This window comes from Zootoca vivipara, chromosome 1 (assembly GCF_963506605.1).
Source record: "Zootoca vivipara chromosome 1, rZooViv1.1, whole genome shotgun sequence".
NCBI lineage: Eukaryota > Metazoa > Chordata > Lepidosauria > Squamata > Lacertidae > Zootoca > Zootoca vivipara.
The window spans coordinates 76,950,450-77,084,818 of NC_083276.1; the positions used below are offsets into that span (position 1 = coordinate 76,950,450).

The window sequence follows — 134,369 nt, forward strand, 5'->3', positions numbered from 1 at the left end:
CATACCCCCTTACACTGACTGTGGGGTGCTTGGATTGAGCAGAGGCATCCTTCTGCCAGCTCAGCTGCATTCCCACTGGTGCAGACCTCCCATTCTTTTCAGTCTTCAAACAGCAGGGCAGGTGGAAATTGCACTGGCAGTATTCCTGCAAAGAAGAAGCCCCAAAATAGCATGGCCCGAGGGTGAGCCTGGGTTGCCCTGAGATCTGCTAGAACTACCATAAGTTGCTGCCACAGCTGGTGCTGGCTAATGTAGGAACCAATCCGGGCCTGGAGCTGACACAGGGATTGGGTCCAATCTGTCTTCCCCCCTACCCTTTTAACCACTGAGTGGCCAGGCTGTGCATGGGACACTAGCTCTGTTCCTCTGCAGAGCCTCAGAAGCAGCAGAAAATTCAAATTGCTCTGTAAGTTACAGAGTGATTGCTCCAAGAAGTCCCCAGGGAAAAGTATATAGTTCTGAAATTGTTCAGATGATACACAGTTGTTCCAGTTAAGAACATTTTGACCCATTTTTGAATACTGACATGGTTTGGCATCTTGTTTCCTGCTCTGGGGGCTTTTTATTTCTGAGAAAAGTTGAATAAGACGTAACATGATAGAAGTTCATAAAATGATGCATGGCATGGGAAAAGTAAATAGAGAAAAGTTTTCGTCCCTCTCTCATCACACTGGAGCTTATGCCCATCCAATGAGGCTGAATGTTGGAAGATTCAGCATAGATTCAGAAAAATTCAGGACAGATAAGAGAAAGTACCGGTACTTTTTCATGCAGCACATAGTTAAACTATGGAACTCACTCCCCCAGAAGGCACCGATGGCCACCAATTAAGATGGCTTTAAAATAGGTTTAGGCAAATTCATGGAGGATAAGCCTATTAAGGGCTACTAGCCCAGATGCCTATGCTCTGTTTCCACAATCAGAGGCAGTAATGCTTCTGAACACCAGCTGCAAACCTCAGGAGAAAGTGCTTGGGTCATGCTTGGGAGTTTCCCATAGGTGTTTGGTGGACCAGATTGAGAACAGGATGCTGGACTAAGATTGGCCATTGGCTTTTCTTATGCTATTATACTCTGTACTTTTAGCTGCGTGCACAAATAAATAAGCAGTAAAGGCAGATTTTCCCAGCATGGAAATAGGTGCAAAGAAGGGAAAGCTGCCCTTGTTGATTTTTTGCCTCCCGTGCCATAGTTTAGCAGGCATCCCCAAACTGCGGCCCTCCAGATGTTTTTGCCTACAACTCCCATGATCCCTAGCTAACAGGACCTGTGGTCGGGGAAGACGGGAATTGTAGTCAAAAACATCTGGAGGGCTAAAGTTTGGGGATGCCTGGTTTAAGGCATAGAGTCTCCTGTGTCCAGAAAAAGAGATCACAACCCTCAGTTCCCCTTAAACATGATAAATGTTAAGTTGCACACACAACTAAGGCTAAGTATTCCATTGGCAACAGACATTCCCAGTGACACAGCAGGAGAAAAGAGGCATCTGTTGCGGCTCCCCCGAGGGAAGCGGGCGGGGCGGGGTAGAATTGTGTGAAGCGGAGGTTCCCCTTAAACATGATAAATGTTAAGTTGCACACACAACTAAGGCTAAGTATTCCATTGGCAACAGAATGACACTGTAATTGGAGTTGATGTGAGTTGAAACATGGAGAGTGCTTTGCTGTAATCCTACCAGCATCTGCAAGAAAACAACCTGATATGCCACCTGAGCTGCTGGCAGTCAGCAGCTGACACCTTTATTTTTACCTGAGTCAAAGGTACACTTCCTGAGTTTGAGCTGGTTTCTATCTAAGCTAGTAGCAAAACAAGGAAGTGACTCAATGGCTCTATCTGAGTGGCCTACTCAAAGAATCAATCAGTTACTTATGCTAGTATTATTTGGATCAGAGAAGGTGTCATAAGCAATTATAGGATTCTCTACCACTAGAGAAAAGTCCGTTTTCAGAGCAGAAGACTTTGAACCAAACCAGGTGTGGTGAAGAATATCGGAATTCCCTGCTGCTTTTTTTTTTAAAAAAAAAAACCTAAAGGGAATGAGGAGAATTGGATTAGGTGATGATGTTTAACCCTATGCTGTTTTCCTAAACCAAATTCCCCTCCCAAAGGGAGAAAACATACAGGTACTTGAATGGCGTTAGCATGTCCCATCTCCCCAATGGGAGACAGAGCAGCTTTTGGGAGGGTTGATAAAAAAACAACCTAGCAGAATGTGGTTTTGCTATTGGTTTTAAGCATCTTATAGTTGTACAAATGTTATTTCCCTGATGTGGAGAAAATCTTTATCTCAATCAACACCTCCCCCACCTTATCGACCTGCAGGGAGAAAGAGTGACCTGAGAGTCGAAAAAGCTGTGGGATATCTTGATCATGGATCTCCTGTATCAAAGTGTAACTTGTAAATGTCTACTTGATGCAACCCACTTCCTCTTCTTCATTATCCCTAAATTTGGGCTTTGATAACAGAACAGGTATTTGCATGGAGAATTCCTATCTTGCTCTAATGCAGTTCAAAAATACTGTTCTTCATTTGCGCTACTGCTACTTGTTTGCCAGCTTCTAGACCCAGGTGGTGCTGTGGGTTAAACCACAGAGTCTAGGGCTTGCTGATCAGAAGGTCGGCGGTTCGAATCCCTGCAACGGGGTGAGCTCCCATTGCTCGGTCCCAGCTCCTGCCCACCTAGCAGTTCGAACGTACATCAAAGTGCAAGTAGATAAATAGGGACCGCTCCGGCGGGAAGGTAGACGGCGTTTCCGTGCGCTGCTCTGGTTCACCAGAAACAGCTTTGTCATGCTGGCCACATGACCCGGAAGCTGTCTGCGGACAAACGCCGGCTCCCTCGGCCCATAGAGCGAGATGAGCGCCGCAACCCCAGAGTCGGACACGACTGGACCTGATGGTCAGGGGGCCCTTTACCTTTACAACTACAATGCTTACACTACAAAAATAGGCACATGTGTATGATGCAGTGACTAGCTCAGGGGCAGGGTCTCTTTGGGTTCTTTAGACCATATTGTTTATTTCCAAAATTGTTTGGAATAGCCACTTGAACAAGAGAATGTCAAAATGTCAGAATGATTAAATCATTCTGGTTTATATGATTCTAGGTTGTAGATTTTTTTTTCCAAGGGGAAATCCTTGCTGCACATTGATTTGGATTATAATCAAAAGGAAAAGCCAACAGGGAGTTTTTGTTGAATGCAGCAAGATAAACCTGCTTCATAAAAATAATTAAAAGCCTGTGTTTCGCTGACGATAAGGCGGTGCCATAAAACTGTCGCCTTCCTTGGCAGCAATCAACATGGGGGCTTGAAAAAATAATCTCTGTTTAGAGAACTGCCAGGAATGAAATGTGTCTACTTGATGTTTTCTAAACTCCAGTTGTTTGCTAAAGCCTTTAAAGATTAGGGTTTTAAAGAAGCTGAGCCCCTGTCTCAAAAGATTTTGGGCTGGTCCTTAAATTCAGGTACATGTATTCCGAAATCTAAATCATACAAGCTAAAGAAAGAATCAGGTAGGAAGGCAGTAAGAACAAGCTTCAAGAAAAAGCAGGATCCTTCCCACTATGGCAAAGGACTAAAATAGCTTCCCTGTCATAGCAAGTGGACAGCTGTCCTCTGCTTGAAGCTTTGGAAGACTGAGTGTGGTCTGCCAGGTTCAACGCATCAGTGCTATATGGCCAAAAAAAAAGGACATATGTTTTTTCTAGCCATTCTTTGTTGGGTGTTCCTACTATTTGTTTGTTTCATTTATATACCACCCTTCATCATAAGATCTCAGGGCAGTTCAGATACACATACTACTACTACTACTACTACACACAGGTTCAGATCTACATGTTTCAAAGCTTAGAGTATCTGGGAGGAATGGCCCTTAAATACTGTATATTCCTGCATATAAGACTACTTTTTAACCCAGGAAAATCTTCTCAAAAGTCGGGGGTCATCTTATACGCCAGGTCGTATTTCTTATACAGCGAGTGTATCCCAAACTCTATATTTTAACTGGAAAAGTTGGGGGTCGTCTTATATGCCCAGTCGTCCTATATGCCGGAATATACGGGGTAAAAGGCTATGAAAGGTTGAGAATTGCTCCATTTATCCTCTAGACAGATCATATATTCGAAGGAGCCCCATTGGAACATTGGGTGAAAGTAGGCTGGCAGTACGCTCATTTCCTGCACCAATCAATATACAGTACACAAAGGGAAGTTCCAGGAGAATTCATGACGTTCTAGGAAACAGTCCCAAGTGAAGCCCACCATCTAGTCTGAGAATCACTTCCTCAAGTCAAAGTATTAGGATAGGTCCACACCATACAGCACATTTAAAACGCATGGCTTTCCCCAATGAATTATGGGAACCATGCTGGGAATTGTAGTTTTGTAAGGGCTAATCTACAATTCCCCAGATTCTCTGAGGGAAGCCATGTGATTTAGTGCAGATGTTTGGGTCTGGCTAATAGCTAAATGTGATCTCTTGGAGCCATTGGTCTTAGCAACTTTATGAAAGGGCAGGATACAAATATATCAGATAAATAAATAGACAACAACTGTGAGAGAGATTTTTCACAGACATTCTGGTAATGCAACGAAGGAGGTAGTAGAAACTAGTTTATAGGTAGTTTTTGAAAAACAATTCTGTGCTTTGTTTCTCATATGACTGGTTAGGCCACTTTTTCTGGGATTGCATGTCACACAAATGCAATATGCCATGTGCACTAATTAAAATAAATATATTTGCTGTGTGGGCACTGTCAGGCTTATATTATGCTTTAGGGAGCATCTTTCCTTGTTTAAATGCTTACGTTGCAAAATGTGTATACAATGTCACTCAACTACCTTGATTGTTCTTTTAATTAATTTCTTCTTTGCTTGTTATTTTTTAAGTAACGTATGCAGCACCCTAGAAGACATCATCCTTCTTGAAAGAGAATTCAGTCTAGAAATGCATTTGGGTTGATCAGATGCCCTTCAGATGTTTGATCAGAAAAACAGGTGGAATTTTTCTCCCCATTGCAGTGCTCGGCTAGGACTGGCTTAAAGCTTTCTACCTGCTCCAGTGCCACAATGTTACTTGCTGCAGATTCTACTGTTGCTAGCAAAGCTGGAGTGTTGGCAGGTCATGAAAAAGGGCTTGGGGAAGGCACTTTTGGCCTATTTGTTTGTACAATTTGCATACCGCTTAATCATTCACCACTAAGTGCAGTAAGACTAAAGATGAGTTAAATCAGAATTAAATTAAGAAGCCTGCTGGAATAAAAACAAAAGTACAGTATTTGGTTAGCACCAGAAGTTCAACCTCTACTGGACGTTCCACAAATTTGAATGCCCACAATACTGAATGCAAAGTTCTTTGTGGATATGAGCCGTGCATCCGAGTCATGGGGAACCAAAACAAGTGACTCCAAAGACCTCAGTGTTAGAGCAGGGATATAAGGGATCAGGCAGTTCTTCACATATCCTGGTCCCAAGATGCTAATACAAGAACCTTCAGTCTGGCCTTGTAGCATATGGGCAGCCAGTGCAAGAGTTATGTGGTGGTGATACTCTGCTCCTGTTAACAGTCTAGCTGCAGCATTTAACAACCACTAAAACCTGCAGACCAGGCCCAAGGATAGCCCCACATACAGCATATTGCAACAATTGAGGTTACCAATGAATGAATCATTGTGGCCATTCTATCCTTGTCCAAGAATTACCATAGTTGGCATACCAGCCCTAGCTGATAAAAAGAACTCCTAGCCACTGAGGGTAGTTGAGCCACTAAAAGCAACGACAGATCCAGCAACATCCCCAACATTCAAACCTGTTCTTTCAGAGGAAGTGCAACCCAATCCAGAACAGGCAACTGGCCAAACTCCCAGACATAAGAACCACCAACCCACAGTTCTTCCATCTTCCCAGGGTTTGGCCCACATCCACACCACCAGTGCGACCAAACAATGGTCCAGAACATTAAAGACTCAAATGGTATGGAGAAGTAGAGCTGCTTGGCTTGCTTAGCATTATGTCTGAACCTGAACTAACCAGACTCATTTCAAACTATCCATGAGCTTTACAAACCATAAGCAGTAGACCAAGAAAAAAATCCAGGTTAAAGATTGTGGATCTCTGAAGTGCAGCTGTTTAGTCCAGGTTTATACATAATGCTAAGGCAGAGGAGTCCAGAACAGACCCAGTCCATAGCAGCTTCCTCCACTTGCCCAACTAGCTGGGCAGGTCTCATTTCTGATTTGTTGAAGTACTGAAGGCCACACTGAAAGTTGCTACAGAACTCTGTCTGCTTCTGTCGAAACAAAAAAGAAATCCTTCCAGTAGCACCTTAGAGACCAACTAAGTTTGTCATTGGTATGAGCTTTTGTGTGCATACACACTTCTTCAGATACACACTTCTGTCTTCCAAGGATCAGCCTAACCCAAAGATTCTCTGGAGTTAATTCTCTCTGCAGATTAAATGCAAAGGAGAAACATATACTGTACTGTAGTAAGTCTGTGAAAGGCTGATGGCCAGGTTGTGAAATTACTTCGCAATTGTTAAGAATTATATTTGTTTATAATGCTTACTGAATACACAAAATATGCATGGTGGCTCTGTTATTCAGATGATCTACAGATAATTTATGTATCTTGCACACAAAGTGCCTGTCCTCAAAAGCACCACCTAAACATTTAAATGCTGATACTGCACCTGGGATTCAATTCATATTCGAGTCCTGGTTTAAATTAAGTCTTGCTACCTTGTGAAAGTAAGTTTGCCTAAACAACCTTCCAATTGGTTACCTGGTCTGACATCCACAAAGCTGCTTCTGAATTTTTAACTTTGTTGCTCCCTGGCCATGCCTTCTGGTTTATTCCATGACCCTGGTGACCTGGCGATGGACCACCTCAGCCCCCACACCCTTCTTTCTCATCCCTTTGGCCTGATAATTGAGTAAACAAATCTTTTAGGGAAAGGTAGGCTCCTTCTTACTGCTACTTAAGTGTAACTAGAGCACCACAGATACTTTTCAGAGACAGGAAGAAACTACAGCTCTCATTGATCTTAGCAGAGAAGTGTTTGATCAGCACTTGTAAAAAAAAACCCCACAAACACAAAAGCCCCAGGTGCTCATCACCTGCAGTTGCACAATGTTATCAGTAAATGGGTCCTTTTGTTCATATTTACCCACTCATTGAGGGGCTAAGGGGTAAAGAATAGGATTTCAAATTATTTTGGATACATCAGAACATTTTATTTTTTTAAAATTGCTTTTAGTATTCCTGCCAATTCATAGCTTAAGTAGAATTTATCCTATCTCGCTCCCCTTTCTGGGTTTTGTAAGGGTTTTTCTCTTCTTGAAAAGTAATCATAATTCCATGCACTATGTATAAGTTTATTCATCTGGACAATTAAATGCCGACATTATCTTACTGCAAAGATATAAATGGAAAGTTTTATGTATGTATTTATTTTAAATGTCCCTAAACATACGGTATATCTTGAACTTGGGAATTTACTGCATGATTTGTTTAAGCTTTGAGAAACTGTAGGCAACTGACTGCAGTTTTTTCCTCACCCAGGCCCCAGCAGCAGCAGAAAAAAGGAAGACGGAGAAAAAGCAGGTAAGTTACATTGTATGGTGGACTCCTGGCTCATCACACACAGAAGATATTCTTACAAGGAAGTTTCTCTTTCTGGACAAGGCTCGTATCAATGGGTGATTGTCAAAAGCTGTGTAGCATGTTGACACTGACCTTCTCCTACTGGCAAAAGTCCCATGGCTGCTGCAGCCTATTGTCAAAAGTGATGATGTTGACCCTGGGTGTTACAATGCACATTGCAACTTGCACTCACCGTGCAGCAAACTAGATGACCCCCAGGGTCCCTTCCAAGGCTATGATTCCATTTTATGAAATATGGGGAGCAAAAGGCAGCCAGCTCACAGGTATATTTTCTTTAACACCATCCCAACTGCAGAGACGCTTTCATTGCTAAAGCTCTGTATAGCACCATGAAAACGGATGGCGTTGCATGGATAACTTTGTTTTACATGCTCACGTTGAAAACACAAGGACTATTTCATGGTAGTCTCTACTGTGAGAAAACCCAGAGGTTTGATCCAAGAGCCGATGAAGTTACATAGAATACCATTTTCAGCTCACACATTTCTTTTGTGGAGTGATCCCATGCATGCCTAAACAAATATATATTGCAAGGGAATCATAATAAGACCCCTAGATTTCTGTTGGTTTGTCCTACTTATATACTGGGATTTCTTCGAAACGTTATGCTTTAACAAATTGAGTGAATGAGAACCTTTTCAAAGGTTACTCTTTGGAGGCAAACAGCTATGTTGAAAGAGGGCCTAGGGCTGCAATCCTATATCCACAAACCTGTGAATAAGCACTACTGAAATCAACAGGCCTTACTTCTAAGCATAGATGTATAGAATGGTCATGTGAGACTTTAAGTGGAAGCATACAAAGAATTGCAATGTAAAAGGAATGTTTTACAGTGCATTTTCAGTGAGGCTTACTCCCAGGTAAGTGGGGTTAGCAGCCTTTGACATTAAATGCAATAAGGTCACCACTTTCAGTGAAGCTTGTTTTCACTTAGATGTGTTTAGGATTGTAGCCTGTGCTATAAAACCAGTTTGTGAAGAAAAACAAAGCTGAAGCAACAGAGCTGGTAACAATCCACTCCCCCACACAGCCCACCAGTGTTGGTTTTTCACAGGTACCAACCAGCATGCATTCCCACCGCCCCCCTTCCTGGGACATAGCAGGATTCATTATGTTACTGAGTATGGGAATGCAAACAGCTTCAGTGTGTCTGCCTGCAAGGAAGCTGATGACCTTAGCCATCTGGATCTTTCAAGCAGTTAGCAATGCAGTCACACTAATTTAGTTAACGTTTTTAAAAGACTCTCCAGGAGAAGCTTCCTCCTTCCCAGGGGCACTGACAACAGTGACCCACTGACCCTCTCTTGTACAGTTAGGTTCAAAAGCATAAAGCTGCAGCTGTTCAGAGTTTTTCTTCCCTCCCCAGTGACAGTGTTATGGGAGGACTAGGGCTACTGGAACAGTGTTACTGTTTATCTAGCACTGACCTCTCTTCTCCAAACATGAAGAAGCCACCAGCACAGCACAGCACAGCACAGCACAAGCCTGTCTCGGCACTTGCTTACATACCTTCCCTGATTCTTAAAATGCTTCTCTGCTCTCAAGTTCTAGTACCGAGTCCTGCATAAGGATAGAGTTGATCATTCAGATCCTGGGTGTGTATCCCAGAAGTGAGCCATGAGAAATGCTGCCTGTTTTGAAGCTGTACTGTGCCACAAAACTTTACAAAAGCATGCTGTGTTGCGGTACTGCATACTAAATCCTTCTTAAGGGGCTTTTAATAGAACAGGCCTCTCATACTTGCCTAGTGTGGTTTAGTCCCATGGGCTGGCCCTCTCTTAAGCCTAAACAGCAGCAACTGCTTATAAATCTGCCTGTCTCTACTGACTGCTGACCTGAGATTGGAAAAACCAAAGTACTCCATCCCTGGAACCCATAGGTCAGGCATAGGCAACCTTGGCTCTCTAGATGTTTTGGAACTACAACTCCCATGATCCCTGACCACTGGCCCTGTTAGCTAGGGATCATGGGAGTTGTAGTTCTAAAACATCTGGAGAGCCAAGGTTGCCTATGTCTGCCATAGGTAAAAAGAGAGTATTATACCATCCAACCATCCAGGATTTTTGTTAGGGGGGGACCAGGACTTTTGTTAGGGGGGCCAGAACTTATGTGATCAGTCAGTTAAGTATTTCTATTGTTTTACTTGATCTAGGGGGGCAGCTGCCCCCCGGCCATAGCTGCCAAGTTATCCCTTTTTTTAAGGGATTTTCCCTTATGCTGAATAGGCTTCCTCGCGAGAAAAGGGAAAACTTGGCAGCTATGCCCCCGGCTACGCCCATGCACCCAGCGTTGTTTGCTGCCCACCTCTTGTGCTAACGAAGCAGAATGAGTACTATTCCAATCCTTAAAGCTTCTGTAGCATTAATGGACAAGTACACAGCAGTGAACCAGGAAATCTTGAAGGCCCATCTCACCTTCGCTATGAACTCATTAAGTAGATTTAGTCAAGCCTCTCTCATATTCAGTCCAACTCCATCTGCAATCAAGAATAAGAATACTAAGTTTTCTGGGTTGTTGTAACTTTTGGAAAACTACTGGAGGACACTTCTCTTAGCTCTTCTAGTGTGGGTGTCTGTTTTATTCTTCTCACCCATCAGCCTATTAGTCGGTTGGAACAGCTGGAAAGCCACCTGCCATGTTGTATTGGGAACAGTGGTTCCCAACTGGTGGTACGTGTAGCCCACCCAGGGGGTCCATGGCACCGTTGACATAACAAAAAGGTATTCTTTTTTCCCAAATACAGAAGTTAGTCTCAAACATGCAGTATATGCTTAATCTTGGCAACAGAAATCCCAGACTCCACCTTTTAAAGCAGCTAGTAATTATTTACAACAGGATTCATCTAATGAGGCCCATCAGTGAAAGCAGTGCACAGAGACTTCCGCTTATGCAATGGAGCTTTTCCCTCCTCACCTTCCTATGTGCCTTTGTGCTTCCAAAACTGGATGGGGGTGGAATCCTCCATAACAAAACGGGGGTGGAAGGGATGGTTCCACTGGGCACGATAATATGGAACATTCAACACCACACAATTCTGAATTTGTTCCTGAGTTTCTAAATACCTTGTATCATCAAAAGAGTTTTCAAAATGGTTTGCATATAACATTTTAATATAATAAAGCACATTATTGAAAGAGTCGTACAAACTAAAACAGAATCTTAAAAAGTCAGCAATCTAATATCTTAGCTCCCTAAAGCGTGAAAGAATACACAAAGTTTTTTAACCTGTCTCTGAAAACAGAAGGAGGATGTAAAATGACCTACCTACCCAAGGAAGGCATTCTCTAAATCCAGGGCCACCACAAAATAGTAATACTGAAATAAAGAAATTGTACCTGACTGATTGTAAAGCTTGGGGGGGGGTGTATTATAAGGGTAAAGGAGAAACTAAGATCTGGTAGCCAATAAAGCTGTTTCAAAACTGGCACAATATTTTAATGCTGCCTCTGCCTAACAACAATTGGCCACCTGCATTCAGAAGTACATAGATCATTGTTGAACACTGATCCCAGAGAGGTTTGCTGGTGCCCTGCTTTATTTTGGTGTCAGGCACAGATCTTTTTAATTTTCCAGGATGTTTTAGATGAAGTTTTAATCCTACTAGTTGTTTTATGCTGCTTCTCTAATGTTGTAGCTTTTAGCTTATTTTTGTTTGTTTGTTTACATTTTTAAAAGTCTTTATGTAAACTGCCCTGGGAGTATGATTGAAGTACAGTATAAAAATATTATAAATATTAGAGAGAACCGATCTGAAAGATGCCTAGGGAATGGCATTTACCATTTAATTTGCTGGTCCTATTTTCTGTTTCTTGACACTGGATCTAATAGTAATGAAACTGTGTATTGTGAGCTTATGTAAACAACCAAATGGTTCTGGTAATTCCAAAATACACTTATGAGAAGCATCAATACTTTTTGCAACATAAAAGCAACAGCAAAAAACCAAGTTCCAAAGAAATAAAGTAAATTCCAGGAATAGGGTAAAAAACACCAATATCTGATGAATGTTAGGAAAAGAATAAAATGAGAATACGCTGCCCTAAATGTAACTGTACTGTTTCTCACCTCCTGCCCCCTTTACGGTAGCTTCAGTCTGTGCTTTGGGTGCTACTCAGTGATGTCATGTTTTACAGACCTAGTTAATAGCCTCTGAAATGATGGCCTACACCCTGTGTTTATGTTTGATTCATTCTTTCAAATTGCTGCATGAAAGGACAGGTTATTATTATTTCTGTGGAAGGGGGAATTAGTTGCCTAAAGTCAACCAGAAATTTGGGACAGGGGAAAGAATTTTTTCACTCTTCTGTTCCTTAACTCCTCCTTACCTTTAAAGCCCTAAATGGCTTGGGACCTAGATATCTGAAGCGCCTGCTCGCATACCAATCTTGCACAAATTGTAGTTTGTTTTGAAGTTGTGAAGAATTACCGGTATCTGCTGTTTTCTTGTCTTTTGTCTTATGTGTTGTATGTTGTACACCTTGTAATCTGATATTATTATGAAGAATTATAAAAAATGTTCAAAACAAACAAGCTCTAGAGATGAGAGAAAGTGATGACAAACATGCCAGTCGAGTTGCTGTCGAATTCGGCTCCAGATAGAATCTGGCAGTGAAACAGCAGTTCTATTCATGATGTTGTGGCAAAACAAACAAACTGGCACTTACTAGAATCCAGTACTGTTCTATCAAAAGACATCCATGTCATGCTAAGTGCTGCATATGTACAGGGAGGCTTCTTTACCGATGTGGCAATGTTATGTTGGCAAAGAGGCCTGAAGTACAGGACTGAGGCGAGATTGCAGAGCTGTGCGCCACACACATTCAGGAAGGCTTTGCATGGCCTAGGATGATCTTCACTCTCACTGGACATGTGCAGAGCCCACCAGAGCATTGCATGTCAATGTTGGTAATGTCACCATTTACCAGTTGCCAGAATTCTCTGCGCATCTTCACTGATGCTTAGCACTCCTTTACAGATCCTGGAATAGTAATTACAGAATCTCGCTGAGCTTTGGATCAAATATAGGAGTTGGTGTAGAATTAATTAGAATAAAAATCTGGTTCTGACAAAAACTTTGTCCAGTGCAGAATCTGCCTACTTGTAATTAACATTCATAAGGTCAGATAAAGTGAAGGAGAAGGCACCAGGTGATGCCTTGATACAGAGACCAGGTATTGCTTTCAAGTACTTCAGTGAGAGGACTCAGTAAGTTGCAAAAAGACTGATTTGCTGGGGTCCTTTCAACAATTCTTCTTCTTCTTCTTCTTCTTCTTCTTCTTCTTCTTCTTCTTCTTCTTCTTCTTCTTCTTCTTCTTCTTCTTCTTCTTCTTCTTCTTCTTCCATTGGCATAGCCAGGGGGGCAGCTGCCCCCTAAATCAAGTAAATAAATAAAAATACTTGACTACTGTAATTGACCACAAATAACTTGGTTCTACCCCCTAAAACATGGAAGTGTAAAAAGGTAAAGGTAAAGGACCCCTGACAGTTAAGTCCAGTAACAAACGACTCTGGGGTTGTGGTGCTCATCTCGCTTTACTGGCCGAGGGAGTCGACGTTTGTCCGCAGACATTTTTTCCGGGTCATGTGGCCAGCATGACTAAGCCGCTTCCGGTGAACCAGAGCAGTGCACGGAAATGCTGTTTACCTTCCCGCTGTTTACCTATTTATCTACTTGCACTTTGACGTGCTTTCAAACTGCTAGGTTGGCAGGAGCTGGGACCGAGCAACAGGAGCTCACTCCGTCGCAGGGATTCAAACCACCGACCTTCTGATCGGCAAGCCCTAGGCTCTGTGGTTTAACCCACAGCGCCACCCGCGTCCCTCATGAAAGTGTAGGCACCCTGAAAATGTTTCTGGCACAGAAGATGTACTTCCCTCAAGAATGGAAGAGGACAGGGGCTCTAGAGGGATCATAAGACCTGAACTCTTGTGATGAAGCTGCAATGGCTGAATTATTCTCACACTTCCAAAAGGAGCAATGCACTGTTGCAACTCTGAGAGATGTTACATGCATTGTATTTTTTTCAGTACATAAATGAAACATTCATTATCTACATACACCTAGGTGTGAACCTAATAAATTGCACAACTATGTAACATTCAGACAGAAGCAAGGTCAAGGAGCCAGGACTGGCAGTGGCTTCCTGCCAGCTCAAATCTAAACTACACATGACTATGGAAGATTCATGTCTTTAAACATGGATCTACCTTTTTAAAAATGTAAAGCAGGGATAAGGAGATGGAGCTGCTTAGAATCCATTTTAACAGCATTTCCATCCAAAAGCAGCTTAATCCATCATTAACTTAAGCATCTGTCTGACAGGTAGAGTGGCTTGGGACAATTATTTTCCAGCCTTGCTGAATGCATAATATGAAAATAAAGGATGTAATAAATACACAGCATTCATGATAGATACCCCAGGGCATAGGACAATGTTATTCTCACAAAGAGCTGGTGTTTGTCTCCCTGTCGCATTTGGATGAGCAATCAAAAGAGAAGGAACAAGCACAAGATGCCATTGCTTACTTTTAGTCACATCTTCAAAAGCTTTTGTGCATGTATAATCAGCAAAACAAAGTAGAAGAAGAGGAAGAAATAGGTTAAGACCACAATCCAGGGGGCTGTTTTAGGTGGGGAACCATTATACTCAACAGAGGAGGGCTTAGTTGTTGACCTGTTGTGAAGATTTCACTGCTTCACAGAAATCTCGTTCCAACAAAGGAAATAGTCAGGCAAAGAATAAACATTGATTAAAAATCTATAAATGCTCCCCCTGATCACAAGATGAAGCAGAAGACTAGTTCTTATTATAATTTCCTTTCTACAAAAGGACAGCACGGGTGTGGAACCTTTTTCTGTTCAAGGGCCATATTCATCTCTGGGTAATCTTCCAGGGGCCATATGCCATTGGGTGGGACCAAAAGCATAAAATGCAAATTTTAACTTTACACAGCAGGCTAGTTCCTACACATCCACCCACCCCTCTGTGCCCTCCAGCCATGCAAGTGACTGGCATTAACAGAGTTTAAGGATATATTCCAGCCAGACAGAACTATTCAAGAATGGTGCAAAGGCAAGTCAGTGAGGGGTGTGGTCTGAGGAAGAGTCCTACAGGCCATCAAGAGAGACCAGGAAAGCTACATTTGGCTACCCACTCCTAGGATAGCAGATTTTAGATTCAGAATAAGAATTTGGGAATTAATTTATCATGCACTTTCATTTCTTCTGGAAGCCACTGGGTACGGTAATCTAAGTTTTTCCGGAAAAACTTCTCAAGCATGCTTGAGCATGGAGCAGAAGGCAAGGGAACCTGCTGGGACTTGAAGCACAGTAGAAATGGAGGTTTCAGATGCAAAAGGTGGAGTTTCAACATGGTTTTGAAGATGACTTGTTCTGCTGTTGGCACTGCATGTTTACCATGAAAATATGCATTTCCTATTACAGATGGAGCAAAATGCCATGCAGTTGTGAAGAAGCAGCTGATCGCCACTCAGTTTGAATTTACTTCTGAGTAAACATGCATAGTGTCAAACCTTCAGGCCAACAATCCTGCATTATCAAGACTTTAATTTGGTTTGGCGGGGGGTTGCCTTCTGTTGTACAGGTAGTTTCACAGGTGCTCAGTTTTTTTAAAAAGGCACATTTAAACATTTTTTGCATCCGTTGACAAAAGTGTATAGAACTATCAGAGTGAATAAAGAATGCAGCCATCACATTGAAATACCCAAATAGGCATTCTGTTAAAAATAATGTATTTCAATGCATATCAAAATGTTGATGTTTCTCTTAAATCACTTTACTCCCACTGGGATGCATATTTGGGTAAATGTGGCAGTGCAAAGGAGAATTGGCCTGGTTGGTACAGCAATGGAGACATCCTTTCCCCCTCACCCAATGTGCCAGAAGTTTATGAGAACAATGGCTGCAAACAGGTGTAGGGGGGAAGCTTGAAAAAGTGGAAGGTTAGGAATTTTTCAATAACACTTTTATATTAAACATCAGGAAGAACTTTCTGACAGTAAGAGCTGTTCCACAGTGGAATGGACTTGCTCGGAAGGCTGTAGATTCCCATTCATTGGAGGTTTTTAAGCAGAGGTTGGATGGCCATTTGTCATTAATGCTTTGGTTGAGATGCCAGCATTGCAGGGGGTTGGACTAGATGACCCTTGGTACTCCTTCCAACTGCCCTTGAAAAATTAAAACAATTGGTAACTACATTTTGTGCGCTCATTTGCTACTACTATTACAGGATTACAATCCTGAAGTTCCAGGCTTCTCATATCTATTTCTGAGCTTGAAAAATCTATTTGCTGAAGGCAAACAGGATTGCACTGGAAGAAACATCTATGGAATTGAGAAATAATTCCCCAGTGAAATTAAGTCAATAGCTCTCGGAGTTTGAGGCAAAGATAAGCATTGGCCAATCATCGCTTAAAGGTTTAACAATGATTGCTTTGCTCTACCAGTAAATGTGGACACAATTGCATATACTTTCATCAGATCTTTAGTGTTGCTTTCAAATGTTATAATGTCAGTACAGTACACCTTTTTTTGCTAATGTTCAATTAACCAGGTCTTCAATCCACTAGTTCATCATTAGCAACTATACCCTTATCTTTCAAATCACTGCACCCTAATCAACCTTGCTACAGATTTACACTGCCATGAATAATAAATAGCATATATCACTATTAAACTCTGTGAGAGGAAATTTACTACTAGCCCTGCCTTTATTGCAGTAATTACTTGTAGGAGTAATTTATATCAACCCAACAATCTAGTGCAGTGCAGGATTGCAGATAACGATCTTCATTTCACCGGAATTAAATCAAGTCCAATTACTGATCAATAGTATTTTACTACATACATCACAAGGAAAGAAAAGTAGGCAAAGGTTGTTGTAGCACCTTATTTTGTTTCACATGATTCTCCACTGGTTATAGCTCACTTCACCCACTAGCATAGCATGGGGGGGCAGGGGGGCCATGGCCCTGGGCACAGGAGCTTGGGGGGCACGAACCAGGAGCCCCCGCATGTGCCCAGCATGCAAGCACCTGCCCATTAACGGCGGGGACTGGGTGAGTGTGGAGGGCTGTAACCAAGCCCAAGCACATGTAACTGCCAGCAGATCCACACCATACATTTAAGCACATTCAATGTACATGATTTCCATCAGCGAATCCTGGTAACTGCAGCTTGTTAAGAGTTCTGGGAACTGTAGTTTTGTGAGGGGCAAACTAAGGTACAATTCCCACAGTTCGGGGGGTGTGTGTGTGTCACATGCTTTAAATATGTGTTGTGCTTTAAATCTATGGTGTGAATCTGTCCTTAATTAGGTATGTATTCTTTCCTTGTTTACCTCTGCCTCCGTGTACCTCAATTTCCATTGTTGTTTTGCATATTGAATTTTAGATAGCAAGTTCCTCAGGGCAGGGACCTATACACTTTTATCCTGTAAAAAACCTATGCACACTGAGCAATCTTCAGCTGTTGGGTCATAAGTCATGACCCAGAAGTGGGCTGCAATCTGACAAAAGTTTTATGCATCTATGTTTTTCACACCAATTTCTATTTTTTTCTAGGCTTTGATACTGATTTCTGGCAAAGGGGGAAAGCCATGCATTATGTTTGTGTGTGCAATGTCATCTAAGGTGGTGGTTTTTGGACACATATACATCAGCAGCTAGTGCAAAAGGGCTGGCTAGGCTGCATAAGGATGAAACAGAAAAGGGCTGAGAGAAAAAATAAGAGGAGTAAACTTAATAGTGGGTCCCATGTCAAAGGTTGGATTAAAGTTAGTAGGTATACAAAAGATTAAAGTCACTAATATATAAAACACACCCAACCCCGCCATCAGCAATGGACTTCTTCCAGAATGGTTGTACTCAACACAGAGAATTGTCCTCAGCATCTGGAAATGTACATTATAGTCTTTTTCTGCAGCAAAGAGAAAAAATAAATAAAATGCAGCCTGATCTATATGGCATTGTAAATTAATTATCCTTGATCATCAAAGCCAGAAAATGCTCTCATCAGCCCATGAACCAACCACCTAGAGAAGAAGCTCTGGAACCAATCTAGGCTATTATGCTGAGTACACTCATTGGAGGGGTTGCAGTTAGGCAACATTTCTGAGTGTGATGAACAACAAGCTAAGGCAGGAGAGCTGAGCAGTAACTCTCCATAGGGTGCTTGTCAATTCTTCTGCTATGCTTGGCTGAAAATGAAGGTTTGGCACTACAGATACTGACTGTACTCCATTACTCTCATCTTTGGAAATAATCTCAAATGCCAAGTTCTACAGATGCAGGCTAATAAATTATTTGTGTACAACTTAATCTCACCCAAAACTGAGGTAACACTGAGTAACACAGGATTGCACCCCGAGGTGCAAATTCAAGCAACCAGTTGCTCAGAGGAAGGAGTGTGGAGCAAACTACAATAAGTGATCTTTACATTCCAGAATAACTTCTGCACTTTTAATTTGGATTTTCCCTGCTTGCAAAGGCATTGTTTTGGCTTGTCAACAACTTGCCTGAAATTCAGTAACATCACATCCTTGAAGATCTTTCTCCAAATTAACTCTCAGATTCCTACACAGCAGCAGCAACAGCTGCTCCCAGCCTTTCTTTAAAGTGAGCTCCCCTCAACCAGTGGTTCCTGTTCTTGGCTTAACCAAGCACCCCCCCCCCAAGAACTCGCTCCTCTGCTGGCCTGAAGGGGAACAGAGGACAGCTTTGTGCTGACAAGTTTCTCTTCAGCATTAAAGGCGGGATATTTTAGAAGCAGTATACTTCCTTATGCTGCTGTAATTTGTTTAGCAGCCCTGGATCAGCTGTGTGATAATTTTAGTTGTTCTTTTCGCCACTAAGAGTAGTCTAACATAAAACAAACAAATAAAAACCAGGTGCATTTTAAAGCACCTTTCCAGATACCCTGCCTGGGATGTTACAAAGCCTTGTGAAAATCGTTTTAACATAGCCACATAGAAGGTCTGCTCCTCCGGCTGGGAATTAATTTTGGACATATTCATTATCCCACAACTGTATGTTAGGCTGAAATACTATAAAGGCCACTTGATGTGGAAATAAAGGCCACAGTCCTGTACACACAGCCCCTCAGAGAGAATACTTCTTACAGTTGGACTTGTTGGGTTGTGCTGTTGCAACTCCTATTAAAAACCAACAGAACTTGTTTCCAAGGAGATAGGCTTAGATCAGGTTATTACGGCAAGATCCCAAGCATGCTTACTCAGAAGTAAGTGAGATGGCAGCCTTAGGACTAAATGAGAAAAGATAGGGCAGCCACATTCATTTATCCATGTGTCCTCTTTGTTCAGATTTAAAAAAACATGGAATACAGGGGGTGTAGTTGTAATGTTATGCTGAGAGCTGGTGTGGGGCAGCAAAAACCATTCTCCCTCCTCTTCCTTACCTCACTCAGTTCCATTGATCAAATGACTTTTCTTATAGCCCAGCTTTGCTACCAGATGTGAGGAAGGCAGGAAAGAAAAGTGTTTCAAGCAATGAAGTGCAGTCAGGTGACACATGGAAGGGCCTCCTTACTTGCATATAGAATCATAAAATTGTAGAGTTTTAAGGGACCCCGAGGGTCATCTTGTTCAACCTCCACATCTAGTTTCTCCCTAAGATGCTTGAGTTTCTGGCCACTGTTTTCTACCAATTCAGAGAGTTGGTGTGTTTCAAGAGGCCACCAGAAAAAAGTTTCTTTTTCCATATAATTGAGCATCCAATCCTAAGCAAGCATACTTGGAAGAAAATTCATCTGAACTCATGTTGTAGTAGGTCAGGTGTTACTTCCAAATTCAATTCAGATGCTTCAGATTAAACTGTAAATCAAATGCCTTTAGGGGATTTCTAATGCTACATTTGAAAGATGCTAGGACCCCACAGAGAGTTAAACTGGTGTCTAAACATCTATGAAAAGCACTAATTCACACATTAAATTTTTGACCAACAACGAGAAAAAGTCTGGAAGCAGAAACAGGGTTGTGGCATGTGTAATACAACTCCAACATAATACTTATTTTCAGAGATTTTTATAACAGGTGCAACTCCCAAGAGTTTGCCTGCATCTTGTAAAACAGCTCTTCTAAAGAGCAGGGACGCGTTCAGCGAGACTTTGGGAAGAATGATAACACCTCACTTGAAAATACTGCTAAGTTCACCAACACAGTTATCGGTATTTGCCATACAAAAAGTTTGTCTAGAAATAAATAAATAAATAACCCATTCACCTACCCAAACAGCCAATAGGTACCTGAAGAAAGTCTTGCTGGCTGCTGTGGTCCTGTGTGCTGCTGATCTTTCTTCTGTCCGTGCTGCTCTCCTCTCAGAGCCCAGGAAAGTATGGCTGATCTGCTTCTCGTTGCCACGGACACCTAGGCTTTCAAAAAAGGAGCCACTGACCAATCAGGCCTCAGGGCTAGAATGGCTCTCAGCCCTAGGTCATGTGACACGTCCGTGTCTGTCTGAGTGAAAAGCATGACAATATCCATAAGGACCAAAGGGAGCTTGTCTTTGTATGACTCCAACGCTTTCCACACACCCCCAGCCGCTCCTGCAGAGCCCCTCTTGACGGGAATCCTATTTAAGCCCTGTCCCACAAAGCTGCAAGTGGGAGGGGAGGGGGGAGAAAGGGCCCCCGAGAGGAGAATGGATGAGGCTGAGTCAATGCAATGAACCTGCCTTGCACTTCCCGCAAATCTGATTTTAAAACTTTCTATCTTTTATCTGACCGTCATTTCACATCTGACTCTTAACTGCTGCTTTCATGTTGAAAGTTACTGACTCAGCTAACCTGACCAGAAATTGAAGGGCAGTCAGTCGAGGCCTGAGGAGGCAAGTGCTAGGGGCTTTCCATACAGCCAGTCCAAGTGTGCTCCAACTGCATTTCTTCCTTTGCACGATATTCCCTTGAGTCCCACTCATGAGGACAACAGCGCAATTTCACAGCTACATCAAGATATCTGTGTGGGTGTCCACATACATCTACCCTTTATATTAAAAAGCCAAAAAAGATGTGTGCTCCACAGTGAAGCAGCGAATTATGTCAATTCCAAAGAATACAAATACAATATTCACAAAATGGAGAGAGATTGTTAAGGAGAGGAGAAAAGGTATGGCTCCGCTAATGCTCAGCCTCCTTCCTTTCAATAACATGATTACATGAGAAGGATTACCAACAGGATTTTCTGGGCCCTGTACAAAATTTCTATCCAGCACCCCTGACCCAAATTGTATAATTTGGAGCTCTTGGGAGAAGAAATTGGAATAACAAGTTTAGCAAGCTGCAAAAGGGATGGTGCAGGAAAGAAACCACAGTTATGTACACTAGACGGTCAGAGCCTGAGCATTTCGAGCCCCCTCACTCTCTGCTGCTAATGCATCACCATGACTACACCACAACATTGTTGTAAGAAGTTCACACACAGGCTCAGAGTTGTCATGTGGGGGGTAGGTTTCCTACAAGTTGCAGAGCTCCATATAGTTTCATCTCCATACGTCTGTCAATTAGTGCTCCTATTCGGAGGTAGGGCCAGCCCAATACATTTTGCAGCCTGAGGTAAATTATTACTTACTTACTGGGTTGCCACAGCCATTCTGGGTGGCTTCCAACACAATAAAAACACAGCAAAACAGCAAACATTAAAGGTAGCATCCTACACCCCATGCACAGAAGCTGACTGAAAGTTGACTCTTCTTTCAAAAATGAAGATGGTATAGTTAGCTCACTGCAATTGAAGGCAGCAGACTAGCCTAGGAAACATTTAACAGGCCACCGGGGGGGGGGGGCACACAATTGTTTTCCAACAGCTTTCCAATGCTCCCCTGACCTCCATGCAGCAGTTGTCTAATGGTCCTGCTTGAAGCACATATCCTCTAAATAATTCCCGCATACAAAATAAGAACCAATAAAAGTAGCTGAATTTGGCTGTGGGCAAGAAGGGAAGGGGCATTATGCAAACACACCAATGATACTTGGATAACCACTTTCTATTCAGCAATAATTTCAACCCCCCAAAATGCAGTGAATAGCAGAAGGCTGGAGAGGGAGAGAAACAAACTTTCCCCGTATATTGCTTTGTGAAGTACACAGTATTACCATATTCCCACAACAGAAGCACAGCCTTGAGGGAAGGTATACGGTGTGTAGACAACAAACTGTGGGAAAGGGCCCCAGTCTCACTCAGCACAACTGAATAATGAGCAGGGGGCCACCTACTGTGCATGTAGCTCCTGCAAATCCACCTACATCTATTTCTGCCCCATCAGCTCCACTGCGTATAAATTATATGTTTTCTCTCTGTATCTGTCTTGCCCTTGGGACTTAGAGAGCATATTGCATAACCAAACAAGTTACCTGTTGCTATGTCATATCACTCCTTCAAATAGCAAACTCAGGGTGCCAAAACACAGGGGGGGGGGTACCAGCATGCATGCTTGAGGGCATGAACATCTGCAGGAATTTTTCCAGATGACAATATCCTTTTGGAAGCGAGGCAACCCAAACTGTACCTGCTGCTCCAACTGTGGTTTCCCCATAGGTTATGATATAGTATAACCATAGTATAACTGCATTTTGATATTGGCAGTTTTCTTTTCTTTTTATCCCTTCCTTAATGATCCCTAACATGGAATTCACCATTTTTCACAGCTGATGCACGCTGGGTTGACATCTTCATCATGCTATCCACTATGGCCCCGAGGTCTTGTTCCTTGTGAATCACTACCAGTTCAGATGCCAGTAGTTTATATGAGAGATTTGGATTCTGTCCATCACTTGACATTATTGTAAAAAGATGGAGGAGGGGTTTAGAATCATTTGTTTATAACCCAGACTTGGGGTTGTTTTTCGCTGTGATAATAACATCTCCATATATTTTTTTGGGGGGGGGGAGTTTCTAATTATCTGAATGCATATTAAATGAGAAATGTAATTCAAGCTCTTCTAATTGATGAAATGGAAAGGTGCTGACATGACAACCGAATTTGCCTTTGGCACAAGCCGAAGCTTTTACAGCTTTAACTAAAGGCTACATGTGTGGCTTTTGGTTTTGGTTTTTCTAACTCTGCAAAACAAGCTATAAGAGTCCATTGCATGCTGCACTGTTAAAGCAGCTGATTTGCTTTGGGTTTGTGTCTGAAAGCATTAGCCAGCTCATAAAGCTCTTATGTGGACCAGCTACTATATAATTAAACAGAGGCACACACGACTCTTGGGGATGAATTACATTACCACTACTTGCTACTGAATTTAGTATCCTGAAAAAACAACAACCATGCCTCAAATTTGTATTTAGAGCACAGTAAATCCCAGGGCATTGTAGCTTCAAATCTCCTGCTCACGGTTTTGGATTATTGTGTGTGGTTTCTGTGTATTGTGACTGTGCCGAGATCCAGCATCACATATTACGTATTCATTTACCCTGCCACTGCCACAGAGGAGAGCAAAATGGCCTTAATTATTCATTCCAAATGTGGATTTTCTTCTTGACTACGTAAATTCATTTGCAAAATGAAGTGAACCAAGAAATAATTGTGATTTACTGTGAATGCAAGCTCTACAACAGTTTCTAGCTCATTATCTTGAGCTTGTTACTCAGGTGCCATTGTGTGTTGGTGTACGAAATGTGGGGTGTGTGTGTTTGTGTGTGCCAAACGGAGTCTTTGACCCAGGTGAAATAAAGCCTAGTTTCGCCCCTGTCCCTCCACCCCTGGTTCCTGTGCAATGGTCCTGGAAGTGGCAATAAGCAGCACACTGAGTTTGTGGCCATTTTACTTTTCTGCAGTGTCCCAGAGCACTATGGGAAATAGTTGCTCCAAACTGCCTGGCATTGAGGGTCCCAGAAAGGCTTCACTTCCCCAAAGTTGCCACATGCTGACTTGGATCTAGGCACATACAGAGAAAGCCTTGGTTCCTTGTATAAAAGATCCCCTGTATAAAAGAGTTGAAAGCATACTCATGAGCTATGTAAATATTTCACCCAGATAAACTCAGCCTGCTTATTTTGAGTTACCATGAAAGTTCATGCAAAATCAAAAGTAATACCACTGCCACCAATATGCATCTTCAACTCAAGTAAGTTCCCCAAGGTTCAATATTTGTTGCTACTTCTCACATAGAACTGATTACATACTGGTCCTAGCATAAGCAATATAGCAGAGTACATAACAAGGATGTACTCTCACAGTTTAATTCACACACAGTCCTATACAATGTTTAATAAACCATAAGTTGCCTCACAGACCAGCAAACATGATGTGCCTTGATTCTCCAAAGCTTGGTTTTCCAGCTGCTTGTCTCATGTACAGTGGTACCTCGGGTTACAAACGCTTCAGGTTACAGACTCCGCTAACCCAGAAATAGTACCTCAGGTTAAGAACTTTGCTTCAGGATAAGAACAGAAATCATGCTCCAGCGGCACGGTGGCAGCAGGAGGCCCCATCAGCTAAAGTGGTGCTTCAGGTTAAGAACAGTTTCAGGTTAAGAACGGACCTCCGGAATGAATTAAGTTCTTAACCAGAGGTACCACTGTATTTGTAGCCTTATGAGCAGGGAGGTGGCCCCACACAAATTGGTTAGGCAAAGTTGTTGGAATCAAGCATAACACCAAACTACAGTTAATAGCAAGTCATGCTTTGTCAGCCAAAACCAAACCATGGCCTCATAACATGGTTTGCTGACAGGGGAAAACCCCCACGATTAATCTGCTAGGCTAGGTTCAAACATTTAACCAAAGAATAGTTAAGCTAAACAAGCCTTGGTTTGGTGTTATGTGCAAATGAGACCACTGAAATAGCATGAGGCAAACTTTGCAATATTTTAGTTCAGTATTTTAGACTTTGTTTGAAAGGTATTACTCCAAAAAAGAATACCCAGCAAAACTATGTAAGGACAAGGCAACTAGAGAAGTGGGAATGCGTAAATGAAGTGCATTGTACACCTCAGGTCTTGGATGTGGGCCCAGAAGTATTGATTTACTTTTTAATGTAATGCATGTTTATGTGAAGTAATTCAAAATTGTTCTATCAATGCAAGCTTGTATGATATTATTAAGCTCCAAAATTCAAGAACTCTGTCAGCTTTCTGCAGGAGATATATTATTCTGAGCCAATTTATAAGTAACAAGGTTAGAATATAATTGGGGTCCAAGAAAACCATTCTTGGACGTACTTTCCCTAAATTAAAACAACTTAACAGAAAAAGGTGCAAAGATGTTGCACTAGTTGCACTAAAACAAGTGTATCAGGGCTGCCCTGGATGTTTTATCATTAGAGGCAAAACGGAAAATGCTGTACAGTGGTACCTCTACTTACGAATGTTTCTACTTACGAATGTTTCTACTTACGAATGGAGCTCCGTCCGCCATCTTGGATGCGGTTTAGATAGGATTTTTTCTACTTACGAATTTTTCTCCCAATGCATTCCTATGGGATTCGACTTACAATTTTTTCCCACTTACAAATGTGCGTTTGGAACGCATTAAATTCGTAAGTAGAGGTACCACTGTATTTGCCATGTACCCACACATCCACTGCCGGCAACTCATGCCGGCAGTGGGCATGAGGGCAGTGGACACGCAGCAGAGGAGGCGGACGCAGCAGAGGAGGGGGCCAACAATTGCCAGAGGCAGTAAGCAGCACATTGCTAAAGAGCTGGGTTTGCCACCGCTCCCAGCTATCTGGAATCAGCAGCCCTGAGGCAACTACCTCACCTCAGGTAGGGCAGGCTGGCCCTGTGGTATATGCATTGCAAACTCTAACCATTTGTGTAAATAGTTCTCACATGTGACCAAAGAGTTATTTCTGAACAAACCAGCAGTAAATCACACGAAGTAAGTGAAGTGAACTCTTTATTAGACAAAACACACACACCTGGGATCTCCATAGGAGTGTCAGGCCTAATTAACACAGCAACTCTTCAGTAGGCCTTGCCCCCATGAAGCAGTTGCTGAGACTGATGGTCCCCTCCTCCCCAAAGCGGCCTAAGTCCCCACCTTTCCAATTTGAGACTGTGCCTGTCTTTGCTCCTCCCACTTTATGACTCTCCTGGTTCTGGGAGACCGGGGGGGCGGGGGCGGGGAGGAGAGCTTGTCGCAGCAGAAGGGGGAGACACCCATGCCTCTTCACCAGCCTGACTCATCTCTCTGCCTCTTGACCTCCCTCATCGCACTCACCTACCGCAGCTTCTAGCTCTGATTCTGAACTGTTCACTAAGCCCTGTTAGCTCTTCAGCTTCTGACACGTCTTCCCAGTCTTCTCCTTCTTCTCCCTCTGACCACTCATTGTCGTCTCACCACCAATCCCCGGGCTCTGAGCCTTCTTCCTTTGAGGGTTCCCCAGCTGGTTCCTCCCACCATTCCTCTGTGTCCAGCCAGTCCATGACAATTCTTCAGAAGGGTTGGCTGTCTGGCTTCTGTTGTTTGAGACAGCCACAGCAGTTGCAGGTATAGCCTACTGTGGTTTCTGGTAATGGAGGACATCTGGTTGGCAATGTATGGGCTTCCAAAATTTTCAGGCTCCTGAATCCTCATTGTGATGATGGAGAGAAGGAGCACACCCAGAGATGGGTCCTGGGTCCCCTTCTCCAACAAATTATCATAGCACTATTCCTTCAGGTTCTGCTATCACAATGCTGATCCATTATTAACTTATGAGTATCTAGAATTAGCCTGCATGCTTCCTTGTTTCACCTAACAGATTTGCAGTGCTGCATTCACAGTCCTGCCCACTAGAGAAGAGGGTTCCCACAAGGCGAATGTATTCAGAATGGAATGTCAGTATTTCTTTTTCTCACATTTTCAAACACATACACCCCCATAAAAGTCAAACTTCTCAATTTGTTGGTTGTGTGATACTGCCCTTTATCTCATTCCTAAAGCATTCCTTCCTACCATCCGGTTCATCAAAGCACACAATACTGATCAAATAAAACGTGCTGTTAGGAAAGCCAATAGTCACAAACATATTGTAAATGCTAACTTCAGCATCTAAAATCCATACCACCCCACTTTCTCCACATTAACTCCAAACCCATTGAATTCTAATGGATCCGATCCTATCCTATCCACAGCAGTGGATCTCTTTCCCTGAAACAGCTGTCAACATTATAGCTAGTGAGCAGAAAGGTACCCAATGCAGATAGCTATATATAGCTGCAGATAAAAATGCTGTTGTGAATCGCATCCATAGCAACACACTACCATGCTGCAAAGTACAAAATCAGTAAGGTCACAAAGATTTAAAAATGGAGGCTACAAGAGCTTAGGTTGGACAGTTACATGAGAAACTGATGGAAAAATAAAACCATTGGATTGGACTGAGACTTATTCATGTTTGAAGCAGAGCCATGAAAATCAATGATTGGTTTACCCCAAGCATGAATGCCAGAATCCCACCCATTGGCTGCATTCAAGTGTCAAAATAAACCATGGTTTATTATGAGGGGAATGGACCATGCTCAGGATTACACAACTCCCATTCATCCCTTCTTCTGGCACAGCTTCAAAAAGGTATTCAGAAGCTTTTGTGTGCATTTTTGATTAACCACAGGTTGCCATTTCATCCAGCTACAACAAACTGTAGTGTAAAAAATAACAGCCTACATAACTACTCATACTGCTGGGGAAAACAGTGCAGAGAAAGAGGGGAAACAATCAACTATTTTGTACATTACAAAAGCTTGCATTGCTGCTGGTCTGGAGCTTATTCCTCCTTGCCACAGGCTACCATGCAAGTACCGGTACATACGGTATTTACAAGCCTGTAGCTAGCAAGTGTAAAGTAGTAGTGATAGTGACTTGATATTATGTGCAGCTAGGGCCAACCTGAGATACATTAAAACATGAAAATTGAGGAGTTTTGATTTTGTGTTTTAAAACACACTGATCTCTATACCACCGCACAGGCTGTAAATAGCAAAGAAGATTAGAACACACTAGAACACAGAGTAGAATGAGATTAGAAATGGCATTACAGGTTTAAAGGCCCTTACCTTGCCACCTGTCAAAGAGACGCACACGATACCAATTCTCCCAAAACAGTTGCAACAGACTAGAGAAACCAGTACAAGGTTCTGTTATGAGGCCAGAGACTGCAGTGCTCAGGTGGATGTGTTATTAGAACAAGAACCAGAGTTGGGAGGGTGCTGAGTTAGGTTAAAGGTCCATATTGTATGTTCACAGGAGACTAAATAGATTGTAAAGTAAAAATCCAATTAGCAAGTCTAACTGTAAGAAGTTGGGCTTTGAAACAGCATCAACAAATTGTATTAGCAGCCAAGGAAGGGATCAGAACAAAAATTAGAAAAAGCAGATTTATACAATTGACTAGCTGACCCGGCCACGCATTGCTGTGGTTCTTTCCTGTGACCCCCCTCCATCCTGTCCCGATCCATGACGTATCCTGCCCCTCCTCCCTCCACCCCGGCTCCTCCCTGTGTTTCGGTAGGATACCCTTCCCTCTGTTGTCCCTGGGGAGTGTTGGCCCCTCCCCCCTGTATCTCCATACCTTGGCCCCCACCCTTCGAAGAGGAACTGTCAGCTTCTAGGTTCTATTTCCCAGCATGCACTTTTGTCTGAGCCCTCTGTTGTCCCTGGGGAGTGTTGGCCCCTCCCCCATGTATCTCCATACCTTGCCCCCCACCCTTCGAAGAGGAACTGTCAGCTTCTAGGTTCTATTTCCCAGTATTTACTTTTGTCTGAGCCCTCGGTTGTTCCCTCCCCCTTGTATCTCCATACATTGGCCCCTGTGCACGCATCGTGAACATTTCTATATATTTAGATTAAGGATCTGAGGTGATGATGCGCCCTGGAACCCAGAGAACTACTTTAAAAATCCCGACCGGGGGGGGTGTCAAATAGCGAAGCCCCACAGCCCTGTAGCAACAGACAGGCCCAGACAGAAGGAGGGGGGTCATATGGGCCACTTGGCGCGGGCCTCCAGATCCCCCTGAGCCTCAGAGTCCCCCTGTTTTACAGGATCTTGTGGCAGAGGCGGGGTTTGTGGGTGTGGCGCATTGTTGTGGCTAATCCCTGTGACTGCCCCAACGTGTCCTGATCCATGATCTATTCCAGGGGTCCCCAAACTACGGCCCCCGGGCCGGATGCGGCCCAATCGGCCTCCCAATCCGGCCCGCGACGACCCCTGCCGCCCGCTGCCGCCGCCCGCTCTTACGACGCGCGGCGCGGCGACGATCAGAAAAATCGGCAAAAAATCGCCGGAAATCCATTTTGTGCATGCGTATGGGCCTCTCCCGACCCAGAAGAGGTCATTTCCGATGCACTTCCGGGTCGGGGGAGGCCCATACGCATGCGCACAAGCGATTTTCGGCGATTTCCCCCCCCGCCCGTGTGCGTGTGCGCATGCGCACGGGCACGCACTCCCCCGCCCTCCGGCCCGCTGCGCGCGCACTCCCCTGCCCTCCGGCTCGCCGCGCGGTCGGCGCGGCGGGCACCGGCCCACTGCGCGGTAAGTCTGGGGGGCCCTGATCTATTCTGTTTGTCTCCCCCCCCCTCCGTGACCGGTGTATCTCATGACGTTTTGAAGGATGGTATTTATTTTTGTCTTGTGGTTATTTGGTGGGAGTTTTTTTGGGGGGGTAGTGGTGCTAAATTGTAAAGTAAAAGACCCCTTGTCGTGCCCCCAAGTGCGTTGCTGTGGGTTATCCCCCCCCCGGGCCTAGTGGGGGCCTGGCAGGGCGCTATATAAAACAAAGGCCGTGCTGCGACCTGCAATCTGGGCGTTCGCCCTCTCCCCCCCCCTGGGCCTAGTGGGGGCCTAGCAGCCTGACAGGAGCCTAGGGGTCTGATAATGGCCGCCTTGGTGGTTTCAGTTGCTTGGTTGATGGTGACATTTGGTTTGTGGGTGTGGCTTACATTTCACAGGAAGGGAGGGGGTGGAGGGGGTATAACGCCACTTGAGGGCGCTGTTTGACTTGGTGGAAAACCAGGTTTCTACCTGCCCAGATGTGAGATGTCAGGGATTTTGGTCCCCAACAATGCTCGGGGAGTGGCCTGGATCGTTGTGTCAACATTTCAGGACGATCGGTCAAGCGGTTACGGAGAAAAGTGCGGCCGACACTTTCAAGATTTTTTACAGTTTTAAATATATAGATGGATGAACAAAATACAAACATTTCAGTTGCAAAACATTTAAGATTTTGCCTATACTTTATCTCAACTTAGTTTGTCCCCAACCATTGCCATTTTTTAGAAAATATTACAAGAAGATATAAAATGTTACCCACAACCACATTCTACACATGGGCAATTAAAACAGCCCTTAAACGTCGAAAACAGTCCCCATTTCAGCTTACCTTGAACAAATAAAGCAAAATATGTCATGATGTTTGGCTTTCCTCTTCTTTTCCCCCTAAGTACCATCAATTCACAGTACAAAAAGTAAGTTACAGAAATGAAGGGAGCAATTATGCCCTCCACTGGATTCTCCCTCAACCCCCTACCAAGACAATAGTAGTCTTATAATCAATTCCTTGTGGGGGTGTGTGCAAAAGCAACAAAATTCTAATTACAGGAAAGACACTTGATTTTCTTTGCTCTGCAGTCATAAGATGTCAAAATGTCTAGACAGCTTGAAAAAGAAACTTTGACACAGCACCCTTTCTTGACAGAGTGGGGGGAGGAAGAAAGATAACAAGATTTTGTACTGTGAATTGATTATACATCAGTCGTCCCTCATTACTTAAATTGAGCAGAATCATGCAAACTGGTCTGCAGCTGGAGTGAAATAGGAAGCTTGGGACATATTCAAGAATTGTCAACAGTCGATGTTATACTGATCACAACTTATTTTATTGCTTCTAGACAGCTGTATTTCCTAATTTAAACCAATAGTGGCCTGAAGTTAGACTGTATTTGCACATGTGAACCAAATTCTGCAGCAAGAAAATGTACATTCTGAGCTTAGAATAAATTTTGCAATATTTTACAAAATTTGTCCAAAGTTACTGAGTTTGATCAGAACCATTAGCACAGGGAGCCTTGAAGGCTTGAATCCTGATCACAAAATACTGTATCCCATTCAAACCCCACTTTGGTTTCCGTGCATTTATCAGATTTTCTACACATTCCTTGGCAGGGAGGGGATAAAAGCACTTAGGCACTTTTTGCTTCCAGCATTTTATCTCTAGCAATGATTACTAGGAACTATATTTTAAAAAGAAAAAGCAAGTCAGCCTGCTTAAGAAGCCAACTCAAATGTCAGATTCTTTGGCAGGTCACAAGGCAGAGATGAAGAGCATATTGAACATTTTTCTGACTGCAATTCCTAAAAGCATAGAATTCTAACACCCAGATCTCCTTCCTCCAATAAGTAGTAGCAATAGTCAACATTTGCGAAACACTCAGATGCACCGTAAAGACTGCACTGCGCAACAAGCTAAAATTATGATGCGGAAATCTGTGGTCAACAAGAGGGATTTAAACTTCTATTGTTGTACACACAAAAGCAGGTAAAGCCCTATTCCAGCAGAATGTAAATTGGATGACAAATCTCTACAAATATGCTTTGTTGTATCTTCTTCTCTAAGTCTAAAAGAAAAGGATATAAAGATAAGGAGGCTAAAAGTTAACTTTAGGTCAACAAACCCATTGAGTTTTGAGGCCAAAAACAAAGTCAAGAAACACCAACGAAAAAAGACTATAATAGATACATTAAGCTGGAACTAACCTCCGGGGGTCATGCAGTCTAACCTACCCTGTAGGGGTGAGATTCTAACTCAGGAAGCCTTAACCAGCCAGGAGGTGAGACAAATAAACCAAAAATTAGTAAACCGAGACATTAGGGAGCCAGCTGTCGTCTTTTAAATATATATGTTTTTCTGTATGCATGCATATATGTGTGTGCATGTATTTATATTTGTGTGTGCATGCAAGAAAAGCCCTTTTTATTAATTTGTTTAATTTTTATTTTAAACAATAAAGCCAATTTCTAAATATCTTTATTTATTTCTGTTTAGCTAACACAAGTAAAAGGTTAAATACTGAGCCCCCAAGATAATCATATCTAGGTAGGCTGGGCCCAGGCCTTGATTCCACCCCTGTGTTAAACAGGCCAGATATTTCAGCCAGATAGTTCTGCCATGTAGGAGTTTCCAAATTCTGTAGAAAATTATCCTCATCTAACACTATGACTGTGCGCAAACATAACTCTAAACCATGGTTTAGCACTTTATACAGAAGCGGAAACAAAATGCAAGTTACAACACAGGAACAATGTGAGAAAGGCAGGATCCGAGCAGTAGGACTCCAAATGTTCATTGCTAGGGATCACCAACAGAAGGGTGCTATTGCACCTGTGTCCAGGAGCAGATGGCTCCTACTTCTCTACTAGTATAACCGGGAGTAGCAAACCACAATCCCTGACATAGCATCATGTCCACAGCAGGGACTGAGGTTTGTTTCACTCCAAAAAAAAAATCATGATGCTAAGCCAAAGCTTGTTTTGGCTTACCATTTGTGGTTTGGAACAAAACTACCCTCAATCCCCAGTTCTGGTATAATACTAAGCCAGGAAGCATGGTTTCTCAGTCCCATTCCCACTAGTGGAAGAGTGAAGCAGCAACAATCTCTGTATTCATAGTAAACTATGGTTTACTGTGACATGGGAACTGGGCCTGGAAAGATTGAAAGAGATGAAGAAGTAATGAATATAAAAAAGGAAGAAATGCTATATATATACTTTCTGCTCCGTTTGAGAGTTTGGCATGTTTTATGCCTCTGCCTTTACAGACAAACTCTTAATAATTTATTGCCTTTGCTGCTTTGTCAATATGACACACTCCATTTGCAAACTCGACAAAACGATCTGTCTTGGGAACTCAGCCAACAAGTGTTTTATGAAGGCTTCAAGCAGAGAAGCCAACTCTGTTAAAATAGCATCCTGTTGATAAATCCTATCCATATACAGGTGAAACTCAGAAAATTAGAATATTGTTGAAAAGTGCATTTATTTCAGTAATGCAACTTAAAAGGTGAAACCAATATATGAGATAGATGCATGACATGCAAAGCAAGTTATGTCAAGCCTTTCTTTGTTGCAATTGTAATTATTTGTCATTAGGCGGGTCATTTATAAATGGAATCTAATTAATGAAATGTAATTGTGACATTTATTTTTGTATTATTGTAACTATTTGTTTTATTACTGTGGAATTTCCAAAAGAAAGCATTTGTAAAAATTAAAAGAAAAATAAAAAATAATGAGTTGCATTACTGAAATAAATGCACTTTTCGACGATATTCTAATTTTTTGACTTTCACCTGCAGGTAGAAAGTGTAATGTGAGCAGGAACTAAAGTGATCAGATCCAACTATAATAGTGTTAGAATACCTTTGTTGTTCTTTCAAAGGTTGTGTGTTCACTTGCCATATTTTGTGGTCTAGTAGGCTTACACAATTATTTCTTTTCCATGTTCTTTGTCACATGAATCAATCCATTCTGTTTGAGTCTGGGTGCCCATACAGTCTTAACATACCCTGCCTGACTTCCATCTTCACTTTGCCCTTGCCTAAACTTCTTGTGGATTTCTCCTATGTGGAATAAGTGAATGGTTACATGGTTGGTTGGTATTTAAGAACTATGTGAAAGCATTGGTGTCTCTTTCTTGGGGTGCCATGCTTCATGTCATCAATCCACATATGTCATCACATGAAGTGTTGCATATGAGAATGAACCATCAAGATTCAACCACATCTGCACACTATTTCCCAATGGAATCAGTTCACACATATATACACAAACAAATACCTCGGTTTTGTACTCCCTTCTCCCTCTTTCCCCGTTCATTCTTTGTCTGTTACAGTTTTCTCAATTATAATGGCATGTGTTTGAGTGGGGTATGTTGTATTGTGTGTGGAGGAGTTAAGTGTGGAAACACAGTATGAGCAATACCTGTATGTCAATACAAAGCTGATGATTTCAATAATCCATAATCTAAACTAGCATTGCTTTGTATGGAAAAGACGTTACATACAGTTCTCCTCCTTCTAAATCACTTCTGTGACTTACGGATTTTTCAGGAAGGCCCCAAGATAACACCCTCCTCAATAGGTCTTTTTCCTTCTGGTCTCCCTCCCTGCATCATACTTCATTGTCTCCCACTCCTTTACTTTGTTACTATGGTGACCTCAACAAAGACTTTGCTAGACCTCTGGGGCAGAGACACAACCAACAGTACTAGGACCACAAAGCTCACCCCCTAAGTGCAACAGCAGAGGAAAGATGTCCATGTGAGTTATGGGGGTTATGGGGCAGGGAGGGGATAAGCAACCATTTGATTGGGAAAAGATAAGCAAGCAAACCTATTTATTGGATCCCATTATTTTGGTGGTGGCAGTAGTGAGGAAGAATAACTTAAGAGACCATTTTGAAGTGGTGGTGCTTCTTATGTGTTACTGTGTTTGCCTTTACAACAATCCTGTAACACATCCAGCAGTGGCTGTTGCTCATTGGGGCTAGTGGGGCAGAAGGGCGGGACACTAGTAGGAGTAGCAGGAGCTCGAGCCAATGACAGGCAGAGAGAAATAATTCTGTTTTTGTTCCTATTCTCATCCATGCTGAGTTCTACGAGGGAAACAATGGGCCTAAGGAGGAGGAAGCTGACAAGCAGTGACACCCCCTGGGCTGGTTGTCAGTAAGAAGGCAGGCAGGCAAGGTCTTAATAACATAGCTGCCAAGTTATCCCTTTTTTACAGGGATTTTCCCTTATGCTGAATAGGCTTCCTCGCGAGAAAAGCGAAAACTTGGCAGCTATGCTTAATAATCAGAGAATCGTCGAGTTGAAAGAGACCACAAAGGTCCTCTAGTCCAACCCCCTGCAATGCAGGCTTGCTGAGGGCAGGGTGGGGCTGGTGGCACCATTTACCTAAAAAGAAGCCTCCACTTGGTCACTTTCCACTTCCATTTTATCCACTGAGAATAAAGGTGAGGGAAAGTGGCTTACCTAGGGCTATGCAAGAAAGAATTTCAACCCATTGTCTCCCAGACCAAGTGCATCAAATATCACCTAAATGTCTGAATAGGCCATCTTAAATGCAACCCCACAAAGAGAACTTTTCATTGTCTTCAAGCACAATATTTTTAATGGAGTCAATTTCCTTCACACATTTAGCTGCCAGGCATACTGTGGAAAAATGAAGTAATGTACATGCATGTGTAGACCAGTCTGTGAATGGATTTAGAGCCCACCTGGACCCGGGAAGACAGTGCTAGATCTGGGAGACTTTGTACCTGCTCCATTAAGGGGAGTTGAACCCCTTCAGAACAGGCTACACAGCTAATTCCAGGACATGAGAACCACTTACTCCCAGTGTCTCTGTCTTGTCAGGATTCAGCTTTTGTTTATTATCCCTCATCCAGAACACTGGCATATTAAATCCCTGTCCAGCCTCATATGGCTCAGAGAAGAGAAATAGGACAGAGTGTTGTCCACATTCTGAGGGCACCTCACTCCAAACCCTTCTCATCATTCTCATCTTCTCACAACATTCTTTGCTTCTTTGTGATACCTGAATTGTTCTCAGTTTTGATAAAAGTAAATATTTAAATGCATAAATAATAAACCAAATACCACATGCTTGCTCAAAGTGTTTTGAACAAAATCTATTTCTTTTTAGTAGTTAGCTTCCCCCCCCCATTAACAACATATTAAATATTTTTCTGGAATGCATTGTTACAGTGTTTGTTCAAGGTGTTGTAAACTTTCACTGGTCTACTGTTGCATTTCCATATATTCACAAAATGTGCCTGGTTGCTGTTTGCATTCTCGTGCAGTTGTCAATAAGTTCATGACAACATAACTGGGACTGCCAGTGCTCCCACATGACTGGCAGTAACAACAGTTTCTGATATTTTCTGCAATATATGCATATGGTAGTGAGTTTTTAGATGCACTCATTGTGTGTGTAATGAAAAGCGTATCAGTTCCCAAATATATTGGATAACAAACGTTTATTGTTGTATCTCTCCTCCCATTTTTTCTCAGATACACAATCTCAGATTTTTTACCCACACAGGGAAATTTTTAGAAAAGAAATATATGTGAAACAATATCAGAAAAGGGGAGGGAGGAATGTGGGTTTTGCAATACGAGATGCATAAGAAGTAGAATGGACACACATGTTCAAAGATATTTCTTGCAGAATTCCCATAGATTCTGCACTCTGATACCTTGTTTGTAAGTGTATGGTCAAAACTGTAATGTTTTGTGCCATCTCTCTAAGTAGGAAGGCCTCTGGAGCAAACGTTTTTTTTGTCAAGGACCTCATTCTCTCAGGGGTAAATTGCTGGGGCCTACATGCCACCAATGGTTGGTGGTCCACAGCCAATTATAGACCGTGCCAGAGCCAAAGTAGGCAGGGCATCCCCTTTTCTTTCTCACCCACCTCTGCCATCCTACAATTCCATCCTTGCCATCTGCATGTAATTGACCGTAGGCTGCCCACAACAGCTCTAGATTAAGAATATAACTGGGAGAGTGACAGGACAACACAACACACAAAGAAGAAACACACAGGGAGGGGCTTCACATGCTGCACTTTAAGGTATATACTTGACATTTTAATCCTCTATCATTAAAAGGTATGATATTAAGGTGGCTAAAAGTAGGATGGCAAAAGCATGCACACATCATATACCGGTAGGTACACTGATCATGAAGCTAACTTTGGCTGAGGCTCTCTGTCAAGTCAAGGGCACATTTAGGCAGTAAATTCAGCTTTGTTCATATGCTATGTGTAAAATGGCTGGTGGTTGCAATTCGTAGGAAGAGTAAAGTAGTAACGAATGTTTTGATTTGCAGAGAAGCTCTGCTGCATGGTTATTTCTTTTTTTTCACAGGGAAAAGAAATCCAGCATAAAAAACATCATTGTGGAAGAAGATGAAAATGAAATAGATAGGGATGCCGCTAACAGCCAGCTCGTGGGGGAAGCAGAGAAGGAACCTCCTGTCCTCAAACCCAGTGTGATGTTCAGCCTCAATCTGGACAATGAAAAAGTTGGCAGCTCCAGTCCTTCTCCACCTGCTGCTGACTCCCTGAAGAAACAGAATGTGTAAGCATTGTTCACAAATGGATTCCTTCATAGCCTTTAGAGCAGCCTTCTCCAAATTGGTGCCCTCTGCATGTTTTGGGCTACAACTCCCCTCAGCTCCAGCATGCAGGGCCAACGCTCAAAGACTATAAGAGTAGAGTCCAACACTGTCTCGAGGGCATCTAGCGAGGGAAGGCTGCTTCACCATTTCTTATATGTAGCTGGCACAGCACAATCTTGCTCTCATGTCATTTTTTTAGAGCCTTATATAGACTCAAGTTAACATAAGTATCTTAACACTGCTGGTTAGATATGAGCTTTATTCTACTGTACCAACACACCTGCAACTTAACTTAAAATTATGCAGTTTGCTATCTGAATGGCTGACACTTCAATCATGTTTGCACTTAATTTTGGGGACTGTTCCTCCACTGAAATACGTAATGAAATCCACCCCTTTCTGGGTATATACGTAACAGAAGTTGATGAATGGCCTTTTCCCCTTTGTCTTGTAAGGATGGGACTGTGAGGCAGCCATATGCCCATTGTCTCATAATGGGGCAGAATAAAGAAAAGTAAACTGGGAATGATGCTTGTTGGGCTCACAAGGAGGGATGCTAACCCAAAAAGAAGATGTAAAGGAAGCCTCAGCTCATGCACCTGTGCAGCTCAGGAGCATATATCTCTATTTAGTAGGTCCCATTTTATCTAATGAGCTTTCTTTCCAAGCAAGCAGGATGGAATTTCAGCCTCAGTAATCAAGCAGGAGAAGGAATATCAGCTGGTGTAGTTTGTTATTTTATGATGCTGGAGGAAGGCTTGGGAAATGAGAAAAACTTCCAAATTCCTTCTGCTATGCAACTACTAAACTTAACCTTACCTTTCAGAAGTTACTTGTGAAGAAGTTAGGAGTGATTGGATTTAGCGGGGTTTGCCTGCAAAAGCTTAGCTTCCAGCCATGCTTGTAACCCTTGGGTTGAAATGCAAAAGATGCTTTCTATTTCTGAAGGTTTTTAGCAAGAGTGGAAATTTATTGGTTCTACCATCCCTTTATTTGCCTTTATCTAACAGATAGCATGGCATATTTTTTGCTGTTTACACCCCCCACACACACACCTAGCAACCAAAGGCTATTGAACACAAACAAAACCACTCAACTTGCTGTTTGTGAGATCAAGTGGAATAAATGAGAGACAGATGGAGGCAGGTAGAAAAACCTCTTAATCTTAGAAGAGCCAAGATATCATAGGAATCCCTGAATGATGGAGCCAAAATAAGCTGACCCCTGAGTTGTGAGGAGGAGTAAGAAGGAGGAAAAGAGACAGGAGGCTGCTGAACAGAGGCCAGAACAGCAGGCCATCTGTAATTATTCCAACTTAGGAAGAGTCAAGATGGGCTCTGGGGAAATTGGCTTGATGCAAGAACAACAAGTCTAATGTGGGTGCATTAGACTGCAGGTGAACACCTCGAAGAATAAGGAGTGAATGCATTCATGTCAAAGCTGAATTATGGAGACTGGTTTACATCCAACCTTCTTCCTAAGGGATAAGGAAAGAGAGGGCATTTTCAGTCATCGTGTCCCATCTGTAGAATACCCTCACCAAGAAAGTCTGTCTGATGCCAACTTCAATGTAATTCCTTCCAGTCCCCTGCAAAATCATTTTTATTTGCCTGGGCCCTGTGGCATGCAGTCTAAACTGGGTTTGATTTTGGCTTTATCTGTCTGCTGAATTCATATGGTTCCATTTCATTGCTGCTTCTGATATTTTAACTTGCTTTAATTTTATACTTTTAACATAAGCAACGGTAGGGCCCTCCAATTAAAATGTTCCTCCTCAGTACCAGAAATAATCATAGACATATAAATTGGATTCCAGGGCTAAAACTGAACTAGAATCCCTTCCCCTTTGGCATCTACTTTTTTTGTGCAGAGGGGAGTGTATATGTTTGAAGGAAAGGAGGAGTATTCAACCATGCTAAAGATTCCCCACTTGCAGCCATTCAGCCCACATACAGGTTTAATATTTGGGTGAGAAACAGACCCATCTGATATCTAGTCCTAGATATTAAGGCCCCAAAGTGGAGCAGCAGCCACATGCAAACTGTTTCCTCTAGTAGTTGGTGAATGGAATGGAGTGGCTAACCTGTGGACTTCCAGATGTGGTTGGATTCCAACTCCCATCAGCTCGAGGCAGCATAGCCAAAGATCAGGGATGGTGGTAGTTGTAGTTCAGCAGCATCTGGAGGATCATAGGCTCCTATACTTGATGCAGACAGTGGTTGTCAGGGACTGGGCAGAGGAGGAATGGTGGAGACCGCCTCCCCAGCCTGACCCTTCTAGAGAAGAGAGTTCAGAATTTCAACAGGGGTTTGAGGGAGATCATAGCTCAGAGGCAGATGAGGGGAAAAACTGGGAAATAATGGGAGAGGAGGAAGAAGAAGCACCAGAGGGGGACAGCTGACGGATACAATGTCTTTAGAAAGCATTCCAGGCGCCCCCTCTCCCAGAGAACAGAAAGTAGGAGAACAGAGAGCTCAGAAACAGAGGGCACATCTCAGCACCTGTATGATGACACATAATGGGAGAGAGGGAGCAACACCATTTCCCAAGAGGCTGCATTTATAAGCTTCTCTCTGTGAATATTGAATAAAAGGCAATTTGGTAAGAATTTTTCCTTGTCTTATCCATTCCTAGCAACCTACCGTGGGGGATGGATCCTCTGACGCCTGACAGTGGTGTAGAAAAGATATGAGTGCAAATAAAGGCTCCTCCTGGCATCCTTTTTATTGGGTATTCATGATTTATGCCCATGGTGGCATTAAGATTCGACAGATACCCGACCCCACTTTTAATGCTGTTTGTGCCTGCAAACGTTTTGGGGCAGATATACTGTTTTGTAGCCTCTTCCAACTCTACAGTTCTATGATTTTGTTGCACTTTAGCACAAGAGTGCCTCTCCAGGTAGCAATAATGTGTTAGCACTGGGGAAGCATAACAGCATAATAAGGAAGGGTGTGTGGATGGGCCAGTATAAATCCACCACTACTGTTCTATTGATGCATCGGAGACTTGTTTCAGAATACAGGAAAAAACTGCACCAGTCTGGCTCTAAGAGAGACGGGCAGGTAAGTAAGTAAGAATTCTGACCCATAGTTATAGGTGTATTTTACTCCTCAAATGGCATGTTTGAACTGGAAACCTCCAGATAACCAGCAAAGATTTATCACAGTACAGATCCAGCAGGAGGGATAACAAAACATTGCTTGTGGCTCACAACAAAAACTCTTATCTCACATGTCTTTAAATCACCTTCCTATAACCAACCTGGAAAAATGACAGTTTCTTCATGCGGGAGACAGCCAACAATTTTGCAAAAGGTTTTTGCATATTAACAGTACTTTTGCCCCACTCTCTGTTCAAGCAGGTTTCTGAAAGAATTCAAACCTGCTTAGAAGAGACAAGAAGTGGACTTCCTTGCGGGATGCATCATACAGACCATAACATTCTGTTTCCTTTGCAGGGCAATTCATTCTCCGCAGCAGAGCCCTGACCTGATGGAAAATCCACGAACGCTACTCATGCTGCTGCGTCAGAGGGATCTGGAAATCATGGCACTGAAAAATGCTAACCGGAGAGATCAATCAGACCGGCTTGGCTGTATTTTGCAGCAACTTGTGAAGTCAAGGCAAAAACTGCTGCCTAGGAGGTGAGCAACATAAAGCTTTGCAAAACTGGAGTACATGTGCCTACTGAAAAACACTTGCAAAATTACAGGTGACAAAGAAAGGCAGTGGCTGTCAGGTAACACCTAGGGCAAGAGCTGCTTTGCTGGAAGGGGCAGGATTTATTCTGTGATGGGCAAAGGGTGTTGTGCAGATACGCCCATAGGAAGCAAGGTTCAACACCTTTCGCAAAGGTAGGATTAAAAACATGATTTGCAGATTAAAGTAATTTATTAAAGGTTAACATATTGGGTGGGATTCAACTAAATTGTTGCATGTGCAGAACATGGTCCACTCGTGCAATGGGACTTTCTCCCTTCTCTCTGTCACACCCTCTAAAGTTGCTCTGGAGGGTTGGGGAAACCACCACAACGGGTTGGGGGATACGGAGAGGAGATGGGGTGGAAGTTCAGTTGCGCAAGCAGACCTCATTCCCCATGCACATACCCACCTTCCTGCTAGTGCTACACTCTTCCAAACTTTTAAGGATACATCTCTCCAACAGATTATCATATTGTGTAGGATCATTAAGCTGTTTCTGTATTGGGATGTTTTGAATAGTTTGACACTAGCTCCATTCTGGTGTGTTGACATACCTGTGCGATTCCCCACTACACCAGAGATGAGTCGCGCATTGGTGTGCAACTGAGCCACAAAAGTCACACAGTAATCTGGATGCAAGCCATTTGCAACATGAGGTGCATGGGAGGGGGAGGGGGAAGACTTCCCTCCCTTGATCTGAAATGGTACAATCCATAATTACTAATTAATTAATTCATAAAATGTACATACCTCTTAATTATATATATATATATATATATATATATATATATATATATATATATATATATACCAATCCTCTAAGCGGTTAGTGAAAATGGTTAAAAACAAACATATGAAAGCATGCAAAAGATATAGTAAAATCAACACTAGCTAAAAGGAGAGAAAATGCATGTAACTTCTACATGTTGGGTGGCCGTTTGTCATGGGTGCTTTAGCTGAGATTCCTACATTGCATGGGGATGACTAGATGACCCTTGGGGTCCCTTCTAACTCTACAATTATATGATTCTATGTCTAGATAGAATTCAACAAAATTGTTTTAAGCAGGTGGAATAAAGTGTACAGTGAAGGTGCCTGATGTCATTAGGCAGGGAGTTCCAAAGTGTAAGTGCTCCCATATTAGAATAAAATATAAATTTCTTAAGAGTGTGGAATGGATATTACAAGGCACCTGTAACAGTGCCAGTTCTGAATTCTACTATCTCAATCTACTGCTTTCTGCTATGTGTGGTGTCTAAGAATCTGAGAATGGCTCTGAGTCAGAATTATGACTCATCAGACTTAATTCCCCAGGTGAAATCCCTATTTGTCATGTATCTTGCTACACAGAGATTTAAAGAACTGTCTGTGTACGAAATTTGCAAGTCTCCTCTCTAGCAGAAAGAGTTACTCCTGTACTCAGTTTTCTCCTTGTTTTCAAGAGAGAGAGAGTGGAAGGGAGTGTTATACTTAGCAATCCATCCCATGATTCACTGGACAAACAATGCCATTCTCCCTCCGGAAAGGAAGCAAGGGAAACAAAACACCCATTCAAACCTAGTGATCCAGAACATGAATAATCTGCATGTGGCAAAGGGCAGCCACAATGCCTGTTATAAGAATAGCCTTTTTTAATGGTAGGATTCCAGGACATCTATTGTGCTATGAAACTCTGACTAAGGTCCCTTTTGATCTGGCCCATAAGAAGTAAGTCCAGCGTGGTGGTAGTACAGAATCGCTAGTATCTGAAATGCTTAGCTATTAAAGCACTCTTACCTCCAGCTTTAAAAACGGCTTGATCTGTAAACATGAACAGTTGATAGAAGTTGATTTTTATTTTGTTTGGGTGCCAATCATAAGTCAAATGAAATAAAGTTGTTTTAAAAATAAATAATGCAACCATTAGTAAATGTGCATACAGATATGCCACTCAGTGAAATCAGTTCAAAACTTTCTGCTTTGCTGGGCAGAAACAAGCAAGTTTTGTTTACTATCTGGATAGCTCAGTTGGTTAGAGTGTGGTGCTGATAATGCCAAGATTGCAGGTTCGATCCCCGTATGGGGCAGCTGCTCTGCATTGCAGAGCATTGGACTAGATGATCCTCAGGGTCCCTTCCAAATCTATGATTCTAGCACAAATAGAGTGGTTAATTGAAGAAAACCCACCACGCTAGCATGTTGCAGGCATTTTAATGTCTCCGACGAGTGATGGGAAGATTGTCACCTAAATGACAGAAGGATGGAGCTCAGGCAAGGGATCTCTTCTGGGAGGTAGTTCCCAGGATATAGCACTACCATTAAGGTCCTGCTCTGTGGTCTGACAGAGGACAGCTTCACTTTGTAAGCAGGAAGAACCAGGTATGCATATCTGCTACCATTCATCTTAATGATTCAAGGAAGTTGTACGGGAGAAGACCTAAAGTATTTTGATAGCTAGGCTGCTCTTCCTATGATTATTGTTGTTTAGTCGTTTAGTCGTGTCCGACTCTTCGTGACCCCATGGACCATAGCACGCCAGGCACTCCTGTCTTGCACTGCCTCCCGCAGTTTGGTCAAACTCATGTTCATAGCTTCGAGAACACTGTCCAACCATCTCGTCCTCTGTCGTCCCCTTCTCCTAGTGCCCTCAATCTTTCCCAACATCAGGGTCTTTTCCAAGGATTCTTCTCTTCTCATGAGGTGGCCAAAGTATTGGAGCCTCAGCTTCATGATCTGTCCTTCCAGGGAGCACTCAGGGCTGATTTCCTGAAGAATGGATATGATTATTATTATTATTAATATTATTATTATTATTATTATATTATTATTATTATTATTTAAATCTGGTTTGGGCTATAAACGAACAAACAACCAGCATGGGCTGTCATTCAGTAGCAGAGCACCTGCTCTGCACACAGAAGATTCTGGGTTCAATCCCTAGCAACGTCAGGTAGGGTTAAGATTTCCCCCAGTCTGAAACCCTGGAAAACTTCTGCCAGTCAGTACAGAGAGTACTCAGGTAGATGCACCAATGGTCTGACTCAATCTAAGGCAACTTCCTTTGTTCCGAAGTTTTTTTAAAAAAAACAACAACAACCAAAAGAACACCACCCCTAAAAAGTAAAAGCTCACAAAATGGGTTGGGTGTGAGTGAGTTGTGTTGCTCATCACCAGTCACGACAAAAGTACTATTCAGCAGCCTCCATGATCCTTCCACAGCCACATTCTATATGGCTGTTGGTAAGAGCACTAGCTAAGGCAAGAATCACATTTCCCAGCAACATAACTTACATTTGAGTGCTGGCTGGGGAACTGTGATAATCTGCAAAACAGAAGTGCTGCTGTGAAGGAAGCCCACCAGATTTCCGCACAGCAAATGTGTAACAGCCCTACATCTACTACTGCTCAAGATAGTTTTCTGGCTTTGCTTATCAATACCGTTAATCCTGCTGGTTTCCTTCTTTGCTTTTCTGAATTTAAGTTGACGCTTGAGTTTAAGCTGTGCAGTTAAGAACTGACAGCCAAGGAAGAGTTTGTCTTGCCTTGAAGCAATGCTCCTATATAAATTGTAGGCTCCTATCCCAAAAGGCATGGCATCAGTCCTGGAGAGGGGATGTCAAAAGGAGGCAAGCCACAACCGGTGCTGGGAGCAAGGTTCACAGAAGAGAAAATGTGCTCAGACTTCAGTTTTTACCAAACTTGGCATGCTCATCAGCATCAGATCAGAGAAAGGACAGGCAGGTTATATCAAACCTCACCTTGTTTATGGATCACAAGCAGCCACTCACAGCTTTTTCAATGTCAAGCAATTTCATGCAAGTGCACAATGACCTGGAACACAACCTCCGCACAAATGGGGAGTTGCCTGTATTTCAGTAGTACAAATCAAAGGTTTCCCTTTATCCTATTATATAATTCTGATTGCCATGGATTATGCTGTTGCCTTTGTCATCACTCTTCCACACACACACACACACACACACACACACACACACACACACACACACCCATTTAAATGTATTTATAATGCTCCACTTTGTGAACGCAAACTATTGTTTTTATTTAGTTTTTAATTTATATCCTGCCAATTGGGAGTGACTGGGAGCGGCCGCCAAGACCACATAACACCGGTCTTGAAAGATCTACATTGGCTCCCAGTACGTTTCCGAGCACAGTTCAAAGTGTTGGTGCTGACCTTTCAAGCCCTAAATGGCCTCGGTCCAGTATACCTGAAGGAAGCGTCTCCACCCCCATCATTCTGCCCGGACACTGAGATCCAGCACTGAGGGCCTTCTGGCGGTTCCCTCGTTGCAAGAAGCCAAGTTGCAGGGAACCAGGCAGAAGAACTTTCTTGGTGGTGGCGCCCGCCCTGTGGAACGACCTCCCACCAGATGTCAAAGAGAAAAACAGCTACCAGATTTTTAGAAGACATCTGAAGGCAGCCCTGTTTAGGGAGGCTTTTAATGTTTAATAGATTATTTTATTTCATTTTTCTGTTGTAAGCTGCCCAGAGTGGCTGGGGAAACCCACCAGGTTGGGCGGGGTATAAATAATAAATTATTATTATTATTATTATTATTATTATTATTATTATTATTATTATTTTGTTGTTGTTGTTGTTGTTGTTGTTATTATTATTATTATTATTATTATTATTATTATATTTAGTAGGATCTTGAGGATCAGTTTCACGGGGACTTCAGTTTCAGGGCAGAATATACTGTAGTTAGGGTTTCTAAAAAGAGTCTATTCATTAAGAAGTAAAGATCACAGAGCATAAGAAACTATCAGTTTCTGAGATAAGCTAATGTGTATGTTACTTGATTTCTTTTTCTCCAAACACATCTGAAAAATTGAAGCAAAGTTTTAATTCCGCTTGTTTGCAGGAGCCCAAAGGAAGGAGGTCTTCAAGCAGAAGTCGACCAGCTGAATGATGAACTGAAGACTATCAAGAAGGACCATGAGAAGGTGGATGAGTAACAGACACAGTAACACTGGGTGGCCTTTTTGACAGGCCAGATGTCACAAACACCTGCAAGTGGCAATTTAAAGAACAAAGTAAACAAACAGCGCTATTGAAAAATGGACCAGAAGATAGGCAAATCTTGCTGGGTCAGGAATCATCCTGTTGATTCCCAGGATTCCTCCCATATTCCTTTTTTTTTTTAATTCCAGCTTTCAGGTGGATGCTGACTGCACCTGGTAATTTGCTAATTTTTAATTTGTTAGTAGGGCCCAGAACTTTATGTCTTTTGATGTCTATTTGAGTCAGTTCTTAAGGATTTTGCCCTGAAAACGTCAGTTCAGGATTAGGTATCTGTCTTATATTTTCTCTAGAGACGATGGATGCAAATTTTAGATTCTATGCAGTCTCCTTACTTACCTTCAGCACACCTTTCACTCTCTTGTCAATTTAGGGTCCAATCTCCTCCCGGATATTTTCATAATTTCTCATGGTTGATTTTAATATTTCTAGCAATGTGCTTCCCAAATTCCTTTTTCACTTGCCTTATTGTCAACATACAGTGGTACCTTGCAAGACGAATGCCCTGCAAGATGAATTTTTCGCAAGACGAATGCGTCTTGTGATCTGATGGTGACTCGCAAGACGGATTCATTTTGCGAAAAATTCATCTTGCGAATCGCGGTTTCCCATAGGAATGCATTGAAATTTAATTAATGCGTTCCTATGGGCAAAAAAAGAAATTTCAATGCATTCCTATGGGAAACCGCGATTCGCAAGACGAATATTTCGCAAAACGAATTGACTCGCGGAACGAATTAAATTCGTCTTGTGAGGCACCACTGTACATTTGTTTTGCCAGAGTGTGTGCTCATTTGGGCAGAACACTTACGATGGTTTTTTTTTTTGTATTTCACATATTCATAAAAATAATGAGAAACAGATGTTGACGATTGTACACTTGATCCAAAACTGCCTTTCTTCGACTTTCTAGCTCTCGTTAACAGCCATGTGAGACCTATTCCAGAGTCACTTATGAAAAGGCCTTATATCTCCAATGTAAACAAGTATCAAGTGATGCATGTTGGAGCAAAAATATATATAAAAATTTCAAGTAGATGCTCATGGGGTCTGAACTGGAGGTGACAGACCTTTTCTGTGAACTGCCCTGACACCTCCGGGTATAGGGCAGTATATAAATTCAATAAATAAAATAATTTAATAATTTTAAAAACTGGATGTATTAACACTCTGCTTTGTGTGTGGAATTTGGGCTGCAATGCTATGTACACTTGCCTAGGTGATAACCCTACAGAACTTGGTGAAACTTACTTCAGAGTAAATATGCATAGCACCAGGCTGTTAATTGCAGGCTCCTGGCCTAGTATTTAATAGGCTCTTTCAGCGTATATGCTTTGCATTTTGAGTTCATGAGTTTAACATCTGCTGAAATCTCAAGAGTCTTTAAGCAGAAATATGCCCATTTTATCTGTGATCAGGCAGACTCATCTCAGTAGCTGGGAATATTAGTGAAATCAGTGGAACAAGAAAAGAAGCATTATCCTGGAATAAACTTTAAATGAGGCCTGTCTTTTGCTGGCTTTTCTTTTGCCAGCAGATAATTTGGGGCCTTGGCTTTTTGATAAGCCTCCAATATCTATTATTTCTCTTGTCCATCATTCCCTTTATTTTATCTTTTATTTTTCAAAAGGAGATAAAAGTGATGGAAGATAAACTTGTAAAGACAAAAATGCAGGTTATGTATTGGCAAAAGACGGCAAGAACCCACTCAAGAAAGAGGGATGACGAATCAGACTCTGAGTCTAGCACTTCATTGGATGAAGGGGCCAAATTAGCATGCGAGTGCTTCGAGGTAGGAGGAACAAATGATGCACTGTACTGCAAATGGGTAGAATGCAGTGCTTTTATTTTACATTTAATAATAATTAAGTCATAGAAGTATAATCATTCGGTGATATCCAGCTAAGTCATACGTACTCAAAGTAGGCTCATTGATTTCATGGCTTCTACTGCGTGTGACTAACATTGGATATAACCCACTGCATATACAGTGGTACCTCTACTTACGAATAACTCTACTTACGAATATTTCTACTTACGAATGGAGCTCCGTCCGCCATCTTGGATGCGGTTTAGATAGGATTTTTTCTACTTACGAATTTTTAGATAGGGTTGCTTCTACTTACGAATTTTTTCTCCCGATGCATTCCAATGGGATTCGACTTACAATTTTTTTCGACTTACGAATGTGCGTTCGGAACGCATTAAATTCGTAAGTAGAGGTACCACTGTATTCTTGCTGCTGCTTCTGGTTTTACAAGTTGCTGATGCAAGATGGGGACAGGTAACAGTTTTTGAAAGAGATGAAGGTGGTACGCAGAGCTGTAATTACCTGCGGGATGCGCACAGACATTTCTTGTGTCCCACACAATTATTTATGTTCCAACAGATTTTTGAAGCAAGAAATATGTATGTAGCCCATCATCAGTTCCTCCATTCCACTTCAAATCATTTTCTGTTTCCAGCCACGGGCTGAAATTTTATCCAATCCTGAACCTTACCTACCAGATGCATATTTTTCTTCGGCAAGAATGCTGCCTGTTGCCTCACTACTTTGCTGGTGCGTCCTCAGCGTAGTAATTCTGAAAAATGTCAGTACATGGGGGCAATGTGACGCTAGGAGGAATTTATAGCTTGCTGCTAGCATTTATGATGCTTAACCCTGTGGAAGAAAGGCTTTTGGAGACTGCTACAAAAAGTGTTATTTTGAAGGCTTTTTGGTGTGTGTGCTTTTTAAACTGGCTCACACCGCACCATAAATCCCTTGCTCACATAATATAATGCAAGTGTGTGCCCCTGTCAATTACCAGAAGGGAGGCAATGAGAAGCAGAGGATTGGCGCAGAGTTTGTGTGCTAGGGGGTTGGCTAAATGCTGGGAAAACATTTGAGGCCAGAAACAGAATACTACACATTCTTCATGCATCAGGATTCAAATGAGATTAAACTGCATGAGCTGCAAATGGACTCACTAGCTGGTGATTTATTAGTGCAGTTAGCAGGGGAAAGTCCTGGCTGTGCTAGATGCAGAATGATACCCCAAGGCACTGGAAGAGAGATGGAAGCCTCCCCCCTCTCTCTTACAGTATTTCCTAATGTTCATTTCACAACAGACCTGCCTTCCTCTATCAGCAAATGTCTGTACAGTTTATACATAAACAACTGAAGAAAACGTAGAAGAGCTAAACCACTTTTAAAAAGCAAGCAAGCACAGGACAGCAGCACCCAAAACTAGTCAAAACCACCACGTAACATCCGTGGTAGCAGCGTATTGTCAGTTTGCACTTACTGCAAATGCCCCTCTTAAACAGTAAGCCCAGGTTGCTTAAATGGCCACCCTGGCAGGAACTCCCATGCACCCACTGGTTAGGGGGTTGGACTAGGACTTGCGAAAGCAGGGTTCAAATCCCCACTCAGCCCTGAAGGTCTTGGGCCAGTCCCCATCTCTTAGCTGAACCAATCTCACTGGGTTGTTGTGAGGATGAAATGGGAAGGAGGAGAACCATGGACACCACCTTGAGATCCTTGTTTATAAAGGTTGTGTATACTGTATATGAATAAAACAATAAATTGTTGTAGCTGGGATGCCACTGAAGCTTTTCATATCAAGTGCACCACAAACCCACAAAGGAGAGTGCATGCAGTCAGGGGAGACATGAGAAGGGCTGAAACCAAGAAAAATATAGCTCCATCTCAGCACTCTCTTCTGTGGGTTTATCGTGAGCATCAATTAGAGATCAGGGGGCAGAACTCTTTGCCCTTCTCCCAGTCAATGACTCGCTCTTGTTGCCCATGGCTGCCTAGGCAATGCTGAGCTGTAGAAAGCTCATGTGAGAAACAGGAAAAGCTCCTGGGCCAAACCGAAGCTTTGTCCCTCAGAGATGTCAGTAACTCAAAGCTCAGAGGAAAGTCTAAGCAGTTCCGCAATGGCAGCTTAACAGGAAAGGTTAGGAGAGGTGTGAGATTGGGTCAAAGCAATTACTTCATTATCTTGACATCATTTCAGAGAGACAGAGAAGTGTGCACAGAGCAGCCAAGTGGCTAATGGGAGGAGAGGGAGAGGAGAGGAAGCAGAGCGGGCGAGAGCAAACCCATATTTTACCAATCATGTGCCCAGGGATACCGCAGGCTCTTGTGCAGAGAGCCTCCAAGCTTCTTCAGAATGCGCTCTTCCGACAGTAAAGAAAAAGACTAGCACCCCAGCACCATACTTCTTAATGAGGATGATGATTCCTGGATGGAGACTTTGTAAGCCAACTTAGTAAGAGAAATGAGTTTTAAAAGATTCAGGAAAAGTCCAGAACTTACATAACTGCTTACATAAGCTGCAGCATCAAAGCAAGGCAGGAGAAGGAGGACACCTTGAGGCTGCAGCTGAGCTGAAGGGGCATTGAATAAGAGCATAAAAAGAGCCCTGCTCAAGGTCCATCAAATTCAGCATTGAATTTCATGGGCTGGCCCATGAGAAGCTTCTAAGCAGTCAAGAGAGCTGGATTGTACATGTTCACCCTGTGCAAACCCCTCTGCCCTGCATAATCCCTTCCCTGGTTTGGGGTGGCTCAGTCAGTAAGAGCATGAGCCTCTCAAGCTCAGGTATGGGTTCGATCCCCATGTTGGGCAAACGATTCCTGCATTACAGGGGGTTGGACTAGTTGGCTCTCATGATACCTTCCGACTCTACAATTCTATGATTCTATTGCTATTCATGCATTTGGGACCAAGTGTGCAGAGAGGCAGATTGCTGAATGTGTGTTGGCAGCCTCCATGACCCACAACCCTCAGCCTGCTGAAGGCATGCCCCTAATGCATCAGTAGCATTGGAGAGGGGCCGGCGTGGGGCATGAGCATGCATATCCGCACATGACTATAATTTTTAGATTTCTGGAGGAGGACACATTTGATAGGCTGCCTGGAACCTTGAAAAGAAGCACCTCTTATCACAGCAGTCTTCTCCACCCTTCAAATGTTTCAGACTACAACTCCCACTATCCCCGGCTGTTGGCCCTGCTTGTTAAGGCTGATGGGTATTCCAAAGCACACAAGCTTTGTGGATGCCTTTCATAAGGTCAGTGCCATGAAGACAAGAGAAACCAGAAGTGTGTGAGGGCTAGATACGGTACTTGACTCCTCAAAACCCACATACAGAAACTCTGCCATCTAGCACAATACTATATAGCCCATCTCAGTTGAATGAAGCGGCCTTAGAAGCAACCAGTGTGACCTTATTAAGCATACCATCTTAGTATAATAAGTCAATGTGTTCATAAGTATAACCGCCTTCTGATGCAAATCCTTGTTATATGTTTTTTTCCTGAAAAATAAAGGCTGAAGGATTATGACTTGTCAAAAGGTACTTTGGGATCAACCGCTGAACTGAGCAGTGATAGGAACTCAGATCCAAGTTTAACACTTTTAACATACTGTAGTGACTAAGCCACATTCATTTTCACAGTAGTTTCCATGTATCAGATCAGAGAACTGCCTTGGTTAATACGTTGTAAAAGGGCTAAGTAGACCAATAGACTGGCTTGATGGTAGCGCTCTCTCTCTCTCTCTCTCTCTCTGTGTGTGTGTGTGTGTGTGTGTGTGGTGTGCTTGAACAGTGTTTGAACTACTCAGGTTTTGTTATGGTGGTGTGGCATCCTTCATTTTAAAAGCAAAAATAGATGCCCCACCCTGCCTGAGTTAAAACTTATGTTATTGCCTATGTGTATGCACATTAAAGTAACTTGTCCTAGAACTAACACTCTCTCACACACTTATATCCCACTTATCTCAATTTGTGTCTGAATCAGTACTAATACCCCTCTCTCTTTCTCTCTCAGATGATGGCAACCCATCTTTAAAAGTACAGTACTGTTACTGTAGACCCAATATTAATTGCAATAACTGGCCAGTAGGGGGCACTCACTGCTTGCAAAAAGTTTGAAGCCTGTTTTCCTTTTTCTTCTCAAAAGCAAATGCATCAGAGCCCCAGATTATGCAGAGTGCTGACAAAATACAATTTCATTTGTATTTTGTTTCACTATATAGCCTGCTTCATCGCAAATGATCAGAATACTGTAAATATTTTTTTTAAAGGCAAAATATAAACTAACTCCAGTCACAAAACATCACCACTAATAAGATCCTGAGCATTTGCAAGAAAATTTTTGATTTTGCTCTGTGGTGGCTGTTGAGTCCCAGGCCTTACAAACTGGTTGCATTTACAACTGAATCAGTCTTTTTCCTCTGGCCAAGCTCCTAAATGGGGGGTAAGATCCCAAACAGGTTGCTAAGGCATTGCCCTTGCCTTTTCTGCCGCTTATTGTCTCCTACTACCTCCATTGTCCCATCCTTGCTTCTCATGTGCTCCCCCCACCCCCATCACACAGTGGCTTGTCCCATTGTCTTGAAAGATCTACATTGACTCCCAGTATGTTTCCGAGCACAATTCAAAGTGTTGGTGCTGACCTTTAAAGCCCTAAATGGCCTCGGTCCAGTCTTCACCTCCATCGTTCTGCCCGGACACTGAGAACCAGTACCCTCATTGTAAGAAGCCAAGTTGCAGGGAACCAGGCAGAGGGCCTTCTCGGTGGTGGCGCCCGCCCTGTGGAACGCCCTCCCATCAAATGTCAAAGAGAAAAACAGTTACCAGATTTTTAGAAGACATCTGAAGGCAGCCCTGTTTAGGGAGGCTTTTAATGTTTAATAGATTATTTTATTTCATTTTTCTGTTGGAAGCCACCCAGAGTGGCTGGGAAAACCCAGCCAGATGGGCGGGGTATAAATAATAAGTTGTTGTTGTTGTTGCTGTTGCTGTTGTTGTTGTTTTCACTCTTTTCAATCTTAAAAGGACTGATCTACCAGGTGGATTGAGGATTAGTCCTAGCACCCTTATACAAATATAAGGTGGAACTGGGAATACTGCATACAGCTCTGGTCACCCCATCTAAAAATAAAAATAAAAATAAAAAATATATACATTGCAGAGCTGGAAACGCTACAGAAAAGGGCAGCCAGAATGATCAGGGAACTCGACCGCCTCCCCTAAAGGGAAAGTCTAAAATGCTCGTAGTTTTTTAGATTAGAATACAAGGTGAATAAGATGGGACTCGAGAGGTTTAGGAAAGAATGCACATTGTGGAGAAAGTAGAGGTTTATTTTCTCCCTCTCACACCATGGTAGAGGTTTGGTCATCCAGTGAAAGATGAAAGGAAGTACTTCATTGCATAATTGATTTCTAGAGGTTGCTGCCCTAATGTGTTGTGATGGTCACTGGCTTAGATGCCTTTTAAAAGGGACAAATTAATGAAAGGCTGATCTATCAATAGCTGGAAAATGCAACAAATAAATTCTGACTTGAGGGATTGGCAGGCAATAATAGTATCTGACTTTCCCACCCTCTTGTGTAGCTCTGGTCGGAGACAGGAACAAAGATAACATCAGACACAAGTGATCTACATCTTCGGAGAATTCCAAAGCACACAAGCTTTGTGGATGCCTTTCATAAGGTCAGTGCCATGAAGACAGGAAAACCTAGAAGAGTGTGAGGGCTAGCTACTTGACTTCTCAAAACCCGCATACAGAAACAGCGCCATCTAGCACAATACTATATAACCCATCTCAATTGAAGAAAGCAGCCTTAGAAGCAACCAGTGTGACCTTATTAAGCATACCATCTATCTGAAGAAGTGTGCATGCACACGAAAGCTCATACCAACGACACACTTTCCGTAATTGGTCTATAAGGTGCTACTGGAAGGATTTTTTTTATTTTGTTTAGTATAATAAGTTTGCCTGCTTACAGTTTGCCTGTAATCACACTTTGTACCTTGTTATTGTTCCCTTACTCCTATGAAATTTAGAGGAAGAGACTTTTGATTAGGTATTAATGGCGCTGAAATGAGCATAGACTGAACTACAAACCCCAAAATTTGGGATTGCTCCCAACCAGTGCCAAATTTTTGCAGTTGTTTTGCAGCACTTGGTAGCAAAAAACCCCATGTTTTGCAGCACCCCTCCAACTGAGCAATTGCTACTCAAAGCTAGGGTCATAGCTATCATCCCAAATCACAATTGCAGGAAGCACATCAAGGAATACTTCAAGCCTGGGCTCCAAGTTAATGCCCGTGTTTTGCTATTGTTCTGCAAACTTTTTGAAGTGAAACCCTCACATTTTGTCACGCCCCCAACTGTGGGTTACTGCCTCAGTGTGGGTTGGGGCCATAATGGATTGACTCCTGACAAGCACTGTTTCTGGGAGACAAATTTTGGGGTTTGTAGTAGTTATTGGTGCTGGGACGATATTTCCCTATTTTAAAATAGGACCTGACACAATGGAACCCACAGTCTGTGTATGTGTGTGTGCACGAGCAAGTGTGTACACACATACTTCAACACAAGTATTCTCCCTCCAAAGGAGCAGGCAATGCCTTCAAGAGGTAATCTGGCAGCCTTACATAAGGAATATACCTTGTTTGGGCAAGGATTTGCTTAGCGTGCTTCATGGAGGGAACATAGATTTCACTTCACAGAATTAGCACATGTTTCCGTGTATAAGACGCCCCCATGTATAAGACAACCCCTATTTTTTGAGACCAAAATTAAGAAATAAATAATTGCAACATTCCATGTATAAGATGACCCCCCCCATTTTAAACTTTAAAAATTTTTTGGGGGGAATATAGTCTTAAACATGGAAAAATACAGTATTGTTATATTTCCTTAATCGGGTGTTTATCAGTGTCATCACCTTTCCTGCTTTTTAGTTTGGAAGTATTTCGCTGACTGAAGATGAAAAAGATGAAATAATCCTGAAATTAGAGAAGGCACACATTTGTGCGCTGGAGGGAAGCTCACAGGAAAGGTAATTGCAAACCGCAGGCTTTCTGACAGAAAAGGCCAAAAGGGGGCATGGTAGAAAAACAGCAGCTTGTCTGAGGTAAGTCGGTATCTGAATACATCTGAGAATGTAGTAGAAGCATCCAAGGCAGCTCTTGGTCCTCTGATTATTGCTTTACATCCTCTCAACAGTGCTATAGGGCAGGGCCAAAGGAACCCTTTTCAAGCAGAAGGCTGCATACGTTTGGACCAGGGATAGCTCAGTCAGTAGAGCATGAGACTCTTAATCTCTGGGTCATGGGTTTGAGCCCCACATTGGGGTTCGGACTACATGACCCTTGAGGTACCTTCCAGCCCTACAACTCTATGATTCTATGAAAAGTGAGCAAAGCAATGAATCTAGCAATGAGAAGGCTAGATTCTATATACACTTGCATATCCCTCTGTCCTCCAGCCAAACAAGCAAGGGGCAGTTCATGACATGCTGCAGCCAAAGAAAAATACACAAGGAGTGTGAGAAGCAGGGACAGTAGGGAGTAAGCCTGGGGGGGTGAGGTCTGGGGAGAGTCCTGGGGGCCAGTTAGAGAGGCTTGGGGGGCACATTCACACACTGGGTCTGAAGTTCCCGGTCCCCGCCTCTGTTATGGGGAAATCAGTACTTCCGTACATATTTCCTCTTGTGAGGAGTGGGGGGGGGCAAGCAAGGAGCTGTATGGCATGGTAGCCACCATGGATCCCTCCCCCCAACCTAGTGACCCTGCTATGCCCCCTTTTTGAAGCTGTCAGTTTCTGTCCTCTTTAAAATGAATGTGGGAAGTAGAGAGAGAAGATGCCTCTGCTCCAGTAGGCAGGGAGTGTGAAATATCTGTGAAGTATCACCATTGCCAAGGGATAGGGTGGCGCTGTGGGTTAAACCACTGAGCCTAGGGCTTGCTGATCAGCGCGGCTGGGTGAGCTCCCGTTGCTCGGTCCCAGCTCCTGCCAACCTAGCAGTTCGAAAGCACATCAAAGTGCAAGTAGATAAATAGGTACCGCTCCGGCGGGAAGGTAAACGGCGTTTCCGTGCGCTGCTCTGGTTTGGCAGAAGCGGCTTTGTCATGCTGGCCACATGACCCAGAAGCTGTACGCTGGCTCCCTCGGCCAGTAAAGCGAGATGAGCGCCGCAACCCCAGAGTCCGTTCTCCCCACTCCAGTGCTACAGCACAAATTTTCCATTAGTTCTTTTGCAAGAACAAGCAAATAGGTTATGCACTTTGTGCCACAGCACCCCATTATGTGTGGATAGGATACCACACTGCCCCTAATGTATTGGGTAGTCATCTGAATACAGCACTAAGAAGAATATCTGGGTTTGTTTGTTGAAAATTTTGGATTAGCCCAAAGGATGCATGTCAAACTCCCCACCCCACTTTACAGTTCACCTTCTGAACCATCCTCGTTGGCTGTCCTCACTTCTCAGAAATCAGACATCTTTTCAGTGCCTGACACCAAAATGATGGAGTCGTCTTCCTTCAATGCGGCAGCATCTTCAGAGAAAACGCCCATGGGGAAAAGTAAGTTCAAATTCTTCCTCTTTAAAAAATAGCCTGGCATTGGCTAGTTGATCAAAAAGTCGTACATGCAATGCAGACTCACCCACACGCATGTGCAATGCACATAGGCCCAATGTAACCTAGGTTAATCTCTTGGATTGTTCCACGTATGCTAAAGCATTGACTTTACTGACAGAGCCCCTCCAGACTGGTGGGTGGGTTTGTTCTAATGTATTCTGTAAGAGTGTCACTGCCACAATTATGACAGAAAGCGAGCCTCTTACATCCCTTCCTCACACAACTGCTGCCCATCTGGGGTTGGCCAGTTGTGCCTCGATTAGCCATTAGTCTCCCCCACCACTTCCCTATGAGCTCACAGCCCTTTCCCCAGGCAGGAAGAAGCTAAACTGCTTCCCTCCTTATTGTCTTTCCACCAGCAGGACTTTTTTGTTTCAACAGGCTTTTGGGTACGGACTGCTTTTTATGAAAGGGCTAGTGCCGTGTTGTTTTTATTGTAATTATTTGTAGGTTTTTTTTTAAAAAAATACATGTTATATATGTATATAGTTTTACTTCTATCAATGTTTAATTGCTTTTTTAATTATTGCTCTTTTCCATCTTTTTTGCCGTTCTCATTTTTATATGTAAGCAGCCTTGTGTTCCGTCAGGGGGGGAAGGCATGTCTAAATAAATAAATAAATATTCATGAATATTCATAAATGCAGATAACTTATTTGTATAATGTATTTATTTATTATTGGATTTATATCCCACCTTTCAGCCAAAGCACCCAAGCCAGTTGATAAGTTTAAAACATAAAGTGATATGTAAGAGAGAACAGGGAGACTTCTCTCAGACCCACTAAGGGTCATTTCCGGAGCTGATGGCTGGTGCTCTGTGGCCTGGGCTTCTCATCTGCCTTCCCCCAGGGCACACAGACCTTTCTAACGCAGCTAATATCATCACATTGTAATGTCTGACTTTCAGCTACAGTGTTTTCCCCTGGAAGTTTTCATTAGTTTTCATTAGTTTTCATTCATATGCCATATGAGTATATTATGTTTCAACTTTCAAAAGCTTCTTCCCTGGATTATTGGAGCCTTGCACAGTCTGGTCTCACTCTTGGACCGCTGTCAGAGGAAGAAATGTACACCCACATTTTGGCCTGCCCCTTCGTAGAAGAATGCAGGAGGTGAGTACCTTCAGAGGTCAACTCTGATATGAGCATTTGCTGCCATTTCTCTGCGACTCAGGCGAAGAGTGATAAGCCTCTGCCCTGCAGTTTCACCAGACTTAAGGAGAGACTCCTCCATGCTTTCTACTACTTTCCATTTTGAAGCAAACATTATTCCTTCCTCCTGGATGGTCTGTACGCTACTCCACTGTGTGTGAGAGTCTCAGTAAAAGCCCAGCCAGTAAAAGACAGGGTGCATCCACCCAGTAGCAACCCAGTTGCCTACCTGGCTTTCCAACTTTGAGTTCACTGCTGGTAAAGAAGATGGGGAAGGGTGAGGTGGCAGGGATGTTGTTGCAGTGTGGGCACAGTGGAGGGAGTGTTTGATGGGCTCCACCAGTGCCGGTACCACGCTGAACTCCCTGCCATCTTTTCCCTCTTAAGTTACTGGCAGCGGCCTCTGCCATGGGAAGTTAGATGACCAGTGCCAACCTATGCTGCTGTGCCCTGCTGACCACTCCTGGCTGAACCTGTGTCCACCTGTACACTGAGAGCTATGCCCAGGGGCCGCCCACCCCATCCTCTCGTAGTGCAATAGTAGTTCTGCCTTCAAATGAGAAGGTAGGCTTTTTCAGAGCAGGGAGCAAAGACCTTTCTTGGGACACTTTGAGACAACAGTGCAGAACAAGCAGCCCGCCTTCAGCTTTTTAATGTGTTGCTGCCCCACTTTTGGAGCGCTTTTTGAGGCCCTGTATCATTCATCAGTTTGCCCATCCATTTGTGTAGTGCTCCTTTTCTGAGACAATGTTCTGGGCCTACCTGCTGTCCATCACTGATCAACATGAAGGAGGCCCTCAGCAATGCAGGGTAGGGTCCACCCCTGAGGCATCCTCCGCCATTCTGTTAGACAGGTGTCTGGAGGATCCGGAGCTGCCAAAGAATCGTAAGTTATAAAGACCCAGAGAAGCAAAGCTGGGAAGAAGTTGGGCTTTTCACATTATGTGGATAACTGTGTGCTTAAAAGCATCAGCCAGCTAGACAAAGTCTGTAACCACTTTGTGGAGTACGCAAACATCTGCTCAGCCCATGACTACTGGTACATGCCCCCGTGTACACACACACACACGCACACACAGCCAACAACCTTCCAACCATCCCTTCATATGTTTACCACACACACACCTCATTGTTTAAGGAATAGCTGTTAGAATCACTTCACCTCAGATGAAGTGACTTTACCAGTACCAGTTCTCTCACACACCTGCTCTAAATCCATGTGCTTTAATTACCTCCTTATGTGCTTCCCTGCCCCATCTTTTTGGCTTTTAACCTCCTCAGTTGGCTTCTTATTTTTTTATCGCTTTTACCATCCTCCTGGAATATGTAATGGAAGTGGATCAAATATGATCTCTGACAGGATGTCATTTTGCCTGTTCATCTGTGACACAGCTTCTTGTCAGGCTTTTCTGCTCTTCCTCCTGGTATTCACTAGGAAATTGCAAATGGCCAATTTGCATATGGCAAATGTTTAATAATATTGGAAGTATAATAAAAATATTTCTGTTGAAGATAAACATGTATATCTGTAGTAGTTAACCCAATAAACTATAGCTGTTTATGCTCTATATACCTTAAAAGCACATTCAAAGCACAGTCTTTTCCTCAAAGAATTCTGGGCACTGTAGTTTACCCCTCACAGAGTTACAATTCACGTCCACATGTTAACAAACAGCAGTGCCCAGAATTCTCTGAGGAGAAAAATGTTCTTCAAATGTGCTTTGAAGGAAGGCATAGAGTGTATGTAGTCTAGACTTTGTATAGATGTGATCTCTTCCCCCCCCCCCCCAGGATTGTCAGAGTGGTGCTTATCATGGGTGCTGTTGCACATGCAGAGGCATTCCCTGGCTCTCGGAGCTTTCTTCCCCTGCTGAAATTAGGCTTGTGAAAAGCATTTTGTTGCAGCCAATAGAAAGATTACAGAGTGTGCTTGGCCATTGTGTGCATGTAGTGCTCGTGACAGTTTGTCCAATTTGCAAATGCACCCATGAGCAAAAAAAAAAAGGTTGGTGATCCGTGCTCTGCCCTAAACAATCCTTTTCTAATTCTACTGTGTTTCCAGACAAATTCACAACTGTCTCAGCTGCTACTACTCTTGTAGCTTCAGACCGCCATTTTACTTATCTTGGAAACTAAGTACAGTGGAACCTCGGTTTTTGAACGTAATCCATTCTGGAAGACCGTTCCGAAACGTTCGAAAACTGAAGCATGTATTTCTGGAAGCATTTACTTATGGAAAATTCAATAGGGAAGCCGTGTGGCACGTTTGACTTCCGAAAAGCGTTCAAAACGGAAACAGTGGAAGGATTTTTTTTTATTTTTTTGTTTCAGGTTTTCGACATTCATAAACCGAAACAATCAACTTCTGAGACGTTCTAAAACCGAGTTTCCACTGTACAAGAGTTACAGATGACTAAGTTGGTCTGTGAGAATGATTGTGTGCAAAATGAACGGGTCACAGGGATAACCGGGGGGGGGGGTCAGGGGAGGAGTGGGGGAATCACAGGGATACGTCATGGATTGGCACAGGGTAGGGGAAATCACACAAATAACCCAAAGCAATATGTGGCAGGGCCAGCTAGTTGTTTATAAATCAGTCATACCTAACCCATCTTTTTCCTCCTCTGCCCCCTTTCTTCCCCTAGATGCCATATTGGTTCAGGACCATTAAGGATTGTGAGTGTACATAATACGGGCAAATATGTCCGAATCTTCAATACATTATTGAACAAGGAAATAGATTTAAGTGGCTACATCATCCAGCAATGGGTTAGAGACTTCCCAGTGTCTATCTATCGTTTCCCGAATGGCACCATTCTGCCTGCACAGCATCACATCACAGTAAGCAGCAGGGACCTCTCCTGCTTCCCAGTCCTGAGTGTGATATAGATACCGTATTTTTCCATGTATAAAATGCCCCCATGTATAAGCCACCTATTTTGGGGCACTAAATTTAAAGAAAATGAGGGGAGATGGCCCAAAATTGTTGAGTTTTTTTAAGGGGGAATTGCACTCGTGCTGGGCCGTTGCTGGGGGTTGGCAAAGTGGGAACGCTCCCTAGAGCACACGCCTCACTCAGCACTATCCGTGTATAGGACAACCCCAATTTTTGACATGATTTTTGAGTCAAAAAACCTCGTCTAATACATCGAAAAATTCAGTATATAGATATTATCTTGCTGAACAATAATTTCATGCCATAGGTAGTCCAAAACATTTTGCTCCAAACTGATGACATCAATATGAACTGAAAGTTAGCCCACTGGATTTAAGAACTGTAAAAAGTGATTTTTGCTATAAATATTTTCTATATCCTAAAATAAAATTGTTTTTTGAGCAAAGAAAGAAAGGGAATCAGTTGTCTCTATCTGAAATATTTCTAAATTGTACTATGTGCTTATGGGTAGAAAAATATTTTTAAAAAGCAAAATGGTTGTATGGGAAGTGTTTCTGCTTTCACAGAAATGTGTAATTCTGACCAACAAAACAGAATGCATTTCTACCAGCATTACAGGGAAATAATGGAATATATATGGGTGGAATTTAACATTGTGCTAACACAATTGTTCCATCAGCACAAGCATTTGTGTTTGCCAGACCAGGGTTTTTTTTAAAGCAGAGTTCCCGACTGCACAGGAATTTAATGAGCAAAGCCAAAAGGGATTAACAAATCAGTAGTAGTTTTCTGGACTGGTTCACTTACTGGATCTCCTCCTCATTCCAAATTGTCTTTCCAAGTACCTTTTCTCCCCATGAAGTTTGCAAATACAGGCCACCAGGCTACAGTTACAGATGAAAATGGGAGGTACTGTAGGTCATACATTAATGCTGTGTCTCGTCCATTTGCCCTATATTTTATAGGTGTGGGCTGCAGGGGCCAACCTTGCTCATGAGCAAGCTTCAAACATGCCACTAAGCAGGCAACATTTTTTCAGAACGGGTCCAGATTGCACAACCTGCCTCTGTGACTATCATGGCCAGGTGAACTGCTTTGTTTAATAGTTTGGAGGGGGAGGGATGTACAGCGTGTTATAATTTTCTAAGTTTTAAAAATTAAAAAGGGGGAAAGGCCCAAAAGGTTGACCATCCTAAGGTAATGATAGCCAACGTGGGACCCCCCCCAAATGTTGTTGGGTTACAACACCCATCATCCTTGACCACTAGACATAATGGTTGAGGTTGATGGGAATTGTAGTCCAACAACACCTGCAGGGCACCACATTGGTTATCCATGACGTAGGGTGGCATTGTATCAGAGTAAACTTAAGCATAGATTTGTAATACAAAACAGTATTTGAGTGTGGTGGAGCTCATGAATATACATGAAATGGCTGTTATGCACACTGTAAACAGTGAGAGGTTTCTGTTGAATGAGGTCACCAAAGACCTATGGCATTTCTGTGACATAGGGTGTTGTTTACATGGCGAATGAAGGTGTGTGGCCTGATTAGATTACTGAAGGCCAGCTAGGGAGGCCTAGGGGGCTGCAATTGGTTTCCCACATCCAGGGAACAGTGTATCTCTGGGTGTTTGTTTTGTGTGTCAGTTATAGTACCCCTGCCCCAAAGAGAACATCAGGTGCAGCCACCAAATGGCATCGCAGCTTGTTTGGAGCAGAGCATTAGTAGTTATAAGCCAGCAGTTAAATATTAATGGCCACTTCTAAAATTTTGAATAAATAAGCATAAACCTAAGTATGTGATCCTAGATTGTAATTTCTGGATCAACAGCTGATACACATTTATGGCTGTTGGGAATGAAGGACATGCTAAAGGACTTGCATGCCCTGAGGGGAAAGCAGAAGAGGGAATGTCTACCATCCACTTCTGAATAGGTCCTGAGAGAATCCATCCTTTTCTCATGCGTTGATATAACAAATTGTCAACTACCATGGGAGCACTGAAAAGCAGTATTATATAAATGTCGAAGTCTGGTGAATAACTTTATTTTCCTTTCACTTTCATCTTATAAGACTATCTCACGATATAGAGGTCCTCAGCACTTCATGGCAGCTGCAGACGCCTATAGCGATAATGTGGACCTTTCAGTGGACAAATTTCCACTCAGTGAAGATGATGAAACTTTGGAGTCCTTGCCCTCGAGGCCAGAGGTAGCTTCGTCCCAACGAACTCGTAGACCTTCAGGCATCTTGGTAAACAAAAGGTAGCGATTCAATCTAGGAGTGTGCTGGTGAAAAACAGGTAGAAGGAATGGAGTACAGTCAGTGCCATGCAATGGTTTACACATAACACTAAACCATGGTTTATTAAACCATAGCTTAGTGTTATGCATGACCCCTTTCGGGCCACTTAACTATGGTTTGCTTACTGCATACAAACCACAAGCTAAATGCATTACAGTGTTTGTTATTGGCTCGCAAATCCTGGTTTATTTTACATGTTTGGTGTTACATGTGAACCTAGTACCTTTCCTTAACCATGGCTTGTTTGACACTCCGTCTTCTATAAATTCACGAAACTAGAAAGGCATGAGGCAAGATTAGCTCAAAAACCAAACAAATGTTGAAGAAACAAGTCGTGTTTTGTTTGATTGTCTGCAAGGCACCTTGTGGTTAACTCATGTTTTGTTAAACAAACCATGGTTTAAAACAAACTATGGTTTAGTGTTAAGTGCAAATCATACCATTACTATCACACTGCTAATATCAAATACTCATGCCCTCTGAAGACTGTGGCTCTGAATCTTTAGATGCCAGCACCGATTTTTAGAACTTCAGTGCAGTCCTGAAAGGTTGTATCCAATTGTATCCAAAAAGACAAAAACCTGCTCCATGATCTCAGGAAGCATTATGCAAAATTATGACAGAGGTGTCCAAGAGGTGTCCAAATGTGCAATGTACAAACAACTTTCCAAAATATAAAGTAGTTCAGGTTGATCACTTTCAGTGCCCAGATGCAGCAGTGTGAAGAGTTTGCAGCTGCCCTATAGCTGTTTGAAATGGATAGAGTTGGTTGCAAGGAGCTGATGCTTATTCCAATTCTCTTAACAGGGTGAGCTTCCTCTTGAGTCAATCTTTTTTATTCCTTGTTCAGGTTCCATGGACACTTTTCTTTCGATTCTGCACAAAGTAGCAAAATGCTGCTTAGTCGTACCACAGGAGTCAGGACGAAAATCAGTGATGCAAGCAGTGAAACTTCCAGCTTATATTCAATTTCCTCAAAAAGTGTGCCTCCACTCATGGGTATGCAAGTCAACATAAGGATATCTGTTTTAGCTCTAACTGTTGTTAAATATAATCTGTGTACTGCTATGTGCATTAAGGAAGAATTTTATGCTATATTTGTCAAAATAAATAAAAGATAATTTTAGAAGCATAGCTTAATCCAATGTTTTCATAACTGGAACAAACTACACATCACATGCAAACTGATGGTATGGAACCCTGATGCCTTCTTAAAAGAAGAAGGAGAAGGAAAAATAGCTTTAGGAGGGAGTGTTTTGAGCAGAGCATCAGCAAAGATAGGTTGCTTGCTTAGCTCTTTCCTCTCCATCATTTCTCAGCTCCATATCACCTTCTAAGCACCTTCTCCCATTCCCTGCTGCTTTGGAAGACAAATAAATGTGAAGCACAAAAAGGGTAGATACTGAAAGAGAGAAGCATTTCCTCTTTTTGTCCTCCCTACTCTGTTCAAAATACTTCCTTCCCCCCTCCAAAGTTTTATTCCTTTCAGAATGGTGTTGGGCCTCCATTCGGTGTATGTACACATACCATATAGTTAGCCCCTTAGGACAAATTTGCACTAGGGAACTAAATATGGGTAATAAAAATGTTTCCCCTCCCACCTGATATCCTGGAAGCTGAATGGATGGAGGACAGAAATATCTCAACATCTCACAAAAAACAGCCTCAGGTTCATTTAGTGTAGATGCACACTAAAAAACAATACCAATGTGCAGTGAGCAATCTAATTACACTACCTAAATCTGTGGTCATGGGCACAGTGGCACCCTTGAGGATTTCCCTGGTGCCCACAAAACAATTGAGCACCTATTCACTGCCTCCTTGATATGACATGGCAAAGGTGGGTATCCCTCCCCCCAAAGTACATAGAGCTGAAGGAGGAAGTTTCAAAGAGTGACACTGTTTCTTCCTTTCTCATTCAGTGCAATGTGTTTTTCATGTCTCAGACTGGCAGCAGAGCAATGAAGAGGAAGGAAAGGGGCATGAACTGGAAGATAGCAGAGGAAAATGAAGTGGCAGGAGGCAGAATGAGAAAGTGAAGTGCCATAGGGGATCAGGGCCAGTGAAGGGTGCAGTCTGGGAAGGAGATGGGTAGTGTCCCAAGGGCCACATAGAGGCACCCAGAGAGCCACATTTGGCCTCTGGGTCTGAGGTTTCCCGCCCCTGCTCTGAATGATTTAGGTCAAGGTCACCTGAAGTGCCCTTATTTTACAGTTAGATATTGTTTTCTAATTGGAAATTGTAATCTACTTTGTGGAAGAAGTTACTCAAAAAGTAGGATATACATTTTTAAATGAACAAGTATGGCTATGTCCCCCTCCCCCATCATTTGATGGTCCCAAACACATGAACATAGAATCATAGAGTTGGAAGAGACCACAAGGGCCATCCAGTCCAACCCCCTGCCAAGCAGGAAACACCATCAACCCCCTGCCAAGCAGGAAACATGTTCTCCCCACCAACATCCCCAGTTGCTCTGTTTTTTCTGCAGCGTGTGGAATCATGTGCTAAGAAGTTAAATGAGGTGTGTGGTAAGACAGGGATAAATCGTGAGCCCTACTTGGTATTGTGCGAGTTCCAAAACACATTGTGCTCAGCCATTGCTCTGCGGGACTAGATAAAGGTGTCCAATTGTTTATGATTCTTCTAAAGTAGGGAGGGGGTGTTTTAGACACCACCTTCAGTTTAGATTAAATTAAATTGTAAAAGTGGGGGGGGGCAAATTTTAGTGCTAATAAGGCACTCTGCTTTTATTGTTCTTTCGCAGCAAAGAATAGCAATTCTTCAACCAGCGAGGCAGATTTAGCTTTACAGACATGGCAGCCTCATATTATGGAACCAGAAGCTAGAGTAAGTATGTTCATTAGTAACAAATACATGGAGAGATTAGTGGCCTCCCTAGAGTTGTACTGTTTATGCTGTGTAGGCACCTCTGAGCCCAAGATTGCTGGATAATCAGACATTGGAATAAAGAAAAAGGAAACAGAGGTTTCCTTCTCCAAAGCATAGTACAAGTATCCGGCGCTGTCTGGGAATTCTAAGAAACCCAAGCATATTGTGATTTTTAAATGGATAGTATGATTTGTGAGTTTGGCTGCTGGGCGTGCCCCCCTCCCCGATGCAGACAAAAAATACCTCTTCCACCTTAGGAAATCTCATTTGCAACTATCACACCAAATTGAACGAAGTCATGTCAAAGTCATTTTTGGTTTGCCCTCTTGATTCAAAATTGTGTCTAGCCTCCAAACATAGAGCAGGATGACCACCTCCATCTTGGAACCAAATTGGGGGACAATAACTTCAAGTCATCCAAATTGGCGTAGTTTGGACTCATGATGCTAAATTGGGCAAAGTCGCATCAAACTGGGCAACAATATCTCCAGAGGTGTCCACATTGGCACCGTTTGGACCCATAAGCAAAACTGAGTGAAGTCACATCAAAGTCACATTTTGGTCCACAATCTTGATTCAAAATAGCACCCAGCATCAAAACATAGATGAAGTTTGCTGCTTCCCCCCTCAGGAACTCTCATGGTGAGTTGGCCAATGTCTTCAGAGGCATCCAGATTGGCACAGGTTAGCCTGTCATGCCAAATTTGCTAAATGGTGAGATGATATATTCCAAGGTGTCCAAATTGGTGCAGGTTGGACACATCACACCAAAAACTGGGCAACGTCATGCCCAAGTCACATTTCAGTCTGCCATCTTGATTAAAAATGGTAATTGGTGGCCCAGCATCAATGAAAATTGCTGCCCCCACTTCAGCAGCCGCCCTCATGTAGAGTTTGAAATAAGCATAGTTTGGACCTGTCCCACCAAAAATTGGGCAGTCATGCCAAAGACATGTTTCAGTCGGCCAACATCCAATCAATGGCAGCCGTTGTAGAACATTGATGAAGACTACCACCCCCACTTTAGGAAACCTCATGACAAATTTGTAAACAATATCTTGAGAGGCATCATAATGTATAGGAAACTTTCCAAAATATACAGTAGATAAATTTGTACTAAAACATTTTTTTAAAATAAAAAAATAAAAGAGCACTATAGCATATCACGCCACAATTCCACTGTCATTTTTGCAGCAGGGTTTTTATTTCTTATTTTTAGACAGCATTATGCTGTTAAGCACACTAACATTATTTTGTTTTTTTAAAAAAGCTGGAAAAACTTTAGCTCTAGTTAAGAGATCAATTAAATAACATAAACAGGGTGATAAAAGCCACCTACTGTACCACAAAGGTTATGGTGAATGTATGCAAAGTTTTGACAAGTTCACCTGCACGATAAATCTCTGCCCATCTAATCCCTGCCTCTTTAAACAGACAGAAATAGCACCAAGGGCATGTATAACCAGTGAGACTGTGCTCTTATTTTGAAAAAAAAAAACAAAATAGACTTTCTACAGCCTGAGAAATGATGGAAGAACCAAAAAGGGATGGTGTTGGGTAGATTCCTCATAAAAAGGGAGTGAATGAAACATAGCTTAGTATAGACTGTGGAATCATCCAGGGGTTCCTTTAAATAACAGAGTTGGAGGAGCAGGGGTTAGTTTAGCTATCTGTAAAAGCTCCTGTAGACCAGGATGATTTGGAGAAACAATAGGCTGTAGGAGTAAATCCAAAGCTTGTAGGTGGCAGACAGAGGGAGAATCTAGCAGCTCAAGGAGAATAAGTACTTCTTTTCTGCTAACCTGCAAGAGTTGGATGTTTTAGAAGGAACATCTGGACCTTTTCCAATCCCCATCCTTTGTTTAGCTCTAATCCAGGATAAAATGATAATATAGGCAAGTCCCAAGCGAAAGAATAGGAGAAATAGAAGGAAGAGTACATGGTGGCAAGGTGAATACCCACGTCTCAACATTGATTTACCAGACACTTCAGCTGGAAAGCCCTCTTTTTGTGCTAAGTTAGAAATCTATTTTCTTTACCTCTTGCTTGCTTAGAGACGTATCAGTCTGTCTACTTAAATAACAATTTCACAGTGCGCAGCAAATCCCATTAACTCCAAAAAAGATTGCAAAGAACCAGTGGTTCTTGCATAGCGTGAGGATAGCAGTGCTATAAGATGACAGCATTTTAACTACGGTAGGCCCAGGGACTGTGCCAAGGTTAATATGAGTAGAATGTGCAACAGCAGAACAAAGATGCTGGCCCTTATAAACAGCCCCTGGCCCCTAAGTGCCAGTGCCAGACTATAATGATGAAGAAACACACAGAAAGAGTCACAGTGAATGCTGCTCATAGAAATGCAGTCCTGGAACTGTTTTACATTAAGGGGCAGGAAATATTACAAAATAAGTACATGCATGCATGCATTCTGGGTTGTAGCCAACTAAGTTTTACTCAACTTGTTGTTTAGTCGTTTAGTCGTGTCCGACTCTTTGTGACCCCATGGACCAGAGCACGGCAGGCACTCCTGTCTTCCACTGCCTCCCGCAGTTTGGTCAGACTCATGTTGGTAGCTTTGAGAATTTCAATGTATCTACTCAGAGTAGAGGCATTGAAATTAATGGACACAAGAGAGTCATGCCTCTTACTTTCAATTGGTCAACTCTGAGTAGGACCAGCATGGATACCTTGGGTTCACATCATGTGAGGGATCAGTTATTATTTACTTGTGATTACACAAGTAAAAAGTATCCTAGCTGAACCCGCTATAATTTCAAGTCTTCCTACACACCTGCCAGTTCCACATTATTAATTCATTAGGTCAGTGTTGATGACTGAAATTCTGACTTGCTGTAGCATCCATCTGCAGCAGAGGAAGAGGCGCCTCCCAAAGTCTTGCATATTTTCAGGCCTTGAGTAATTTCCTATATTTAAAGACGAGGCTTCCTGCTATTACAACCTGTCATTTATGTAGCCCCACAAGTACATTAAAACCAATGTAAAAAAAACAACCAACCTTGCATGTAATGTGCCTTTCCCAGGAACCTTGAAAATTAGATGAACAAAGAGGCTGTTTGGCAGACCTTATATTAGTAAAAAAAATGTTATTGCTAATCCTTAGTGGAGGAACTAAATTGCTCTGCTTCCCTGCCTCCCCCTGCACAACCAGTTAGTATTTTAGTAGAATTAAGGTGGCAATTTTTTCAAAGGCAAATAAATAAGTGGCATTTAGATTCCTAACTTCTTGTGAGTTAAGTAGATTAGATGTTTCTGCCTCTAGCTTGTGTCACAGGTCTGTTGTGCGACTTTGACAAATATGTTCCTCTTTTCTCTGCCAAATTTGAAAAAGGAGAAATCTTTATCCTCCTTTGGACAGAGATCTTGGATATATTTAAGAGTGGGAAAGGCTTTGATACTTTCAACACTTCCACAAAAGGGCAGATGTTAATAGATTTCACTGCCACTAACACGATACATATGGAGCATTCATCCTATAATAACAGGTTCTGGACTGTACTTGATTTGAGTAGTATGCTATACTAAGGTAAAGGTAAAGGAAAAGTAAAGGTAAAGGTAAAGGAGAGACAGACAGACAGACAGACAGACAGACAGACAGACAGACAGACAGACAGACAGACAGACAGACAGGGATAATCAGGTGCAACACAAGGTTGCTTGATCTGATTCCCCCCTCCCTGTCTTGTTTGTGAAGCTCACCTTTTTCTGCTTAGATGACACACCAAAAGTCACAAAACAGCCAGCAACGAAACAGTAACAACACCAAGCAGAGCTACGCCCAAGATTCCTGTTTAGAGTTTCTATGACTGTTATGTGTAATTTAGTTTTAGTAGCAGAGTATTGGGCTTGGATAAGGTGTATAATTATATTTACCAAAGTCCTGAAGGCAACTGCCAGACCCACACACCTGCTTTTAAATGCTGCTATCTTTTGGTAACAGCAATGTCCTTTTTTACAGAAATTCAAGACTACGCTGGATACTACACTTCCCATGGTGTCCCTGATAGGACAGAGGAGTGCTCGCTCAAGATATGGCTTCAAGCATATGACTTACGTGCCCACTATCACCGATCTGCACCTAAGGAGGTACTGTCCTGCTAGATGATATGCTGATGAATGTCAGCGGCAAAGAACGTTTGCATGGCTTTAAATACACAGCACAACACTGCAGTTTGCCTGGCATGTATCTTTTGTGACTTTCCCTTCCAATTCCGAGGCAGTTCTTTGTGCCAGCTTAACTATCTCGGAAGGTGTAAGACAAGAAGCACCACACTAATGGTGATGGGAAAGGGGCTTTAGGAGGCAGAGAAAAGAATATTGCTATGAATTTGGCAGACTCCTCATTATCTTGAATTTAGTAAAGGGGTAGAATTTACCCCTAATTTTTTGAAGTATGAAGGAAAGATGCCAGGTGAGTGAAAAAAACACATGCTCAACCAGTTCAGGAGATTGCTGATAGCATCAATGCCATCAAGAACAGAAGGAGAACTAGTTTTATGTTGTGAACCACTCTCAGGTCTATGGATAGAGGGCAGTATACAAATTTAATAAATAAAATAACTAAGTACCAGGCCATTAAGAACAATTGATCACCTTCCGGTTCGTCGCGGCGGTGAGAAGGACGCAGGGACTTCGCGTGCCGAGGTCCCTGGCTTCTCGGAGGGGGGGGAAGTCCGCAGAGCGAGCGGACTCCCCGTAAAAGCATCAGATCGAGAGTTCCGATGACTCAGGCGTCCAGCGGCTGCTCCGTTTGGCGGATCCCCCGCCGCCCGAGAGCTCAATAGAGCGATCGTGAGCCGGTGGGGTTGAACCGCGGGAGCCATTTTGGGCCACATCTTACCTCCGGGAAGCGAAGCTCCGAGTCCTGACCCGGCAAGCGGCGGATTCTTCCGATTTGATACTAAAGATTCCTAAAGAAGTAAGTGGAACTTTGATTGGGATCCTAAATTTGCTGATTGGAAAATAGGAGAGACTTAAAGAAACGGAAGCCGGTCTCTTCCTAATGGGAAACTGGGAGGCGTTTGGAAAAAAAATTCCAAAGCTGAATAACGAAAGAATTTGAAACTGTGGTCCCGAGAGGGAAAAAAGACTTTTTGGAACCATCTCAGCCCCCGAGTCCGGCACCCCTTGAGGTACAGCGGCATTAAGGGGAAGAGTGTTTTGACAGCTGTCAAAAGCTGTCAAACTGTCAAAAGACCGGGTGGATTGATTGTATTGCTGTGAACAGGAAAAATTGTTGGTAAAAGTGAAAGAACTATTTAAATTGGAAGTAAGAATGGATTTGGGACTGAGTTAAGAATCAAGAAAAAGAACAGCCAAAATGGAGTCGATCGTCTGAGAGAGGAATTTTCCAGTACCCATTGTTCCCTACCCCCTGTTTATCTGCGGTTACGAGAGGTATGAAAACAAAGCTGTCTCGAGCCTTCCAGGAGACTGTACTGAACTACTTGCTGTCATGGGAAGATTTCTACAAGGAATGGCATCATCCCAACTTACCACCAGTTGAGATTGAAGTCCAAGTCCAGGACTTAGAGGATAATTTAAATTTAAATTTGGAGACTGCTGATTCTGAGACTGTGTGTGAGGAGAAACAACTGGAAGAGGACTTGGACTGTGACAAATTTGTTTGGGATGAAGCAAAATATGAAGCAAAATATGACTTCCAAAAGGAAGAAAAACAACCAGAACAAGAAGATGAGAGACCAAGGGACTTAAAGTTTAATGGATTTGAAGATCCTGGAGGGGTTAAAATGTGGAGTGGGGTGTTTGAGGGATGGGAAGGACAGGGGCAGGGGGGGGGCAAAGGCCTGGAGATGGACTTGGGAAAGAATGGGTGTGGGGTAAAAACTTTAGTTAAAAGGTATTGTTTTGGTTTCTGAAAGACGGTCTTCGAAATCTTGGCATGACAATGGAAATGCTGAACCAATTGGGGGAAAAAGACTTAGGGAGAGGAGATGGAATGTAAAAAAGAATGGGGAAAAAGTGTTATGTTTCCTTAAGGGAGTATAAGAATGGCTTGGAAAGAATTTTTAAGTTACTGTAAATTATTGCAGGTTAAGTGAGGTGTTTAGGCAGAAAGCTGCCTGCCCCCCTCTCCTTACTCTGAGGCACTCAGTGGCAGGGGGTGCCCAGAGGGGTGAGGAGGAAATGGAACCTTGGAAGTGCTGTACCCTGCAGGCACCTCTTGTGGCAGGAGGGGACCTGTGGGAGGGCAGCATGAAAAAGGAGGAGGATTGAGTTAATATTATAAGATTAAGATCTGAAGCTGAGTTGGAAAATTCGCCACAAGTAATTAGAATTTGCAAGGAAAACCATGAGGAAGACAACCGAGGGAGTCGCAATTAAGATGTCAAAATAATAAGAACTGGGAAGTTTGAACTCTTCCCAATTTTCTTTTTGTTTTTTTTTCTTCTTTTCTTTTTTCTTTCTCTTTTTTTTCTAGGTTTATTAATATGATTATGAAAGAGTTGGGGGATGCAGATCCCCATAACTCCTTCCTCCCTGTTCTCTCAGTGGCAGGGGGGGGGGGATATGGAGGGAGGAGGGAGGGGGGAAGCAGAACTCAACTCACAATTGGACCCCTTTGTTTCCTAAAGCACACGGGCCCTACTGGTGGCAGAAGTGGACCGGTGGGTGGAGGGAAAATGAAGGGACAGTGTTATATTATATGTCTTGTTTGTGTATTTCTTGTTTGAAAAATTAATAAAAATCTCTTTAAAAAAAAAAAAGAACAATTGATCATCCAGATGGTGTCCTTTCCCCCAGCTGTGTGTTAAGTTAGCAGAAGTCAATAGCAGACTTGAGAGGGGGAGGTTTCCAGGGTAACAGTGGGGCATGATGTCACCACAAGAAGAGAGAGCGTCCACCACAAGAAGAGAGAGCAACAGACATTTTGGGGTTTCTGGGAAGAAGGGGCAGGAAGTGGGCAGAAGAGCAGGCTGTTAGAAAGAGACCTGGGGAGGGCATTTAGGATGCTCTGAATCCAAGGCTGCGCTGCTGGGAAGGACAAGTCCCTATTGTGATGTAAATGCCGTGAACTCTCTCTCTCTTCATCCAAACCCAGGTTGTAAATATGTGTAGAATAAACCATATTTCATAAAGACGCTAGTCTCCGCTGCACCTTGATTTCCCAACAGAAACACAACCTTGGTTAAATGCCAAATCTCCTGAAATCTCTTACTATTGCTTGGCAGAGATTGGGGTGGCCCAAATAATATTGTTAGCTGGCTTTGGATTAACATAAAACTCACACATTGACTGGGAAAATAATTTGGCATTTGGGGCAATCTAAGCATGTCTTTAAACATAGATTATCACATAAAAAGAGACAGATTGGAAGTGAGCCCAGCTTGAAGAAAACATTTGGGAGGGTGGCTGCAGTACATCATGGGTGAGGAACGGTTCAGCACCTCTCTCCCATATGCTTTTTTTCCTATTAAAATTGGATGTGATTATGTAATTTTGCCCAGAATTCTTGTGGTCACATCCAGTGCTACTTGGGGGTACTGTGTGCCAGACTTGCTGATCTGCCCCATACCAAGGGTAGCGAAAGTGGTGCCCTCTAGATGTTGCTGAATTTTAATGCCCACCATTGGCCATGATGGTTGGGGTTGATGAGAGTTGGAGTCTAACATCTGGAGGGCACCATATTGGCTACCCCTGCTCTCTCACAATTTATATACAGAGGAGAATTTTAATTATGATTGCAAAGTGAGAGACTGGTGTAAAGAAGGAAGCTGGCTTAAATGGTGCATGTTTTGCCAAGGCCAATTTTACACATTTCCTGGAAACCACCATTCTATGAATTGTGATTTTACTTCTCTACAATCCACTGCTCCATTTACTGCAGAAATGCATGCCTCCTAAGGGTGTGAATGTCCCAAATCATCTTATATTCTTTAAATGTTTTGGCTTCAAAAGACAAGTTGAAGATATGGTGTGAACGTTCTTGGTTTCATTTCTGGTTCTGTGAAGTATCCTCCATTATGCATTTCAAACATTCGACTAGAAAGAAATGATCTACAGATTGGGATGCTGCATAATTCATGTATTATAAATAGTCTTCCAGAAAATAATTTAAACAATTACAGTACTTAGTTTCAAAATATTCACAATAATTGTTGAAATATACCTGTCTTGAGTTCCAGTTCATACATAGCTTTTGTTCTACTTGCAAGCAGTCCCAACTGTCCCTGGGATTTGTGTGGACAAATATACAGTGTGAACTTGGCTATAACATATGCAGACAGCAGCAATTCCCATGATTGTGGCAGCATGCTTTCTCCTGCTGATGTGCTCACAACCGCTGCTGCTCGTAACATCTGTGAATGCCTGCTCACGTGTTGACTTTATCCATAAGATGTCATACCTGGGGGCTGGTGGAATTGTTTACATTGTTATGCAAACCAGATCAGATTATACCAGTTCATAGCATTTCATACTGTATTCTAAAGCAGAATAAATGTTATTAAAAGTAGAGTAAGCTCCCTGCAGTGGTTGCATGTGTGCGTGCGCGTACACACACACACACACACACACAAAAGCACACGCATGCACACGCACACACACACACATATTCTTGTATTCCTTTAAAACTGATCTAGTAAAAAAAAGTTACAGAACATTTGATTGCAAATACATTTGTGGTAAAAACGCATGAAAAAGATGAGGTAAAGGAGAGATTGTTGGGAACCAGCCTTGTCCACTGCAAATATATTTACAACGGACATCTGGCTTGGAGAAAACACAACCCACCCTATTCAGGTATATCTGTATGACAGCATTCTGGATGAGCATCAGTTCTTTCCAAAAACAAAAAACAACAACAACAAAGTGATGTGCTCAATCCCCCTCTCCCAAACTCCCTCTGAACTACTGAGTTTTCCCCCTGCTAAAAAGAACAGAGAAGAATGATTTCAAGCAAGATGGACTGTTTCTACATCAACGTGGAATCCAAGTTCGTGCCTGAATCAAGGATGTGCTCTGAAAGCAAGAGTCCTGCTCAAAGCACACTCAATTCCATTCTACACAGCTTCCCCAGGCTGCTGTATGATTTCACAAGAGGGACTGCATCCCTTTGACAGGAGTTGGACACATGGAAGCTGGATACCTGAGGGAATGCTGAAAGATGGTCTGTACCTTCCTCCCACTGGATGAGTCAAAGGGGCCACCCTGGCCACGAGGCTAGGCAGGCAGCTGCTGTAAACATCAGACATACAGTCACTTGAAAGGGCTATGGTGGCACAAGCTTTCATTCCTCCTTTTGCAGAAGCTGCCAAAATGGTTGATAGGGGAGTTGCAGATTCTCCATTCGCAGCAGCAGTTTTGTTTGAGGTCAATCAAATTGTTTATTTAAACTGCTTTGCTTACCTAGGGCACTGCTGTGTTCAGAGATCGCGATGAGTCAGAGAAGCCAGCCTGTGTTGCTCATAGGAAGATGGGAAACACAGAAAGCAGCTGAAAGCTTCTGTGACTTGGCAACAATATATGCACAGCTGCTGAGGGCATTTCCTACAATTTGGGAGTCTTGCTTTGAGCCGTCATTGAGATATTTGGCTTGCTCGGCAAGCTCTGCAGGGCAGCCTTGGCAGTCAGAGGGCGGACCATGTTCAGAACTGCAAGTCCCTCTGGCATTTTTGTGCATGAGCGAACAGCAGGTTGATGAGAGTTGATCATCTTGAAGAGCTTTCTATCTACAGAGGCTCTGAAAACAAGAAACACCAGAGTACAGTGAGTTGGCACAAATATGTTTCAGAGACTAAGCTAGAATTGCATAGTCACTTAAACCTTCTGTGCTGGATGCAACAAAGAGGGATAAAACCTATTCTGTATTTCTAGGTACCCCCTATCTCCCACCTCATTAGCATGGAGAACAACATACTACTCAGCTACAGTGATACAGTATATAGCATAGCTTGGGGGTACCTGTGGACCCATTACTGTCACTGGAAGCACAAGTGGCCTTGGTGGCACAGGGTGCCTTCCATCAGCTTTGACTGGTGGCCCAGCTGCAGCCCTCTCTGGACTGGGATAGCCTTGCTTCTGTAGTCTATGCTATGATAACCTTTAGGCTAAATTACTGCAATGTGTTTTATCATACCTTTGAAGATAATTTGTAAACTGCAGCTAGTGCAGAATTCAGAAGCCAGATTATCAACTGGGAGTAGAAGGCATATAACACTGATCCTGGCCAAAATGCATTGGCTGCCCGTTAGTTTTCAGCCTCAGTTTGAAGTGCTGGTTTTCATCTACAAAGACTGATGTAACTCCGACCTCAGTACCTTAGAGACTGCCTCTCCTCATCTAGAGTCTGTGTTCTTCATCTGAGGCCCTTGTTCGTGTGCCCCATCCAAAGACGGTGTGGAATGTGGCAACATGAGAACAGGTCTTTTCAGTGATGGTTATGCAATTTTCTCCCTAGGGAGATATGCCTGGTGCAATCATTATCAACTTTTAGGTGTCAGGGTAAACAATAGGGTAAAGAATAATGCAAAGGGTAAAGAATAATGCAAAAGGTAAAGAATAATGCAAAGGCATTATTGTTTACCCTAGTACTTGGTTCTTAACTGGGTTCATATGGCACCTAGCTGTTTTTGGTGTTTGGTGTTTGTCTTTTAGTTGGGTGGTATAGGATTCATTCTTTATATAATACTGCGGGATGAGCACTTTGGGTAAATACTGTTGTTTTATTCTTTTGATGTTGTTTTAAATACTTGCCTTTGTATGTTTTTTTCCAACTGTAAGTTGCTTTGAGACATTTTATGTAGTAAAGTATGGATAAATGTAATAATAATAATAATAATAATAATAATAATAATAATAATGGAGAATATGTTGCAAGCATCAGGTGCAACTCAGCTTGCACTATAGGCTGATGCATCTGCAAGAGGAAGAGTATATAGAGGAACCTCCAAACCTCCCAGATGGTCATCCTTGTACTGACCTGTTGAGACAATTTTGTCTGAAAAGCAGGGTAGATAGATAGATCCATTGTTAATCTATGAAAGGGAGATGTGCAGTGGACAGGTAGACAGCTGAAGCTAATCTTAGATGCAAGTTGTCAATGAAGCTTCCTGGAACTCATATTTGAGAAGGATAACACCACCCAAAACAGAAAACCAATCAGTTAAGCATAAGATCAAAAGACTGCAATCACACTCTTGAGAGAGAGTTAGGTATGCTTAAAACCAAAGCCAATGGGTTAAACTTTAAAGCATAGTTCACTCCATCCTGGATGTTATGAAGCAGCCTTTATCCCATGTGGATTTGTTCCATTTGGTTTAGCAATCCTAGTGAAAGAGCTACCTAGGTATCCAAACCTGATGTTTGTTGGTCCAATTGTTGCTGGTCCTGAAACAGGTCTCTTGATCTGCTTGCTGTCGGGGCCAAAAGTCCTATGCCTCTGACTTAAGATAGATGCATCAGATAAGGAGAAATCAGGTTTTCTGCTGAGACTCTGAACAGCAGTCTTCTCAAACACATTCTGCACTGTATCACTGTTCTGAGTTGATGAAGGCTGTGGCTTCGGTAGAACTGCCTTTTCTGAGCTGTGCACTTTCAGGCGTCTAGCTCCAGCAAACTCAGTTCTCACTCGCTGTATGGATGCAGGCGAGGGACTTTTTGGAGGAGAGGGTGCAATAGAGCGCTTTATAATGGTGGGCAATGAATTTTCCTGGACGTGCAATGAATCTGAAATGCAAAGGGAAAGCACAGCAATTTGGAAGCAGAGCATGTAACTTCACTCCCATCCACCTGAGACAGTAAATCAGCAACCACAGGTGCTGTAACTGTCCAACAGTTTGAGTTTGACTTCACCCCCAAAGGCACACCCCTCCATTGTCTCCTGAGACAGACAGATGTCACAAACAACAAGAACAACAAAAACAGCAACTGTAGTTAAGAGGCTTTCATGAACTGAGGTGGGTTTGGACCAGGAACTCTTGTTCTTGTTGGAATGGCCTGAATTTCCATCTATTTAGCTATGAGAGGTTTCAAAATATTAAAGGACTGATAGCATAATTCAGTGCACGTTTATTCAGAAATAAGTCCCACTAAATTTAATGGCACTCACTCCCTATCCAGTGTACTGTACATAGAACGTCAGTATGAGTTGAACTCTCCCATCATTCAAGTTATAAAAATTGAATGGAAAAAGCTCTTTCTTCCACACCATACGTTCTACTTGGTACAGCTTCTAAAGAATCTTGGTGTTTGTTACAAAACCCAATAGTTACTGTGGAAAGTTGGAAAGTTAGGCAAGCATTCAATCATGGAAAATCAAAGGAAATCTTGATTCCTATGGCTTCCAGTAGTTTAAATGATCAGAGTTGTTTCTTCCCATGCACCTCCCTGTCATGCTCTATAACTTCTGGTCTGTGGCACCTTGCCATCACAGCCTGCATTGTCTCTCTCTCTCTTTCTTTCTTTCTTTCTTCCTTGCCTTCATATTCTGAAATCGGAAGGCAGGGACAAAAATAAAATGCAAATAAAATGTAGATTCAAGTTAGCATTATTTCTCTTCTGAGCACATAGTTTGGGTCTTGTGAAGCATAGGTATCTCAAATAGGAATTTAGGGGAAATAATTACTCAAGCCAATCTGTCCTGATTTCGTTAGCCAGCAAAATCCCCCTATCAGGAGAAAATGATTGGAAGGATAACTCCATGCTCATATTTCTGACATAGAAAATGGAATTTTGCCAAAATACATACATATCACGGGAACTTTAGAACTACAAAACCTTAGGCAAGCATACAATAGCTGTTAGTCTAAGTGCTTTCCTAAGCAATTAGTTATTTCAATATAAAAGAAACTGGGAAGGGGTAGAAAGTCAGGTGGTGGTAGGAACTGGATGGGGTACAAAAGGAGGCAACAAGTAGGTCTGAATGCTATAAGAACATAATAAGAGCCTGCTGGATCAGGCCAGTGGCTCATCTCATCCAGCATCCTGTTCTCACAGGAATCAAGCACAAGAGCCCTCGCTCCTCCTGTGGCTTCTATTTGCTGGAAGCTAGCAAATGCCCATGGGAAGCTTGCAAACAGGACCTGAGTCCAGCAGCACTCTGCCCACCTGTGATTGCCAGCATATGGTATTCGGAGGTGTACTGCCTCGCCTCCAACAGGAACCACATCATGACTAGGAACTACTGACAGCCTTATCCTCCATTAATCTGTCTAATCCTCTTGTAAAGCCATCCAATTGGTGGCCATCATGACATCTTGCAGGAGCAGATTCCACAGTGTTGTGTGAAGAAATGCTTCCTTCTGTCCACTCTTAATCTTCCAGCATTCAACTTCATAGAATGATCCTGTGTTCTAGTTTTATGAGAGGGAGAAAAACTCCCTATTCACTTTCTCCACACCGTGTAAAATCTTACACACCTCTATCATGTCTACCCTTATATGCCTTTTTGACCAAATAAAAAAGCCCCAGATGCTGTAGCCTTTCCTCAAAGGCAAGTTGCTTCAGCCCCTTGATCATGTTGGTTGTCCTTTTCTGAAGTTATACAGGTAGTATTAATATTTGTAAAGGGGAAAAGAAAAGTTATTCCCCACCACTGAATTTTTCAGTTTTAATGTGGCCTGTGTGGCTGTTACGTAAAATGGGAGGGGTGTATTAATCATTTGGATAATGTACCTAACGATGACTGAGAAAGACGGGACTGGCAAGAAGAATCTGATGATGTGATTTCCACAATCTCCTCCTGAGTGGCTTCTTTCATATCTTCATCACCGCTGTCACTCAGGCTGTAGTGTTCCTCCTCCTCACTTAATGTTGGTGTTGATTTTACCTCCTGGGGAGAATTTACCCTCTGGAGAGCTTGTAGGTGCCTGCCAGAAATTTGATGCTAGTAAGTTCGTTTTTCTTCCTGCCCTATCCAAACCACATGTTCCAACACATTTTAAAACATAATGCACTATACACCAGTATCTTTAGTTTAAGATATATAACGACCATATCTAAGTAAGGGTAAAATACTCCATGTTACAATGCTGCTCTGGAGACAAGCTTTAACCCTGGCACTGTATTCTCACAACACTTTTAGATGACGTTCAGATTTGAGCTTCGGCAAGTCTCTTTTTGGAAGAAATGCCACAAAGAGAAAGCTTCCACCAAAAACTCTTCTGAAAACTTTGGAACTCTCTTCTGGGAGCTGTTCCTTTGGCTCCCTCTCATGGCATTATAGAAATGGATGGAGACTATTCTGTGCTTTTGAAAATTAGCCCCAATTTATGTGTTTTTATTTTTAGCTTTGATATGAATTTTCATATGATGGTTTCAAGATGCTTTATTTCGTTGTTTGGTTAACTGCTTTTAAAGCAGCAGTGGTAAAGTAATTTAAAATTTTTGTGAATAAATTAGCACCATTTTTTAAAAAAATGGGTGTGGGTGTAGGTGTGTGTCCCATCACACAGATAGACACATTTAATGTGTACCCGTTGCACTTTAATGCTAAATTTGAAACATAGGAAAAAACCCTGAAAGAAAGATTGATGAGATGGAGGAAAAGCCTTGCCCACACCATTCCTTCCAGACATACAGCAATCATGCTGGCACGACAATTTTCCAAGGTGAGCAGCAAGGTTGGCTGATGGCAACAATGTGAGCCAAAGATGTACAGCAGGGAATGGTTATGTGGTGCCCTCTAGATGTTTGCTGCACTATAATGCTCATCAGGCCAACTATTGGCCGTTCTGGCTGGGGCTGGTGGGAGTTGTACCCCAACAGTTGGAGGGCTATAGGTTCCCTATCCCTGATGTACAACATAGTCTGCGGGGAATCTCTGTTAGTACAACCTTTGTTTTCCAATCTGTAAAAATAGACTTCCTCATCCGTGGGAAGAACATCTTGACTTAACAGGTGACAAATCAGTTCTGGGAACAGATTACATCAGAATTTAAGCGTGAAGGGCAATTCCTCAGAACTGCCACAAGGTGGCTTAAGTGCTTATCTTATCTCAGTGAGAAGAAACGGGCAGAGAACTAGACTTTCATATGCTAATTTGGAGAACAGGATAATCTAGTGAGCAAGGGTTCTTAAAAATGGGGTAAATGTGCTGGGTCACAAAAGTTTCCATAGTTCACATGCCTTAAGTTTTGTGTGTGTTTAGAATGGTCTAAGAGATTCAGCATGGAGCATCTTGGAGCAAGACAGGTTTTCTGAAAATAAGCTAAGGGTTGATATTCCCAACTTCTTTATTCCATTTGGTATTTTACAATGTTTAAATATTTATATTCTGCCCTTCTAGTGCTTATACATCACTGAGGGTAAAGGTAAAGGGACCCCTGACCATTAGGTCCAGTTGTGACCGACTCTGGGGTTGCGGCACTCATATCGCTTTATTGGCCGAGGTACAACTTCCAGGTCATGTGGCCAGCATGACAAAGCCGCTTCTGGCGAACCAGAGCAGCACACAGAAATGCCATTTACCTTCCTGCTGTAGCGGTACCTATTTATCTACTTGCACTTTGAGGTGCTTTCGAACTGCTAGGTTGGCAGGAGCTGGGACCAAGCAATGGAAGCTCACCCCGTTGCGGGGATTCGAACCGCCGACCTTCTGATCAGCAAGCCCTAAGCTCTGTGGTTTAACCCACAGCGCCACCCGTGTCCCATCACTGAGGGGAGATAGCAACAATTAATACTGCTATTAAAACAATTAAAAACAGACAGGTGCAACAGATAGAACAGAAAAAGCTGGTAAAAAAGTCAATAAAAATCAAATACAGTAAAGTTTTGGCCAAGGCAAAATACCATGAGAAGGGGCCAACTGAGCCTCATGGGACAAACTATTCCACTATTTAGGTACGACCACTTAGAATTCCCTCTCTCTTATCCCCAACAACAGTACTTCCATTACAAGAGACATAGAGAATGGGCTCTCTATCAGATCTTAGGCCGCACTCAGGCTTGTATAGGAGGAGGTGATCCTTAAGGTATCCTGCGCCTAGGTCATGGCTTGGACGGAAGCAAGTCAGCTTATAGCTGAGTGTTCATTCCATACAGTGATCACTGGTTGCTTTATTTGGGGAGCAGCTCACTTGACAAACGGTCTTAATGAGACTAAATTTGAACTCTTACTGGAGGTGATGCTCTTTCAGGAGTTTCAGCTCAGCATAGATGTCATCCGTATTTACATAATCAGTTTCTTCAATGCCAAAGGGATGATGTACTGCCGGCTGACTTGGTGGCTGAAACAGGTTCATTACTGTAGGCTACAACATAGGTGGAATAATGTCAGAACACATCTGCTGTTCACTATATATTTGACTGAAAACTTCTCATTTCTCCAGGACCACAGATTGTTTGTTTGTTTTTTACATGTTAATTTTTCTCTCACAACCATTTTCTGAGGTAAATAATTCCTCTTATCGCAGCCAGTGCATGCTACACCACCGGGCTACTGCTGTGGAGCCACAAAAGATGGGATGTTTTCATGTACTGGCATCCCACCCCACAATGGAAGGCCCTATATCGCCTTGCAGTTTGAGCTGTACAGACATGCAATTAACTTTTTTCAAAGTTTGTTTCTTCTCAGAATGGTCTTAAATCTATGGAATTCTATAGAACTGTTTAGCATTTATCTCCCTAGAATTAATGACATGCTGGCTTGCCAAGAAAAAAAAGAAAAGGAAAAGGAAAAAGAAATTACATATGAAAGAAAACCTACACCTAGTTTCTGTCTCCGTGCATGAAGAGCTTTGATGGGGTTCCCACAAATAACTCTGCTGACACCTGGAAAAAGAAAAGGAAGAGGGTTTGTTCCAGTTTACCATTTCACAGCCACAGAAATCTTATACCAAGTCATCCTGTTTGGTTATATGTTAAGGGGAATGCAAGTTGTATGGTTAATGTGCATTACAACCAGCCATTGAGCACATTCACCAAGTGTCATGGAGAATGTGTCCATAATCCTTCCATGAATAGGGACTTGTGCACAATTCCTGGTCTTCTTCTTCTGTGATGATCACTCGTAGCCGAGTAAGATTGTCTTCCATGAACACAGTCTTAACATTGAGTCCATAAGTGACTGTGGAGGACAATTCTGAATCCACGTGTCCTTCCACAGCGGGGACATAGGTTTCCAGGCAGGAGTTGATCATAGTGAGGGCTTGCCAAGCGCGCCTTCCTCTTAGCGCGTTTCTCCCTTTCGTCCTCAGTTCAAGCATCTTCAAAGTCCATGACACCTTTGGTAAAGACTGTTCTCCAATTGGAGCGCTCACAGGCCAGTGTTTCTCAATTGTTGGTGTTTATACTACATTTTTAAAGATTTGCCTTGAGAGAGTCTATAAACCTCTTTTGTTGACCACCACATTACGCTTTCCGTTTTTAAGTTCGGAATAGAGTAGTTGCTTTGGAAGACGATCATCAGGCATCTGCACAACATGACCAGTCCAACGAAGTTGAGTTGAAGAATCATCTCTTCAACACTGGTGAATATATACATATTCTCCCAACATCCCTTGGGAAATGTGACTGAATTTTTTTAATATTCTTGACCACATTATTTGGTCAATACGCATAATCTCTAAGAAACATGCTTTTTTTCTGTATCTTGTCCAGAAGTGGGCAATCTGCATTCCCTGGATAGCTTCTGACCCACTGCATAATCTTACATGGTCCACAATGTACTCTCCTACTGATCAGCAAAAAGGGGGAGAGCTACAGATAAAGATCAACTTTTTTCTTCAGTTGAACCCCCTTTTCACCATTCTCACTGGTTTCCCAGGCAGCTGAGCAGCATAAGCACAGTGTGTGGGGGGGATTCAGGGTGAGAAAATTCTCCCATGATTCAAGTGAAAATTGGTCTCCCAAGGGAAAAACTTAATAGTAGCATAGGATCAAGCATCATGGGAATTGCAAGGGAGCAAATATTTAGGCAGCTGAAGAAGGGTTATGAGCATACAAAAGAGGACTGCAAGAGAAAGAACAATGGCTGGCTGTTATGCATGTTATCTGCCCATTCCCTTTAACATATTCAACAATACATCTGGCTCATTCACTGCTTTTCATATTTAGGGAAAGGAAGTAGCAGACTTTCCCATTTTGGTTTAACTATTGATCCACAGCTACTGCTTCGACACCACTGAATAGCATGCAAAGGTGAGCTGAGGGGGAGATATTAATAATGGACAAATCTCATCTTGCTCAGCTGAAGACAACATAATAGTCAAGTGGTCTCTTTACATCTAGTCACTGTAAGACAGAAGTTTGTCTATCTGTATAGCAAGAGAGCTGGGGACAAACTCACTGTGACATAGTGGATCATCCTACTGAAGGGCAGCAATAATATAAATAAAATGAAATGAAGTTTGAGCCATCAAACAATGCCTTTTAACCCTATGTGCATTTCCATTGTCATATTAACTGAAAGAGCTATACAAAAATAGAAGTCTGTGCCCAATGCACATACATGTCATCCAAGGAAATATATGGGAGAGCGAGAATGCTTTTAAATCATCTGTGCCCATGCACACATGCTTTTGGAAGAGAGGTTTCCAAATGGGAGGTTAGGCAAGAAATGGCACCAGGTATTCCATTACCATGTGTCAAGTCACTGGCGTCATCTTCAGGCAACATCTCATCACAGATGGTAGCCTCCAGGAGGGTGCTACTACCAGAGAGCAAATGGGCGCTAAGTGGTCTTTGTGGAACCTGAGGTCGAGAAGCTGACAAGAGCTGTGTTATGGCAGGTCTCACAGCAGAGGAGGGCCTTCTTGCTATAGGTCCTAAATAAGAATCTAAACAGGGTAATTGGGGGGGGGGGAGTTCAGTGAGATATTACAGCACATAATAAGATGGTATAAATGTTCAGTTTAGCAAAACAGTGATAATGAGCAGAGCAAAGGAAATTCTTTCCCATATTCTAAGGTAATGTTGGTACTCGTACACACTCCTGTTGGAGCCTCGAGAGTGCTAGCTTTCTTCATTGACAGTGTCATCTTCCAGCCACCCTGGTCTGTAGATATGTAAATATCTGACAGTAAGGTATACAAAGAAGCTTAGAATGCAAGTATGGGAGCAGGTATTCAGAACCAGCTTTGAAATGGTAATGACTTAAATAACATTTGAAGGTTTTTTTGGGAGCCAGCTCTAGGGTTTCCACATTTAGGTAAAAATTATGGAATGGGAGTCTAGCAAAACATATACCACCAGTTCTGGTTTGACATCAACTGGTCTCTGATTTTTTATATATATTTCAGGATGGCCCCAAACAAAGTTGTCCTCTATGTCATAATTTCAGTCAGTGGTGTGTACACCATTATTGAATTTTCAAAGCTAAAATTTCTCATCAACTCCAGAAGGTCTCATGAAAAGAGCAGGAACAGTTTAATCAAAGAACACAGCACAATACTAGGTCATTAACTTCTGAATGGAACAAAAGACAAAGTACTTTTGAGCCTTAATGAGTTATTTTGGAAATGCATTGGTATTTTAAATAAATACAGTAATAATCCATACTTTTCAGGAAATGAATTCCACTGCAAGCAGTATAATCAGTAAGCTTCAAAACTTCATCAAGAAGTCAGTATTAGTTAATTGTTCCTGTTCTGGACCAAATCTAGTATTAGTTAATTGTTCCTGTTCTGGACCAAATCTCCCTCAGGGTGGTATTCAGCTGAACCTTGATGTTAATAGTGACAGACCAAAGTTTTCAAATGCTGGCTGCTGCTACTGGTGAGGTGAGGTGGAAAATGGCTTCTGAATCCTTTCACTGCCTGCTGCTTGTTTCACTATCTCTAGCCACCTTTTCCCTAGCAAATCTTGAGAAGAATAACAGTGTGGGATGGGGTGTGTGTGTGGAGGGCTTTGAAACTCCTTTCCCACCTACCACACAAGAGGACCCACACCCATCTCTCTCTGTCTTACAGCTGTTTAGAGTGTTCTGTGTGAAGACACACTTCTGCTGCTATCACATCTAACTCTACCCTTATACTCTTGCAAAAGCTACTGCCCATTTTTATACCTGATAACCAGGCCTAGCTCTGGTGCGTACAAGAGAGTGTGCATGGATCTATGTATGTACACATTATCTTCCCCTGAAATCTTGTCCCCAGTAAAAATGGACCCTTGGGAAATAATTTGTCCTGCCTGAACAAGATGCCTCTTCAACTAAACTTCCATCTTTGATGGATTCCTTGACAAGTAGCCACTCCTTGTTCATCTTGCATGGGAAAGGAAGATCAGTTTGATCTGCTGGTATTTCATCCAAATACTTTAAATGAGGGATGAGTTTTTTCACCTCAGCTCTGTAGTTGTAGTCCGGGACCTGGGGGAAAAAAACCCAAAGCAGAAATTTCTCAGTGTACAGTAATCATTTCAAACACATTTTGACAAGGGAGAGGGGAGGGAAATCTGAGAAGTGGGCAGGAACCACATAAAAACACTATGAAACAAAGTCCACTAGCTTATCTAGTCCAGAGATGGGCAGAATGTAGACTGTAATCTATTGGTAGAGTCCTGGATGATTTACAGTAGATTTGCAAGAGTTTCTTACCCCCCCTTTTTTTTTAACCAGCCCTAGTTTATCTAGATTCTAGGCCAAACTAGCAAGCGCAGAGAGCTTGATTCAGACTAGAACTGCGGTGTGGAGACAAGAGTTTGAAATCCCCTTTCTCCATCACTTTACATCTAGATGGGCCTTACAATTAGTCTGCTGTAAAGAAGAAACCATACAGAAAAACTAGGAGTGGGATGCTGTGTGACAGGCCTAATTTGGTTAGTTCTGGTGCTGAAGAAAATCCAGGGCTGAGCACGTGTTCAGAAGCACCTTTATTCCTTAATTTTAAGTGTATGGTTGTCTGTGGTTCTCAGGGTTCTAGTAAAAAAGCAAAGTAGATCCTGCAGACCTGAACTGCACACACTCTAGATCTAGACTACAGAAGCTTCCTCTCACTCCACTTTCTATATGACCTTTTTCTTTTGCACTTTAAGATATAGGAAACTAGAACCTGGTCAGCAGCTACTGGGCTACATCTACTTTCTTCCTACTAACCGATTCCTACACAAACTTAAGGCAAGGCAAAGTGTGATCAGCCAGAGATGTTTTTTTCTAGTGTCCCCCCTTTATGCACCTCACCTACTGCCTCCTATGACTCAGCCATGGCCAAGCAAAGAGGGAGCAGCTGAGGGCCATAAAGGGAGGACTCCCCCAAGCCTCCTCCGCTGCACATGCTGAAGAGGAGGAGGTCAGAGTTCTTTGCTTATGACTCATCTTGTGTAGGAGAAATGACAAGCTGCATTATGAGGCATCTTTGAGATTAGGCACTATGCTAGGGCCAGATGGGAAGCCCCTAGCCTAGGGATTGGACTAAACCCCCAGGCCACAGTTGCTGGTTACTAACAGATGGCTTTAGACACATGCATTAAAACTGCATCTTCTGGAGCAGCCTTTAGACTGCATGATTCTGGGAGGGTGCATCACCCCTAGATTTTGTATAGTGCTACAAGAGAACTGCAGCAAAGTAGTGTAAATATATGCACCTGGAATATTTTCCCCACTTTCAATAAACTACAAAATGCTACTCCATCTGTATAATGTTAAGACTGGCTGATGAACTTTCAGCCTATATTCTTTCCCACAATAGGGTAAATACCTAGTACAGAAGACAAAATAATCTTTTTACGTAGTGCATTTTCTTTCTGTTATATGGAAGCTATACCAGTAGGTTTTCCAGCCTACAAGTCTGAAATGCTATCCTGGTTGAGGGGTGCTTCACATTACATGTACACACACACACACACACACACACGGACACAGAGTGCTATTGAAACAGCTGTGATAGAGACCACCACATTCATCATTAGATTTTTTCTTTGGGTTTTAATGTCTGGAAGAGATGAGCTCATCTGGAAATCAAATTACACTGAGCAAACAGACAGCCTGTAGAGAGAGCTGTAAATTTAGTCGAATCAGTATATGTAATTTTAATTTTATTTTACATAGAAAGGGCCAGGCAGAATTATTAGCTATCCTTGTTTGGATAAATTCTAGAAGATATATTTGTATTATTTCTACATTTGAAGGTGGCATGCAAATATGAAGCATGGCCTGAGACGCAACAGTGCAAGGAGGGGAATCTCTAGCTTGCAGGTCTAATTTGGACTGCAAGGCTGTTCCTTGTAAACCACACCCACCTGCCCCTCATCAGGCATCATATGGGGTATAAGGTATAGGATAGGTACCTGTGTGGCTATAAAGGAACAATCATGAGCATAAAGAGAGCTCCTGATTACTTTTTGATGGGGAAGACATGCTCCCAATCCATTTACGAGTGGTGGGAGGGTAGCTTGCTTCAACAGCACACGGTTTTCATAGAAAGCGCTGCTAAAACAGAGGGGGGAGTTTTGTTTTAGCAGTGGTTTCAATTATTATTATTTATTTTTTTAAAAAATACAACCCAACAACTGCCCAGTACAATACTGAACGCCAATAAATAATTATAGCTGAAACCAATTCAACTTGGCAGGCCAATAAATCTTATTTAAGCAAATGTGGCTGAGAATAAAAAAGTCTTTGGGGCTCCTCTAAAGGCCTTTGTTGATGGGGCATGTGCAATACTCCAGGTGTTAGCATGTTCCCCGCTGCTGAAAAAGCCCTCTCTGTTGTGGTAGGCATGGTGCTAGGATTTTGGCTGCTGATCTTAAACTGCCACAAGTGCAATCAATACAAGACTGCCCGTGTACCAGGGGAACACATTTTTGCCATGTACACAGCAAAGATCTTACTTACACTGTAGACACCCCCCCCCATAACACAACAAATTGGCTTTGAATGTCTTGAGAATTGCAAAAGTGGCCTGCAGCGAAGCACAAGAGGGCTTCCTGTACTAGAAATAAAGAAAACTGACATAGAGGATAGGCTCTGAACTGCAGCCACCAACAACAAGTGTGTTTCAGAAAGCTGTGGCCATTCTTAATATGCAAACCAAGCAGCCATTATTTTTTCTGTCTTTTCTGAAACACCTTCATATAGTAAGAAGAAGAAGAAGAAGAAGAAGAAGAAGAAGAAGAAGAAGAAGAAGAAGAAGAAGAAGAAGAAGAAGAAGAAGAAGAAGAAGAATTGATATCCTGCTTTATCACTACCCTAAAGAGTCTCAAAGCGGCTAACAATCTCCTTTCCCTTCCTCCCCCACAACAAATACTCTGTGAGGTGAGTGGGGCTGAGAGACTTTAGAGAAGTGTGACTAGCCCAAGGTCACCCAGCAGCTGCATGTGGAGGTGCGGGGAAGCGAACCCGGTTCACCAGATTACCAGTCTACCGCTCTTAACCACTACACCACACTGACTCTCTAAACACGTCCCACTGATTTCAGCGGAACTCCCATCAAATAACTGTGCTTTGGGTTGCACAGTGCTCAACTAGTCCTTGGGGTTGCTTAAGTCAGTTGTCATTTATTTATTTCATAAAATTTATAGACTGCTTGATTGTAAAAACCCTCTCTGGCCGAGCACGAGGTGATATAGGCAACAGCAACTTAGCTATTCCCTTGGAGTGGGTAGCATTTGCCTCCCTCCTCGGTAAGCATTCACGTAGTAAACTATGCTGTGCTAAGCAGTATCTTCTTGTAATCAGATTAAAACACAGATGCATGTTTTTAAATGAAATTTAAAAGCAAGCAAAGTTACCTCTGGAGATTGTGGGCTTGGTTTCAAGCAAATAAGATTTCCTTCCACTGTAAGGGCAGACAGAGTAACGCAGAGCCCCAGATACTGAATCTGACTGAGGTCCTCCACATTGTTTCCTTCTAGGTCTAGAATCTCAAGGTGCTCCAACAGGCTAAGTTGACTTAAGTCAGCAATATTGTTATATGCTATGTAGAGTTCCTAAAGGAAACCAAAGGGACCTTATCAACATGAAGTTTTAACCATTGCACATTAAGTAATGACAATGAACCCATGGCTTGCAGTTTGAGATATGGCACAATACTGAATTTTAGACCCCCTCAAGACCCAGAATTGCCAAGCACAATACATGATAAATTATGATGGAAGTACCTTTTAAGTACAAGGAATGGCACTGATTTCTATCAGACCTAAAATTATTTTTTTAAAAGGCTCCTTAAGAAAGAAAGAATATGAACAGGAACTTAAGGTTCTGTGCCTCATAAATGCCTCATAAAAAGAAGTTGAACATTAAGTAAACAGGGCAACTGAAGAAATATTTCAAATCTGTCCTACCTTCAAAGAGCAGCAGGAAGAGATGCCATCTAAATCTGGAAGCCCACAGCGAGCCATCCAGAGGACTTGAAGATTAGACAATGCTGTTCCAAGGTCCCTTAAGGAAAGTTGAAACTGTAAGTTCCAAGGGTTATGTACTCAGTTCATTTTAATATTTTTCATCTTTGGCAAGGCAATAGAGATTTGGATTGAGGGTCAAATTCACCCATTATGTTTCACAGTAGCACACTTATATTCAGGAGCTCATACTCACGAGTAGTGTAACATGCAATTTTATTACGTATATTTATTTTTTAATTGCTAAATTTATCTATATTTTGATCCATTTTATGTCCAGTTGTTTTTAAAGACAGATTTGATCCTTATCTTTTATGCATATTTTATATGGTTTTATGTAAACTATTTAGGGTTTTTTGTTCATTAAGTTGTATATAAATCTAGTTGGATAAATAAATAACAGGAGATTTACAGAAAGCACATTTCAGCTTCTGTCGCAGGGATTTCTGATGTTGCAGTTTATCCTGCTCAGGTTCAAAAGCTGATGACAGCATACACTGACATTGTTTCTTCCTTGGCAGTTGGAGAGAGAAGATATTAGAGTAACCCGGCTGGAAAAAAGCTCTGCTTGGATTGGAACATGTATTGGTGTCACTGGGCCCCAGGCAATGAAGCTGGAGTAGGCAGCCCCATCACACCCACTGATTTTTTTCAGAGATACGAATTCATACATATACCCATCACACACATGCAAAACCACATATGTGCACCCAAACAGAGATACAGGATATAAGCCTGGGATAGCCAATGTGGTGCTCTCCAGATGACAACAGCTCCATTCATTCCTAATCATTGACCATGCTGACTGGGGCTGGTGGTAGCTGGAGTGGAACATCTGGATGCACCGATTTGGCTTCCCCTGGTGTATCCTTTTTCAGTTCTGCTCTGATTCCCCATGTGTCAAAACAATATTCTACCCTATTAATTTTCAAACTAAGTGCCAGAGATAAATGCTATAATAAGGTCACATATACATTGATTGATTAAAAGGAAAGTGTCTGTGATCCCAAAGTAACTGCCCACTGAGTTGGGTGTTCAACAATCCAAAACTAACTTGAATTAATTCATACCTGAGAGCTTGGCTTGGATAATTTTGCATTGCAGTATTTGAAAGTGAACCCAAAAGCTTTAAACTGAGTGTTTTCTCCAAGCAATAAAGGAATCTTTGGAGATGAAGTCATAGAAGCATAAAAGTGACTAACTACAGAATTCTATGCATGTTTATGTAGAAATCATTTCCACTGTGTTCACTTTAGCTTTCTCCCTGGTAAGTGAAGCTAGGATTGTTGTCTAAAAGGATTAGTAAAGTAAAATTGATCACTTATAATTTTCCAGAACTCAACATTTCAATATGCATTGCAAAATCCTTTTTTACACACATCCTTCCATAGTACACATTCATGACATCCAATTATTTGAGTTGAGGACACTTCTTGAAAACAAGGGAGAAAGCCAGTGTGGTTTGGCACAAAGTGGCATTTTGAGAGAACCACAATTTACTCAATAAATTGTTTAAAACTATTGGGAATAGGTTCATTTGAGCCAAAAACCTATTGGATAAATACCAGAAGAAGGCTCCCTTTGGCTTCACCAGTTTAAACCTAAAGTAATTCCAGATGTCATGTCAAAGATCCTGAAAGAAAATAAAAAGTGGTAGCCCAGCCTCAAAGCACTTCACATCAGCAACCCCCTGAAACTAATAGGAATTGCTGCCAATCACTTAGAATCATAGAATTGTAGAGCTGGAAGCGACCCTGAGGATCATCTAGTCCAGGCATCCCCAAACTTTGGCCCTCCAGATGTTTTGGACTACAATTCCCATCATCCCTGACCACTGGTGAAAGGTTGTTTTCTGCTGCTCCAGAGAAGCGGACACGGAGCAATGGATTCAAGCTACAAGAAAGAAGATTCCACCTAAACATTAGGAAGAACTTCTTGACAGTAAGAGCTGTTCGACAGTGGAATTTGCTGCCAAGGAGTGTGGTGGAGTCTCCTTCTTGGGAGGTCTTTAAGCGAAGGCTTGACAGCCATCTGTCAGGAATGCTTTGATGGTGTTTCCTGCTTGGCAGGGGGTTGGACTGGATGGCCCTTGTGGTCTCTTCCAACTCTATGATTCTATGATTCTATAGTCCTGTTAGCTAGGGATCATGGGAGTTGTAGGCCAAAACATCTGGAGGGCCGCAGTTTGGGGATGCCTGATCTAGTCTAATCCCTACAATGCAGGAATATGCAGCTGTCCCATATGGGAATCAAACCTGCAACCTTGGTGTTATCAGCACCACGCTCTAAGCAACTGAGCTCACTTGAAGGTCTCAGAAATGTGACTTTTTCAAACACAGATTAAACTTTGTGGTTGCAATTCTGCTTTTGCCATGTAGTGGAGAAGGGTGTAAAGGGGCTCCTCATAGGATTCCAGTATAACCCTCCCTCCCTTGGCATGCTGCCCCAGCATCAGGCATACCACGCAGCACCTTTAAACTGATGTCTTCTACCCCTCCAAAAGCCCAGCAGCCTGGCCATCCTAAATGGAGCAGTGAGCAGGATGAGATTAGAGAGTAGGTCTCTGCAGCAGCATAGGGTTCAAAGAGGTCTCCACGTCATGTGAATGTTCTGGTGCTTTCTCAGGATCTCTATGGGAGCACTTGTGCAAATTCAGGGCTTGTCCACATTTGGCTTTAGGGTGGATTGGAATCTGCCTGTCTTCTCTCATTAAATCAAGAGTCATCCACATGAAATTACCTTCAATCAGCTGCAACTATGTTATTTCCCCATCTGATTTCTGAACTACCTCGATCTGGAGATACTGTACTTCAATAAGTGGTGAAACATCCAAACCAAAACCACTCCACCCCAGGGAGCAGGCAGTTTGCAGTAGTTTTATATAGTTGGCTCAGTGCTTGGTTCTACTAACCACCTTTCCACACCCTCTACTTCCCCTTTTAACTTTTCATTTCTTGCAGCTCTGGCACTTAGCTATCTCCTGTGGCTCCTCAAATGTCTACTAATTTTCTTTTAACACTGATGAGTGCAAAAGCGTAATTCTGCACAAGCACTACCACAACAGAAAACTCCATTTAATTTGTACAGATCTATGCTTCATTTTTTCCTATTTTTCTAACAGACTTCTTTTCCACTAGCAATATGAATTTTGTGTTCTTCTGTTTATCAACTTTGACTACATATACATACATAATTTCTTATATTTGGAATTGAAGGTTTGCAATAATAAATTGAGAAGAAATAGCTGGTATCACTCCATTTTTTATGGCTAACTTGTTTGATTTCCTTTTGTAATAATAATTTTTAAAAAATCACTTGGAACAGCTTCCAAACTACACTAAGGAATGTAAACAATGGCCTCCAAGACCCTCTGCTGGGTAGTTTCTGCACATGCAGTAGCGTAGCAAGGTGGGGGTGGGCCGCCCCGGGCTCCACTCTGGGGGGGGCTCCACTCGGGGCGCCCCTCCCTGCCCCTCGCCTCCGCCCGTGCGCACTGTATGCGGCTCGTGCTGGCTGCCCCGTGAGCGGCAGCCCGTTACGGGCCGCTGTGTGCGAGCAGAGGCCCATGGGGCTGCCGTGCGCCAGCAACAGCGCATACTGACTGTTCATGTGCAGCATCCCGGTGCGTATGGAGTGAGCACATGCCGGGATGCTACACATGTGCAGCCAGTACATGCTGCTGCTGGCGCACGGCGGCCCCACGAGTCGCTGTGTGTGAACGGCAGCCGGGCTGGTGCTGCTGCTCCCACGGCAACCTTACGCGGGAGCAGCAGCACCAGCCTGGATGGACCGCGCATGCGTCATGATGTCACGATGCATGCGTAGCGACGCCCCGCCCCCAGAGAGCGCCACCGCCGTTGCCGCCCCGGGCAGCCAAGTGGCATGGTTCGCCACTGTGCACATGCCCAGTTTCTGCTCAAATGGAGGGTGTGGAATAAAGAAATTAGGAGGAGGGACAAACAACTGGCTGAGCCATGCTGGAGAATGAGAAAGTCTGTGGTGCCAGGGGCTGCCAACCCCTTTCTGCCAGCACGTCTCTTGAGTCTATGCCAGTATAGTTTACAATGCAAGATAAATACAAGAACTATGTTTACATTTATTACCCTTTAAAAACATGAATAAAGAGAAGGGAAGATAAACTTGTACAGCACTAAAATAAAAGACTGATTCTACAAAATCTAAAAAAACCCAGGGCGGTACATACTAGCAGGTACTTCCAATGTGAAAAGATAGCCCATATCTAAACATGTTCCATGGGAACTCCTTCAGTACCACTTGGTATTTCTAATTTGCAGCCTCTGTACAAGTAGGCACTTTTGATCACATTGTTTAATAGTTATTAATATTCCAATGCCTAATAAGTTGTTTAGACCTCTCTCCTAACTTACATATTAATGATCATTACCTCAATTCCTGTTGTAATGCGTTCTTGAGATGCACGAAAGATTTTTTATTTTTTTTGAGCTTGCTGCATACATGGGCCTTTTAGCATTAAAGAATACATTTTATAATGATAATCTATACCTGTGTCTCAAAAGGATCTTTGCCATAAATTGAAACTTATCCTTTTGGCAATATTTCTAACAAAAGAATAATATATCATTTTCTAGCAAATAAACAAAATAAAATAATAATTTGTAGACTGTGACCAACTTATGAAAATACATTGTATAAACTGCAAATTTCAAGTTTCAAGCTCTGAATTAAACAATGTGATCAAAAGTGCCTACTTATTATCCAATGGGATAATAAGCAATGCAGATTAATTTACTGTCCTTAAGCCACTTTTCTCTTAGCTTGATATTGGAGGGCAATTGTCTTAGAAAGCAGGTAAGTGACAGACAAGAGTGAAAAACTAACTCTTTATAGATCCCATCTTTCTTGCTGAAGATTATGTTCTACTCCTTTCTGTAACTGATGACACTTTGGACCACTGTTGCCATGGAGACTGATAAGGATGGGCAACTCTCCTGCCAGCTGCCTAATTACACTATTATCTCCCAACATTCAATTCTTTGCGTTTTTCTCAACGGTTGATGATAATTGTTCCTCTCTCATTTCTGACTAAATCACTTAGAAACCTACATAACCGCTGGGAGCAATGTGTTGCAGGTGCATTTCAAATTGGTTAGATATGTACGTATCTGTTTTCAGACAGACAGCATCATTTGTGGTATTGGGTTCCTGAATAGAAATCTCGAGGCTTGCAAACTGAGATTAGATCTCTGGTTTGCTACAAACAGCCATATTTCTAAATATCGCAACCAAAAATGAGGGCAAGAAAGAGGAAAATATAATATCAAGTATCCATCACATTAAGTCAGGTGTGGAGAACTTTTGGACTGCCAGATGCTGTTGAACTACAGGTTCCATCTTCCCTGGACATTGGTTATGCTTGCAGGGACTAATGGGAGTTGTAGTTCAGCAATGTCTGGAAGGCCAAAGGTTCCCCACACCTGCATTGAATGGAAAGGAAAATGATGAAGAGCTGGGATTTTTCATAAAGAAGAGAACAATCCTTACTAACAGGTTTGATGAAAACCAACCATCTGCCTGCTAAAAGTCCCAGCAGCACAATTCTTTACATTGCTCAAAAGTAAAATCCACTGGATTCAATGTGAATTACTACCATGTTTGTGGATATAGGACTGCAGCCTGATTCTGGGACCAAGATGTTGCTGCAAGGATGGGCTCCTCAGATAGTTTTCAACCTCTGGGCTCTACATAAAGAGAGAGGTCAAATAATTTTGAAACCTGATACATAATAAAGCCATCCAAGGTGGTGGCCATCACTATGTCTTTGAGAGCAGAATTCACAGTTGAATTATGTGCCTTGTGACAAATGACTTTTCAGGGGTCTGCCCTCAATCTTCCAACATTCAGCTTTACTGGATGGTCCCAGGTTATCACTATCCACTTTCTCCATACAATGCATAATCATATACACCTCTACCATGTCCCCTAGTAGAGTCCTGGTAGTGCAAGAGGACTCCCCTGACTCCCCAAATTTGCTCAGGAAGGTCAGGCAAACCCTCAGAACAGTGTGTGGGGAGAGGAGAAATCATTCTGTCTGGCAAGGAGAGATGGTTGCCTTGTCAGAACAATCCATCTACTACAATATTGGATTCCACCCCGTACTGTATGTTTATTGGCATTCTTACCTTAGGCCTCCAGGCAAATGGAAGCCACTGTACATTAACTGATAAAGCAGTGCAAAGGTGACTCAAAACAAATAGGGGGTTTTGTGATACAGTACTCTGAAAGTGACAGGTCACTTAATAGTTGAGGATTACTGCATATCCCCAAAGCACAGCTACGGATGCTGCATCTAATAGAACAGCCTACGTTTTAAGAAAGTATTTATCTAGGATTTTACATATATCCTTTTACTCATCCCTGAAATTAGAAAGCAGAAGCAATTAGATTAAAAACGGTGGCTGTTAGCCAGACTAGAACGAATACCCCATTAGCTTTGAAATATAGTCCTTTTTGCCAGAATCATTAAGGAGATAAGTAACATATGTCATCATGCAAGAGTAAAAGATAGTTTTTTAACTTGCTCTCTTCAGAGAGTGTTCCATGTTTCTCCCTCAATTATTACTTCATAAATCTGATATTACTTGGCTGGAGAGAGATGGATGGAAGCAATAGAGTAAAAGCCTCATAAAATAAGTGTAAAGTAGGAAATTAACAAGGACCTAAAGCAATACCTTTTCATCACATTCTGTGTACGAAGTCTCCCTACTGACCGCGCAAAAATAAGTAGGCCAACCTCTAGATATTTGAGAAATAAACCTGCAACCCACAAAGTAACACACAAATACTGAGCGACTTTGCTGCAATTGCAATGGGGAAAGCGTGGGCTCTCACCCTTGAGACAGGAGAAATAAGGTCACTTTGGTCTTGGCATTAAAAAGAGAGGGCAGAGAGTGTAACAGGTTCAGAAAGGTTTTGCAATGAGTTCCAAATATGGTTTCACACAAACACTTCCTCCTGCAGGCTGGAGAAGAAAATTTAGTGTTTCCCACAATTACTCTATGACAGGAAGGTTTTCAGGCCTTCTCCCTTGGTATAATTGTGCCTACTATCTTGTTGCCAAACTCAGCCATAAGCTCTGCGTGCTGTGTTATATGGTCACAGTAGTGCTTTTGCAACTCACCACCACATACTGTATAATAATATTGCGTGGAACGACTTACTGTCACTTGGAAAACCACGTGTGGTTCTGTTATTTGCAGATCGTCAGTAGTGCTTATGTCTTTCTAAAAGGTATCGAGATATATTTGCTCTTTCCATGTGATTTTTTGAGATACAGAAATTTCTTAAGACTACAAAAGCATTCCACTTCATCCAGTAAAACAATAATAAAAGTAGAAACCTCACATTTTTCATTTCCAAAGCAGTGCAAAACACACCTAAACACTATGAAAATAACTTGGCCAATGGAGTTGTAGTCAAATAACATATGGAGGGCCACAAGTTCCCTAATCCTGCAACAACAGTGAGATTTTCCCTTTATATAGCAGATTCAGAACTAGCTCACTCTTTCTGGATATTGAGAGGTGGTGCTGTGGGGTGGGGACAGAGAGTGAAAGCGTACTCTGGACTTTACTTTGTGTACTATAGCTCCTTACCTCACTGACATAAGCATGCTGCTATTCAGTTTCAGTTGTTTTAGATTAGGCAGATAAGCACCTATAAGAACAGGGAAGAAAAGGAACAATTTTCAGTTTGGTAAAAGCAGTCTGTGCACGATCCTCTTAGACATATAATGTCATAACTGCAGTTGTTTTAATGGTACAGCTTATATATTTGTTCACCATAATTTCTTATTGATTCCTGTGGTGCAACATATCTTCTCTGACTAATGCCATATGAAGAATCCATACTAAGAGAAGGCTTGCCTGGAAGTGATCACATACTGTCAGATTATATTTTATATCACTAGTAACTTGACATTTTAAAAGTTACCTTTGAGAACCTCTCCCTGTGTCCTACATCTGTTTCTGCTGGGAACTATTCCCCTCACCTCTCAGATTTAAAGAAGGATTGTTGCTTGTGGTGTGCACACTCTTCCCATTTTCACCGCTGGTCAAACAGGTTCTGCAGAATGTTGTATTTTGTATGTGTATATATTACAGGAAGCAAAACCTTTTCGACACTCACTCAAGGACTGCTGCTTGTATCCAGCCAATGTTTACTGACTTATCCATCTCCCCCTCTCTTCAGATTTATACACACAACCTTTGTTGTTGTTGTTGTTTTAAAGCACTGCGTATTCAGCTAAGTTTTACTCAGAGCAGACTTGCTGACTTAATGAACATGACCAAGCTGCCTTAATTTCAGTGAGCCTACTCTGAGTAAAACTTAATTAAATACCACCCACTGTATTATCTAGATATAATTCATAGTTGTGACCATTCACACTTTCAAACAAGATTTTCCTTATTCTATATGTTACAAATTATTAGGGCCACAACATCTGGTCAAACCATTTGATCTATTAAAAATCTTTCAATTAATTAACACCCTCCAGCACTTGCAAAAACAAAGATAAGCAGTAAGAGTGAAATGTTATTGGGTGTACATGTGTTCTGTATTCTTTTCTGTTCCACCCATATGCAAGTGGGGGTGGGGAGTCTCCATTTTGATCTTACAATGCGGTTAGGTAGAAAATAAGATTCAAATTAATTGTCCAGTTTCTGAATCATTCAATAAGTCTTAAAGTTTTTGTAGCACAAGCATTTTCTTACTGCTGCTATTGAACATTAATGAAGATTATTGTTATGCATAGTTTATGAGAGCCCATTTCTAGGTCATAATCAGTATTACAAAGCAAATTGTTACAGGATAAATCAGTTCTGTAAGTAATGGGCTTCATGAAACAGATGCATGCCATATGCTTTCCCCTATGTATGCATATTTAACGAAGACTATTTTCTTTTCGTCAGAAATCTTCAAGTTCATTTTTTCCCCATTAAACTGTTTCTTGTTGGTAGCTTCGAGGGATGGTTTACCAACCAGTATTTTCAAATAAGGGCTTATTCAGCTTGCTTTGAATATAAATCCTGTCAGTATTTAGAAATGAAAGCTTTATAAATGTCACCTCCCTCAAGAAAAACTCCAGAAAGAAAGCTGCTCCATTTGGAACTTTTCTACCTCTTTAATATTAAAGAGATTTTCTTTAGCTCCAACAGACATAAGAACAGCCTGCTGGATCAGGCCAATGGCTCATCTAGTCCAGCATCACGTTCTCACAGTGGCCAACCAAATGGCTGTGGGGAAACCCCAAGCGGAACCTAGGTGCAACCGTACGCTCCTCCCACACTAGTGATTCCCAGCAATGGACATTCAGCGGCAGACTGTCATTGATAGCCTTTGCTTCCATGAATTTGTCTTTTAAAGCTAACCACTTGGTGGCCATCACTCCTTGTGGGAAAGAATGCCATCATTTAATTATGTGGTGTGTGAAGAAGTACTTGCTTTTGTTTGCTCTGAATCTTATAACATTCAGCTTCATGGGATGTCCATCGGTTCTAGCATTATGAGAGAGAGAAAAGCTTTTCTCTTTTGACTTTCTCCACACCATGAATGATTTTATGACTCCATTTAACTCTAAACTGTAAAGCTCCATGTGTCATACCCTCTTCTCATAGGGCTGACTTTTCTTGATCATCTGGGTTGACTTTTCTGAACTTTTTCCAGCTCTACAATCCCCTTTTTGAGATGATGCAGCCAGAACTTTACTCAGCATTCCAAATGTGGTTACACCATAGATTTGTATAATGGCATTATGATATGGCAGTTATATTTTTAGTTCCTTTCCCAATAATCCTGAGCATGGAATTTACCTTTTCGCAGCTGCAGCACAATTGGCTCTAATAAAAGGCTAAGAGGGTCTGAGCCAGAATAAAATGTTTTCTCACCAAAGTTTCCAAGGCTGTTCTCTCTTGTGTCTACATGCATCTCTAGAGCTTTCACTTGACGCAGATCATCTAGCCCAGTCAGTGTTTTCTACAACAATAAGCAAAGAGTATGAAACTTGCATCCTTTATCATGATATTCTACAAAGAAATTAATGCAGCTAGTAATTCAGTCCTACACAAAGGGTTCTCAGAAGGCCCCAAACTTGATGTTTAGCTTCTGTGTTAAACATCCATACAGCTTTGGTTCTCTAGGGAAGGGTGGGAAATATGTAGCAATACGACAGAGAATTACTGTGGAAAGAGAAAGAAAAACAGCTGAGCTACTTGGGTAAAGTCTGGGTTTCCCAGAACTGATGGGAAGTTGGTAGTGCTCATCTTGAAACCTCTTTCGAGAAACAAACAGCATAATCTTAACTGTGTTAAAATCTACTAAGAAGAAAGTTATATTGAATTCAATGAGGTTTACTCCCAGATAAGTGCGGTTAGCATTGCAGTCTAAAATAGGAAAATATATAGTCACTAGAGACAAGAAGTAGACAAAAGTTGTTTCCTTTTTTTCCTTTATAATACACCTTAGACCTGCAGTCTGCGTTTAAGGCTTTGCAGGAACTATGTAGGGCACCATCTAGTTAGCATACCATTCTGAAGGGCACCTAAAGCCCTAGCAGTCAACATATATATTAATGTAAGAATTCTGCTCTATAACTGAAGAGGCAGAACTCTATTAAAAATGAATATTAGTATAAATGTTTTTAAATGTATAAATGTTCAATTAAAAAAGAATTAACAAAGTGGAAAAAGGAAAGGGAAAGCACATAAATGGGATAGCATCTGTTCTTAGATTGCATATGTCATGCAATACATTAGTTTCAACAGGGGAGAAAGTTCTCCCCTTCACATCACCTTTCCATAAAACTTCAACAACTGTCTGAAATGTTTTTGAACTTGTTCATTCTATCTGTGGCCTCCCTGCCAAATTCATTTACGTCAACTTTGAAAAGTAATCATCTGCCAAGAAAGAAGGAAGTAATTCTGTCTTAAAAATATAAGACAGAACCCACTAACTTTAGTTTTCTTTGTAAATGGCCCCACAGTACAGTTAAGTGCATATCCCCAGATGCCATCAAATCTATTATTCAGAGAACAGCATTTCTTCTATCACCTGTGTGTTCATTTGTGCGTATGCATATATGTGCACATTCCCATCCTAAAAATAAATGACCACAATTTATGAAAATCAGCAATCCGGGTACTAAAAGTTAGCCACTGAACAAAGTATAATTTACAATTATATAAATAAAAACACCAAATTCTCAATTTTTTGTACCAATAACTCAAATTTAATAGTGGAATAGGGCACTGTGATGGCTCCATCGAAAAGGACAGGAAGCTATGCAGAGCAAAAAGATCCTGAGCACTAGAAGACTTACTAGACTCTGAAAAACCAACACTTTTTCAAGCTTATTTCATAGAATCGTAGAATCATTCTACAACCATGAGGACTAGAAACTTGGTTTTTACTACAAACTTATACATTGCCCAGCACTAGCTGTTGTAGTGGGATGCTGATTGTATGCTCAATGCATGATTCATACTGGACTCATCTTCTGTTTTCAGAAAGGACAGAAAAAGATATAAATGCATAAGGATATGCACAAGGAAATACACTCACTGCAGTAATAAATATGCTGAGTAAACTGGTTTGAAACTGTCTATACACTACCACACCCAAGAGTAAGTAGGATATGGACCTAAAATTTTGAAAGAGGAAAGGAAAAGTCAGGCACGCACAGTCTCAATTTCAAAATATTGTTTTCTTCCTGAAGGCTAACAGATTCTTCTCCCAGATATAAAAAATGCTAAGACTGTGTAACTGTGTTGGTGAGAAAATGATTTCCTGCTACTGTTCCATTAAAGAGTTCTAAGCACTAAAAAAGACATAATGAAAATTTGTTTCTAATCAATTGGTTGAACAGCAGTGCTATTTTTAAACTTAAAAAAGCAAAAGGAAGTTAACAGTATGGAAGCAGCTGCTTCAACCTGAGCAACAAGAGGTCAAATAATAGTTACATTAGACTTGTTATTAAAGCGTGCTGCAAACATAGTTAGTGTTTCCTTGGCAATGTTGTATATCTATATTTTAAAAAACAGGAAGCAACTGCTCCAACAATGCCCACTCAAAACTTTCAGGTCAAATGAAAGTCCCTATTAGGCAAAAAAGAATGCAACTGTCAAAGGTAAGTACTGCATTACAAAAATCTTGACACATGAAAACTTGAAGAGTTTGAGTTGGTGCTGAAACCAGATTAGTTATTTTCAGTGGGTTTTTTTCTAAAAAAAATGTTCAGGGGTACTCTCGTTTTCCTACTTATATTGAAATACTGCCCCTCAATGAGGCCAAACTTAGATTCACAAAACGTTTAGTAGTATGCATACCCATACATACCCCCAGGAAAAAGCACTGGTTATTTTATTTTATTTATTTATAATATTTCTTATCCACGCTTCACCATAACATCCCATGGCAGGCTACAATAATATATTATACAACTATAAACACAGATAAAACTGTTACCACTATAAAACAAGCAAGACCATTCTAAATGGAACAGAACAATATACATTCAACAGAACGAAATCCCTTAACTGTCAAAGGCCAGGGTAAAGAGATGTGTCTTCAGCGTAGGGCAAATGCTGTATAATGAAGAGGCTGTTCACACTCCTGTGGAAGGGAGTTCCACAGTTTAGGGACTGCCACAGAGAAAGCTCCCTCCTGAGCTGCCATTCCCTACACTTCTGAGGAAGGTGGAACTACCAAGAGAACCCCCAAGAAGCTCAGCAGGGATGGAAACAGGCCCCAAATATTTGAAGGGCTAAGTTGACTGAAGCCTCACCAGACATGGGTCTTGCTGGGTTGTTTCATTTCAGACTGCAGAAAGGGGATCAAACTAATTTTACTAGCTTTGTATGTAAAATGAGATGCTTTTTTTAAAAAAAAAGTGGGAGAGCATTAAACATCCCATCTCCCGTCCCTGCAACAGTGAGATCAGATTGGACATTTGCTAATCTGTTACAGCTTTCAGAGTATGTTGATCAGGGCAAGGACATCCTGATGGTTTTACACCCTACACTTTCCAAATAAAATGCTTTCACTCCAAAAGCAATTGCTGTTTTGATGAAGATGTCAACCCTCCTACGTCTTTGCTTCTATTACATCTCTTAGTGAAATTTCATTTGATAATCTGCTTCTCACTGACAGAGGCATGGCGTCTGAAGGGAAAAGTCTATGCAATGAAATCCCCAAATTTCTTTTAAAATCAAAGTTTCCCTTCCTTCAACTGCCACACAGAAAGAAAAGGAAATGGCCCACAAGCAGCCTTGCTGAAGCTCCTTTCCCACAGAAAGCCCTGTCTACCATTGCATGTCGCTGCCTGTTTTCCATCATCTAAAATGCAGCCTGTTGTCTAGCTATCCCCCTGCCAGCAGAAGTGAGCCATTTCCACTGCACCCCAGGCCTTTCCCAGCCCTTAATTAGTAACCGAGTAAATAATGCATGCTGCAACATAAAAACTGCATAGTCACAAGGGAATCCAGACTCATACCCTTTCCTACAGCACAATTATTTTACCAACACAAAACGTTATCCAAATATTAACAAAATATGAAAGTTTATCTCCTTTGCACAACACACAGGAAGCAGTGGTTTACATTGGCTCTTCTGTGGACAAGGAAAAGTGGATGAAGGGATGCTTCAGGTCAGTGGTAGTTCTCAGGAGCAGTCCATGGAGTTGTTGCTTTTAATGCTATCAGGTAGCAACAAGCAAGCCTCAAAGTGTGTGAGTGAGATGCTGGGCAAACTGCACTGATATTCAAGGTTGAAAATACCATGCTAGAGGAAGCCCACTAGCATGACAAATTGAGTGATTTATATGTGCCAAATGTATGACCCATATACTGAGGCAGCTCTCTGCCTCTCCTAATCATATTTGCGATGTTAGAATGTAGACTGTTTTAATCCTTTTGCTATTAAACAGAAATAAGGTTACTGTAAAATAGGACCTATTAATCCTTCTCTGTAGAATCTAACTAATACTCATGTTGGTCATATTTGTTTATGGAAGTGCCTGAGAGGTAGCTAGGAGTACCAAAAGCATCTTTCAGTAGTCCAATTTGACTGGAAGTCCATCAGATATGCCACAGTAATGCAATGTACAGTATATCAGCAAGCCTAATTTGATTATTTCCATTCCAGAGTTCTCATTCCAGATGCATTAAATTGGTATCTACTTACCAGTTTGTTGGGGGAAAGATATTCATTCAAAAGTAGTTCTTCATCATCATCTTTAATTGATGGACTGGGATTCAGGAGCCCTTGCCGACCCAAATCTGTGACCCGAACTGTAGCAGAACCTGGTCTTGAGACGCTGCCTAATTTCCAGTTGAGCTCCATCCCAGAATGTCCTAAACATTAACCACAGGAAGAGAAACTTCTTTGGTTTCAGCACTTACTTCATACATTCTTAAGCCATGCATCTAGATAGTGTGGTGTTAAAATTGCAATGACATTGAAAACAGGTATAAAATGTTCCACCTATACACCCTGAATTTCACATTTCATATTAAATATATGTAACTGTGATATCTGGGCAAACAAATTTTAAAAAAACCATTCTACCCCCACTGTTGGTTTTAAATTATATTCACCCACAAATGCTTAGTCATTCCAAGAACCAATAACAAACAAAGCTGCCAATTAATAACCATAAAAGACTATAAAACAACTATGAAAGAGTGATAGTCTACATTCAACCCAGAAATAAAAGTAGCACTAAAAACTTTACTTGTTTAGAGAAAAATGAAAGAAATTCAACTAGTTCATTTATTTAAAAAATAAAGGGTTTATACAGCCTCATCATGGGAACCCTGAAATTACATAACAATGTGAAAACATAAGAAGAGCTCTGCTGGATCAGATCCATCTAGTCCAGCATAATATTTTTGCCGTGTTCAAAGAGATGCCTATAGGAAGGTCACAAGCAGCAGCTGAGTACAATAGCAACTCTCTCCACTTTTGATTCCCAGCAACTGGTATACAGAGAAATAGTCTGTATACACAGTCCTCATGGCTAGTATTAATTGAGAGCCCCATCCTTCATGAATTTGTCTAATCCTCTTTAAAGTCATCCAAGTTCACTCTGTCTTGTAAGAACACATTCCAAAGTTTAACTATGCACTGTATAAACTGCATGCTCTGAATCTTCCAACATCAGTTTCGTTGGAAGACCCTGCATTCTAGTAAAATGATATCCACTTTTTGCAAACCACGCATAATCAGACACACCTTTATTGTGTCCTCCCTTGCTTGCAGCGTTCGAGATTCCCGTGGTTCTAGGCACATTTTGCGACAGGGAATTTCATTAGCGCAAACAGTTTCTGAGCTCAGTGCAGTACTGCGCCTAAGATTTCAGATTAAAACCACAGAGTGGAAGGACAGGAGGACCTTTTTCTGCCTCCCCACTTCCAACTACTCTCTGAAGCCTGGAGAATAGACCCTCTTAAGAATATTAGGGGAGTGGGCAGGGGAAGGACTAGACCATGTGGAAAACGAACATAATATTTTAGCTGCAGTTCATTCATTTTCAGCTTTGTATTTGTTATAATAAAACCACACCTAGACATTCTGTTGTTGCACCCATAATCTAGGTTTAAGGTGCCATTTAACTCCTAGCTTTCATATTTCAGTTTCTAACACTGCCACATACCAGGCTGACATTTTCATCAGAAACTCAAGTGCTCTTTCCTGGTCAATCACCAGTTACCACAAATTCAAACCCATAGGGTCATAAATTGAACTGCCCTGAGACCTCCTAGTATAGACCGGTACAGTATATAAATTTAATAAAAAATAAATATATAAATTATGAATGGGAGCAAGATCTTGCCATTCTACCTCCTGATGAGTGAAAAGGCATTGAATTTATTTAAATTGGGAGAAGTTGTAAAATAATCCTATATAAAGACACCAAATGCAATGGTGAGATTGCGTAAACCACCAGACGGTGTGTCTAAAGAGTTAAAAACACGATAAATAAAATGATTTATTTCACTGCTACCAAATATTACAGTTGCTGTGCAAAATGCCCTCTTATCTCTGAAACATGTATTAGAGCAACACTTACTTATGGTTTGACAAGAAGATCAATTTGTGGTTTAATATCTGAAGTTATGCTCCTGATTTTATACTTCCCAATATTGATCTGTTACTTGTAATTGCTTTACAACTGAATTAGCAAGCAGAACTTTTATGCCCAGCTCCATATGTGTAAAGCACAATAAAATTAACAGTGGAGCAATTAAAAGATAGCCCAAATTAGAATCTTTTTGTGTAGCAAAACTGCTGCACCAAAGGACCACACCCATGGTAGCTTTATAGAGAGGCCACTTCCCCCTTTTCAGTGCAACTAGATTGCAGGCAAGAAGAGAAACATTTCAAGTGCCTACCGGTAATGACCTGAGCTTCTTGGTGGCCAAAAAAGATCTTTCTGTCATAGACTGTAATACAACAGTAGAACTCTTGAAACATGTAACAAGAGTCAATGAGAGCAATTAGTGGAGTTACTGAATTCTAAAGTGGCAGAGAAGAGATATATACTGTTATTGAAAACTGCTAAACTGGTATAGTGCCACAGATTCATTGTTAAATCTGTATGAATCTATGGAAGTGGCTTGTGCAGGGGCAGGGCGGAGATAGTGGTGTCCTCCATCTACCGTGTTTCTCCCAAAATAAGACGGGCCTAAAAAATAAGACATGGCACGATTTTTTAACGGCAAAAAAATATAAGACATCCCCCCAAAATAAGACGTGTTGGGGTACAGGTACCCTACCGTGCTGGAGCAGGTCTGGATGGCGCTTCCGTAAGGAACAGGAAAAGGGATATGCCTTTCCTGTCAGGAAGCGGATGCGCAACGTGCGCCACATGGAGCGCAGACGGACCGGGAGCCGGGAGAAGCTGCAGCACGCGTCGCGCAGAGCCTCGACCCAGCAGGACCCTGCACGATCCGCAGCTCGCGCCGCGCCAAGCCCTGACCCAGCGGGACCGGCAAGGGCAGCAGCGCGCGCTTTTCTGAGCCCTGACCCAGCGGGAGCCGGCAAAGGCAGCAGCGCGCGCGCCCTGCCGAGCCCTGAACTGCCGAGCCCTGCCGACTGAACTGAGCGGCAGCCGGCAAAAGCAGTAGCGCGCGCGCCCTGCCAAGCCCCGACAGAGCGGGAGCCGGCAAAGCCAGCGGCGCGCGCGCCCTGCCGACCCCTGAACTGCGGACCCCTGAACTGCCGAGCCCTGCCGACTGAACTGAGCGGGAGCCGGCAAAAGCAGTAGCGCGCGCGCCCTGCCGAGCCCCGACAGAGTTTAATAAAAAAAAAAAAGACATCCCCTGAAAATAAGCCATGGTGTGTTTTTTTGCAAGAAAAATAAATATAAGACGTGTCTTATTTTAGGAGAAACACGGTAGTGGCAGCAGTATTGTGCTCATTGAAATGTGGCTGGGGTGAAGTGGTGGCAGCAAAGATGGAGGACTTCCAGGCTGGCAGCTGCAGTTTTGAATGAGTGTGTGCAACTGCTGCCCTGCAACCACCTTGGAGCACTCCTAATTTTGCCATCTCACCACCTTCCTGTCCCAATGAGTGCAGTGCGACTGGAAGCATGCCGCCACCCACTGTGAATATGCCATTCAATATTTTATTATATATTGGATTTTTCAATTTCAGCTATACAACAGTACTTCTAAACTGCTCTTAGTTCTGACCAGGGCCGTCTTAAGCACATCCGGCGCCGTGGTGCAAAGGTCCCTCTGGGGCCCCCTCCCTTTCCCAAAATTTAGCCTGGGGCCATAGCTGCCAAGTTTTCCCTTTTCTCGCAAGGAAGCCTATTCAGCATAAGGGAATTTCCCTTAAAAAAAGGGATAACTTGGCAGTTATGCCTGGGGCGGAGGGCGCCGTTGGGGCTACTTGACTACAGCTCGCTGCCGGCGCTCTCGCGGCTGCCCAGGTGAAACGTTCTTAAAGGGTTAATTTCTTTCCTTCGCAAACTGCATATAGTGCAGGGGAGAGGAGAGTTAATTGCAGGGCATCCAGTATGCAAGGTATCTCCCCACTCCCGCCGCCATAAAGAGGAAGCCTAGGGAAGGTAGAAGGGGAGGGACACACACTCTCTCAAAACTGTCTGCATTTGCAAAGTACTACAGCGAGACCCCACTTCAGAAACAGCAGCAGTAGGAAGTCCCTGCCTGCACCACCAAAGAAGCTTTACTAGAGAAAAAAGAATCACTCTGTAAAGTTGCTTTTCCAAGCCCAACAGAATCTATATATATCAAGGCACGGGGGGTGGGGGAGGGACGGCTTTCTCTGAGTCCCACCAATACATCTCTGCGTTCCCCAAATAATAAAGAGGTCGTGGCCGCAGCATGGGGCGGGGGAGTGTGTGAGCGGACAGAATAAATGGTGCACTGACCTCTCTCTCTCTCTTTCTCCCTCCGCAGTCCTACTTCATGCCCCGTAGCCGCCCTGTCCTTCGCAGAGATAGGGAGGGAGGAGGGGGGAAGTTACTCGCAGCGGCCAAGGGAGAGGAGGCGGCAGCGGAGCCATAGGGCTTAGTGGCTCGTTGCGCCCTGCTGGGGCGCCCCTGAGAGGCCGGCGCCCTGGCGCAACGAGCCACTAGCCCCTATGGGAAGGACGCCTCTGGTTCTGACATAGGATAGACAAAATAGTAGCATCATTTGTTGGAACGTCAAGTTGAGAAGTTGCCAACCTGTTTGGGCCACTAGGAATATTGGGGATTCTGATAAATTATGCCAAATGCCAGTCACATAATAGTTGCTATAATACAAAATGGCTGTCACATCTAAAAGAGCAGTAAAGAGACAGGACCACAATATTGTGAGGACACGCCCCACCCCTTGCCCACCATCAACTGGAAAAAAGACCCCTCCATCGGAGATCACCACACTCACACGTAAGTTCTTTGCACCTCTCCTTTGTTCAAATGGAGAAAGAGGGTGAGCACTGAGTTCTGGCATCCAATTAAATGTGTTCATGTTTAAGGGGGCAAGGTCAATGTAGGAGAGGCTAAGCCAGTGCAAACACAAGCTGAGCATCAAAAGCAAACAATTGCTCATGCAACGTAGATTTTTAGGGGATATTTACGGAGACCTTTTGCAGGTGCCATAGGAAATACTGGTGGGCACACAAGTGTCTGTAAGCTCAGAAGCGTTGATATAGAATATAGAACTGTTGAAGAGACCACAAGGGTCATCTAGTCGCTTTGTACATACTATATGGTACAACTTGCTTTTTATGTTTCTTCTTTGTTATTGTATTACAAAAATATGATTTAGTTGTTATAGAAATCTCAATATAAGGTATTCAAAAATAAGTAATTAAATGAGAACAGCAGTTAAAATAGCATCATAAAATTATACCAGCAACAGCAAGCTAAAAACATCAGCAGAGGCTCTAACAACAACAAAGCCAAATGGAATAAGATAAAAGCCTACTTAAGCTGGCAAAGAGCAGGTCTAATGAGTCTATTCCATAGGCACAACGGATTCGGCCACTTTCTTGTTCTCCGCCAGTTCTACTTCCATAGGCCAAGGGAAGACAAGGAGAGTCTGAGAACCTGAGCGCTTGTCTTGAGCTGGTTCATACAGGCAGAGGTGGTTGCTGAGATATGCTGTTCTCAGGCCACTTAGAGGCTTTGCAGGACAAAGCCAAAACCATGAATTGAGCCCAGAAACGAACTGAAAGCAAATGAAAGTGGAACAGGCTTGGCCTAATATGAGCCATCCTGCTGACTCCAGGCACAAATCTCACCACAATGTTCTCAGCCAATTGAAGTTTCCAATATTATCTTCAAGAGCAGCCCACATATAAGTGTGTTTTAGTGACTAACCTGGAAGTTCCAGTAACTGAAGTGTTGCACTTGTCATCCACTACAAGATTCTACAAATGAAGCATGTGAAGAACTAAAGGAGTGTAATGGATGTAGTACTGTCCAGCAGGCAGGTCAGTCTGCAAACACTCTTTCCATTTTCAGTACAAACATGTTTTCTCTCTCTCTAGTGTTAATCTCTGGAAAAAAACCAATTTATAATTGGATCAATTCAACTATCAATCCAATTACCACTACCACCACCCTTGCACCTCAGAGTATCATGGCAGCTGCCAAATTTGGACATTCAAGAAATTATTGTTCTAAATGCTCTTACGCCTGAAGCTTTTTTTTTTTAATGCATTGATTTCCAAAGTAATAGAACAATATATTTCAACTAGTTTTCCCCTTCCTCTTCCCTACCTGAAGAAGCTTGAAGCACATTTAAATACATAATTTGTCCACTTGATAATATAACACCCATTCTGATACATATTTCTATTAACAATCAAACTTATCCTTTCTACATTTCAGCTCCAAAGTATAACTTTGATGAAAATCTTTGTACAGTGTCTAAATTAATCAATAGACAATAGTAGTTGTTTAAGCCCTACTAAATAAAAAGTAAGAAAATCTATGCAAGCTATAGACTGTATATAGGGGTTGGCTCCTCAGGGAGCTGTGAATGCCATTTTAAGTGTAATTTAGCAAAAGTGCCCTGTAGATAACCTCTTCTGGGGGGGGGGGACCTTTAGACAGCTGAGATTTACTATGATGTCACAAGGAAATTGCTATTACACCAATCAGTTCCTAATGTTAAAAACTATTTTTGCCCACATTTATGTATCAGGCTGCATTCTATACAACTCTAATCCTGCAATGTCAGAACTGTTATTTGAATAAAATTCTAAAAGGTGAGGAAAAACAAAGGTTGAGAGGGCATTTACATTATGAATATCATAATGAACTGTTTCACAAGCTGGCCCATTACTGAATATATATTCGCTGATGGCAGGTGTCCTTCCTGGCTTACTCCCACGTCAAGGTGGGCAACCTGCAGGCCACATTTTATGCAGCCCCAATACTTCCTTAAACGGCCTCATTCTTCCATCGCATCAGAGGTCTTTCCTTTCCATTCATTTCCTCCTTATTTTTCCTGACTTTTAAGTGCCCAACCTTCTATTATGTCATTTCAGAACACAAGATAGTTTTTTTTATAGATAATTGATGAGTTTTTTATTTTTAACCAAACATGGTTGTTTGGCTTCCAGAAAAGCAGTTTTCCCCACATCACTATCTAGTATCAAATTACTATGCTTCTGAATACACTCACACACACCAGAATCACAAAGTAATTTTTTCACTTGCTTTCCAGAACATTAGCTGTATTGGTCTGTTATACTAAATAAATAAAAAATTCTTTGCATATTTATTTAAGAATAATCCTATCAAACTCAGTGGGGCTTACTTCTGAGTAGACCTTAGGAATCTTTATTTTGAGGTAGCCACAGTGAAAATTGAAAGAGGGTGGTCTTTATTATAAATTAATGTCTGTCGTAAGTACCTGTTGTTCTGGCTGTGCCCACTCCCAGCAGATTAGCAGTCCAAAGGAATTTGCCCCTTGACATAAAAAAGGTTGCCCATCTCTGTTTTAGGAGCAGTCGCACTCCAGGGTGAGAGAGAACAGATAGTGGGAGAACGTGGATGGAGATAAAGACTAATTGAAACTCTCTCCTGAGGGTTCCCCTCCCTAGTTTAGGCTGTGTAATCCCATGTCCATTTACCTGGGAATAAGCCCCTTAATAGACACTTTTAATAAACATTCACAAAAGCAGGCTGTTAGGATTTTGTTTTTGGCAGGGTAGCTCAGTCAACTAGATCAGAAAATCCAAACCCAACTTTAAAAGTATTTTACATATTGCTTTAGTACATGAAAAGTACTTAACATACATTATTATGATGCTTGGCACCTAAATTGTATGGCTTTTGTTGCATTACCTTGGCCTTTGACATCTGATATGTTTGTTTTAGGACCCACCCCATCTGACTGCTAACGACTGTTAATGACTGCAATTGGTCTTGCAGGAATCAATCTCCCAGGACATTCTATACAAGATCTCAAAGTAGCTGTTTTATTACAGAAAAATTTCAGAAACAGACTGAAAAGATAAGTTGCTGAATTGCAACTCATTACCAAGCTTAAAACCATGGAGAGACCTGGTCTGAATAAGGACACTGGATTCTTATCTCATTATACATTATCAAGCTTTCTTTAGCACCTCAGCCCTTGCTTTTTCCTGCAAGACCAATTGCAGTCGTTAACAGTCATCAACAGGTTTACCACTCCTATCAGCCAAACACCCATTCCCACCACCCTTCTGAGTAATACCCCTCCCCACCCTCTGACTATACATAAGGGTCTGGTGACTTCTGTTTTAGTGTATCTGAAGTGTGCATGCACACGAAAGCTCATACCTATGACAAACTTAGTTGGTCTCTAAGGTGCTACTGGAAGCATTTTTGTACATTAGAATCTAAGGCCAAGTCAGTCTGCAAAACATGTATGTTTAAATGCCATTATGCATTTTGCCTGTTGTCTTTGTCCAGGAAAGTAAAATCTCTCACTGCCTCCATTTCTTCCCCTTCTATTTGCCAGGAGGTGATGGGACCAGTGGCCATGATCTTGGTTTTTTTGACGTTGAGCTTCAGACCATATTTTGCACTCTCCTCTTTCACCCTCAAAGAACCTTTTAATGAGGGTGAAAGAGGAGAGCGCAAAATATGGTCTGAAGCTCAACGTCAAAAAAAACCAAGATCATTCTGTGTACAAAGGGACAGACAGCTCTGAAGGCACATCAGAAACACACACCAAACATTATTAAGTTATTCAAAACATATTTAACTGTTGGCATCTAATACAATTTCCCAAGAGTAACTCTATGGGTTTTTGATCACCCAGGCTAACTGATGGCAAATCTGAAGTCAAAAAGGACTCTCTTTACAGAGTATGTTTGCTAGTGACCCCAAGGAAGGATGTTTGTGCTTGCCTTACTTTTACAGCATGGCTTGCTTGCTTGAGCCGCAGAATCATGGAATTGGAGAGTTGGAAGGGACTCCGAGGGTCAAGTCCAATGTTCTGCAATGCAGGAATCTCAACTAGATCATACATGACAAATTGTATCCAACTTAAACCTCCAAGGAAGGCGAGAGTCCATCCCCCCCCCTTGGGAGTCTATTCCACGGTCAAACAGACCTTGCTGTCAGAAAGTTCTTCCTGATGTAGCTACAGTATATGATCTCCAAGCATATATCAGCTCCATCACAAACAAGGAGTAAACAATAACTTGCTTATTTGGAAGCAAGCCTTACCATTTGCAACATCATTACTAAGAAGTATGCACACTTAAGATTCCACCTGAATCCACTTGGAATTAAACCAGTGCACTAGGACCCAAAGCAATGGATTCAAGTTACAAGAAATGACATTCCGACCTGGATAACTCAGTGGTGGAGCACGAGACTCTTAATCTCAGGGTTAGGGGTTCGAGTTCCACGTTGGGCAAAAAGATTTCTGTATTGCAGGGGGCTAGACTAGATGATCCTCGTGGCCCCTTCCAACTCTATGATTCGATCTAAACATGCAAGGCAAGCGATCAAAGGATTCTAGCCATGCAGTGTTATCCCTTGCATGTTTACTCAGAAGGAAACCCCGCTGTGTTCAATGCGGTTGCTCCCCAATAAGCATGCTAACGTAAACAGTAATAATAATAATAATAATAATAATAAGCAGCATGACTGCTCGGCCGCAATAAGGATGCTCGCCGCCGAATATGCAGAGTACATGTCCCTTATCAAGTCTTAGGGGCAAAGCTTCCGGGTAAGATTGAAACCAAGAATTGTTAAAAACAGTGCGAGGGGGGCGGGGGTGGCACCTTCATCTTGCCCCTTCCCGCCTCTCACCCACCTGGGTGGAGTCTCTCCCCTACCGGCTTCTTGTCTCCTCGGGCTGCAAAAAGGTGGCGCCCCTCCCCTTTCCCTTACTTCCAGAGTAAGAGGAGGAAAGAAAGAGAAGGGGCTGCTCCTGCCAAAAAAGCCCCAGCTAAGGAGAGAGCCTTGGGTTCCCTCCGTTCCCGGGCCCGCGCTGCCTCCTCGGGTACTTCCAGGGATTCGCGTGAGTAACAGGGCCTCAGGTTGCCCCAGCAACGGCTCGATTTGAATACGCGCATTACATAGTCATGAGCACGGCGGGGCCCGGAGCCAGTCACCGCCTTGGGGCCGGATTCGTGGCGAGAAGCGGCTGCAGCGGTGCTTTGCGCGTGAGGAGAGGAGCAGCTGCAGAGAAGGTTTGGGGGCTTCCGGCCGCCCCTAAGGTGTTGCGTAAAGGAGATTGGCTATGGGTAGGTAACGTCTGAAGCGTCACTGTTCCCTCGGAATAAATTTGCGCTGGTTCAACCGGGATAGTCCTGGTCCGGATAAGTGTGCAGTCGAGTTGCAAGTTTTAAATCCGAATTGCAGAATTGAGACGTTTTTAGGTGGGCAGTTTGGGTGCTGGGAAGAGGGAGCTGTACGTTTCTTCAAGGAAATGAATGGTCTAATATGAGAGTCTGTAAAATGCGGCAAGGGGAAAAACCCCACAGGCTTGTAGGAGTGCCTTTTTACTCAATAGCAGTTGCTATCCTGGTACACGTGTTCCAAATGTGTGGTCGTGCGTGTAAGGTTGTACTTACACTTCAGATCAAATGCACAAGCCTAAATTTACAGCCTGGAAGGTTGCACTATTATTTTCTCTCCACATACACCTACTGGGAAAGCCATTCTATGCAACATCCATTCCCCTAGCGTGCATTGAAGCAAGCTTGGGTATGTGTGGTTGTTTACGCTTACATAAATGGGACGCATACATAAATGGGTGCCTGCATGTACAAAAATGTAATACAGAAATTGACCGTGAAATCCCTATTCACAGCCTTACAGGAGAAGAAATCTCTCAGTAAAAATCACACTTTATGTTGGAACAACTCTTTTGGAGTGCTCACAAACACAAGCATTAAGATATGCTTTCTTTTTCCTGCTCTTTTTCTGTGTCCATGTTCATGTTGTTGTTGTTTAGTCGTTTAGTCGTGTCCGACTCTTCGTGACCCCATGGACCATAGCACGCCAGGCACTCCTGTCTTGCACTGCCTCCCGTAGTTTGGTCAAACTCATGTTCGTAGCTTCGAGAACACTGTCCAACCATCTTGTCCTCTGTCGTCCCCTTCTCCTAGTGCCCTCAATCTTTCCCAACATCAGGGTCTTTTCCAAGGATTCTTCTCTTCTCATGAGGTGGCCAAAGTATTGGAGCCTCAGCTTCACGATCTGTCCTTCCAGGGAGCACTCAGGGCTGTCCATGTTCATGCAGCCTATTAAAGAAACAGCATCTCAGAAGAGTCATTTAGACTCTGAATTATTGCCACTGTATAATACCTCAGGGAGGTGTTTTCTAAGGGAATGCAGAAACCTGTTAGATCTGTAGACAGTAAAGCTGTACGATGATAAAGCAAATTCCCTCTGGAGCTGCAATAGAGGACAAATTATGACTGAATAAGATAGGCATGGCCTGAGAAAGCTAAAAAGCCGATTCTGAATTTCTGAAAACAATAAGAGAGTGAAAGAAGATAGTGACTTGAAAATAAGAGTGTGTTTGTGTGTGTGTATATAGCATGATTAACCAACCCAGACCCTGCAACCATCATCTGAGGCCCTTCTTTGTGTGCCTCCTCCGTAAGAGGTCCATAGAATCATAGAGTTGGAAGAGACCACAAGGGCCATCCAGTCCAACCCCTTGCCAAGCAGGAAACACCATCAAAGCACTCCTGACCATAGCTGCCAAGTTCTCCCTTTTTTAAGGGAAATTCCCTTATGCTGAATAGGCTTCCTCACGAGAAAAGGGAAAACTTGGCAGCTATGCTCCTGACATATGCCTGTCAAGCCTCCGCTTAAACACCTCCAAAGAAGGAGACTCCACCACACTCCTTGGTAGCAAATTCCACTGCCGAACAGCTCTTACTGTCAGGAAGTTCTTCCTAATGTTTAGGTGGAATCTTCTTTCTTGTAGCTTGAATCCATTGCTCCGTGTCCGCTTCTCTGGAGCAGCAGAAAACAATCTTTCTCCCTCCTCTATATGACATCCTTTTATATATTTGAACATGGCTATCATATCACCCCTTAACCTTCTCTCCTCCAGGCTAAACATACCCAGCTCCCTAAGCCGTTCCTCATAAGGCATCGTTTCCAGGCCTTTGACCATTTTGGTTGCCCTCTTCTGGACACGTTCCAGCTTGTCTGTATCCTTCTTGAACCGTGGTGCCCAGAAATGGACACAGTACTCCAGGTGAGGTCTGACCAGAGCAGAATACAGTGGTACTATTACTTCCCTTGATGCTATACTCCTATTGATGCAGCCCAGCATTGCATTGGCTTTTTTAGCTGCTGTTGACTCATGTCAAGTTTGTGGTCTACCAAGACTCCTAGATCCTTTTCACATGTACTGCTTTTCACATGTACTGCTCTCAAGCCAGGTGTCTCCCATCCTGTATTTGTGCCTTTTATTTTTTGCCCAAGGTAGTACTTTACATTTCTCCTTGTTAAAATCTCCTTGTTGCTGTCCAGAGAACAGCAGCACAAGCATCTCAGAAGATGCTCCCCACTGTCCCCATGTATGCTCGCCTGGCACCTTTATTACATATCTCTAGATAGCCTGAAACACACAGCATTGCTGAGGGTGAATGGTTAAATTCTCTGTCATGTATTCTGTGGAATGAGTGCAATATTAGGTTAATAGATGCAGAGTGGGACTTGCATAACACCATTGTAAAATCCTCCCTAATATAACATAGATACCAAGTCTGAAATTCATATACTGTATTCGTCTTACTTTATGGGAATCCAGCAGCCTCAGTCTCCTCCTATAATATATCATTTAGCAGGATACAGAGCAAGTGTAATGCATTTAATTCTCTTTGTGATCATATAAGCTACTCCACAAATCCCTCTGCCAGTAAGCTGTGATGATTAAAAAGCTTACTGTGGGGAAACTATAGCTAATACTTTCTTTTCTTAAATAAAAAAGTGTTACTAATGAGTGCTGGGAAATTACTCAGTGTTAGTGCCTCAGCATCAGATGAACATCTTACTCATATGTTTTATAAGGGGCAGCAATCCAATCATTACCTAAATTGACAAAGTTCCTTTTCATGTCAAGGAGTTTTGCTGATCAGGAGAAATTCAAAAAACATGGTTTAGAGTGTAACATGGTTTAGAGTGTAATGGCTGCTGTGATACATTACCTATTGCTGATCTCTTCCTTACTCACAGAAAAAAGCCTCTGTCATCATGGTCTGGATGGGAGATAGGACAGGGGTGGGGAACCTCAAGCCTGATGGCTGAATGTGGCCCTTTGGGCCTCTCTCTGGCCCCCAACTCTTTTTCCTCAGGTCACATACTCCACTGCCCTGCTTTACATTCAGACATGAAGTTCATTGCGTGACCTTAGGCCTGTTGCTGTCTCTCAGCCTGTTGTTTAGTCATTTAGTCGTGTCCGACTCTTCGTGACCCCATGGACCATAGCACGCCAGGCACTCCTGTCTTGCACTGCCTCCCGCAGTTTGGTCAAACTCATGTTCGTAGCTTCGAGAACACTGTCCAACCATCTCGTCCTCCGTCATCCCCTTCTCCTAGTGCCCACAATCTTTCCCAACATCAGGGTCTTTTCCAGGGAGTCTTCTCTTCTCATGAGGTGGCCAAAGTATTGGAGCCTCAGCTTCACGATCTGTCCTTCCAGTGAGCACTCAGGGCTGATTTCCTGCAGAATGGATAGGTTTGATCTTCTTGCAGTCCATGGGACTCTCAAGTGTCTCCTCCAGCACCATAATTCAAAAGCATCAATTCTTCAGCGATCAGCCTTCTTTATGGTCCAGCTCTCACTTCCATACATCACTACTGAGAAAAACATAGCTTTAACTATATGGACCTTTGTAGGCAAAGTGATGTCTCTGCTTTTTAAGATGCTGTCTAGGTTTGTCATTGCTTTTCTCCCAAGAAGCAGGCGTCTTTTAATTTCGTGACTGCTGTCACCATCTGCAGTGATCAAGGAGCCCAAGAAGGTAAAATCTCTCACTGCCTCAATTTCTTCCCCTTCTATTTGCCAGGAGGTGATGGGACCAGTGGCCATGATCTTGGTTTTTTTGATGTTGAGCTTCAAAGTGCTCTCTCAGCCTAACCTACCTCAAAGTGTTGTTGTGGGGCTTGCATGAGAAGAGGGAGAACCGTGTATGCTACTTTGAGCTCCTTGGAGAAAATGGTGGGATATAAATGCAATAAATAAATACCGGTAAATAAGGGCGTTTTTTGTGCTACAGTGCAACAAAAGTGGGAGATCTCCCCCAGACAAAGGGAAGGGGGTTTGTTGGGGGGAAGGGGGATTTGGCAAGAGAAGTGAACATAGACAGGGATGGAGAGCATAATCAGCGGAGTTGAAGGCCATTAAATGCAAGAGATGCAGAGGAACTGTTACTTTTCTATGCAGAACTCGCATATATACAGGATAAGCATTGTAACAGCATTTGTGATTGGTGGGAAACATTTTAGAGGGTTCAGATGTGTTGCATAATGTGAAGTAGGCTTATAGTTAACTTGTTCCTGCCTACAAACAGTGTTTGCCCAGGACTGTGTATAGCTTTCAACACAGATCCAAGTTACACAGTTCTACATTGCACCCTGCACCCAGCCTGCACTGCAATGAGTTGCTGTTGTTTCATCACAGTGAGTGGATTCTGCATTCACAAATAGAACATCACACAGGATTTTCCCATGCCACATCACACCTGCTCATGAATAAAATATTTTCCTAACTTCTGATTAAGCCTAAATTCTTTCCAGAAGTTGGGGAAATTATTAATTGCTGGCTGCAGAGACGTGTGCTAAGAGCTCTACACTTTACCCATCCTTGTCTCATGTTGGTAGCTAGCCTTTTAGCTTGACCCCTATCTCAGGTGCATCCTGGCAAGGGCCCTTATTGATACAAACCTGGCTTGCTAGAGGATGCAAGGCTCCAGTCTCAGCTTTACTCACCATAGCAACCTATACCTTATGATCAACATTATTCTGTTTCATGAGCTGGGTTGCCATGGCAAAGTCCTTGTATCATATTGCAAGGTGATTATAAAAGGAAGCACTTTGCTTTTCCTATAATACATATATGACAAAATGATCCATTTTGATAGCTGCAGATCAGATCAGATTTTGAGCTGCTTTGAAGCAATCTGTAAAGAGTTCCTAAAAGTTTTCTCGGTAAAGTAGCCACAGGTAACATATCACACACCAAGTGGATATCTGAAAAGAAAAGGCTGGAGAGGCTGAGAGCATTTTCACACATAACAAGGAGCATTAATTCAGCTTCTTCACTCTGTCCATTATGACACTTGTAGACGTGGCTCAGTGGGGAGGTAACATGTGCACACACAGCTAAATTAATGGGGGATGTGCTTTTTACTTCACTGGTGAAAATAGTATTAAGTGTTAGGGATCTGTCCCATGAAGAACCCACAGAGGGGCTGCTGGGGAATCTGATAGAGTCATGGTGATGCTAGGACCCAATCAGAAAATCAAATTAGAATCTGTCATAGACCCTGTACTTGCTCAAAGCAGGGCCACTTGAACAAGTCAGATGAGGAACAGGAAACCTGAGCAAATCAACAAACATTTTCACAATGGTTGCGGTTGTTACTCCTGTTGTGTGGTATTCACAGTTCTGTAGGGAAGCATGTCGATCTGTGGTTGAAATACTCCCTGGAAGGAGTTTGTGTTCATCATGAAGTTGTTTTTATACCAGGGTAATGGCCTTGAAATAACAATCTATTGAGCTTTGATTATTTATTTATTATTACATTTATATTTATGTTCCATCTGCCTTTGCTCCAAGGAGCTCAAGGTGACGTTCATGGTTCTCTTCCTCCCCATTTTGTCCCCACAACAGCCCTGTGAGGTAGGTTAGACTGAGAGATAGGTGACTGATCCGACATCACTCAATGACTGGCTGAATTTTGAAAATGATCCTTCATTAGGTTTATCAACCTGAAAGTCTTAAATTTGGTTTTAGAAAAACAGGTGAAATTCTGACTGGAATGGTTTATATAAAGTATATAAATGGCTGGTAATTAGTACTAAAAGTAAGTCTTGCTCCAATGATTTGTCTTCTAATGAAAGTTCAGATCTACTGGTCTGTCCTAGCAACCTTGTGTGTGGTGTGTGTGCTTATAACCCTTAAAATGAGTTGACTCCTACTATCAGTGTGTGTTACATAACCAGACAATGTGAGATGTACTTATTTATTTGAATCCTTTTTGCAGTTAACGCCAATAGATCAACCAAGAGCCAGACTTGGGACATTTCTCCTTCCTCTAGAATATGTTGGTATTCCTCTGTCCTATTCATCATCTTCTTCTTTGTCAAACATGACTAGCTAAAATAGCTATGCGTTGATGTCATTTTCCAATTGCCCTGGAGAAGTTGTGTATAGCAACCTAAATGCTCACAAGAAATGGCTAGGACAAGGCTGGACTGGAATAAGAGCAGAGTGGTATGACATACATGCATATGCTTGTGAAGAAACACCACCCTTGGCATTGCTCAGCAGAAATTTACAGCAGCATCTCTCTAAGAAAGCTCTTTGGGAAGCTGTTGTGCCATTGTGACTGATTTCTAAGATCGCAAGTTCCTAATTCAGCTCTTGCCTTGGCCATGAACTCATAATGTAGCCTGCGTTGAACCCTGTTCTCTCAGCATTCTCCAAGTGAGTTCCAAAATACTCCCTTAAAATGTTTCTTTCAACAACAACAAAAATCCCTCTTTTGCCAGCATAGGAAAAAACCACACTTTTGCTAAGTTAAAAATTGGTTTACTTACAAACTCTCCAAATTCATATGCTTCAGAAAAGTTGCATATGCAGTAAAACTTAGCTTAATTACAAAGTGGTGAAAGTTCCATTCAGTGGATTTCTAACTGGCTTACTGACCGAACCCAAAGGGTGCTCATCAATGGCTCCGCCTCATCCTGGAGAGTAGTGACTAGTGGGGTGCCACAGGGTTCTGTCTTGGGCCCAGTCTTATTCAACATCTTTATCAATGACTTGGATGATGGGCTTGAGGGCATCCTGAGCAAGTTTGCAGACGACACCAAATTGGGAGCGGTGGCTAATACCCCAGAGGACAGGATCACACTTCAAAATGACCTTAACGGATTAGACAACTGGGCCAAAGCAAACAAGATGAATTTTAACAAGGAGAAATGTAAGGTACTACACTTGGGCAAAAAAATTGAAAGGCACACATACAGGATGGGTGACACCTGGCTTGAGAGCAGTACATGTGAAAAGGATCTAGGAGTCTTGGTAGACCACAGACTTGACATGAGTCAGCAGTGTGATGCAGCAGCTAAAAAAGCCAATGCAATTCTGGGCTGCATCAATAGGAGTATAGCATCTAGATCTAGGGAAGTAATAGTACCACTGTATTCTGCTCTGGTCAGACCTCACCTGGAGTACTGTGTCCAGTTCTGGGCACCACAGTTCAAGAAGGATACTGACAAGCTGGAACGTGTCCAGAGGAGGGCAACCAAAATGCTCAAAGGCCTGGAAACGATGCCTTATGAGGAACGGCTTAGGGAGCTGGGTATGTTTAGCTTGGAGAAGAGAAGGTTAAGGGGTGATATGATAGCCATGTTCAAATATATGAAAGGATGTCATATGGAGGAGGGAGAAAGATTGTTTTCTGCTGCTCCAGAGAAGCGGACACGGAGCAATGGATTCAAACTTCAAGAAAGAAGATTCCACCTAAACATTAGGAAGAACTTCCTGACAGTAAGAGCTGTTCAGCAGTGGAATTTGCTACCAAGGAGTGTGGTGGAGTCTCCTTCTTTGGAGGTCTTTAAGCAGAGGCTTGACAGGCATATGTCAAGAATGCTTTGATGGTGTTTCCTGCTTGGCAGGGGGTTGGACTGGATGGCCCTTGTGGTCTCTTCCAACTCTATGATTCTATGATTCCTAAAGCATTGGTATAGGAACTGAAAGGTGGCTTGTGAGAGCCCTGTGACTGAGCTCAACCAGCTCAAACCTTTTTACATGCTAGGTAAGCTTCTCAGATGGGAGAAAAAGCCTTGATTACCTAGCTCCTCCCAAATTGTGGGGAAATGGTCATAGCTAAGCCTGGCAGCACAGCTTACTCTATGGTATTAACCCCTTCATGCATTAATTAGACTTAAGCATGTTGGTTATATGAGGCTAGTTATCTCACAGGCATGACCCACGCTTTCTTAACCACAATCCTGCCATCTACAATATGGGTATAATAGTGATAGATTTTATCTGTATTGAAATTAGTATTGTAAGTTTTAAAATGTTTACAAATTCATTTGGGAATAATCATTTGGGTATGGAAAGACATTGAATGGGAAAAACATGGACTATTGTCTTTACTGTTTCCGCTTTTGGGGAGGCGGGGGAGGTTACATTCTATTCCCCAATCACAGCGACACTAAAATCCTGGATTCCAGGACTGGTTTTTTTATGGGGCAGCAATTACTTCTGCACCTAGAAAGATCATCATAAAAAGCTTTAAAACAAATAAAGTTTGTTTGGTCTGCAGGTATTTCACTATATCCTCCGTCTTGTTTAATTGACTAGATCTGCTTTCTTAAATGTCAATCACTGCTCTGACTTAATTGGTTAAAAGACTGAAAGCAGTAAGCAGACTGGTGTATCCCAAGACTAATGAGAGTAGTGCATGCGCATTTTGCCTCATATGTTGGGTTCCTCAAGTGCTAGAGACCTCCCTTTTTCTTTTTTTACGTGAAAGCTGGGAATCTAGGGATTATGGTTTATCTAAGCATGTGTGTGGACACTGACCTCCACCCGCAGATGCCCATGTGAAATGCTTTAAACATTTATCATGTGCTATAAAAATTATACGCATGAAAGTCAAAAAGAATTTGATTTATTTGTTAAGGGCCAATTCACTTTGACCTTATTATTTTTGTTAGATTCCTTAGGGACAATTCTGAAAACACTCTGCTTGGTTTCAGAGCGAAAAGCATGCGTCCCATCTGTGAAACATTATGGAGAAATGCTGCAGGACTGAAAGTATATCCTTCAGCAGGGGTGTGTTTGTATTTTGTGGGTGGGTGGGTGGGTGTGGGTGTTTAAATCGAAACAGAATAAGGGTGCCTCTAGACTATTACTATTTTTCAGTAGGGATTCAAGCACATAACAGAACTTTAGGTTTATGCAGTTAAAGTGGACTAGAGAGTTCTGTCACCCTAATGCATCAAATTATCTATAAAAATAATCAGGTTTCTTGCAGTTTGTAAAGTGATGGGGAAATGCATTGAAAAGTGTGGGATGTACAAATGTCTAATGAGAAGACGTGTAAGCACTGCAGGCATATCAAGAGTGAATGCAGGATGAATCCTCATTGTTGTATAATGCATCTGCAAGCAAATCAAAACGAATGTGCGGTAAAGACTGGATATAATATAACCTTCATGTAAGCTTCATGCAAGCAAGTCAGGATGAATGCTGAACAAGCAGGTCATCCAGAGTGGCCTTGAAATAATTCTGTGCCAACTTGATTCAAATTTTGTATCCAGACACCTAAATTGTGTAACCTGTACAAATTATGCAAGCTATCAATATTTGCATGGGCTTCCTATATTTAGATAATTAACAGTGCTCTCCTGTGTGTGCCTGTTCAGAAAATGCAAGTCCCATTGATTTCAATGGCACTTATTCCCAGATAAGTGTGTAATTGTATTACAGCCCAAGTTGCAATCATATGCAAACTTATCTGAACATAAGTTTCATTAAACTCAATAGGATTTACTTCCGATAAGTTATGGACAGGATTGCACTGTAATTTTGTTAGCCTTTTGGCAGAACAAGAAAGTAAAATCAGTTCCCCAGTCCTGCCCCAGCTGCTGAGATTTTGTCAGGCATCACTCACAAACTTTCATGCCAATCTTCCCAGCCCAGAGGGTTGGAAACACACTTTGAATGAATGATGAAAGACAAGGAAAGAAAAGAAAAGCTGAGTATCTCTGTTACTGATTTCTACAACCAATGCCAAATCCCATGCAATAATAATAATTAATAATAATAATAATATTTCTACCACGCCCATCTGGCTGGGTTTCCCCAGCCACTCAGGGCGGCTTTCAATAAAAGATTAAAAATACATGAAAACATCAGTCATTAAAAACTTCCCTAAACAGGGCAGCCTTCAGATGTCTTCTAAATGTCATATAGTTGTTTATTTCTTTGACATCTGATGGGAGGGCGTTCCACATCGCAGGCGCCACTACCGAGAAGGCCGTCTGCCTTGGCTTCTCGCAGTGAGGGAACCGCCAAAAGGCCCTCGGTGCTGGACCTCAGTTGAACGATGGGGGTGGAGACGCTCCTTCAGGTTTACAGGACCAAGGCTGTTTAGGGCTTTAATGGTCAGCACCAACACTTTGAATTGTGCTCGGAAACGCAATCACCAGTCTAGCTGCCGCATTCTGGATTAGTTGTAGTTTCCAGGTCACCTTCAAAGGTAGCACCATGTAGAGCTCGTTGCAGTAGTCCAAGCAGGAGATAACTATAGCATGCACCACTCTGGCAAGACGGTCCGCGGGCAGGTAGGGTCTCAGCATGCGTACCAGATGGAGCTGGTAGACAGTTGCCCTGAAAAAGAGAATTGACATGTGCCTCCATGGACAGCTGTGAGTCCAAAATGACTCCCAGGCTGCACACCTGGTCCTTCAGGGGCACAGTTGCCCCATTCAGGACCAGGGAGTTCCCCACACCCGCCCGTTCCCTGTCCCCAAAAAACAGTACTTCTGTCTTGTCAGGATTCAACCTCAATCTGTTAGCCACCATCCATCCTTCAACCTCCTTCAGGCACTCACACAGGACCTCCACCGCCTTCACTGGTTCTGATTTGAAAGAGAGGTAGAGCTGGGTATCATCCGCATACTGATGAACACCCAGCCCAAACCCCCTGATGATCTCTCCCAGCGGCTTCATGTAGATGTTAAAAAGCATAGGGGAGAGGACGGAACCCTGAGGCACGCCACAAGTGAGAGCCCAGGAGTCTGAACACTCATCCCCCACCACCACTTTCTGGACACGGCCCTGGAGGAAGGAGGGGACCCACTGTATAACAGTGCCCCCACCTCCTCTGGACGGTCCAGAAGGATGTTATGGTTGATGGTATAAAGGCCGCCGAGCAGAACTAGGAAACAGGAGAACTAGGAGATCATCGACCAGTGTGGCGAAGGCAGTTTCAGCCCCATGATGAAGCCTGAACCCCAATTGGAAGGGATCCAAATGGTCTGCATCCTCCAGGCGTGCTTGGAGTTGTTCAGCAACCACCCGCTTAATCACCTTGCCCATGAATGGAAGATTTGAGATTGGGTGATAGTTGGCCATATTGACTGGGTCTAAATATGTTTTTTTAAAGAAGTGGTTTAATGACTGCCTCTTTCAGCAGGTCTGAGAAGGCTCCCCCACAGAGGGAAGCATTCACTACCCCACAAAGCCCATCAGCCAGTCCTTCCCGGCTCCTACGGTAATTACCGGTATGCAGGATCCTGAGATATCTTTTAGTGAAGTGCTTGGATTGCAAGCTCCTAGGTTGCAGTCCTATGTATAATTACCTGGGAGTGACCCCATTAAACACAGTGGGACTTGCTTCTGAGTAGCATTTACAGGTGAAACTCGGAAAATTAGAATATCGTTGAAAAGTGCATTTATTTCACTAATGCAACTTAAAAGGTGAAACCAATATATGAGATAGATGCATGACATGCAAAGCAAGATATGTCAAGCCTTTATTTGTTGTACTGTAATTGTAATTATTTGTCATTAGGCGGGTCAATTATAAATGGAATGTAATTAATGAAATGTAATAGTGATGTTTATTTTTGTTTATTTTGTATTATTGTAACTATTTGTTTTATTACTGTGGAATTTCCAAAAGAAAGCATTTGTAAAAAAATTCAAAGAAAAATTAAAAATAATAAGTTGCATTACTGAAATAAATGCACTTTTCGACGATATTCTAATTTTCTGAGTTTCACCTGTACATGGATGATATTGAACCAATACAGCCCTGAACTGTACCAAGGACTTCAAACAGCACTGTAATATAGTGACTGAGGATGTTATTGGTGAAGGGGTCCAATTCAAAACCTGTTTCGGGCCACAAATTCCTTAGGTGGCTTTAGCCAAACCACTATGTTTTAATTTCAGTTCCTTGCTCCATCTGCAATAGAGGATAACAAGTGGAACCTAGTGAAAAAATATTCATGGATGAAGGGTTGGAATTGACTTAGTGGAAGCACATCCTCTGCAAATAACCAGCCACCCTTTACATTGCAGTCCCCCCTCAGAACGTGAGAGGGCCTTTCTTGAGAAGGAATTGGGCTCAGAAGATGCACTTCACTCCCCAGTTTGAAATTAGGAAGGTGTGTTATTCTCTGGCAGCCCATCACTCCCTCAAGCTCAATATGGTCTTCCCCAAGGGTAAGGGACCCTTTTCCAGACCAAGAACCACATTCCCTACAAGGTAACCCAGCAGCCGCTGGAGGCAAAAGCAAATGGGGCAAGAAGCAAACGTGGACAAGAGCAGCAGATTTGCCACTTAGGTTTGTACTGTCGGCCACTTTCCAGACATGCAAAAGCCAGAGATTTCTACACATACACCCTCTCTATCTAAGATGTCTTAGCTCAAGGACAGATTCCAGCCAGGCTGAAGCACTTGAGGAGGGTGTGGAGCAGGACCAGTGAGGATGTGACTGGATGAAGGGGTGTGGCCCAGAGGGAATCCTCAGGGCCAGGCAGAGATGGACCCTTAGTCTGAAGTTCCCCCATTCTTGGTCAACACTCAGTCTTTTCCAGGTTCTAGCCGTATGTGAAGATACATGGAATGGAACCTAGAATTGTTTACATGTAAATCATGTGATATACTATTGAGCCATTGCCCTGCCCTACAGAGGTTTAGAGCCTAAGCTCCGCTCCTAGCCTGTTGAGAGCCTGAAAAACACTCTGTTGCCAGCATTTGGAAGGAGCATGTGGGGACACCCGCTTTACCAGTATGGGAGGCAATGCTTGTCTGTGTCAAGAATTTCTGAGCTGATATATATGGAGCTAATCTCAATTGGTACTGACATGCTAAATATTGTTATTTTTATTATAGTAGACATGGCAAGTATGTGGTCTGGAGGGTGGCAACATGAGAACGGGCCTTCTCTGCAGTGGCTGTGGAATGCTCTCCCCAGGGAAGTTCGCCTGGTGCCTTCATTATACAATTTTAATCGCCAGGCAAAAATGTTCCTTTTTAACCAGGCCTTTGGTTGATTTGATTGACATCCCATGCCTTTTTTAAATGTGGGTTTTTGGGGGGCGGGGTTTTTGGGTTGTTGTTGTATCTCAGTTTGGGGGGATGCGGGTGGCACTGTGGGTTAAGCCACAGAGCCTAGGGCTTGCCAATCAGAAGGTCGGCGGTTCGAATCCCCACGACAGGGTTAGCTCCTGTTGTTCGGTCCCTGCTTCTGGCAGGTCAAAAGCACTTCAAAGTGCAAGTAGATAAATAGGTACCACTCCAGCAGGAAGGTAAATGGTGTTCCGTGCCCTGCTCTGGTTCGCCAGAATTTGCTTAGTCATGCTGGCCACATGACCCGGAAGCTGTCTGCAGCCAAATGCTGGCTCCCTCGGCCTATAGAGTGAGATGAGCATGCAACCCCAGAGTCGTCCGTGACTGGATCTAACGGTCAGGGGTACCTTTACCTTCGTTAACAATCCCACAACTAGATGAAGTACTAATTACCCTGATATATCTGTTCCACACAAAAAATAACACTACTTTTAGAATCACAGAGCTTCACAAATTGCTGGTTCAGGGCCAAATGCTTTTTAAGGGAAATTTTTGTTTGCATGATTGAGCCTTGAATAATCACTAAGAAAGGGTCTGATGCTGTCTACTACATCAGACTCTCTGGGACTGTTTTCAAATTAGTATTAGCAGTACTAGTCATATTTCATGTTAGTATTACAGTATCTCTCTGGTAAATATACTTATCAAGAAATATATGCTCAGAATTTAGTAAAACCTGTGTGATGAGGGTTTTGTACTACTGCTAATACTAATTTGTAGTTTTAAGTGCCCCTGATTTGTCATCAGCATGCATTCCTGTAATTTGGGCATATGTGATGCAAAGAGTATCACTGTGAGCAGCAAGCAGGAGGGGAATCAACCCAAGCAAGCAAATCTTGCAACCTCCCTCTCTGATTAGCAGGGCTTAGGGGAGCCCCAAAGTGACTGAAGCAAACAGTCCTTGCTACACTAGCTAATAAGAGAGTTTGTAAAATTACATAGAGCTGAGTCTAGTGCATAGCTGCCAAGTTTTCCCTTTTCTCGTGAGGAAGCCTATTCAGCATAAGGGAAAATCCCTGTAAAAAAGGGATAACTTGGCAGCTATGGTCTAGTGTATATTGTGAAGCTTCAGGAGTTCATTTCATAAACTGTTCCTAAATGTAGCCCCAGGAGTGTTTGTCACAGATTAAACAGCTGTTATCTCACTAGTAATTGTATTTTCACTAGGCTGAACTCTTGCTGATTATGAGCCCCATAAGACTTGGTTGAAGTCATTAGTTCTCTTTTGTGATTCTGTTTCACCCAATCTGGTACCTAGCAATCTGTGCCTTTGTAAATATGACTGTTGCCTTAACATCTTAGACCCAGCTTTCAGAAAACAAAGCAAGTTTCTAGCTCTCATGGTTGCAAACCTATACTGTATAGGAAATCACGATGTGTCTGCCAAAAGTGCCATTGTTCATTGAAGTCTTTCATGGCTATCATTTTCTACTAGTGTTGTTCAGCCCGTTTAGAAAACGGGCGCTAGAGGATATGTGAGAGCGTGCGCACGCGGCTGCTGGTTGGGAGGTTGGGGGGAAGAGTGAGAGCGGAGGGAATCTGCGCGTTTCCGCGCAGGCGCGCACGCTGCTCCGTAACCCATCTCACTGAATCCTTACTTGAAATCTCGGAGCAGGACACGGGAGCGTGCGCGCGCGGGTGCTGGTTGGGAGGTTGAAATCAAGAGAGGGTTGGGCGGGGCAGAGGGCAGGGGAGAAGCGGGCAGGGTCCTGCCTGCTCCTAGGCGGGGCTTCCAAACCTCGTCAGTGCGTGAGGCTTGAGACAAATACTGTAAGGTACTACCATAATGAGTGGCGATAACAATTACAAAGGCAAACAGGGGCTTTCTGGGACGGTGGCAACGGAGCGGGTATCTTTTCTGCACTTGAGGGGAGCCGCGCTCATGGGAGAAAGGTGTCTCTCTTCCCCCACCTCCAGTACGACGGCGAAGTTTGTTTTGTCTTGGGGGGATGAGCCTCCCTCCCTCCTTCACACCCTGAGACGCTGACTTTCCCAGGAGCAGTCACCCGCTTTCGCCCCATTGTGAACCCGGCGGGCGGCGGCACCATCCCGACTACATCCACGGCGACCCTCCCTGCCTTCAAGACGGCTTTGTCAGAGGCACAGCAATCTGCGTCCCAAGGAGCGCATAGTGTTGGGCGGCTGGGCTGGCTGAGTGGGTGGGTGGGGGCACCGTCCCTTGACGGAGGCAGTTCCGCCAACGAAATGGTAGGCAGAGGGGTGGGGGGACTTGCTGCTAGTCGCCGGTGGCCGGGGAGGGTAGGAGGGGGGGAAAGCAGCCTTCTCCTCCTCACGCTTTAGCGCAACTGCAGTGAGGTGCTTGTCCCGCCGGGAGCAGCGGTTGGCAGAGGGGTGGGGGGTGGGGAGAGCGCGCGCGTCCAATCCCTGTGTCCCTGGTTGTCTCTGCTGTCCAATCCCTGTGTCCCTGGGGGACATGCGCAGTGACCCAGGGACACACGGGACAGCTTGGACGCAGGGACAACTTGGACATTATTATATAGGATAACCTCTAGCAATGTTCCTCTACCCAAGCATCCTTGCTGTTCATCAGATCTTTCCTTTGTAAACTAAAGTAGTGCTTGTAAAAAACAAACAAAAACCCCCCAACAAACAAACAAAAACAAAGATTTAAAAAATGTTCAAGCATAAGTTCTACAAATCAAGCAACTTTAGGCAAATCCAGATAATTTGCATAAAGTGGATTAATTTGCATAAGTTATTACATGTTCCCTTGGCGTAGAAGGAGCAAAAGCTCAAGTGTGAAACGCTTACTTTCAGCCTGTAATAATTGGAATAGCCTGCAGTGTAATACTGAAGCATGATTAACATATTATTGTACATCATATAATAATTACATGAAATGTGTCATATAGAAGTATAACCTACTTTAACGTAAGAGGTTTATGGAACTCAATAAACCTTAGCATGCAATAAAGTGAAGCAGGCTGGTTTGACTTTATTTCATTTGCATATATACAAAGGAACATGGCTACCAACCATGAGCAACACATGGCAGACTATGGACACCTTCATTTAATTTTTTTCTGGGTGGTCTTGATGTGACTATTCATTTATATTTTGTGTGAGGATCTGTTCCATCAGTGGGGTAGGAGAAAGGGTGAATTTACAGGGTGTTCCTGTTTGTACAAGACTTGAAAAAGAAACTTTTTTTTAAAGGTTGCAGTTTACAGAAAGGCTGCCATTTCCCTTTCTCCAGTACATGGGTGTAGCCAGGGGTGCAGTTGCCCCCCCTAAATAAAGTAAATAAAAATACTTAACTGACCAATTGTGTCATAGCACTGTGCATATTTTTTATTTGTACACAGGTTGTTGTTGTTGTTGGTGGGTATGACTCTGCTAACCCTACCCAATTGGAGAGCCCAATGGCCATATGTTAGAAATCACATGTACACAGGTTCCCCCACTGCATAGCTCGCAACATGAGTGAAGCCTATGCACATTGGTTTGAGTTGGCCCGTTGTAACGGAATGTCCAATGTACCGTATTTTTCCATGTATACTAGTTTCCCCCCACTAAAAATAATGTCAAAAATTAGGGGGTGTCTTATACATGGATACACCCCCCATTTTCTTAAACCTGACTCCCCAAAAATAGGGGGGGCGTCTTATACATGGGGGTGTCTTAAGATGAAAAAATACGGTAATGTATATATTTAATGTAATGTAATGTACATGTCTTGGGCACAAAATATCTGAAAGACCCTCTCCTTCCCTACTTCCCTTTGAAGTGCTGAGATCAGCAAAGGGGGCAGTCTCTGTGGCAGCTCCTTGGTTATGGAATTCCTTCCCCAGAGGTGTGTCTGGAACCTTCATTATATAGCTTCCATCACATGCTGAAGATATGCATTTTAACCCTGGACTTTGACATCTTAAATATGTTTCCAGGACCCACTCCATTCCTGTGACTGTAATTCATTTTAATTTGTTTTCAACATTGAATTTTAACCCACCCTGGGATCTGATGTTAAAGGGTGGGTAATAAGACAACAGCCTCTAATATGCTGAGGGGCCAGGGGCCAGCTAGCATGTATAGAATTATATGTCTGCATAGGGCTTGTATGCAATTAAGAACATGTGGGAAAGGTATCGTTTTGACTTTTTGTTTCATGTGTGAAAGCAAATGCAACTGGTACTAAAAATTATTAAGCTGTAAGATGGTACAGAAGGGTTAATCACTTACACCTAACAATGGTTCTCTGGCTCTCTCCAATGGCCATACTGCCCTTCTGGAACCCTGTAGCCCCCAACAATTAGCTACAGACTGCTATCTAGGTTGCTGTCTTGCAGTGCATGCTGCAATGGTACAAGCGCACATGATACAACCACATTGCTGAAAATCAGCATGCCTGAATCTGATCAGTTTGTCCCATGTACACTGCAATGAGTTTCATGACGGAAGAGAATTGGGTATAATTTTACTGAAATAAATAATACCTACATTGTATAATATTTTTTAAAGTACGTTGCAATTCATTATCTCTGTCCCTCAGCTGTCATAATACGGTAGTGGTTTTCATTCTGCCACTCAATGTATAAAAACTGAAGCCAGTTCTTGAGTTCTGACACTTTAGCTGGGCCAAAAAACAGAACAGAGGGTAGACCTTATGCAGAACAGGAGTACAATTAGTTTTCCATGGCACCCCCTAACTGCTATGGGGCAGTGTAAGTGTTGGCAATCTGGCCCCAGTTGAAAGGGAGAAAAACTTGACCCTCACCCTGGGCACTGGGAATAGAGGACAACTTAAGCCTCCATCCCAATGCTAGACCACCAAGTGTTAGCCAGGCATAGGCAAACTCGGCCCTCCAGATGTTTTGGGACTACAACTCCCATGAACCCTAGCTAACAGGACCAGTGGTCAGGGATGATGGGAATTGTAGTCCCAAAACATCTGGAGGACCAAGTTTGCCAATGCCTGTGTTAGGCTATCAACCACTTCAATGGGAAAAGAAAAATCCGTACCCACTACGCACATTAACTGCAGCAGAGTAAGAGCAATCAGGTTGCTGAGTTCTTATGATTCCGCAGGCTTACCTATCTATCTAGCCATACATACTCAACTTAAAGTTGTAGCCATGGGGATAATGTGCAGAGGGCAAAATGTGAAGTCCATGGATGTGTAATAATGACCTTCCTCTGCTCACACTATGGCCAAATTGATGGGCATTCTGCATATGTTTGGTGAGCATATTTACATAAACATGCTTTGAAAGAATACACCTCCCTCCACCCTAGTTTATCATGCTTTAATTTTTAACCACGCTTGAATGCTCACACTCAAGGTTATGGGAATTAATTCAGAATCTTATGTTTTCAAGAGTAGGGTGGATGTTAGGGCAAAACTAAAGCTCCTGCTGGAAAAAAACCCCTTAAATATTGATTACTTTTGAGAATGTCCTCTAAAGAACCACTGGAACCTGCGTTTTCGTGCAGGAGAATGTTTTAATTAATTGACCTGGGCCAATATTGGGAGAACACGATGAGTTTGCGACAGACCCCTCGCCTCCTTCCTTTGTGCGACCCGGCCCCACTACGACTTTCCCCTAGGGCGGAGGCGGTCTTCCCGCGCCCTGTTCATTTCACAGCCTGGCAGCTCACGCCGTCCACCCCTGAGCAGGGAAAACAGGCAATTCAGCGCCGGGACAGGCGCCCAATGGAAGCATCAACGGCGGCGGCAGGATGAGAAAGAGAAAAGGCGGGGAGACCGGAGAGACAGAGCGCACCCGACGCCACAGCCAGGCCACGTACAGAGAACGGGCCTTTTGGGGTGGGGGGAGCAAACGCGGAGCCTGCTGAGTGGAGACTAAGGCGAGGGGAGCCAGAAATGGAAGGAAACGCTTTGCTGAGCGGTAAAGGGAGAGAGCTGTACCCGGAAGAAAGGAGAGGAGGCTTCATTTGACTGGAGGAAGCGAGGAGCTCTAAAAATAAGCGTGGCAAAAGAAGAGGCAATTCCCGGCTCGCCGCTCGCGACGCCCGTTTCCTCTCCAAGCCCCTTCAGACCTCGCCGCGCGCCCAGGCCAAAGCAGTAGCAGCGCGGCCGGCAGGCGGGGCCCGGGAAGAAGGGAGCGCAGGGCGTGATTGACAGGCCCCGCAGCCCACCACGAGGTCGGAGGAGCGGAGAGGCAGCGGCAGGCGCGCCGAGGTTTTGCCCAAGCGCCTATCAGCTGCTCCGGGAGGAGGCTGTGAGTGACGAGGGGGCGGGGAGCGAGCGGAGTTTGGGCGTGTGCTGCTCGCTGCTTAGGGCTGGCCTCGCGCGCACACACACATTGTCCAAGCTGACGACGCCGACGCCGTACAAGCCGCCGCTCCCCTCCCTCCCGCAGCACAGAGAGCGCCTGGATGCTGGGTGCCAATGCGGGGAGGGTGCTGCAAGAAGGGGGCTCCGCCACCGCCTAGGTGGAAAGTTCACCACTGCATCGGGCCAACGGGGAACTGACTTGGAGCAGCCAGCCTCCTGCAGGCAAAAACAAACAAGGATCTGTGGATCTATCCGGGGGGGCTGATCCTCCCCCATGCAAACTTTGCATTTCGCCCCACGCTGCCTTTAAAAGAAAAAAAGCCCCACTGACTCCCCTGAGAAAAAGCGCAGCTTTACTCTACTGCCTTTGCAAGGAAAGTAGCCTCGTGGTGGGGGGACAGCAGACGGTGAGTAAAAGCCCTTCCCGCCCCGATATATTTTGCTGTTTAGTGGGTGGGCGGGAGCAGTGCATTCCTCGAACCTTCTTCCTTGGAAAAGTAATTTGTTAGCAGCAGCAAAAGAACAGGAAAGGCAACCGAGTACCCAGTGGCCTGTGGGGCGAGCGTCGCCCGTCTCTCCTAGCAGCCTGCTGAGGAGACGTTCAAAGCGATGGGTGTAGTTCGCAGCAGCAGCAAGCACTGCAGTGGCTCCGGCGGCGTGTCCCAGGGAGCATGTGTGGGGACAGCGGGGAGAGCTGCTGGCTGCAGCCTGGCGTCGCAGAGCTGGGCTTTGCCGGCCAACAAAAAGGCGGGCTCGCCTGCCACGGACACGCTCTCTTCCTGGAACGCAGTTGAAGCTGCTGCAGCTGCAATCTGAGTTTCCAAAGTGAATGGTGAAGTCCAGCTCTTCCCCCCGCCGCCCCTCCCCACGGTAGCATTTTAAACACCCATGTATAAGAGCGTCGGTCGGGGCATAAGTGTGTGTGTCGGGGTGGAGAAGTGGGTTGTTGACGGTAAGTTTGGGAGGCGTCCCTTGGAAAGAAGAGCCTTGAGGGAAGCGTGAGGTCATCATACATTCTGACAAGGAAGCAACAGTGGATTGTGTGTGTGTGTGTGTGTGTGTGTATTGGGAAAATGGCCTCATGTGCGTCTCTCTCTCTCTCTCTCTCTCTCTCTCTCTCTCTCTCTCTCTCACACACACACACACACACACACACACACACACAGAATATCAGCCTGCAGTGGGGTGCGCCTGTCTCCATGTAGACGGGGAGGGCAGGGGTGACGGCACTACGTTCGAGGGTGAGGGGTGTAGCCTCTTGTATTCTTCAGGCATGTGGTTGTATTCTTCATTCTGAGGTTTCTGACT

At 42.8% G+C, this 134,369-nt stretch overlaps 3 protein-coding genes across 4 annotated transcripts in view; 2 read left to right on the plus strand and 1 right to left on the minus strand.

Annotated features, from left to right (window-relative positions):
- Positions 1-39,793: 39,793 nt before the first annotated feature.
- Positions 39,794-69,418, plus strand: LMNTD2 (lamin tail domain containing 2). Its single transcript, XM_060277974.1, has 14 exons — positions 39,794-39,862; positions 40,190-40,443; positions 45,367-45,448; positions 47,155-47,316; positions 52,917-53,015; positions 54,273-54,370; positions 55,762-55,898; positions 56,955-57,069; positions 59,754-59,949; positions 60,970-61,089; positions 62,081-62,271; positions 63,162-63,310; positions 65,079-65,161; positions 69,180-69,418. Exons 1-14 carry the CDS (start codon positions 39,794-39,796, stop codon positions 69,324-69,326), a joined length of 1,902 nt encoding a protein of 633 aa, XP_060133957.1. The 3' UTR covers positions 69,327-69,418.
- Positions 69,419-72,949: 3,531 nt separating this feature from the next.
- Positions 72,950-113,494, minus strand: LRRC56 (leucine rich repeat containing 56). The gene is made up of 14 exons (XM_060276547.1): positions 113,269-113,494; positions 109,326-109,504; positions 103,673-103,842; positions 99,382-99,469; positions 97,090-97,150; positions 89,399-89,495; positions 88,847-89,044; positions 85,316-85,487; positions 83,761-83,958; positions 81,888-81,952; positions 81,299-81,432; positions 78,857-79,050; positions 76,540-76,909; positions 72,950-74,924 (listed from the first exon to the last, which is right to left on the minus strand). Exons 2-14 carry the CDS (start codon positions 109,360-109,362, stop codon positions 74,732-74,734), a joined length of 1,977 nt encoding a protein of 658 aa, XP_060132530.1. The 5' UTR covers positions 109,363-109,504; positions 113,269-113,494; the 3' UTR covers positions 72,950-74,731.
- Positions 113,495-133,074: 19,580 nt separating this feature from the next.
- The window catches only part of HRAS (HRas proto-oncogene, GTPase), a 43,248-nt gene continuing 41,953 nt past the window's right edge, over positions 133,075-134,369 (plus strand). For both annotated transcript variants that reach the window (XM_035122422.2, XM_035122414.2), the window contains exon 1: positions 133,075-133,468. The gene's annotated coding sequence lies outside the window, so the exon portion shown is untranslated. The remainder of the gene's footprint in view (positions 133,469-134,369) is intronic.

Coding starts and splice junctions, on each gene's coding strand:
- LMNTD2 (XM_060277974.1), top strand. CDS start 39,794: ATGCATCGGAGACTTGTTTCAGAATACAGGAAAAAACTGCACCAGTCT. Junction 40,444..45,366: donor CAAAAACTGCTGCCTAGGAG/GTGAGCAACATA, acceptor GCTTGTTTGCAG/GAGCCCAAAGGAAGGAGGTC. Junction 57,070..59,753: donor TTCGTAGAAGAATGCAGGAG/GTGAGTACCTTC, acceptor TTCTTCCCCTAG/ATGCCATATTGGTTCAGGAC.
- LRRC56 (XM_060276547.1), bottom strand. CDS start 109,362: ATGACAAGTGCAACACTTCAGTTACTGGAACTTCCAG. Junction 103,843..109,325: donor TCAGTTACTGGAACTTCCAG/GTTAGTCACTAA, acceptor GTTAATGTTTAG/GACATTCTGGGATGGAGCTC. Junction 76,910..78,856: donor TCTTTCTCAGTCATCGTTAG/GTACATTATCCA, acceptor TTTGCATTTCAG/ATTCATTGCACGTCCAGGAA.